Source organism: Mesoplodon mirus (genome assembly GCF_964341445.2).
Source record: "Mesoplodon mirus genome assembly, chromosome: 1".
NCBI lineage: Eukaryota > Metazoa > Chordata > Mammalia > Artiodactyla > Ziphiidae > Mesoplodon > Mesoplodon mirus.
In genome coordinates this window covers 97,599,465-97,743,027 of record NC_138976.1, presented here as the reverse complement: position 1 = coordinate 97,743,027, position 143,563 = coordinate 97,599,465, and positions in this window count along the sequence as shown.

Here is a 143,563-nt window from a genome sequence, read left to right as displayed (position 1 = left end):
TCCACCGCAGCCGGGGCACCAGGCCTCTGTCTCCACCCATCACCCCTCCTCTCCCTGACTCCTGGGTTCCTCTCATTACGAGAGGGTCTTCTTGAAGTTGTCTCCCACTCATGGGCCAGATAAAAGGATTAGAAAACAAGCCGGAGCTGCAGCCCCTTGTCTATCCAGACTCTCAGGAGCCCACACCTGTTCCTTGGACCTGGCCGGTTCAGCGAGGTCCATTTTCTGCAATGTGAGTCCCTGAGGGGTGAGGATGGGCTGACCTGGGCAGCCTGACCCTGCCGGCCAGCCCTCCCCAGGTGTGCCTGGCTTGAGGTCCATATAAACACGGCTCCAGGCAGCAAGAGCCCCTGCAGCTGTGCCTGACGCCATATTCTCTGCCCTGTCAGCAGTCTCGGGGCTGTGCTGGTGGGAGGGAGGGAGGGGCCACGGCTCTGTGGGTGGCCCGGTGTGAGTGGGGCTCTGCTGGACTTTCTGCAGGAGTTGCCGGGCTGCCACCTGCTAAAGAAGAGGATGTGTCACCCATACCTTCCGTTGGAATTTCTCCCCGGGCAGAGGTGAGGAAGGAAAAAAGCAGTGGGGGCCGGGACAGGAGGAGTATCTCAGGCAGGGAAATGGAAAGCTTCCAGAAGAGCGCCCGGGGCCAGGACCATCCTGGCTGGCCTGCAGGCACCAAGTCGGCCTGCGTGCTGTCGCTGCTGTGGCTCCCGGCCCTTCCTCTAGGCTTTCAAGTCCTTGGACATATTCAGGTGTTTTACCTGGGAAGGGTGGGAACAGTTCAGCAGCAGCTGGCCTGGGGCTCGGCTCACGTTTACTCACAGACGCCTCGGCACGGTCCCCCAGCTTTGCAATGAGGACGCTCCTTGTGGGGGTGTGGGGGTGTGGGGGCTGCTGGCTGCACGGGAGATGATTCCCCACCTCTGACCAACTTCAGAATTGTTTTGCTGCTGGAGCCAGTGCCCTGATAGGGTTTTCCTCTGTATAACTGGTGGGTTCTGTTTTTTTTTTTTTTTCTTTTTTGGTTCAAGTTAGATTTTATTCCTCTTCTATGTATTTATAGATATAAGCATGGAAATAATTCATTCCTATAAATACATCTGTGTGAAGGGAAGAACTTTTTTTTCCGTTTTATTTTAAAATTTTATTTATTTTTAAAAATTTTGAAATTTAAGTTTATTTTTTTATTCAGCAGGATTATTATTAGTTATCTATTTTATGCATATACATGTATACAGGACAATCCCAATCTCCCGACTCATCCCACCACCAACAACCCATGGCTTCCCCCCTCTTGGTGTCCATACGTTTGTTCTCTACCTCTGTGTCTCTATTTCTGCCCTGCAAACCGGGTCATCTGTACCATCTTTCTAGGTTCCACATATATGCATTAATATACAATATTTGTTTTTCTCCTTCTGACTTACTTCACTCTGTATGACAGTCTCTAGATCCGTCGACGTCTCCACAGATGACCCAGTTTCGTTCCTTTTTATGGCTGAGTAATATTCCGTTTTATAGATGGACCACATCATTATCCGTTCGTCTGTCTGTGGGCATTTAGGTTGCTTCCATTACCTGGCTATTGTAAATAGTGCTGCAATGAACATTGTGGTGAATGTGTCTTTTTGATTTATGGTTTTCTCTGGCTATATGCCCAGAAGTGGGATTGCTGGATCCTATGGTAATTCTAGTTTTAGTTTTTTAAGGAACCTCCATGCTGTTCTCCATAGTGACTGTATCAATTTACATTCCCACCAATAGTGGAAGAGGGTTCCTTTGGTCCACACCCTCCCCAACATTTGTTGTTTGTACATTTTCTGATGATGCCCATTCTAACAGGTGTGAGGTGATACCTCACTGTAGTTTTGATGTGCATTTCTCTAATGATGAGTGATGTTGAGCAGCTTTTCATGTGCGTCTTGGCCATCTCTGTGTCTTCTTTGAAGAAACGTCTATTTAGATCTTCTGCCCATTTTTGTATTGGGTTGTTTGTTTTTTTTTAATATTAAGCTGCATGAGCTGTTATATATATTGGAGATTAAACCTTTGTCCGTGGATTCGTTTGCAAATATTTTCTCCCATTCTGAGGGTTGCCTTTTACCATTCCCGTTTTTTTTTTAACAATGAAAGAAAGAAAGAAAAAGAAGCAGAACCCTAATGTGCAGAACAAATATGCAGATCAAAATATGCCTCTTGAAAGTGTCGTTTTGAAATATGGACGTCTTTTGAAATTTTTGGTCGATATATGACCCCAGGATTTGTTTTCAGGGCAGGTGTCATTTACAGGCCTGCAATGATTTTGAATATCAACTGACCATTAGCGCTGGGATTAAAGGTGCTGTTGTGTGAAACGGCCACAAGGGGGCAGCCGTTCTCCCTTACCAAATCTGGTTACTAGGGCAGCAGAGCCTCAATGGAAGTCGTGTTCTAGGTTGTAATTTAGAATGGAATGTGCCAGGAGAAGGCCCCTTAAGTTTGTCTCACTACTTCTTGTTCGTTTTTTTAATTTAATTTTTTTATTTTTTTTTTATCACAGCGTGTTTGATTACAATGTTTGGCTTGTTGCAGGTGTGCAAGATGTGGTTCTTTTACACATATACATATGTCTGTTCTTGCTGGGATCCTTTTCCCATGTACGTTATGACAGAATGTTGAGTAGTCTTCTCTTGGTATTCTGTAGGTCTTTGGTGATTATATATTTCACCTGTGTTTGTATATGTCTGTTCACCCCAATCTCGTAATGTATCCAATCCTCACACCTTTCCGTTGGTGAACCATAAGTTTGTTTAATGAATCTGGGATTGCCCTTCTCTGTGGAAATATCTTCACTGGTATCAATTTCTAGGTAACACCTATAAGTGATATCATACGATACGTGTCTTTCTCTTTCTGACTTACTACAAGTCACGTGATCACCTCTAGACTCATCTACGGTGCTGCAAATGGCATGGTGTCCTTTTCTTCCTTGGCTAATATTCTGTCTGTACATGTACCAGTTCTTCTTTGTCCACTCATCTGTTGATGGACTTTGTGGTTGCTTCCACGTCATGGCTATTGTAATGCTGCGGCAATGCACATTTGCCTGCCTGTGTCTTTCCAATTCTGTCTTCTTAGGTTATAGGCCCAGGAGTGGGCCTGCTGGATCATATGGTAGCGGAATGTTTACCTTGTAGAGGCACCTCCAGTCTGTTCTCATTAGTGGCTCTTACCAGGTTACGTCCCGCTTAAAGTTGAGGGTATGCACTTCTCCACAACACCTTCAGCATTTTTTGTTTGTAGTTTTTTTGCTGATGTGTGTTCTGACTAGTGTGAGCCGATACCACTTTGTGGCTGCATTTGCATGCGTCTCATAATCCCTTGAAATTGAGCTTTCTGGCATGTCCTTCTTTTCTTCAACTGTGAGTACAGCTTACCTCTTCAAATTGTCTTCGTGAAGTGTGTGTGACATTTAGAAATATTTTGGCCATTACCTCCCTCAAGACGTTTTGAGGGCAGGTTTCATTCACAGCCCACCAGTACTGCTGCACATGAAGTGACCCTTAGCACAGGTCTTAAAGCTGCTGTTGCAGGTAACGGCCAGAGGGCGGCAGCATTTCTGCTTTTCCCAACCTGGGAACTAGGGAAACAGACCATCCGGGCAGTGGTGTTCCTCGGTTATATATTAGAGTGGAATGTGCCCCCAAAAGCTGATGTCTCCTTACTTATGTTTGTTTTATAAATTGTATTTATATATACTTTATATTGGAGTCATATTCCATTGTGTACATGGACCACTTCTTCTTTGTGCATTCCTCTGATGATGGACATTTTCGTAGCTTCCAAGTGTTGGCTATGGTAAATATTGCTGGAGTGGAGGATTGCCAGCCTGTGTTTTTTTTGTGTTTTTTTTTTTTTTTGTGGTACGTGGGCCTCTCACTGCGGTGGACCCTCCCATTTCAGAGCACAGGCTCCGGACGCGCAGGCCCAGCAGCCCTAGCTCACGGGACAAGCCGCTCCGCGGCACGTGGGATCTTCCCGACCCGGAGCATGAACGCATTTCCCCTGCATTGGCAGACGGGCTCTCAACCACTGCGCCACCAGTAAAGCCCAGCCTGTGTTTTTTTGATTCTCATCCCCTCAGGCGATAGGCCCAGCAGTGGGTATGCTTGATTGAATGGTAGCTCAGTATTTACCTTTACAAGGCACCTCATTTTTGTTTTCATTACTGGCTCTTACCATGTCCCACTTTGGACCAAGGGTAGGCATTTCTCTAAAACCCCTTCAGCATTTACTTTGTGCAGAATTCTTGCTGATGGCCATTCTGACTGGTGTGAGCGGATAGGTTTTTGTAATTTGGATTTGCATATCTTTAATTATTCCTAATGTTCAGCATTTTTCCATGCCGTTTTAAATTTCTTTTTTTTTTGCCATTACACTATGCTTTTATTAGAAAAATATATATATGTATTGGGGAACATTTAATATCTTGGATGTGCTAATGAGGAAATCATTTTCTCTACATGGACTGAATTTTTACTTGGAGACATGTTTTCCTACTAAAGGGAAGAGTAAAGAAGGATTTTACTGTCGACCACGCAAGACACCTCCCCAAAGATGACAATGCCTTGGACAGTGTTTATGGCGGGCTGGGGCACCTGGAATCCTTGGCCCATACTGGCAGGTACTAACTGGAAACACACTCTTCCTGGGGGACAAGGATGGGAGGCACCTTAGGCCCAGCTGCTCATCGTCGAACCTTACACTTTTCAAACTATGTTGGTGTCTGACTTCCCTTTCCCTGACAGAACAACTCTGGCCCTTGGAGGTGGCTTTATGACTGCAGGCTGTAGAACCCATCATTCTCCCTTGCTCTGGGTAGGAGGTAAGCCTATGGTAGCAGAAACCCCCACATACTGGGACTTGGAATTCCAGTCTGTGCTCATTTAACTTTGTGGCATGAAGTCCATGGTGAATTGCTCTTTTTTCTTCTACGATCTGTCCAACAGCTGTCATGAGTGCCTGACCCTCAGCAGTCTCACTCTTCTAGATTGATCTGTTTTTGACTGATCCGTGACTCCGGGCAGTGGCTGATATGGGCTTTTTTTTTTTTTTCTTTGCAGAGCATCTCGACCATTGACTTTTTTATTGGGGAAAATCCACTTTAAAAATAGCCTCATCCTTTTTCTGAAGAGGCTTTCTGGAGGGCTCTATTTCTTCTCTGGCATGAGCTGGAGACATCTGCTCCCAATAGAGTCTGTTATTCCCCTGACCTGGGCAGGGCGGCTCATACTTCCAGCTTGAGGGGTCCCTCATTCTTTAAACCTCTCTTCATGCTCTCCTGGTTTATGCCTCCTACGGTCCTCTCTTTTGTAAGTAGGGGCAATCATCTTGCTCTGGCTCTTCCATGAGTCTTGGAGTTTTGACGTTTGGGGCTCCTGCTGCCCTAGGTTGCTCCTTTGGCCTTCCATAAGGCCACTTGGCTCCTGGGAAGCTAACGTGTCTCTGGTGGGGACTCTCTGGGGATGGCACTGAGGCACCTGAGAAGCCAAGTTGTCTGCAGCAAGGAACCTGTGTTTGAGAAAGTCCTGAAGCTGGTTGTCTGACTGTTCCTTTACTTTGGAGTTAAACTCACTAGCAACCTCCATGTTAAGGCATGGCTCACCTAGATGTTGGAAAACAGACATTCTAGGTAGTAGGAAACTTTTACTGGCCCCTGGCACCTCTGAACTCCTCATAGGTACATTTGTGGTTTGGGATTTTGTCAACACTTTGGTTTCCAAGATAACACTAGACTGTGGTTGAAGAGCAGGAGACTCCTTGGCCTCCACAGCCTCCCTGGCCTCTTCACCTCTCAAAGATTGGGATCCTAAGTTCACCTCCATCACTGTTACCCTATGGCAGGGGTCTCCTGAGGCCTGGCCACCACTCTCCTCTCTTGGCTCGTTCCTGACCATTGCTGAACTTGGACCTGGCTCTAGGCTGTCCCTCTTGACCCATTCCACAGTCTCACTCTTCCAGGTTCTGCCCACAAGGCTGAGTGTGAGGGACTGAGAAGGTGGCCTGCCCTGCTGTGCAGTCAGAGAAGCCTTTGAGGGCCCATGGTAGTCACCAGGTGGAATCGCTCCCAGGGCACTCTGGATTTCCTTACACACAGTGGAGGGGACAAGGAGAGGCCTCTTCAGGGCAGGAACGGACCCTTCTGTTCTCACCTTCTCTCCTGAATGAGCCTGAGGAGGTTTCTCCGGGAACTCAGCAAACGTGACTGTTGAGTGGGACCCAGATACACAGGTGGCTGAAGGGGACGAGGCTAACCGCAGGGTGGTGGAGGGTTGGAACTTTGTCCACTTCAAGAGATTGATGGGCTTGAGGACCTTGAGGGGTAGGGTCCACCCGTGCTTTACCCAAAACCTTGTAATATGTGCTTCCAGCACCTCTCGAGTGTCTTGAACCAGGAAGGAAACCCTACAGGAGGTGTTCCTGCAGGGTTCCCAACCCTTCAAGCAGTATCCTCCACAGGCTCCAGCAGGCACTGCTTTGCACATCTCACCAGGAGGGTCTTGCCATGAGAGCTGATGAAAGTTGCCCTTGCCAGGAAGCCTCCCCAGGCAGCTCCGCAGAGGTGAAGCCAGGTTGTGAGTCCCCTCCAGTTCTTCCAGGCAATCTCTGCAAGCTTTCAAAGATCGACTTTTCTTCCTACTCCTGCTCCTCCCCTTCAGCTCTACTTGATGCTTCCTGATGTTTCTAGGTTTCCTAGGTGGTGCTAAGAATGGATTACTCTGGAAGCAGGGGAGTAACACGAGGAAGAGCCCCAGTCCACACAGGAAGCCAAGGATGATATCAATCACCCAGGAAGTTGGGCTGGATCTCAGCCAGATAGCAACAGTGTTTTTCAAAGAAAAGAGATTCTCCGTCTTCTGAACTGCATTGCCGCCCTCAGGCAACAGAGCCCTGGGAGTTCACTTGATGGCAGAACCCCAGGCCTGCATCACAGAGCTGTGGCCTTGTCACAAAGGGCTCCTGAGTGTGGGGGAGGGGCACTAAGAGCAATAGGCTGAATCACTGCCCCTCCTTCCCATCCAGACCTTTATCCAGCTTTATCCGGAGAGAGCTGCGGAGAGCCACACTGGCGGACAGGTGGCGGCGCCGGGGCTGGGCGCCGGTGGGGCCGGCCAGGTGCAGGTGGAGGGGCTCGCGGGCCGCACGGATGGCCCCCGGGCCTGCGGCGGAGTCTGGGTCCGGGCCAGCCACCCCCGGAGCGTCGGGTGTGCCGCTGCCTTCCAGGGCCGCCTTCGGGCCGCATGGAGCGGCCCCTCTGGCGCTCTGTGGTGGTGGTGGGGGGGCGCGGAGGAGGTGGGGCCTGCAGCGGTGCCCGGCGGGGGGCGGAGCTGGCGGCCACCGCCGCGGGCGACTAAAGGAGAAGGCGGAGCCGCAGCGGGAGTCCAAAAGCCTACAGCACCCGGTATTCCCAGGCGGTCTCCCATCCAAGTACTAACCAGGCCCGACCCTGCTTAGCTTCCGAGATCAGACGAGATCGGGCGCGTTCAGGGTGGTATGGCCGTAGACGGGGGCGGGGACCGCGGGCTGCCTCTTGAGGCCCAGCTTCGCTTGTCCTTGCGCCTTACCGCCATCCCCGCGGCCAGCCCGCCCCGGCAGCGCCCCGCCGCCCGCCCAGGCAGGGCAACGGAGGCCTCGGGTACCGGGGCGTGGCGGAGGGGCCGTTTTAAATTTCTGGTACAGAAAAACAGAAAAAAACGGAGAGTACAATTAACCTCTTGAAATTGTCCTCTTGCATGGTTGCCCTCTTTAGAAGTTTTGGGTCCATTTTCGACCCCAGGATTGTTTTTCAGGGCAGGTGCCATTTACAGGCTGCAATGAGTGTGGATATTTAGCGACCATGAGCACTGGGTTTAAAGCTGCTGTTGTGGCAAACGGCCACAAGGCGGCAGCATTTCTCCATTCCCAAATCTGGTTACTAGGGCAGCAGAGTCTTTCGGGGACCAATGCAATAAAGAAGAAGGCATCACTGAAGTCTAATACAGAATACCGTGTCCTGGTGGATGGTAGAATGACCAGCAGGGTGTAGGAATTAGGAACTACCGGATGTATATCCTCGGTGGCTTCACTGACTGTCCCGACATCGTTTACCAGGTCCCCAGCAGCCCACGGGGTCCTCGTGGTCAGGGCAATCCCAGGATATGGAGCTCACCTGGGCAGGCCCCCCCTCCCCAGCAGCCCATGGCGCTCTCGTGGTCAGGGCCCTCCCAGGATACGGAGCTGCCCTGGGCAGGTACCCCGGCAGGGCTGGGCACACAGGTACCGTGCACGTAGCCCTCATTGCAGAGCAGCCCAGATCACCTGTCACTCAGAGCTGACACAGAGCACCTCAGAGCAGGACTTGAGCTAACAAACAGCAGCTCCGACAGGTCTGTGACCCTGGGCATCACTCTGTGCGGCCTCCCTCTGCCTGGTCTTCCAGAGGCTTCCACCGCAGCCGGGGCACCAGGCCTCTGTCTCCACCCATCACCCCTCCTCTCCCTGACTCCTGGGTTCCTCTCATTACGAGAGGGTCTTCTTGAAGTTGTCTCCCACTCATGGGCCAGATAAAAGGATTAGAAAACAAGCCGGAGCTGCAGCCCCTTGTCTATCCAGACTCTCAGGAGCCCACACCTGTTCCTTGGACCTGGCCGGTTCAGCGAGGTCCATTTTCTGCAATGTGAGTCCCTGAGGGGTGAGGATGGGCTGACCTGGGCAGCCTGACCCTGCCGGCCAGCCCTCCCCAGGTGTGCCTGGCTTGAGGTCCATATAAACACGGCTCCAGGCAGCAAGAGCCCCTGCAGCTGTGCCTGACGCCATATTCTCTGCCCTGTCAGCAGTCTCGGGGCTGTGCTGGTGGGAGGGAGTGAGGGGCCACGGCTCTGTGGGTGGCCCGGTGTGAGTGGGGCTCTGCTGGACTTTCTGCAGGAGTTGCCGGGCTGCCACCTGCTAAAGAAGAGGATGTGTCACCCATACCTTCCGTTGGAATTTCTCCCCGGGCAGAGGTGAGGAAGGAAAAAAGCAGTGGGGGCCGGGACAGGAGGAGTATCTCAGGCAGGGAAATGGAAAGCTTCCAGAAGAGCGCCCGGGGCCAGGACCATCCTGGCTGGCCTGCAGGCACCAAGTCGGCCTGCGTGCTGTCGCTGCTGTGGCTCCACGGCCCTTCCTCTAGGCTTTCAAGTCCTTGGACATATTCAGGTGTTTTACCTGGGAAGGGTGGGAACAGTTCAGCAGCAGCTGGCCTGGGGCTCGGCTCACGTTTACTCACAGACGCCTCGGCACGGTCCCCCAGCTTTGCAATGAGGACGCTCCTTGTGGGGGTGTGGGGGTGTGGGGGCTGCTGGCTGCACGGGAGATGATTCCCCACCTCTGACCAACTTCAGAATTGTTTTGCTGCTGGAGCCAGTGCCCTGATAGGGTTTTCCTGTGTATAACTGGTGGGTTCTGTTTTTTTTTTTTTTTTTCTTTTTTGGTTCAAGTTAGATTTTATTCCTCTTCTATGTATTTATAGATATAAGCATGGAAATAATTCATTCCTATAAATACATCTGTGTGAAGGGAAGAACTTTTTTTTCCGTTTTATTTTAAAATTTTATTTATTTTTAAAAATTTTGAAATTTAAGTTTATTTTTTTATTCAGCAGGATTATTATTAGTTATCTATTTTATGCATATACATGTATACAGGACAATCCCAATCTCCCGACTCATCCCACCACCAACAACCCATGGCTTCCCCCCTCTTGGTGTCCATACGTTTGTTCTCTACCTCTGTGTCTCTATTTCTGCCCTGCAAACCGGGTCATCTGTACCATCTTTCTAGGTTCCACATATATGCATTAATATACAATATTTGTTTTTCTCCTTCTGACTTACTTCACTCTGTATGACAGTCTCTAGATCCGTCGACGTCTCCACAGATGACCCAGTTTCGTTCCTTTTTATGGCTGAGTAATATTCCGTTTTATAGATGGACCACATCATTATCCGTTCGTCTGTCTGTGGGCATTTAGGTTGCTTCCATTACCTGGCTATTGTAAATAGTGCTGCAATGAACATTGTGGTGAATGTGTCTTTTTGATTTATGGTTTTCTCTGGCTATATGCCCAGAAGTGGGATTGCTGGATCCTATGGTAATTCTAGTTTTAGTTTTTTAAGGAACCTCCATGCTGTTCTCCATAGTGACTGTATCAATTTACATTCCCACCAATAGTGGAAGAGGGTTCCTTTGGTCCACACCCTCCCCAACATTTGTTGTTTGTACATTTTCTGATGATGCCCATTCTAACAGGTGTGAGGTGATACCTCACTGTAGTTTTGATGTGCATTTCTCTAATGATGAGTGATGTTGAGCAGCTTTTCATGTGCGTCTTGGCCATCTCTGTGTCTTCTTTGAAGAAACGTCTATTTAGATCTTCTGCCCATTTTTGTATTGGGTTGTTTGTTTTTTTTTAATATTAAGCTGCATGAGCTGTTATATATATTGGAGATTAAACCTTTGTCCGTGGATTCGTTTGCAAATATTTTCTCCCATTCTGAGGGTTGCCTTTTACCATTCCCGTTTTTTTTTTAACAATGAAAGAAAGAAAGAAAAAGAAGCAGAACCCTAATGTGCAGAACAAATATGCAGATCAAAATATGCCTCTTGAAAGTGTCGTTTTGAAATATGGACGTCTTTTGAAATTTTTGGTCGATATATGACCCCAGGATTTGTTTTCAGGGCAGGTGTCATTTACAGGCCTGCAATGATTTTGAATATCAACTGACCATTAGCGCTGGGATTAAAGGTGCTGTTGTGTGAAACGGCCACAAGGGGGCAGCCGTTCTCCCTTACCAAATCTGGTTACTAGGGCAGCAGAGCCTCAATGGAAGTCGTGTTCTAGGTTGTAATTTAGAATGGAATGTGCCAGGAGAAGGCCCCTTAAGTTTGTCTCACTACTTCTTGTTCGTTTTTTTAATTTAATTTTTTTATTTTTTTTTTATCACAGCGTGTTTGATTACAATGTTTGGCTTGTTGCAGGTGTGCAAGATGTGGTTCTTTTACACATATACATATGTCTGTTCTTGCTGGGATCCTTTTCCCATGTACGTTATGACAGAATGTTGAGTAGTCTTCTCTTGGTATTCTGTAGGTCTTTGGTGATTATATATTTCACCTGTGTTTGTATATGTCTGTTCACCCCAATCTCGTAATGTATCCAATCCTCACACCTTTCCGTTGGTGAACCATAAGTTTGTTTAATGAATCTGGGATTGCCCTTCTCTGTGGAAATATCTTCACTGGTATCAATTTCTAGGTAACACCTATAAGTGATATCATACGATACGTGTCTTTCTCTTTCTGACTTACTACAAGTCACGTGATCACCTCTAGACTCATCTACGGTGCTGCAAATGGCATGGTGTCCTTTTCTTCCTTGGCTAATATTCTGTCTGTACATGTACCAGTTCTTCTTTGTCCACTCATCTGTTGATGGACTTTGTGGTTGCTTCCACGTCATGGCTATTGTAATGCTGCGGCAATGCACATTTGCCTGCCTGTGTCTTTCCAATTCTGTCTTCTTAGGTTATAGGCCCAGGAGTGGGCCTGCTGGATCATATGGTAGCGGAATGTTTACCTTGTAGAGGCACCTCCAGTCTGTTCTCATTAGTGGCTCTTACCAGGTTACGTCCCGCTTAAAGTTGAGGGTATGCACTTCTCCACAACACCTTCAGCATTTTTTGTTTGTAGTTTTTTTGCTGATGTGTGTTCTGACTAGTGTGAGCCGATACCACTTTGTGGCTGCATTTGCATGCGTCTCATAATCCCTTGAAATTGAGCTTTCTGGCATGTCCTTCTTTTCTTCAACTGTGAGTACAGCTTACCTCTTCAAATTGTCTTCGTGAAGTGTGTGTGACATTTAGAAATATTTTGGCCATTACCTCCCTCAAGACGTTTTGAGGGCAGGTTTCATTCACAGCCCACCAGTACTGCTGCACATGAAGTGACCCTTAGCACAGGTCTTAAAGCTGCTGTTGCAGGTAACGGCCAGAGGGCGGCAGCATTTCTGCTTTTCCCAACCTGGGAACTAGGGAAACAGACCATCCGGGCAGTGGTGTTCCTCGGTTATATATTAGAGTGGAATGTGCCCCCAAAAGCTGATGTCTCCTTACTTATGTTTGTTTTATAAATTGTATTTATATATACTTTATATTGGAGTCATATTCCATTGTGTACATGGACCACTTCTTCTTTGTGCATTCCTCTGATGATGGACATTTTCGTAGCTTCCAAGTGTTGGCTATGGTAAATATTGCTGGAGTGGAGGATTGCCAGCCTGTGTTTTTTTTGTGTTTTTTTTTTTTTTGTGGTACGTGGGCCTCTCACTGCGGTGGACCCTCCCATTTCAGAGCACAGGCTCCGGACGCGCAGGCCCAGCAGCCCTAGCTCACGGGACAAGCCGCTCCGCGGCACGTGGGATCTTCCCGACCCGGAGCATGAACGCATTTCCCCTGCATTGGCAGACGGGCTCTCAACCACTGCGCCACCAGTAAAGCCCAGCCTGTGTTTTTTTGATTCTCATCCCCTCAGGCGATAGGCCCAGCAGTGGGTATGCTTGATTGAATGGTAGCTCAGTATTTACCTTTACAAGGCACCTCATTTTTGTTTTCATTACTGGCTCTTACCATGTCCCACTTTGGACCAAGGGTAGGCATTTCTCTAAAACCCCTTCAGCATTTACTTTGTGCAGAATTCTTGCTGATGGCCATTCTGACTGGTGTGAGCGGATAGGTTTTTGTAATTTGGATTTGCATATCTTTAATTATTCCTAATGTTCAGCATTTTTCCATGCCGTTTTAAATTTCTTTTTTTTTGCCATTACACTATGCTTTTATTAGAAAAATATATATATGTATTGGGGAACATTTAATATCTTGGATGTGCTAATGAGGAAATCATTTTCTCTACATGGACTGAATTTTTACTTGGAGACATGTTTTCCTACTAAAGGGAAGAGTAAAGAAGGATTTTACTGTCGACCACGCAAGACACCTCCCCAAAGATGACAATGCCTTGGACAGTGTTTATGGCGGGCTGGGGCACCTGGAATCCTTGGCCCATACTGGCAGGTACTAACTGGAAACACACTCTTCCTGGGGGACAAGGATGGGAGGCACCTTAGGCCCAGCTGCTCATCGTCGAACCTTACACTTTTCAAACTATGTTGGTGTCTGACTTCCCTTTCCCTGACAGAACAACTCTGGCCCTTGGAGGTGGCTTTATGACTGCAGGCTGTAGAACCCATCATTCTCCCTTGCTCTGGGTAGGAGGTAAGCCTATGGTAGCAGAAACCCCCACATACTGGGACTTGGAATTCCAGTCTGTGCTCATTTAACTTTGTGGCATGAAGTCCATGGTGAATTGCTCTTTTTTCTTCTACGATCTGTCCAACAGCTGTCATGAGTGCCTGACCCTCAGCAGTCTCACTCTTCTAGATTGATCTGTTTTTGACTGATCCGTGACTCCGGGCAGTGGCTGATATGGGCTTTTTTTTTTTTTTCTTTGCAGAGCATCTCGACCATTGACTTTTTTATTGGGGAAAATCCACTTTAAAAATAGCCTCATCCTTTTTCTGAAGAGGCTTTCTGGAGGGCTCTATTTCTTCTCTGGCATGAGCTGGAGACATCTGCTCCCAATAGAGTCTGTTATTCCCCTGACCTGGGCAGGGCGGCTCATACTTCCAGCTTGAGGGGTCCCTCATTCTTTAAACCTCTCTTCATGCTCTCCTGGTTTATGCCTCCTACGGTCCTCTCTTTTGTAAGTAGGGGCAATCATCTTGCTCTGGCTCTTCCATGAGGCTTGGAGTTTTGACGTTTGGGGCTCCTGCTGCCCTAGGTTGCTCCTTTGGCCTTCCATAAGGCCACTTGGCTCCTGGGAAGCTAACGTGTCTCTGGTGGGGACTCTCTGGGGATGGCACTGAGGCACCTGAGAAGCCAAGTTGTCTGCAGCAAGGAACCTGTGTTTGAGAAAGTCCTGAAGCTGGTTGGCTGACTGTTCCTTTACTTTGGAGTTAAACTCACTAGCAACCTCCATGTTAAGGCATGGCTCACCTAGATGTTGGAAAACAGACATTCTAGGTAGTAGGAAACGTTTACTGGCCCCTGGCACCTCTGAACTCCTCATAGGTACATTTGTGGTTTGGGATTTTGTCAACACTTTGGTTTCCAAGATAACACTAGACTGTGGTTGAAGAGCAGGAGACTCCTTGGCCTCCACAGCCTCCCTGGCCTCTTCACCTCTCAAAGATTGGGATCCTAAGTTCACCTCCATCACTGTTACCCTATGGCAGGGGTCTCCTGAGGCCTGGCCACCACTCTCCTCTCTTGGCTCGTTCCTGACCATTGCTGAACTTGGACCTGGCTCTAGGCTGTCCCTCTTGACCCATTCCACAGTCTCACTCTTCCAGGTTCTGCCCACAAGGCTGAGTGTGAGGGACTGAGAAGGTGGCCTGCCCTGCTGTGCAGTCAGAGAAGCCTTTGAGGGCCCATGGTAGTCACCAGGTGGAATCGCTCCCAGGGCACTCTGGATTTCCTTACACACAGTGGAGGGGACAAGGAGAGGCCTCTTCAGGGCAGGAACGGACCCTTCTGTTCTCACCTTCTCTCCTGAATGAGCCTGAGGAGGTTTCTCCGGGAACTCAGCAAACGTGACTGTTGAGTGGGACCCAGATACACAGGTGGCTGAAGGGGACGAGGCTAACCGCAGGGTGGTGGAGGGTTGGAACTTTGTCGACTTCAAGAGATTGATGGGCTTGAGGACCTTGAGGGGTAGGGTCCACCCGTGCTTTACCCAAAACCTTGTAATATGTGCTTCCAGCACCTCTCGAGTGTCTTGAACCAGGAAGGAAACCCTACAGGAGGTGTTCCTGCAGGGTTCCCAACCCTTCAAGCAGTATCCTCCACAGGCTCCAGCAGGCACTGCTTTGCACATCTCACCAGGAGGGTCTTGCCATGAGAGCTGATGAAAGTTGCCCTTGCCAGGAAGCCTCCCCAGGCAGCTCCGCAGAGGTGAAGCCAGGTTGTGAGTCCCCTCCAGTTCTTCCAGGCAATCTCTGCAAGCTTTCAAAGATCGACTTTTCTTCCTACTCCTGCTCCTCCCCTTCAGCTCTACTTGATGCTTCCTGATGTTTCTAGGTTTCCTAGGTGGTGCTAAGAATGGATTACTCTGGAAGCAGGGGAGTAACACGAGGAAGAGCCCCAGTCCACACAGGAAGCCAAGGATGATATCAATCACCCAGGAAGTTGGGCTGGATCTCAGCCAGATAGCAACAGTGTTTTTCAAAGAAAAGAGATTCTCCGTCTTCTGAACTGCATTGCCGCCCTCAGGCAACAGAGCCCTGGGAGTTCACTTGATGGCAGAACCCCAGGCCTGCATCACAGAGCTGTGGCCTTGTCACAAAGGGCTCCTGAGTGTGGGGGAGGGGCACTAAGAGCAATAGGCTGAATCACTGCCCCTCCTTCCCATCCAGACCTTTATCCAGCTTTATCCGGAGAGAGCTGCGGAGAGCCACACTGGCGGACAGGTGGCGGCGCCGGGGCTGGGCGCCGGTGGGGCCGGCCAGGTGCAGGTGGAGGGGCTCGCGGGCCGCACGGATGGCCCCCGGGCCTGCGGCGGAGTCTGGGTCCGGGCCAGCCACCCCCGGAGCGTCGGGTGTGCCGCTGCCTTCCAGGGCCGCCTTCGGGCCGCATGGAGCGGCCCCTCTGGCGCTCTGTGGTGGTGGTGGGGGGGCGCGGAGGAGGTGGGGCCTGCAGCGGTGCCCGGCGGGGGGCGGAGCTGGCGGCCACCGCCGCGGGCGACTAAAGGAGAAGGCGGAGCCGCAGCGGGAGGCCAAAAGCCTACAGCACCCGGTATTCCCAGGCGGTCTCCCATCCAAGTACTAACCAGGCCCGACCCTGCTTAGCTTCCGAGATCAGACGAGATCGGGCGCGTTCAGGGTGGTATGGCCGTAGACGGGGGCGGGGACCGCGGGCTGCCTCTTGAGGCCCAGCTTCGCTTGTCCTTGCGCCTTACCGCCATCCCCGCGGCCAGCCCGCCCCGGCAGCGCCCCGCCGCCCGCCCAGGCAGGGCAACGGAGGCCTCGGGTACCGGGGCGTGGCGGAGGGGCCGTTTTAAATTTCTGGTACAGAAAAACAGAAAAAAACGGAGAGTACAATTAACCTCTTGAAATTGTCCTCTTGCATGGTTGCCCTCTTTAGAAGTTTTGGGTCCATTTTCGACCCCAGGATTGTTTTTCAGGGCAGGTGCCATTTACAGGCTGCAATGAGTGTGGATATTTAGCGACCATGAGCACTGGGTTTAAAGCTGCTGTTGTGGCAAACGGCCACAAGGCGGCAGCATTTCTCCATTCCCAAATCTGGTTACTAGGGCAGCAGAGTCTTTCGGGGACCAATGCAATAAAGAAGAAGGCATCACTGAAGTCTAATACAGAATACCGTGTCCTGGTGGATGGTAGAATGACCAGCAGGGTGTAGGAATTAGGAACTACCGGATGTATATCCTCGGTGGCTTCACTGACTGTCCCGACATCGTTTACCAGGTCCCCAGCAGCCCACGGGGTCCTCGTGGTCAGGGCAATCCCAGGATATGGAGCTCACCTGGGCAGGCCCCCCCTCCCCAGCAGCCCATGGCGCTCTCGTGGTCAGGGCCCTCCCAGGATACGGAGCTGCCCTGGGCAGGTACCCCGGCAGGGCTGGGCACACAGGTACCGTGCACGTAGCCCTCATTGCAGAGCAGCCCAGATCACCTGTCACTCAGAGCTGACACAGAGCACCTCAGAGCAGGACTTGAGCTAACAAACAGCAGCTCCGACAGGTCTGTGACCCTGGGCATCACTCTGTGCGGCCTCCCTCTGCCTGGTCTTCCAGAGGCTTCCACCGCAGCCGGGGCACCAGGCCTCTGTCTCCACCCATCACCCCTCCTCTCCCTGACTCCTGGGTTCCTCTCATTACGAGAGGGTCTTCTTGAAGTTGTCTCCCACTCATGGGCCAGATAAAAGGATTAGAAAACAAGCCGGAGCTGCAGCCCCTTGTCTATCCAGACTCTCAGGAGCCCACACCTGTTCCTTGGACCTGGCCGGTTCAGCGAGGTCCATTTTCTGCAATGTGAGTCCCTGAGGGGTGAGGATGGGCTGACCTGGGCAGCCTGACCCTGCCGGCCAGCCCTCCCCAGGTGTGCCTGGCTTGAGGTCCATATAAACACGGCTCCAGGCAGCAAGAGCCCCTGCAGCTGTGCCTGACGCCATATTCTCTGCCCTGTCAGCAGTCTCGGGGCTGTGCTGGTGGGAGGGAGTGAGGGGCCACGGCTCTGTGGGTGGCCCGGTGTGAGTGGGGCTCTGCTGGACTTTCTGCAGGAGTTGCCGGGCTGCCACCTGCTAAAGAAGAGGATGTGTCACCCATACCTTCCGTTGGAATTTCTCCCCGGGCAGAGGTGAGGAAGGAAAAAAGCAGTGGGGGCCGGGACAGGAGGAGTATCTCAGGCAGGGAAATGGAAAGCTTCCAGAAGAGCGCCCGGGGCCAGGACCATCCTGGCTGGCCTGCAGGCACCAAGTCGGCCTGCGTGCTGTCGCTGCTGTGGCTCCACGGCCCTTCCTCTAGGCTTTCAAGTCCTTGGACATATTCAGGTGTTTTACCTGGGAAGGGTGGGAACAGTTCAGCAGCAGCTGGCCTGGGGCTCGGCTCACGTTTACTCACAGACGCCTCGGCACGGTCCCCCAGCTTTGCAATGAGGACGCTCCTTGTGGGGGTGTGGGGGTGTGGGGGCTGCTGGCTGCACGGGAGATGATTCCCCACCTCTGACCAACTTCAGAATTGTTTTGCTGCTGGAGCCAGTGCCCTGATAGGGTTTTCCTCTGTATAACTGGTGGGTTCTGTTTTTTTTTTTTTTTCTTTTTTGGTTCAAGTTAGATTTTATTCCTCTTCTATGTATTTATAGATATAAGCATGGAAATAATTCATTCCTATAAATACATCTGTGTGAAGGGAAGAACTTTTTTTTCCGTTTTATTTTAAAATTTTATTTATTTTTAAAAATTTTGAAATTTAAGTTTATTTTTTTATTCAGCAGGATTATTATTAGTTATCTATTTTATGCATATACATGTATACAGGACAATCCCAATCTCCCGACTCATCCCACCACCAACAACCCATGGCTTCCCCCCTCTTGGTGTCCATACGTTTGTTCTCTACCTCTGTGTCTCTATTTCTGCCCTGCAAACCGGGTCATCTGTACCATCTTTCTAGGTTCCACATATATGCATTAATATACAATATTTGTTTTTCTCCTTCTGACTTACTTCACTCTGTATGACAGTCTCTAGATCCGTCGACGTCTCCACAGATGACCCAGTTTCGTTCCTTTTTATGGCTGAGTAATATTCCGTTTTATAGATGGACCACATCATTATCCGTTCGTCTGTCTGTGGGCATTTAGGTTGCTTCCATTACCTGGCTATTGTAAATAGTGCTGCAATGAACATTGTGGTGAATGTGTCTTTTTGATTTATGGTTTTCTCTGGCTATATGCCCAGAAGTGGGATTGCTGGATCCTATGGTAATTCTAGTTTTAGTTTTTTAAGGAACCTCCATGCTGTTCTCCATAGTGACTGTATCAATTTACATTCCCACCAATAGTGGAAGAGGGTTCCTTTGGTCCACACCCTCCCCAACATTTGTTGTTTGTACATTTTCTGATGATGCCCATTCTAACAGGTGTGAGGTGATACCTCACTGTAGTTTTGATGTGCATTTCTCTAATGATGAGTGATGTTGAGCAGCTTTTCATGTGCGTCTTGGCCATCTCTGTGTCTTCTTTGAAGAAACGTCTATTTAGATCTTCTGCCCATTTTTGTATTGGGTTGTTTGTTTTTTTTTAATATTAAGCTGCATGAGCTGTTATATATATTGGAGATTAAACCTTTGTCCGTGGATTCGTTTGCAAATATTTTCTCCCATTCTGAGGGTTGCCTTTTACCATTCCCGTTTTTTTTTTAACAATGAAAGAAAGAAAGAAAAAGAAGCAGAACCCTAATGTGCAGAACAAATATGCAGATCAAAATATGCCTCTTGAAAGTGTCGTTTTGAAATATGGACGTCTTTTGAATTTTTTGGTCGATATATGACCCCAGGATTTGTTTTCAGGGCAGGTGTCATTTACAGGCCTGCAATGATTTTGAATATCAACTGACCATTAGCGCTGGGATTAAAGGTGCTGTTGTGTGAAACGGCCACAAGGGGGCAGCCGTTCTCCCTTACCAAATCTGGTTACTAGGGCAGCAGAGCCTCAATGGAAGTCGTGTTCTAGGTTGTAATTTAGAATGGAATGTGCCAGGAGAAGGCCCCTTAAGTTTGTCTCACTACTTCTTGTTCGTTTTTTTAATTTAATTTTTTTATTTTTTTTTTATCACAGCGTGTTTGATTACAATGTTTGGCTTGTTGCAGGTGTGCAAGATGTGGTTCTTTTACACATATACATATGTCTGTTCTTGCTGGGATCCTTTTCCCATGTACGTTATGACAGAATGTTGAGTAGTCTTCTCTTGGTATTCTGTAGGTCTTTGGTGATTATATATTTCACCTGTGTTTGTATATGTCTGTTCACCCCAATCTCGTAATGTATCCAATCCTCACACCTTTCCGTTGGTGAACCATAAGTTTGTTTAATGAATCTGGGATTGCCCTTCTCTGTGGAAATATCTTCACTGGTATCAATTTCTAGGTAACACCTATAAGTGATATCATACGATACGTGTCTTTCTCTTTCTGACTTACTACAAGTCACGTGATCACCTCTAGACTCATCTACGGTGCTGCAAATGGCATGGTGTCCTTTTCTTCCTTGGCTAATATTCTGTCTGTACATGTACCAGTTCTTCTTTGTCCACTCATCTGTTGATGGACTTTGTGGTTGCTTCCACGTCATGGCTATTGTAATGCTGCGGCAATGCACATTTGCCTGCCTGTGTCTTTCCAATTCTGTCTTCTTAGGTTATAGGCCCAGGAGTGGGCCTGCTGGATCATATGGTAGCGGAATGTTTACCTTGTAGAGGCACCTCCAGTCTGTTCTCATTAGTGGCTCTTACCAGGTTACGTCCCGCTTAAAGTTGAGGGTATGCACTTCTCCACAACACCTTCAGCATTTTTTGTTTGTAGTTTTTTTGCTGATGTGTGTTCTGACTAGTGTGAGCCGATACCACTTTGTGGCTGCATTTGCATGCGTCTCATAATCCCTTGAAATTGAGCTTTCTGGCATGTCCTTCTTTTCTTCAACTGTGAGTACAGCTTACCTCTTCAAATTGTCTTCGTGAAGTGTGTGTGACATTTAGAAATATTTTGGCCATTACCTCCCTCAAGACGTTTTGAGGGCAGGTTTCATTCACAGCCCACCAGTACTGCTGCACATGAAGTGACCCTTAGCACAGGTCTTAAAGCTGCTGTTGCAGGTAACGGCCAGAGGGCGGCAGCATTTCTGCTTTTCCCAACCTGGGAACTAGGGAAACAGACCATCCGGGCAGTGGTGTTCCTCGGTTATATATTAGAGTGGAATGTGCCCCCAAAAGCTGATGTCTCCTTACTTATGTTTGTTTTATAAATTGTATTTATATATACTTTATATTGGAGTCATATTCCATTGTGTACATGGACCACTTCTTCTTTGTGCATTCCTCTGATGATGGACATTTTCGTAGCTTCCAAGTGTTGGCTATGGTAAATATTGCTGGAGTGGAGGATTGCCAGCCTGTGTTTTTTTTGTGTTTTTTTTTTTTTTTGTGGTACGTGGGCCTCTCACTGCGGTGGACCCTCCCATTTCAGAGCACAGGCTCCGGACGCGCAGGCCCAGCAGCCCTAGCTCACGGGACAAGCCGCTCCGCGGCACGTGGGATCTTCCCGACCCGGAGCATGAACGCATTTCCCCTGCATTGGCAGACGGGCTCTCAACCACTGCGCCACCAGTAAAGCCCAGCCTGTGTTTTTTTGATTCTCATCCCCTCAGGCGATAGGCCCAGCAGTGGGTATGCTTGATTGAATGGTAGCTCAGTATTTACCTTTACAAGGCACCTCATTTTTGTTTTCATTACTGGCTCTTACCATGTCCCACTTTGGACCAAGGGTAGGCATTTCTCTAAAACCCCTTCAGCATTTACTTTGTGCAGAATTCTTGCTGATGGCCATTCTGACTGGTGTGAGCGGATAGGTTTTTGTAATTTGGATTTGCATATCTTTAATTATTCCTAATGTTCAGCATTTTTCCATGCCGTTTTAAATTTCTTTTTTTTTTGCCATTACACTATGCTTTTATTAGAAAAATATATATATGTATTGGGGAACATTTAATATCTTGGATGTGCTAATGAGGAAATCATTTTCTCTACATGGACTGAATTTTTACTTGGAGACATGTTTTCCTACTAAAGGGAAGAGTAAAGAAGGATTTTACTGTCGACCACGCAAGACACCTCCCCAAAGATGACAATGCCTTGGACAGTGTTTATGGCGGGCTGGGGCACCTGGAATCCTTGGCCCATACTGGCAGGTACTAACTGGAAACACACTCTTCCTGGGGGACAAGGATGGGAGGCACCTTAGGCCCAGCTGCTCATCGTCGAACCTTACACTTTTCAAACTATGTTGGTGTCTGACTTCCCTTTCCCTGACAGAACAACTCTGGCCCTTGGAGGTGGCTTTATGACTGCAGGCTGTAGAACCCATCATTCTCCCTTGCTCTGGGTAGGAGGTAAGCCTATGGTAGCAGAAACCCCCACATACTGGGACTTGGAATTCCAGTCTGTGCTCATTTAACTTTGTGGCATGAAGTCCATGGTGAATTGCTCTTTTTTCTTCTACGATCTGTCCAACAGCTGTCATGAGTGCCTGACCCTCAGCAGTCTCACTCTTCTAGATTGATCTGTTTTTGACTGATCCGTGACTCCGGGCAGTGGCTGATATGGGCTTTTTTTTTTTTTCTTTGCAGAGCATCTCGACCATTGACTTTTTTATTGGGGAAAATCCACTTTAAAAATAGCCTCATCCTTTTTCTGAAGAGGCTTTCTGGAGGGCTCTATTTCTTCTCTGGCATGAGCTGGAGACATCTGCTCCCAATAGAGTCTGTTATTCCCCTGACCTGGGCAGGGCGGCTCATACTTCCAGCTTGAGGGGTCCCTCATTCTTTAAACCTCTCTTCATGCTCTCCTGGTTTATGCCTCCTACGGTCCTCTCTTTTGTAAGTAGGGGCAATCATCTTGCTCTGGCTCTTCCATGAGTCTTGGAGTTTTGACGTTTGGGGCTCCTGCTGCCCTAGGTTGCTCCTTTGGCCTTCCATAAGGCCACTTGGCTCCTGGGAAGCTAACGTGTCTCTGGTGGGGACTCTCTGGGGATGGCACTGAGGCACCTGAGAAGCCAAGTTGTCTGCAGCAAGGAACCTGTGTTTGAGAAAGTCCTGAAGCTGGTTGGCTGACTGTTCCTTTACTTTGGAGTTAAACTCACTAGCAACCTCCATGTTAAGGCATGGCTCACCTAGATGTTGGAAAACAGACATTCTAGGTAGTAGGAAACTTTTACTGGCCCCTGGCACCTCTGAACTCCTCATAGGTACATTTGTGGTTTGGGATTTTGTCAACACTTTGGTTTCCAAGATAACACTAGACTGTGGTTGAAGAGCAGGAGACTCCTTGGCCTCCACAGCCTCCCTGGCCTCTTCACCTCTCAAAGATTGGGATCCTAAGTTCACCTCCATCACTGTTACCCTATGGCAGGGGTCTCCTGAGGCCTGGCCACCACTCTCCTCTCTTGGCTCGTTCCTGACCATTGCTGAACTTGGACCTGGCTCTAGGCTGTCCCTCTTGACCCATTCCACAGTCTCACTCTTCCAGGTTCTGCCCACAAGGCTGAGTGTGAGGGACTGAGAAGGTGGCCTGCCCTGCTGTGCAGTCAGAGAAGCCTTTGAGGGCCCATGGTAGTCACCAGGTGGAATCGCTCCCAGGGCACTCTGGATTTCCTTACACACAGTGGAGGGGACAAGGAGAGGCCTCTTCAGGGCAGGAACGGACCCTTCTGTTCTCACCTTCTCTCCTGAATGAGCCTGAGGAGGTTTCTCCGGGAACTCAGCAAACGTGACTGTTGAGTGGGACCCAGATACACAGGTGGCTGAAGGGGACGAGGCTAACCGCAGGGTGGTGGAGGGTTGGAACTTTGTCCACTTCAAGAGATTGATGGGCTTGAGGACCTTGAGGGGTAGGGTCCACCCGTGCTTTACCCAAAACCTTGTAATATGTGCTTCCAGCACCTCTCGAGTGTCTTGAACCAGGAAGGAAACCCTACAGGAGGTGTTCCTGCAGGGTTCCCAACCCTTCAAGCAGTATCCTCCACAGGCTCCAGCAGGCACTGCTTTGCACATCTCACCAGGAGGGTCTTGCCATGAGAGCTGATGAAAGTTGCCCTTGCCAGGAAGCCTCCCCAGGCAGCTCCGCAGAGGTGAAGCCAGGTTGTGAGTCCCCTCCAGTTCTTCCAGGCAATCTCTGCAAGCTTTCAAAGATCGACTTTTCTTCCTACTCCTGCTCCTCCCCTTCAGCTCTACTTGATGCTTCCTGATGTTTCTAGGTTTCCTAGGTGGTGCTAAGAATGGATTACTCTGGAAGCAGGGGAGTAACACGAGGAAGAGCCCCAGTCCACACAGGAAGCCAAGGATGATATCAATCACCCAGGAAGTTGGGCTGGATCTCAGCCAGATAGCAACAGTGTTTTTCAAAGAAAAGAGATTCTCCGTCTTCTGAACTGCATTGCCGCCCTCAGGCAACAGAGCCCTGGGAGTTCACTTGATGGCAGAACCCCAGGCCTGCATCACAGAGCTGTGGCCTTGTCACAAAGGGCTCCTGAGTGTGGGGGAGGGGCACTAAGAGCAATAGGCTGAATCACTGCCCCTCCTTCCCATCCAGACCTTTATCCAGCTTTATCCGGAGAGAGCTGCGGAGAGCCACACTGGCGGACAGGTGGCGGCGCCGGGGCTGGGCGCCGGTGGGGCCGGCCAGGTGCAGGTGGAGGGGCTCGCGGGCCGCACGGATGGCCCCCGGGCCTGCGGCGGAGTCTGGGTCCGGGCCAGCCACCCCCGGAGCGTCGGGTGTGCCGCTGCCTTCCAGGGCCGCCTTCGGGCCGCATGGAGCGGCCCCTCTGGCGCTCTGTGGTGGTGGTGGGGGGGCGCGGAGGAGGTGGGGCCTGCAGCGGTGCCCGGCGGGGGGCGGAGCTGGCGGCCACCGCGGCGGGCGACTAAAGGAGAAGGCGGAGCCGCAGCGGGAGTCCAAAAGCCTACAGCACCCGGTATTCCCAGGCGGTCTCCCATCCAAGTACTAACCAGGCCCGACCCTGCTTAGCTTCCGAGATCAGACGAGATCGGGCGCGTTCAGGGTGGTATGGCCGTAGACGGGGGCGGGGACCGCGGGCTGCCTCTTGAGGCCCAGCTTCGCTTGTCCTTGCGCCTTACCGCCATCCCCGCGGCCAGCCCGCCCCGGCAGCGCCCCGCCGCCCACCCAGGCAGGGCAACGGAGGCCTCGGGTACCGCGGCGTGGCGGTGGGGCCGTTTTAAATTTCTGGTACAGAAAAACAGAAAAAAACGGAGAGTACAATTAACCTCTTGAAATTGTCCTCTTGCATGGTTGCCCTCTTTAGAAGTTTTGGGTCCATTTTCGACCCCAGGATTGTTTTTCAGGGCAGGTGCCATTTACAGGCTGCAATGAGTGTGGATATTTAGCGACCATGAGCACTGGGTTTAAAGCTGCTGTTGTGGCAAACGGCCACAAGGCGGCAGCATTTCTCCATTCCCAAATCTGGTTACTAGGGCAGCAGAGTCTTTCGGGGACCAATGCAATAAAGAAGAAGGCATCACTGAAGTCTAATACAGAATACCGTGTCCTGGTGGATGGTAGAATGACCAGCAGGGTGTAGGAATTAGGAACTACCGGATGTATATCCTCGGTGGCTTCACTGACTGTCCCGACATCGTTTACCAGGTCCCCAGCAGCCCACGGGGTCCTCGTGGTCAGGGCAATCCCAGGATATGGAGCTCACCTGGGCAGGCCCCCCCTCCCCAGCAGCCCATGGCGCTCTCGTGGTCAGGGCCCTCCCAGGATACGGAGCTGCCCTGGGCAGGTACCCCGGCAGGGCTGGGCACACAGGTACCGTGCACGTAGCCCTCATTGCAGAGCAGCCCAGATCACCTGTCACTCAGAGCTGACACAGAGCACCTCAGAGCAGGACTTGAGCTAACAAACAGCAGCTCCGACAGGTCTGTGACCCTGGGCATCACTCTGTGCGGCCTCCCTCTGCCTGGTCTTCCAGAGGCTTCCACCGCAGCCGGGGCACCAGGCCTCTGTCTCCACCCATCACCCCTCCTCTCCCTGACTCCTGGGTTCCTCTCATTACGAGAGGGTCTTCTTGAAGTTGTCTCCCACTCATGGGCCAGATAAAAGGATTAGAAAACAAGCCGGAGCTGCAGCCCCTTGTCTATCCAGACTCTCAGGAGCCCACACCTGTTCCTTGGACCTGGCCGGTTCAGCGAGGTCCATTTTCTGCAATGTGAGTCCCTGAGGGGTGAGGATGGGCTGACCTGGGCAGCCTGACCCTGCCGGCCAGCCCTCCCCAGGTGTGCCTGGCTTGAGGTCCATATAAACACGGCTCCAGGCAGCAAGAGCCCCTGCAGCTGTGCCTGACGCCATATTCTCTGCCCTGTCAGCAGTCTCGGGGCTGTGCTGGTGGGAGGGAGTGAGGGGCCACGGCTCTGTGGGTGGCCCGGTGTGAGTGGGGCTCTGCTGGACTTTCTGCAGGAGTTGCCGGGCTGCCACCTGCTAAAGAAGAGGATGTGTCACCCATACCTTCCGTTGGAATTTCTCCCCGGGCAGAGGTGAGGAAGGAAAAAAGCAGTGGGGGCCGGGACAGGAGGAGTATCTCAGGCAGGGAAATGGAAAGCTTCCAGAAGAGCGCCCGGGGCCAGGACCATCCTGGCTGGCCTGCAGGCACCAAGTCGGCCTGCGTGCTGTCGCTGCTGTGGCTCCACGGCCCTTCCTCTAGGCTTTCAAGTCCTTGGACATATTCAGGTGTTTTACCTGGGAAGGGTGGGAACAGTTCAGCAGCAGCTGGCCTGGGGCTCGGCTCACGTTTACTCACAGACGCCTCGGCACGGTCCCCCAGCTTTGCAATGAGGACGCTCCTTGTGGGGGTGTGGGGGTGTGGGGGCTGCTGGCTGCACGGGAGATGATTCCCCACCTCTGACCAACTTCAGAATTGTTTTGCTGCTGGAGCCAGTGCCCTGATAGGGTTTTCCTCTGTATAACTGGTGGGTTCTGTTTTTTTTTTTTTTTTCTTTTTTGGTTCAAGTTAGATTTTATTCCTCTTCTATGTATTTATAGATATAAGCATGGAAATAATTCATTCCTATAAATACATCTGTGTGAAGGGAAGAACTTTTTTTTCCGTTTTATTTTAAAATTTTATTTATTTTTAAAAATTTTGAAATTTAAGTTTATTTTTTTATTCAGCAGGATTATTATTAGTTATCTATTTTATGCATATACATGTATACAGGACAATCCCAATCTCCCGACTCATCCCACCACCAACAACCCATGGCTTCCCCCCTCTTGGTGTCCATACGTTTGTTCTCTACCTCTGTGTCTCTATTTCTGCCCTGCAAACCGGGTCATCTGTACCATCTTTCTAGGTTCCACATATATGCATTAATATACAATATTTGTTTTTCTCCTTCTGACTTACTTCACTCTGTATGACAGTCTCTAGATCCGTCGACGTCTCCACAGATGACCCAGTTTCGTTCCTTTTTATGGCTGAGTAATATTCCGTTTTATAGATGGACCACATCATTATCCGTTCGTCTGTCTGTGGGCATTTAGGTTGCTTCCATTACCTGGCTATTGTAAATAGTGCTGCAATGAACATTGTGGTGAATGTGTCTTTTTGATTTATGGTTTTCTCTGGCTATATGCCCAGAAGTGGGATTGCTGGATCCTATGGTAATTCTAGTTTTAGTTTTTTAAGGAACCTCCATGCTGTTCTCCATAGTGACTGTATCAATTTACATTCCCACCAATAGTGGAAGAGGGTTCCTTTGGTCCACACCCTCCCCAACATTTGTTGTTTGTACATTTTCTGATGATGCCCATTCTAACAGGTGTGAGGTGATACCTCACTGTAGTTTTGATGTGCATTTCTCTAATGATGAGTGATGTTGAGCAGCTTTTCATGTGCGTCTTGGCCATCTCTGTGTCTTCTTTGAAGAAACGTCTATTTAGATCTTCTGCCCATTTTTGTATTGGGTTGTTTGTTTTTTTTTAATATTAAGCTGCATGAGCTGTTATATATATTGGAGATTAAACCTTTGTCCGTGGATTCGTTTGCAAATATTTTCTCCCATTCTGAGGGTTGCCTTTTACCATTCCCGTTTTTTTTTTAACAATGAAAGAAAGAAAGAAAAAGAAGCAGAACCCTAATGTGCAGAACAAATATGCAGATCAAAATATGCCTCTTGAAAGTGTCGTTTTGAAATATGGACGTCTTTTGAAATTTTTGGTCGATATATGACCCCAGGATTTGTTTTCAGGGCAGGTGTCATTTACAGGCCTGCAATGATTTTGAATATCAACTGACCATTAGCGCTGGGATTAAAGGTGCTGTTGTGTGAAACGGCCACAAGGGGGCAGCCGTTCTCCCTTACCAAATCTGGTTACTAGGGCAGCAGAGCCTCAATGGAAGTCGTGTTCTAGGTTGTAATTTAGAATGGAATGTGCCAGGAGAAGGCCCCTTAAGTTTGTCTCACTACTTCTTGTTCGTTTTTTTAATTTAATTTTTTTATTTTTTTTTTATCACAGCGTGTTTGATTACAATGTTTGGCTTGTTGCAGGTGTGCAAGATGTGGTTCTTTTACACATATACATATGTCTGTTCTTGCTGGGATCCTTTTCCCATGTACGTTATGACAGAATGTTGAGTAGTCTTCTCTTGGTATTCTGTAGGTCTTTGGTGATTATATATTTCACCTGTGTTTGTATATGTCTGTTCACCCCAATCTCGTAATGTATCCAATCCTCACACCTTTCCGTTGGTGAACCATAAGTTTGTTTAATGAATCTGGGATTGCCCTTCTCTGTGGAAATATCTTCACTGGTATCAATTTCTAGGTAACACCTATAAGTGATATCATACGATACGTGTCTTTCTCTTTCTGACTTACTACAAGTCACGTGATCACCTCTAGACTCATCTACGGTGCTGCAAATGGCATGGTGTCCTTTTCTTCCTTGGCTAATATTCTGTCTGTACATGTACCAGTTCTTCTTTGTCCACTCATCTGTTGATGGACTTTGTGGTTGCTTCCACGTCATGGCTATTGTAATGCTGCGGCAATGCACATTTGCCTGCCTGTGTCTTTCCAATTCTGTCTTCTTAGGTTATAGGCCCAGGAGTGGGCCTGCTGGATCATATGGTAGCGGAATGTTTACCTTGTAGAGGCACCTCCAGTCTGTTCTCATTAGTGGCTCTTACCAGGTTACGTCCCGCTTAAAGTTGAGGGTATGCACTTCTCCACAACACCTTCAGCATTTTTTGTTTGTAGTTTTTTTGCTGATGTGTGTTCTGACTAGTGTGAGCCGATACCACTTTGTGGCTGCATTTGCATGCGTCTCATAATCCCTTGAAATTGAGCTTTCTGGCATGTCCTTCTTTTCTTCAACTGTGAGTACAGCTTACCTCTTCAAATTGTCTTCGTGAAGTGTGTGTGACATTTAGAAATATTTTGGCCATTACCTCCCTCAAGACGTTTTGAGGGCAGGTTTCATTCACAGCCCACCAGTACTGCTGCACATGAAGTGACCCTTAGCACAGGTCTTAAAGCTGCTGTTGCAGGTAACGGCCAGAGGGCGGCAGCATTTCTGCTTTTCCCAACCTGGGAACTAGGGAAACAGACCATCCGGGCAGTGGTGTTCCTCGGTTATATATTAGAGTGGAATGTGCCCCCAAAAGCTGATGTCTCCTTACTTATGTTTGTTTTATAAATTGTATTTATATATACTTTATATTGGAGTCATATTCCATTGTGTACATGGACCACTTCTTCTTTGTGCATTCCTCTGATGATGGACATTTTCGTAGCTTCCAAGTGTTGGCTATGGTAAATATTGCTGGAGTGGAGGATTGCCAGCCTGTGTTTTTTTTGTGTTTTTTTTTTTTTTTGTGGTACGTGGGCCTCTCACTGCGGTGGACCCTCCCATTTCAGAGCACAGGCTCCGGACGCGCAGGCCCAGCAGCCCTAGCTCACGGGACAAGCCGCTCCGCGGCACGTGGGATCTTCCCGACCCGGAGCATGAACGCATTTCCCCTGCATTGGCAGACGGGCTCTCAACCACTGCGCCACCAGTAAAGCCCAGCCTGTGTTTTTTTGATTCTCATCCCCTCAGGCGATAGGCCCAGCAGTGGGTATGCTTGATTGAATGGTAGCTCAGTATTTACCTTTACAAGGCACCTCATTTTTGTTTTCATTACTGGCTCTTACCATGTCCCACTTTGGACCAAGGGTAGGCATTTCTCTAAAACCCCTTCAGCATTTACTTTGTGCAGAATTCTTGCTGGTGGCCATTCTGACTGGTGTGAGCGGATAGGTTTTTGTAATTTGGATTTGCATATCTTTAATTATTCCTAATGTTCAGCATTTTTCCATGCCGTTTTAAATTTCTTTTTTTTTTTGCCATTACACTATGCTTTTATTAGAAAAATATATATATGTATTGGGGAACATTAAATATCTTGGATGTGCTAATGAGGAAATCATTTTCTCTACATGGACTGAATTTTTACTTGGAGACATGTTTTCCTACTAAAGGGAAGAGTAAAGAAGGATTTTACTGTCGACCACGCAAGACACCTCCCCAAAGATGACAATGCCTTGGACAGTGTTTATGGCGGGCTGGGGCACCTGGAATCCTTGGCCCATACTGGCAGGTACTAACTGGAAACACACTCTTCCTGGGGGACAAGGATGGGAGGCACCTTAGGCCCAGCTGCTCATCGTCGAACCTTACACTTTTCAAACTATGTTGGTGTCTGACTTCCCTTTCCCTGACAGAACAACTCTGGCCCTTGGAGGTGGCTTTATGACTGCAGGCTGTAGAACCCATCATTCTCCCTTGCTCTGGGTAGGAGGTAAGCCTATGGTAGCAGAAACCCCCACATACTGGGACTTGGAATTCCAGTCTGTGCTCATTTAACTTTGTGGCATGAAGTCCATGGTGAATTGCTCTTTTTTCTTCTACGATCTGTCCAACAGCTGTCATGAGTGCCTGACCCTCAGCAGTCTCACTCTTCTAGATTGATCTGTTTTTGACTGATCCGTGACTCCGGGCAGTGGCTGATATGGGCTTTTTTTTTTTTTCTTTGCAGAGCATCTCGACCATTGACTTTTTTATTGGGGAAAATCCACTTTAAAAATAGCCTCATCCTTTTTCTGAAGAGGCTTTCTGGAGGGCTCTATTTCTTCTCTGGCATGAGCTGGAGACATCTGCTCCCAATAGAGTCTGTTATTCCCCTGACCTGGGCAGGGCGGCTCATACTTCCAGCTTGAGGGGTCCCTCATTCTTTAAACCTCTCTTCATGCTCTCCTGGTTTATGCCTCCTACGGTCCTCTCTTTTGTAAGTAGGGGCAATCATCTTGCTCTGGCTCTTCCATGAGTCTTGGAGTTTTGACGTTTGGGGCTCCTGCTGCCCTAGGTTGCTCCTTTGGCCTTCCATAAGGCCACTTGGCTCCTGGGAAGCTAACGTGTCTCTGGTGGGGACTCTCTGGGGATGGCACTGAGGCACCTGAGAAGCCAAGTTGTCTGCAGCAAGGAACCTGTGTTTGAGAAAGTCCTGAAGCTGGTTGTCTGACTGTTCCTTTACTTTGGAGTTAAACTCACTAGCAACCTCCATGTTAAGGCATGGCTCACCTAGATGTTGGAAAACAGACATTCTAGGTAGTAGGAAACTTTTACTGGCCCCTGGCACCTCTGAACTCCTCATAGGTACATTTGTGGTTTGGGATTTTGTCAACACTTTGGTTTCCAAGATAACACTAGACTGTGGTTGAAGAGCAGGAGACTCCTTGGCCTCCACAGCCTCCCTGGCCTCTTCACCTCTCAAAGATTGGGATCCTAAGTTCACCTCCATCACTGTTACCCTATGGCAGGGGTCTCCTGAGGCCTGGCCACCACTCTCCTCTCTTGGCTCGTTCCTGACCATTGCTGAACTTGGACCTGGCTCTAGGCTGTCCCTCTTGACCCATTCCACAGTCTCACTCTTCCAGGTTCTGCCCACAAGGCTGAGTGTGAGGGACTGAGAAGGTGGCCTGCCCTGCTGTGCAGTCAGAGAAGCCTTTGAGGGCCCATGGTAGTCACCAGGTGGAATCGCTCCCAGGGCACTCTGGATTTCCTTACACACAGTGGAGGGGACAAGGAGAGGCCTCTTCAGGGCAGGAACGGACCCTTCTCTTCTCACCTTCTCTCCTGAATGAGCCTGAGGAGGTTTCTCCGGGAACTCAGCAAACGTGACTGTTGAGTGGGACCCAGATACACAGGTGGCTGAAGGGGACGAGGCTAACCGCAGGGTGGTGGAGGGTTGGAACTTTGTCCACTTCAAGAGATTGATGGGCTTGAGGACCTTGAGGGGTAGGGTCCACCCGTGCTTTACCCAAAACCTTGTAATATGTGCTTCCAGCACCTCTCGAGTGTCTTGAACCAGGAAGGAAACCCTACAGGAGGTGTTCCTGCAGGGTTCCCAACCCTTCAAGCAGTATCCTCCACAGGCTCCAGCAGGCACTGCTTTGCACATCTCACCAGGAGGGTCTTGCCATGAGAGCTGATGAAAGTTGCCCTTGCCAGGAAGCCTCCCCAGGCAGCTCCGCAGAGGTGAAGCCAGGTTGTGAGTCCCCTCCAGTTCTTCCAGGCAATCTCTGCAAGCTTTCAAAGATCGACTTTTCTTCCTACTCCTGCTCCTCCCCTTCAGCTCTACTTGATGCTTCCTGATGTTTCTAGGTTTCCTAGGTGGTGCTAAGAATGGATTACTCTGGAAGCAGGGGAGTAACACGAGGAAGAGCCCCAGTCCACACAGGAAGCCAAGGATGATATCAATCACCCAGGAAGTTGGGCTGGATCTCAGCCAGATAGCAACAGTGTTTTTCAAAGAAAAGAGATTCTCCGTCTTCTGAACTGCATTGCCGCCCTCAGGCAACAGAGCCCTGGGAGTTCACTTGATGGCAGAACCCCAGGCCTGCATCACAGAGCTGTGGCCTTGTCACAAAGGGCTCCTGAGTGTGGGGGAGGGGCACTAAGAGCAATAGGCTGAATCACTGCCCCTCCTTCCCATCCAGACCTTTATCCAGCTTTATCCGGAGAGAGCTGCGGAGAGCCACACTGGCGGACAGGTGGCGGCGCCGGGGCTGGGCGCCGGTGGGGCCGGCCAGGTGCAGGTGGAGGGGCTCGCGGGCCGCACGGATGGCCCCCGGGCCTGCGGCGGAGTCTGGGTCCGGGCCAGCCACCCCCGGAGCGTCGGGTGTGCCGCTGCCTTCCAGGGCCGCCTTCGGGCCGCATGGAGCGGCCCCTCTGGCGCTCTGTGGTGGTGGTGGGGGGGCGCGGAGGAGGTGGGGCCTGCAGCGGTGCCCGGCGGGGGGCGGAGCTGGCGGCCACCGCCGCGGGCGACTAAAGGAGAAGGCGGAGCCGCAGCGGGAGGCCAAAAGCCTACAGCACCCGGTATTCCCAGGCGGTCTCCCATCCAAGTACTAACCAGGCCCGACCCTGCTTAGCTTCCGAGATCAGACGAGATCGGGCGCGTTCAGGGTGGTATGGCCGTAGACGGGGGCGGGGACCGCGGGCTGCCTCTTGAGGCCCAGCTTCGCTTGTCCTTGCGCCTTACCGCCATCCCCGCGGCCAGCCCGCCCCGGCAGCGCCCCGCCGCCCGCCCAGGCAGGGCAACGGAGGCCTCGGGTACCGGGGCGTGGCGGAGGGGCCGTTTTAAATTTCTGGTACAGAAAAACAGAAAAAAACGGAGAGTACAATTAACCTCTTGAAATTGTCCTCTTGCATGGTTGCCCTCTTTAGAAGTTTTGGGTCCATTTTCGACCCCAGGATTGTTTTTCAGGGCAGGTGCCATTTACAGGCTGCAATGAGTGTGGATATTTAGCGACCATGAGCACTGGGTTTAAAGCTGCTGTTGTGGCAAACGGCCACAAGGCGGCAGCATTTCTCCATTCCCAAATCTGGTTACTAGGGCAGCAGAGTCTTTCGGGGACCAATGCAATAAAGAAGAAGGCATCACTGAAGTCTAATACAGAATACCGTGTCCTGGTGGATGGTAGAATGACCAGCAGGGTGTAGGAATTAGGAACTACCGGATGTATATCCTCGGTGGCTTCACTGACTGTCCCGACATCGTTTACCAGGTCCCCAGCAGCCCACGGGGTCCTCGTGGTCAGGGCAATCCCAGGATATGGAGCTCACCTGGGCAGGCCCCCCCTCCCCAGCAGCCCATGGCGCTCTCGTGGTCAGGGCCCTCCCAGGATACGGAGCTGCCCTGGGCAGGTACCCCGGCAGGGCTGGGCACACAGGTACCGTGCACGTAGCCCTCATTGCAGAGCAGCCCAGATCACCTGTCACTCAGAGCTGACACAGAGCACCTCAGAGCAGGACTTGAGCTAACAAACAGCAGCTCCGACAGGTCTGTGACCCTGGGCATCACTCTGTGCGGCCTCCCTCTGCCTGGTCTTCCAGAGGCTTCCACCGCAGCCGGGGCACCAGGCCTCTGTCTCCACCCATCACCCCTCCTCTCCCTGACTCCTGGGTTCCTCTCATTACGAGAGGGTCTTCTTGAAGTTGTCTCCCACTCATGGGCCAGATAAAAGGATTAGAAAACAAGCCGGAGCTGCAGCCCCTTGTCTATCCAGACTCTCAGGAGCCCACACCTGTTCCTTGGACCTGGCCGGTTCAGCGAGGTCCATTTTCTGCAATGTGAGTCCCTGAGGGGTGAGGATGGGCTGACCTGGGCAGCCTGACCCTGCCGGCCAGCCCTCCCCAGGTGTGCCTGGCTTGAGGTCCATATAAACACGGCTCCAGGCAGCAAGAGCCCCTGCAGCTGTGCCTGACGCCATATTCTCTGCCCTGTCAGCAGTCTCGGGGCTGTGCTGGTGGGAGGGAGTGAGGGGCCACGGCTCTGTGGGTGGCCCGGTGTGAGTGGGGCTCTGCTGGACTTTCTGCAGGAGTTGCCGGGCTGCCACCTGCTAAAGAAGAGGATGTGTCACCCATACCTTCCGTTGGAATTTCTCCCCGGGCAGAGGTGAGGAAGGAAAAAAGCAGTGGGGGCCGGGACAGGAGGAGTATCTCAGGCAGGGAAATGGAAAGCTTCCAGAAGAGCGCCCGGGGCCAGGACCATCCTGGCTGGCCTGCAGGCACCAAGTCGGCCTGCGTGCTGTCGCTGCTGTGGCTCCACGGCCCTTCCTCTAGGCTTTCAAGTCCTTGGACATATTCAGGTGTTTTACCTGGGAAGGGTGGGAACAGTTCAGCAGCAGCTGGCCTGGGGCTCGGCTCACGTTTACTCACAGACGCCTCGGCACGGTCCCCCAGCTTTGCAATGAGGACGCTCCTTGTGGGGGTGTGGGGGTGTGGGGGCTGCTGGCTGCACGGGAGATGATTCCCCACCTCTGACCAACTTCAGAATTGTTTTGCTGCTGGAGCCAGTGCCCTGATAGGGTTTTCCTGTGTATAACTGGTGGGTTCTGTTTTTTTTTTTTTTTTTCTTTTTTGGTTCAAGTTAGATTTTATTCCTCTTCTATGTATTTATAGATATAAGCATGGAAATAATTCATTCCTATAAATACATCTGTGTGAAGGGAAGAACTTTTTTTTCCGTTTTATTTTAAAATTTTATTTATTTTTAAAAATTTTGAAATTTAAGTTTATTTTTTTATTCAGCAGGATTATTATTAGTTATCTATTTTATGCATATACATGTATACAGGACAATCCCAATCTCCCGACTCATCCCACCACCAACAACCCATGGCTTCCCCCCTCTTGGTGTCCATACGTTTGTTCTCTACCTCTGTGTCTCTATTTCTGCCCTGCAAACCGGGTCATCTGTACCATCTTTCTAGGTTCCACATATATGCATTAATATACAATATTTGTTTTTCTCCTTCTGACTTACTTCACTCTGTATGACAGTCTCTAGATCCGTCGACGTCTCCACAGATGACCCAGTTTCGTTCCTTTTTATGGCTGAGTAATATTCCGTTTTATAGATGGACCACATCATTATCCGTTCGTCTGTCTGTGGGCATTTAGGTTGCTTCCATTACCTGGCTATTGTAAATAGTGCTGCAATGAACATTGTGGTGAATGTGTCTTTTTGATTTATGGTTTTCTCTGGCTATATGCCCAGAAGTGGGATTGCTGGATCCTATGGTAATTCTAGTTTTAGTTTTTTAAGGAACCTCCATGCTGTTCTCCATAGTGACTGTATCAATTTACATTCCCACCAATAGTGGAAGAGGGTTCCTTTGGTCCACACCCTCCCCAACATTTGTTGTTTGTACATTTTCTGATGATGCCCATTCTAACAGGTGTGAGGTGATACCTCACTGTAGTTTTGATGTGCATTTCTCTAATGATGAGTGATGTTGAGCAGCTTTTCATGTGCGTCTTGGCCATCTCTGTGTCTTCTTTGAAGAAACGTCTATTTAGATCTTCTGCCCATTTTTGTATTGGGTTGTTTGTTTTTTTTTAATATTAAGCTGCATGAGCTGTTATATATATTGGAGATTAAACCTTTGTCCGTGGATTCGTTTGCAAATATTTTCTCCCATTCTGAGGGTTGCCTTTTACCATTCCCGTTTTTTTTTTAACAATGAAAGAAAGAAAGAAAAAGAAGCAGAACCCTAATGTGCAGAACAAATATGCAGATCAAAATATGCCTCTTGAAAGTGTCGTTTTGAAATATGGACGTCTTTTGAAATTTTTGGTCGATATATGACCCCAGGATTTGTTTTCAGGGCAGGTGTCATTTACAGGCCTGCAATGATTTTGAATATCAACTGACCATTAGCGCTGGGATTAAAGGTGCTGTTGTGTGAAACGGCCACAAGGGGGCAGCCGTTCTCCCTTACCAAATCTGGTTACTAGGGCAGCAGAGCCTCAATGGAAGTCGTGTTCTAGGTTGTAATTTAGAATGGAATGTGCCAGGAGAAGGCCCCTTAAGTTTGTCTCACTACTTCTTGTTCGTTTTTTTAATTTAATTTTTTTATTTTTTTTTTATCACAGCGTGTTTGATTACAATGTTTGGCTTGTTGCAGGTGTGCAAGATGTGGTTCTTTTACACATATACATATGTCTGTTCTTGCTGGGATCCTTTTCCCATGTACGTTATGACAGAATGTTGAGTAGTCTTCTCTTGGTATTCTGTAGGTCTTTGGTGATTATATATTTCACCTGTGTTTGTATATGTCTGTTCACCCCAATCTCGTAATGTATCCAATCCTCACACCTTTCCGTTGGTGAACCATAAGTTTGTTTAATGAATCTGGGATTGCCCTTCTCTGTGGAAATATCTTCACTGGTATCAATTTCTAGGTAACACCTATAAGTGATATCATACGATACGTGTCTTTCTCTTTCTGACTTACTACAAGTCACGTGATCACCTCTAGACTCATCTACGGTGCTGCAAATGGCATGGTGTCCTTTTCTTCCTTGGCTAATATTCTGTCTGTACATGTACCAGTTCTTCTTTGTCCCCTCATCTGTTGATGGACTTTGTGGTTGCTTCCACGTCATGGCTATTGTAATGCTGCGGCAATGCACATTTGCCTGCCTGTGTCTTTCCAATTCTGTCTTCTTAGGTTATAGGCCCAGGAGTGGGCCTGCTGGATCATATGGTAGCGGAATGTTTACCTTGTAGAGGCACCTCCAGTCTGTTCTCATTAGTGGCTCTTACCAGGTTACGTCCCGCTTAAAGTTGAGGGTATGCACTTCTCCACAACACCTTCAGCATTTTTTGTTTGTAGTTTTTTTGCTGATGTGTGTTCTGACTAGTGTGAGCCGATACCACTTTGTGGCTGCATTTGCATGCGTCTCATAATCCCTTGAAATTGAGCTTTCTGGCATGTCCTTCTTTTCTTCAACTGTGAGTACAGCTTACCTCTTCAAATTGTCTTCGTGAAGTGTGTGTGACATTTAGAAATATTTTGGCCATTACCTCCCTCAAGACGTTTTGAGGGCAGGTTTCATTCACAGCCCACCAGTACTGCTGCACATGAAGTGACCCTTAGCACAGGTCTTAAAGCTGCTGTTGCAGGTAACGGCCAGAGGGCGGCAGCATTTCTGCTTTTCCCAACCTGGGAACTAGGGAAACAGACCATCCGGGCAGTGGTGTTCCTCGGTTATATATTAGAGTGGAATGTGCCCCCAAAAGCTGATGTCTCCTTACTTATGTTTGTTTTATAAATTGTATTTATATATACTTTATATTGGAGTCATATTCCATTGTGTACATGGACCACTTCTTCTTTGTGCATTCCTCTGATGATGGACATTTTCGTAGCTTCCAAGTGTTGGCTATGGTAAATATTGCTGGAGTGGAGGATTGCCAGCCTGTGTTTTTTTTGTGTTTTTTTTTTTTTTGTGGTACGTGGGCCTCTCACTGCGGTGGACCCTCCCATTTCAGAGCACAGGCTCCGGACGCGCAGGCCCAGCAGCCCTAGCTCACGGGACAAGCCGCTCCGCGGCACGTGGGATCTTCCCGACCCGGAGCATGAACGCATTTCCCCTGCATTGGCAGACGGGCTCTCAACCACTGCGCCACCAGTAAAGCCCAGCCTGTGTTTTTTTGATTCTCATCCCCTCAGGCGATAGGCCCAGCAGTGGGTATGCTTGATTGAATGGTAGCTCAGTATTTACCTTTACAAGGCACCTCATTTTTGTTTTCATTACTGGCTCTTACCATGTCCCACTTTGGACCAAGGGTAGGCATTTCTCTAAAACCCCTTCAGCATTTACTTTGTGCAGAATTCTTGCTGATGGCCATTCTGACTGGTGTGAGCGGATAGGTTTTTGTAATTTGGATTTGCATATCTTTAATTATTCCTAATGTTCAGCATTTTTCCATGCCGTTTTAAATTTCTTTTTTTTTGCCATTACACTATGCTTTTATTAGAAAAATATATATATGTATTGGGGAACATTTAATATCTTGGATGTGCTAATGAGGAAATCATTTTCTCTACATGGACTGAATTTTTACTTGGAGACATGTTTTCCTACTAAAGGGAAGAGTAAAGAAGGATTTTACTGTCGACCACGCAAGACACCTCCCCAAAGATGACAATGCCTTGGACAGTGTTTATGGCGGGCTGGGGCACCTGGAATCCTTGGCCCATACTGGCAGGTACTAACTGGAAACACACTCTTCCTGGGGGACAAGGATGGGAGGCACCTTAGGCCCAGCTGCTCATCGTCGAACCTTACACTTTTCAAACTATGTTGGTGTCTGACTTCCCTTTCCCTGACAGAACAACTCTGGCCCTTGGAGGTGGCTTTATGACTGCAGGCTGTAGAACCCATCATTCTCCCTTGCTCTGGGTAGGAGGTAAGCCTATGGTAGCAGAAACCCCCACATACTGGGACTTGGAATTCCAGTCTGTGCTCATTTAACTTTGTGGCATGAAGTCCATGGTGAATTGCTCTTTTTTCTTCTACGATCTGTCCAACAGCTGTCATGAGTGCCTGACCCTCAGCAGTCTCACTCTTCTAGATTGATCTGTTTTTGACTGATCCGTGACTCCGGGCAGTGGCTGATATGGGCTTTTTTTTTTTTTTCTTTGCAGAGCATCTCGACCATTGACTTTTTTATTGGGGAAAATCCACTTTAAAAATAGCCTCATCCTTTTTCTGAAGAGGCTTTCTGGAGGGCTCTATTTCTTCTCTGGCATGAGCTGGAGACATCTGCTCCCAATAGAGTCTGTTATTCCCCTGACCTGGGCAGGGCGGCTCATACTTCCAGCTTGAGGGGTCCCTCATTCTTTAAACCTCTCTTCATGCTCTCCTGGTTTATGCCTCCTACGGTCCTCTCTTTTGTAAGTAGGGGCAATCATCTTGCTCTGGCTCTTCCATCAGGCTTGGAGTTTTGACGTTTGGGGCTCCTGCTGCCCTAGGTTGCTCCTTTGGCCTTCCATAAGGCCACTTGGCTCCTGGGAAGCTAACGTGTCTCTGGTGGGGACTCTCTGGGGATGGCACTGAGGCACCTGAGAAGCCAAGTTGTCTGCAGCAAGGAACCTGTGTTTGAGAAAGTCCTGAAGCTGGTTGTCTGACTGTTCCTTTACTTTGGAGTTAAACTCACTAGCAACCTCCATGTTAAGGCATGGCTCACCTAGATGTTGGAAAACAGACATTCTAGGTAGTAGGAAACTTTTACTGGCCCCTGGCACCTCTGAACTCCTCATAGGTACATTTGTGGTTTGGGATTTTGTCAACACTTTGGTTTCCAAGATAACACTAGACTGTGGTTGAAGAGCAGGAGACTCCTTGGCCTCCACAGCCTCCCTGGCCTCTTCACCTCTCAAAGATTGGGATCCTAAGTTCACCTCCATCACTGTTACCCTATGGCAGGGGTCTCCTGAGGCCTGGCCACCACTCTCCTCTCTTGGCTCGTTCCTGACCATTGCTGAACTTGGACCTGGCTCTAGGCTGTCCCTCTTGACCCATTCCACAGTCTCACTCTTCCAGGTTCTGCCCACAAGGCTGAGTGTGAGGGACTGAGAAGGTGGCCTGCCCTGCTGTGCAGTCAGAGAAGCCTTTGAGGGCCCATGGTAGTCACCAGGTGGAATCGCTCCCAGGGCACTCTGGATTTCCTTACACACAGTGGAGGGGACAAGGAGAGGCCTCTTCAGGGCAGGAACGGACCCTTCTGTTCTCACCTTCTCTCCTGAATGAGCCTGAGGAGGTTTCTCCGGGAACTCAGCAAACGTGACTGTTGAGTGGGACCCAGATACACAGGTGGCTGAAGGGGACGAGGCTAACCGCAGGGTGGTGGAGGGTTGGAACTTTGTCCACTTCAAGAGATTGATGGGCTTGAGGACCTTGAGGGGTAGGGTCCACCCGTGCTTTACCCAAAACCTTGTAATATGTGCTTCCAGCACCTCTCGAGTGTCTTGAACCAGGAAGGAAACCCTACAGGAGGTGTTCCTGCAGGGTTCCCAACCCTTCAAGCAGTATCCTCCACAGGCTCCAGCAGGCACTGCTTTGCACATCTCACCAGGAGGGTCTTGCCATGAGAGCTGATGAAAGTTGCCCTTGCCAGGAAGCCTCCCCAGGCAGCTCCGCAGAGGTGAAGCCAGGTTGTGAGTCCCCTCCAGTTCTTCCAGGCAATCTCTGCAAGCTTTCAAAGATCGACTTTTCTTCCTACTCCTGCTCCTCCCCTTCAGCTCTACTTGATGCTTCCTGATGTTTCTAGGTTTCCTAGGTGGTGCTAAGAATGGATTACTCTGGAAGCAGGGGAGTAACACGAGGAAGAGCCCCAGTCCACACAGGAAGCCAAGGATGATATCAATCACCCAGGAAGTTGGGCTGGATCTCAGCCAGATAGCAACAGTGTTTTTCAAAGAAAAGAGATTCTCCGTCTTCTGAACTGCATTGCCGCCCTCAGGCAACAGAGCCCTGGGAGTTCACTTGATGGCAGAACCCCAGGCCTGCATCACAGAGCTGTGGCCTTGTCACAAAGGGCTCCTGAGTGTGGGGGAGGGGCACTAAGAGCAATAGGCTGAATCACTGCCCCTCCTTCCCATCCAGACCTTTATCCAGCTTTATCCGGAGAGAGCTGCGGAGAGCCACACTGGCGGACAGGTGGCGGCGCCGGGGCTGGGCGCCGGTGGGGCCGGCCAGGTGCAGGTGGAGGGGCTCGCGGGCCGCACGGATGGCCCCCGGGCCTGCGGCGGAGTCTGGGTCCGGGCCAGCCACCCCCGGAGCGTCGGGTGTGCCGCTGCCTTCCAGGGCCGCCTTCGGGCCGCATGGAGCGGCCCCTCTGGCGCTCTGTGGTGGTGGTGGGGGGGCGCGGAGGAGGTGGGGCCTGCAGCGGTGCCCGGCGGGGGGCGGAGCTGGCGGCCACCGCCGCGGGCGACTAAAGGAGAAGGCGGAGCCGCAGCGGGAGGCCAAAAGCCTACAGCACCCGGTATTCCCAGGCGGTCTCCCATCCAAGTACTAACCAGGCCCGACCCTGCTTAGCTTCCGAGATCAGACGAGATCGGGCGCGTTCAGGGTGGTATGGCCGTAGACGGGGGCGGGGACCGCGGGCTGCCTCTTGAGGCCCAGCTTCGCTTGTCCTTGCGCCTTACCGCCATCCCCGCGGCCAGCCCGCCCCGGCAGCGCCCCGCCGCCCGCCCAGGCAGGGCAACGGAGGCCTCGGGTACCGGGGCGTGGCGGAGGGGCCGTTTTAAATTTCTGATACAGAAAAACAGAAAAAAACGGAGAGTACAATTAACCTCTTGAAATTGTCCTCTTGCATGGTTGTCCTCTTTAGAAGTTTTGGGTCCATTTTCGACCCCAGGATTGTTTTTCAGGGCAGGTGCCATTTACAGGCTGCAATGAGTGTGGATATTTAGCGACCATGAGCACTGGGTTTAAAGCTGCTGTTGTGGCAAACGGCCACAAGGCGGCAGCATTTCTCCATTCCCAAATCTGGTTACTAGGGCAGCAGAGTCTTTCGGGGACCAATGCAATAAAGAAGAAGGCATCACTGAAGTCTAATACAGAATACCGTGTCCTGGTGGATGGTAGAATGACCAGCAGGGTGTAGGAATTAGGAACTACTGGATGTATATCCTCGGTGGCTTCACTGACTGTCCCGACATCGTTTACCAGGTCCCCAGCAGCCCACGGGGTCCTCGTGGTCAGGGCAATCCCAGGATATGGAGCTCACCTGGGCAGGCCCCCCCTCCCCAGCAGCCCATGGCGCTCTCGTGGTCAGGGCCCTCCCAGGATACGGAGCTGCCCTGGGCAGGTACCCCGGCAGGGCTGGGCACACAGGTACCGTGCACGTAGCCCTCATTGCAGAGCAGCCCAGATCACCTGTCACTCAGAGCTGACACAGAGCACCTCAGAGCAGGACTTGAGCTAACAAACAGCAGCTCCGACAGGTCTGTGACCCTGGGCATCACTCTGTGCGGCCTCCCTCTGCCTGGTCTTCCAGAGGCTTCCACCGCAGCCGGGGCACCAGGCCTCTGTCTCCACCCATCACCCCTCCTCTCCCTGACTCCTGGGTTCCTCTCATTACGAGAGGGTCTTCTTGAAGTTGTCTCCCACTCATGGGCCAGATAAAAGGATTAGAAAACAAGCCGGAGCTGCAGCCCCTTGTCTATCCAGACTCTCAGGAGCCCACACCTGTTCCTTGGACCTGGCCGGTTCAGCGAGGTCCATTTTCTGCAATGTGAGTCCCTGAGGGGTGAGGATGGGCTGACCTGGGCAGCCTGACCCTGCCGGCCAGCCCTCCCCAGGTGTGCCTGGCTTGAGGTCCATATAAACACGGCTCCAGGCAGCAAGAGCCCCTGCAGCTGTGCCTGACGCCATATTCTCTGCCCCGTCAGCAGTCTCGGGGCTGTGCTGGTGGCAGGGAGTGAGGGGCCACGGCTCTGTGGGTGGCCCGGTGTGAGTGGGGCTCTGCTGGACTTTCTGCAGGAGTTGCCGGGCTGCCACCTGCTAAAGAAGAGGATGTGTCACCCATACCTTCCGTTGGAATTTCTCCCCGGGCAGAGGTGAGGAAGGAAAAAAGCAGTGGGGGCCGGGACAGGAGGAGTATCTCAGGCAGGGAAATGGAAAGCTTCCAGAAGAGCGCCCGGGGCCAGGACCATCCTGGCTGGCCTGCAGGCACCAAGTCGGCCTGCGTGCTGTCGCTGCTGTGGCTCCACGGCCCTTCCTCTAGGCTTTCAAGTCCTTGGACATATTCAGGTGTTTTACCTGGGAAGGGTGGGAACAGTTCAGCAGCAGCTGGCCTGGGGCTCGGCTCACGTTTACTCACAGACGCCTCGGCACGGTCCCCCAGCTTTGCAATGAGGACGCTCCTTGTGGGGGTGTGGGGGCTGCTGGCTGCACGGGAGATGATTCCCCACCTCTGACCAACTTCAGAATTGTTTTGCTGCTGGAGCCAGTGCCCTGATAGGGTTTTCCTGTGTATAACTGGTGGGTTCTGTTTTTTTTTTTTTTCTTTTTTGGTTCAAGTTAGATTTTATTCCTCTTCTATGTATTTATAGATATAAGCATGGAAATAATTCATTCCTATAAATACATCTGTGTGAAGGGAAGAACTTTTTTTTTCCGTTTTATTTTAAAATTTTATTTATTTTTAAAAATTTTGAAATTTAAGTTTATTTTTTTATTCAGCAGGATTATTATTAGTTATCTATTTTATGCATATACATGTATACAGGACAATCCCAATCTCCCGACTCATCCCACCACCAACAACCCATGGCTTCCCCCCTCTTGGTGTCCATACGTTTGTTCTCTACCTCTGTGTCTCTATTTCTGCCCTGCAAACCGGGTCATCTGTACCATCTTTCTAGGTTCCACATATATGCATTAATATACAATATTTGTTTTTCTCCTTCTGACTTACTTCACTCTGTATGACAGTCTCTAGATCCGTCGACGTCTCCACAGATGACCCAGTTTCGTTCCTTTTTATGGCTGAGTAATATTCCGTTTTATAGATGGACCACATCATTATCCGTTCGTCTGTCTGTGGGCATTTAGGTTGCTTCCATTACCTGGCTATTGTAAATAGTGAACATTGTGGTGAATGTGTCTTTTTGATTTATGGTTTTCTCTGGCTATATGCCCAGAAGTGGGATTGCTGGATCCTATGGTAATTCTAGTTTTAGTTTTTTAAGGAACCTCCATGCTGTTCTCCATAGTGACTGTATCAATTTACATTCCCACCAATAGTGGAAGAGGGTTCCTTTGGTCCACACCCTCCCCAGCATTTGTTGTTTGTACATTTTCTGATGATGCCCATTCTAACAGGTGTGAGGTGATACCTCACTGTAGTTTTGATGTGCATTTCTCTAATGATGAGTGATGTTGAGCAGCTTTTCATGTGCGTCTTGGCCATCTCTGTGTCTTCTTTGAAGAAACGTCTATTTAGATCTTCTGCCCATTTTTGTATTGGGTTGTTTGTTTTTTTTTAATATTAAGCTGCATGAGCTGTTATATATATTGGAGATTAAACCTTTGTCCGTGGATTCGTTTGCAAATATTTTCTCCCATTCTGAGGGTTGCCTTTTACCATTCCCGTTTTTTTTTTAACAATGAAAGAAAGAAAGAAAAAGAAGCAGAACCCTAATGTGCAGAACAAATATGCAGATCAAAATATGCCTCTTGAAAGTGTCGTTTTGAAATATGGACGTCTTTTGAAATTTTTGGTCGATATATGACCCCAGGATTTGTTTTCAGGGCAGGTGTCATTTACAGGCCTGCAATGATTTTGAATATCAACTGACCATTAGCGCTGGGATTAAAGGTGCTGTTGTGTGAAACGGCCACAAGGGGGCAGCCGTTCTCCCTTACCAAATCTGGTTACTAGGGCAGCAGAGCCTCAATGGAAGTCGTGTTCTAGGTTGTAATTTAGAATGGAATGTGCCAGGAGAAGGCCCCTTAAGTTTGTCTCACTACTTCTTGTTCGTTTTTTTAATTTAATTTTTTTATTTTTTTTTTATCACAGCGTGTTTGATTACAATGTTTGGCTTGTTGCAGGTGTGCAAGATGTGGTTCTTTTACACATATACATATGTCTGTTCTTGCTGGGATCCTTTTCCCATGTACGTTATGACAGAATGTTGAGTAGTCTTCTCTTGGTATTCTGTAGGTCTTTGGTGATTATATATTTCACCTGTGTTTGTATATGTCTGTTCACCCCAATCTCGTAATGTATCCAATCCTCACACCTTTCCGTTGGTGAACCATAAGTTTGTTTAATGAATCTGGGATTGCCCTTCTCTGTGGAAATATCTTCACTGGTATCAATTTCTAGGTAACACCTATAAGTGATATCATACGATACGTGTCTTTCTCTTTCTGACTTACTACAAGTCACGTGATCACCTCTAGACTCATCTACGGTGCTGCAAATGGCATGGTGTCCTTTTCTTCCTTGGCTAATATTCTGTCTGTACATGTACCAGTTCTTCTTTGTCCCCTCATCTGTTGATGGACTTTTTGGTTGCTTCCACGTCATGGCTATTGTAATGCTGCGGCAATGCACATTTGCCTGCCTGTGTCTTTCCAATTCTGTCTTCTTAGGTTATAGGCCCAGGAGTGGGCCTGCTGGATCATATGGTAGCGGAATGTTTACCTTGTAGAGGCACCTCCAGTCTGTTCTCATTAGTGGCTCTTACCAGGTTACGTCCCGCTTAAAGTTGAGGGTATGCACTTCTCCACAACACCTTCAGCATTTTTTGTTTGTAGTTTTTTTGCTGATGTGTGTTCTGACTAGTGTGAGCCGATACCACTTTGTGGCTGCATTTGCATGCGTCTCATAATCCCTTGAAATTGAGCTTTCTGGCATGTCCTTCTTTTCTTCAACTGTGAGTACAGCTTACCTCTTCAAATTGTCTTCGTGAAGTGTGTGTGACATTTAGAAATATTTTGGCCATTACCTCCCTCAAGACGTTTTGAGGGCAGGTTTCATTCACAGCCCACCAGTACTGCTGCACATGAAGTGACCCTTAGCACAGGTCTTAAAGCTGCTGTTGCAGGTAACGGCCAGAGGGCGGCAGCATTTCTGCTTTTCCCAACCTGGGAACTAGGGAAACAGACCATCCGGGCAGTGGTGTTCCTCGGTTATATATTAGAGTGGAATGTGCCCCCAAAAGCTGATGTCTCCTTACTTATGTTTGTTTTATAAATTGTATTTATATATACTTTATATTGGAGTCATATTCCATTGTGTACATGGACCACTTCTTCTTTGTGCATTCCTCTGATGATGGACATTTTCGTAGCTTCCAAGTGTTGGCTATGGTAAATATTGCTGGAGTGGAGGATTGCCAGCCTGTGTTTTTTTTGTGTTTTTTTTTTTTTTGTGGTACGTGGGCCTCTCACTGCGGTGGACCCTCCCATTTCAGAGCACAGGCTCCGGACGCGCAGGCCCAGCAGCCCTAGCTCACGGGACAAGCCGCTCCGCGGCACGTGGGATCTTCCCGACCCGGAGCATGAACGCATTTCCCCTGCATTGGCAGACGGGCTCTCAACCACTGCGCCACCAGTAAAGCCCAGCCTGTGTTTTTTTGATTCTCATCCCCTCAGGCGATAGGCCCAGCAGTGGGTATGCTTGATTGAATGGTAGCTCAGTATTTACCTTTACAAGGCACCTCATTTTTGTTTTCATTACTGGCTCTTACCATGTCCCACTTTGGACCAAGGGTAGGCATTTCTCTAAAACCCCTTCAGCATTTACTTTGTGCAGAATTCTTGCTGATGGCCATTCTGACTGGTGTGAGCGGATAGGTTTTTGTAATTTGGATTTGCATATCTTTAATTATTCCTAATGTTCAGCATTTTTCCATGCCGTTTTAAATTTCTTTTTTTTTGCCATTACACTATGCTTTTATTAGAAAAATATATATATGTATTGGGGAACATTTAATATCTTGGATGTGCTAATGAGGAAATCATTTTCTCTACATGGACTGAATTTTTACTTGGAGACATGTTTTCCTACTAAAGGGAAGAGTAAAGAAGGATTTTACTGTCGACCACGCAAGACACCTCCCCAAAGATGACAATGCCTTGGACAGTGTTTATGGCGGGCTGGGGCACCTGGAATCCTTGGCCCATACTGGCAGGTACTAACTGGAAACACACTCTTCCTGGGGGACAAGGATGGGAGGCACCTTAGGCCCAGCTGCTCATCGTCGAACCTTACACTTTTCAAACTATGTTGGTGTCTGACTTCCCTTTCCCTGACAGAACAACTCTGGCCCTTGGAGGTGGCTTTATGACTGCAGGCTGTAGAACCCATCATTCTCCCTTGCTCTGGGTAGGAGGTAAGCCTATGGTAGCAGAAACCCCCACATACTGGGACTTGGAATTCCAGTCTGTGCTCATTTAACTTTGTGGCATGAAGTCCATGGTGAATTGCTCTTTTTTCTTCTACGATCTGTCCAACAGCTGTCATGAGTGCCTGACCCTCAGCAGTCTCACTCTTCTAGATTGATCTGTTTTTGACTGATCCGTGACTCCGGGCAGTGGCTGATATGGGCTTTTTTTTTTTTTTCTTTGCAGAGCATCTCGACCATTGACTTTTTTATTGGGGAAAATCCACTTTAAAAATAGCCTCATCCTTTTTCTGAAGAGGCTTTCTGGAGGGCTCTATTTCTTCTCTGGCATGAGCTGGAGACATCTGCTCCCAATAGAGTCTGTTATTCCCCTGACCTGGGCAGGGCGGCTCATACTTCCAGCTTGAGGGGTCCCTCATTCTTTAAACCTCTCTTCATGCTCTCCTGGTTTATGCCTCCTACGGTCCTCTCTTTTGTAAGTAGGGGCAATCATCTTGCTCTGGCTCTTCCATGAGTCTTGGAGTTTTGACGTTTGGGGCTCCTGCTGCCCTAGGTTGCTCCTTTGGCCTTCCATAAGGCCACTTGGCTCCTGGGAAGCTAACGTGTCTCTGGTGGGGACTCTCTGGGGATGGCACTGAGGCACCTGAGAAGCCAAGTTGTCTGCAGCAAGGAACCTGTGTTTGAGAAAGTCCTGAAGCTGGTTGTCTGACTGTTCCTTTACTTTGGAGTTAAACTCACTAGCAACCTCCATGTTAAGGCATGGCTCACCTAGATGTTGGAAAACAGACATTCTAGGTAGTAGGAAACTTTTACTGGCCCCTGGCACCTCTGAACTCCTCATAGGTACATTTGTGGTTTGGGATTTTGTCAACACTTTGGTTTCCAAGATAACACTAGACTGTGGTTGAAGAGCAGGAGACTCCTTGGCCTCCACAGCCTCCCTGGCCTCTTCACCTCTCAAAGATTGGGATCCTAAGTTCACCTCCATCACTGTTACCCTATGGCAGGGGTCTCCTGAGGCCTGGCCACCACTCTCCTCTCTTGGCTCGTTCCTGACCATTGCTGAACTTGGACCTGGCTCTAGGCTGTCCCTCTTGACCCATTCCACAGTCTCACTCTTCCAGGTTCTGCCCACAAGGCTGAGTGTGAGGGACTGAGAAGGTGGCCTGCCCTGCTGTGCAGTCAGAGAAGCCTTTGAGGGCCCATGGTAGTCACCAGGTGGAATCGCTCCCAGGGCACTCTGGATTTCCTTACACACAGTGGAGGGGACAAGGAGAGGCCTCTTCAGGGCAGGAACGGACCCTTCTGTTCTCACCTTCTCTCCTGAATGAGCCTGAGGAGGTTTCTCCGGGAACTCAGCAAACGTGACTGTTGAGTGGGACCCAGATACACAGGTGGCTGAAGGGGACGAGGCTAACCGCAGGGTGGTGGAGGGTTGGAACTTTGTCCACTTCAAGAGATTGATGGGCTTGAGGACCTTGAGGGGTAGGGTCCACCCGTGCTTTACCCAAAACCTTGTAATATGTGCTTCCAGCACCTCTCGAGTGTCTTGAACCAGGAAGGAAACCCTACAGGAGGTGTTCCTGCAGGGTTCCCAACCCTTCAAGCAGTATCCTCCACAGGCTCCAGCAGGCACTGCTTTGCACATCTCACCAGGAGGGTCTTGCCATGAGAGCTGATGAAAGTTGCCCTTGCCAGGAAGCCTCCCCAGGCAGCTCCGCAGAGGTGAAGCCAGGTTGTGAGTCCCCTCCAGTTCTTCCAGGCAATCTCTGCAAGCTTTCAAAGATCGACTTTTCTTCCTACTCCTGCTCCTCCCCTTCAGCTCTACTTGATGCTTCCTGATGTTTCTAGGTTTCCTAGGTGGTGCTAAGAATGGATTACTCTGGAAGCAGGGGAGTAACACGAGGAAGAGCCCCAGTCCACACAGGAAGCCAAGGATGATATCAATCACCCAGGAAGTTGGGCTGGATCTCAGCCAGATAGCAACAGTGTTTTTCAAAGAAAAGAGATTCTCCGTCTTCTGAACTGCATTGCCGCCCTCAGGCAACAGAGCCCTGGGAGTTCACTTGATGGCAGAACCCCAGGCCTGCATCACAGAGCTGTGGCCTTGTCACAAAGGGCTCCTGAGTGTGGGGGAGGGGCACTAAGAGCAATAGGCTGAATCACTGCCCCTCCTTCCCATCCAGACCTTTATCCAGCTTTATCCGGAGAGAGCTGCGGAGAGCCACACTGGCGGACAGGTGGCGGCGCCGCGGCTGGGCGCCGGTGGGGCCGGCCAGGTGCAGGTGGAGGGGCTCGCGGGCCGCACGGATGGCCCCCGGGCCTGCGGCGGAGTCTGGGTCCGGGCCAGCCACCCCCGGAGCGTCGGGTGTGCCGCTGCCTTCCAGGGCCGCCTTCGGGCCGCATGGAGCGGCCCCTCTGGCGCTCTGTGGTGGTGGTGGGGGGGCGCGGAGGAGGTGGGGCCTGCAGCGGTGCCCGGCGGGGGGCGGAGCTGGCGGCCACCGCCGCGGGCGACTAAAGGAGAAGGCGGAGCCGCAGCGGGAGGCCAAAAGCCTACAGCACCCGGTATTCCCAGGCGGTCTCCCATCCAAGTACTAACCAGGCCCGACCCTGCTTAGCTTCCGAGATCAGACGAGATCGGGCGCGTTCAGGGTGGTATGGCCGTAGACGGGGGCGGGGACCGCGGGCTGCCTCTTGAGGCCCAGCTTCGCTTGTCCTTGCGCCTTACCGCCATCCCCGCGGCCAGCCCGCCCCGGCAGCGCCCCGCCGCCCGCCCAGGCAGGGCAACGGAGGCCTCGGGTACCGGGGCGTGGCGGAGGGGCCGTTTTAAATTTCTGGTACAGAAAAACAGAAAAAAACGGAGAGTACAATTAACCTCTTGAAATTGTCCTCTTGCATGGTTGTCCTCTTTAGAAGTTTTGGGTCCATTTTCGACCCCAGGATTGTTTTTCAGGGCAGGTGCCATTTACAGGCTGCAATGAGTGTGGATATTTAGCGACCATGAGCACTGGGTTTAAAGCTGCTGTTGTGGCAAACGGCCACAAGGCGGCAGCATTTCTCCATTCCCAAATCTGGTTACTAGGGCAGCAGAGTCTTTCGGGGACCAATGCAATAAAGAAGAAGGCATCACTGAAGTCTAATACAGAATACCGTGTCCTGGTGGATGGTAGAATGACCAGCAGGGTGTAGGAATTAGGAACTACCGGATGTATATCCTCGGTGGCTTCACTGACTGTCCCGACATCGTTTACCAGGTCCCCAGCAGCCCACGGGGTCCTCGTGGTCAGGGCAATCCCAGGATATGGAGCTCACCTGGGCAGGCCCCCCCTCCCCAGCAGCCCATGGCGCTCTCGTGGTCAGGGCCCTCCCAGGATACGGAGCTGCCCTGGGCAGGTACCCCGGCAGGGCTGGGCACACAGGTACCGTGCACGTAGCCCTCATTGCAGAGCAGCCCAGATCACCTGTCACTCAGAGCTGACACAGAGCACCTCAGAGCAGGACTTGAGCTAACAAACAGCAGCTCCGACAGGTCTGTGACCCTGGGCATCACTCTGTGCGGCCTCCCTCTGCCTGGTCTTCCAGAGGCTTCCACCGCAGCCGGGTCACCAGGCCTCTGTCTCCACCCATCACCCCTCCTCTCCCTGACTCCTGGGTTCCTCTCATTACGAGAGGGTCTTCTTGAAGTTGTCTCCCACTCATGGGCCAGATAAAAGGATTAATAAACAAGCCGGAGCTGCAGCCCCTTGTCTATCCAGACTCTCAGGAGCCCACACCTGTTCCTTGGACCTGGCCGGTTCAGCGAGGTCCATTTTCTGCAATGTGAGTCCCTGAGGGGTGAGGATGGGCTGACCTGGGCAGCCTGACCCTGCCGGCCAGCCCTCCCCAGGTGTGCCTGGCTTGAGGTCCATATAAACACGGCTCCAGGCAGCAAGAGCCCCTGCAGCTGTGCCTGACCCCATATTCTCTGCCCCGTCAGCAGTCTCGGGGCTGTGCTGGTGGGAGGGAGTGAGGGGCCACGGCTCTGTGGGTGGCCCGGTGTGAGTGGGGCTCTGCTGGACTTTCTGCAGGAGTTGCCGGGCTGCCACCTGCTAAAGAAGAGGATGTGTCACCCATACCTTCCGTTGGAATTTCTCCCCGGGCAGAGGTGAGGAAGGAAAAAAGCAGTGGGGGCCGGGACAGGAGGAGTATCTCAGGCAGGGAAATGGAAAGCTTCCAGAAGAGCGCCCGGGGCCAGGACCATCCTGGCTGGCCTGCAGGCACCAAGTCGGCCTGCGTGCTGTCGCTGCTGTGGCTCCACGGCCCTTCCTCTAGGCTTTCAAGTCCTTGGACATATTCAGGTGTTTTACCTGGGAAGGGTGGGAACAGTTCAGCAGCAGCTGGCCTGGGGCTCGGCTCACGTTTACTCACAGACGCCTCGGCACGGTCCCCCAGCTTTGCAATGAGGACGCTCCTTGTGGGGGTGTGGGGGCTGCTGGCTGCACGGGAGATGATTCCCCACCTCTGACCAACTTCAGAATTGTTTTGCTGCTGGAGCCAGTGCCCTGATAGGGTTTTCCTGTGTATAACTGGTGGGTTCTGTTTTTTTTTTTTTTTCTTTTTTGGTTCAAGTTAGATTTTATTCCTCTTCTATGTATTTATAGATATAAGCATGGAAATAATTCATTCTTATAAATACATCTGTGTGAAGGGAAGAACTTTTTTTTCCGTTTTATTTTAAAATTTTATTTATTTTTAAAAATTTTGAAATTTAAGTTTATTTTTTTATTCAGCAGGATTATTATTAGTTATCTATTTTATGCATATACATGTATACAGGACAATCCCAATCTCCCGACTCATCCCACCACCAACAACCCATGGCTTCCCCCCTCTTGGTGTCCATACGTTTGTTCTCTACCTCTGTGTCTCTATTTCTGCCCTGCAAACCGGGTCATCTGTACCATCTTTCTAGGTTCCACATATATGCATTAATATACAATATTTGTTTTTCTCCTTCTGACTTACTTCACTCTGTATGACAGTCTCTAGATCCGTCGACGTCTCCACAGATGACCCAGTTTCGTTCCTTTTTATGGCTGAGTAATATTCCGTTTTATAGATGGACCACATCATTATCCGTTCGTCTGTCTGTGGGCATTTAGGTTGCTTCCATTACCTGGCTATTGTAAATAGTGAACATTGTGGTGAATGTGTCTTTTTGATTTATGGTTTTCTCTGGCTATATGCCCAGAAGTGGGATTGCTGGATCCTATGGTAATTCTAGTTTTAGTTTTTTAAGGAACCTCCATGCTGTTCTCCATAGTGACTGTATCAATTTACATTCCCACCAATAGTGGAAGAGGGTTCCTTTGGTCCACACCCTCCCCAGCATTTGTTGTTTGTACATTTTCTGATGATGCCCATTCTAACAGGTGTGAGGTGATACCTCACTGTAGTTTTGATGTGCATTTCTCTAATGATGAGTGATGTTGAGCAGCTTTTCATGTGCGTCTTGGCCATCTCTGTGTCTTCTTTGAAGAAACGTCTATTTAGATCTTCTGCCCATTTTTGTATTGGGTTGTTTGTTTTTTTTTAATATTAAGCTGCATGAGCTGTTATATATATTGGAGATTAAACCTTTGTCCGTGGATTCGTTTGCAAATATTTTCTCCCATTCTGAGGGTTGCCTTTTACCATTCCCGTTTTTTTTTTTTAACAATGAAAGAAAGAAAGAAAAAGAAGCAGAACCCTAATGTGCAGAACAAATATGCAGATCAAAATATGCCTCTTGAAAGTGTCGTTTTGAAATATGGACGTCTTTTGAATTTTTTGGTCGATATATGACCCCAGGATTTGTTTTCAGGGCAGGTGTCATTTACAGGCCTGCAATGATTTTGAATATCAACTGACCATTAGCGCTGGGATTAAAGGTGCTGTTGTGTGAAACGGCCACAAGGGGGCAGCCGTTCTCCCTTACCAAATCTGGTTACTAGGGCAGCAGAGCCTCAATGGAAGTCGTGTTCTAGGTTGTAATTTAGAATGGAATGTGCCAGGAGAAGGCCCCTTAAGTTTGTCTCACTACTTCTTGTTCGTTTTTTTAATTTAATTTTTTTTATTTTTTTTTATCACAGCGTGTTTGATTACAATGTTTGGCTTGTTGCAGGTGTGCAAGATGTGGTTCTTTTACACATATACATATGTCTGTTCTTGCTGGGATCCTTTTCCCATGTACGTTATGACAGAATGTTGAGTAGTCTTCTCTTGGTATTCTGTAGGTCTTTGGTGATTATATATTTCACCTGTGTTTGTATATGTCTGTTCACCCCAATCTCGTAATGTATCCAATCCTCACACCTTTCCGTTGGTGAACCATAAGTTTGTTTAATGAATCTGGGATTGCCCTTCTCTGTGGAAATATCTTCACTGGTATCAATTTCTAGGTAACACCTATAAGTGATATCATACGATACGTGTCTTTCTCTTTCTGACTTACTACAAGTCACGTGATCACCTCTAGACTCATCTACGGTGCTGCAAATGGCATGGTGTCCTTTTCTTCCTTGGCTAATATTCTGTCTGTACATGTACCAGTTCTTCTTTGTCCCCTCATCTGTTGATGGACTTTTTGGTTGCTTCCACGTCATGGCTATTGTAATGCTGCGGCAATGCACATTTGCCTGCCTGTGTCTTTCCAATTCTGTCTTCTTAGGTTATAGGCCCAGGAGTGGGCCTGCTGGATCATATGGTAGCGGAATGTTTACCTTGTAGAGGCACCTCCAGTCTGTTCTCATTAGTGGCTCTTACCAGGTTACGTCCCGCTTAAAGTTGAGGGTATGCACTTCTCCACAACACCTTCAGCATTTTTTGTTTGTAGTTTTTTTGCTGATGTGTGTTCTGACTAGTGTGAGCCGATACCACTTTGTGGCTGCATTTGCATGCGTCTCATAATCCCTTGAAATTGAGCTTTCTGGCATGTCCTTCTTTTCTTCAACTGTGAGTACAGCTTACCTCTTCAAATTGTCTTCGTGAAGTGTGTGTGACATTTAGAAATATTTTGGCCATTACCTCCCTCAAGACGTTTTGAGGGCAGGTTTCATTCACAGCCCACCAGTACTGCTGCACATGAAGTGACCCTTAGCACAGGTCTTAAAGCTGCTGTTGCAGGTAACGGCCAGAGGGCGGCAGCATTTCTGCTTTTCCCAACCTGGGAACTAGGGAAACAGACCATCCGGGCAGTGGTGTTCCTCGGTTATATATTAGAGTGGAATGTGCCCCCAAAAGCTGATGTCTCCTTACTTATGTTTGTTTTATAAATTGTATTTATATATACTTTATATTGGAGTCATATTCCATTGTGTACATGGACCACTTCTTCTTTGTGCATTCCTCTGATGATGGACATTTTCGTAGCTTCCAAGTGTTGGCTATGGTAAATATTGCTGGAGTGGAGGATTGCCAGCCTGTGTTTTTTTTGTGTTTTTTTTTTTTTTGTGGTACGTGGGCCTCTCACTGCGGTGGACCCTCCCATTTCAGAGCACAGGCTCCGGACGCGCAGGCCCAGCAGCCCTAGCTCACGGGACAAGCCGCTCCGCGGCACGTGGGATCTTCCCGACCCGGAGCATGAACGCATTTCCCCTGCATTGGCAGACGGGCTCTCAACCACTGCGCCACCAGTAAAGCCCAGCCTGTGTTTTTTTGATTCTCATCCCCTCAGGCGATAGGCCCAGCAGTGGGTATGCTTGATTGAATGGTAGCTCAGTATTTACCTTTACAAGGCACCTCATTTTTGTTTTCATTACTGGCTCTTACCATGTCCCACTTTGGACCAAGGGTAGGCATTTCTCTAAAACCCCTTCAGCATTTACTTTGTGCAGAATTCTTGCTGATGGCCATTCTGACTGGTGTGAGCGGATAGGTTTTTGTAATTTGGATTTGCATATCTTTAATTATTCCTAATGTTCAGCATTTTTCCATGCCGTTTTAAATTTCTTTTTTTTTGCCATTACACTATGCTTTTATTAGAAAAATATATATATGTATTGGGGAACATTTAATATCTTGGATGTGCTAATGAGGAAATCATTTTCTCTACATGGACTGAATTTTTACTTGGAGACATGTTTTCCTACTAAAGGGAAGAGTAAAGAAGGATTTTACTGTCGACCACGCAAGACACCTCCCCAAAGATGACAATGCCTTGGACAGTGTTTATGGCGGGCTGGGGCACCTGGAATCCTTGGCCCATACTGGCAGGTACTAACTGGAAACACACTCTTCCTGGGGGACAAGGATGGGAGGCACCTTAGGCCCAGCTGCTCATCGTCGAACCTTACACTTTTCAAACTATGTTGGTGTCTGACTTCCCTTTCCCTGACAGAACAACTCTGGCCCTTGGAGGTGGCTTTATGACTGCAGGCTGTAGAACCCATCATTCTCCCTTGCTCTGGGTAGGAGGTAAGCCTATGGTAGCAGAAACCCCCACATACTGGGACTTGGAATTCCAGTCTGTGCTCATTTAACTTTGTGGCATGAAGTCCATGGTGAATTGCTCTTTTTTCTTCTACGATCTGTCCAACAGCTGTCATGAGTGCCTGACCCTCAGCAGTCTCACTCTTCTAGATTGATCTGTTTTTGACTGATCCGTGACTCCGGGCAGTGGCTGATATGGGCTTTTTTTTTTTTCTTTGCAGAGCATCTCGACCATTGACTTTTTTATTAGGGAAAATCCACTTTAAAAATAGCCTCATCCTTTTTCTGAAGAGGCTTTCTGGAGGGCTCTATTTCTTCTCTGGCATGAGCTGGAGACATCTGCTCCCAATAGAGTCTGTTATTCCCCTGACCTGGGCAGGGCGGCTCATACTTCCAGCTTGAGGGGTCCCTCATTCTTTAAACCTCTCTTCATGCTCTCCTGGTTTATGCCTCCTACGGTCCTCTCTTTTGTAAGTAGGGGCAATCATCTTGCTCTGGCTCTTCCATGAGTCTTGGAGTTTTGACGTTTGGGGCTCCTGCTGCCCTAGGTTGCTCCTTTGGCCTTCCATAAGGCCACTTGGCTCCTGGGAAGCTAACGTGTCTCTGGTGGGGACTCTCTGGGGATGGCACTGAGGCACCTGAGAAGCCAAGTTGTCTGCAGCAAGGAACCTGTGTTTGAGAAAGTCCTGAAGCTGGTTGTCTGACTGTTCCTTTACTTTGGAGTTAAACTCACTAGCAACCTCCATGTTAAGGCATGGCTCACCTAGATGTTGGAAAACAGACATTCTAGGTAGTAGGAAACTTTTACTGGCCCCTGGCACCTCTGAACTCCTCATAGGTACATTTGTGGTTTGGGATTTTGTCAACACTTTGGTTTCCAAGATAACACTAGACTGTGGTTGAAGAGCAGGAGACTCCTTGGCCTCCACAGCCTCCCTGGCCTCTTCACCTCTCAAAGATTGGGATCCTAAGTTCACCTCCATCACTGTTACCCTATGGCAGGGGTCTCCTGAGGCCTGGCCACCACTCTCCTCTCTTGGCTCGTTCCTGACCATTGCTGAACTTGGACCTGGCTCTAGGCTGTCCCTCTTGACCCATTCCACAGTCTCACTCTTCCAGGTTCTGCCCACAAGGCTGAGTGTGAGGGACTGAGAAGGTGGCCTGCCCTGCTGTGCAGTCAGAGAAGCCTTTGAGGGCCCATGGTAGTCACCAGGTGGAATCGCTCCCAGGGCACTCTGGATTTCCTTACCCACAGTGGAGGGGACAAGGAGAGGCCTCTTCAGGGCAGGAACGGACCCTTCTGTTCTCACCTTCTCTCCTGAATGAGCCTGAGGAGGTTTCTCCGGGAACTCAGCAAACGTGACTGTTGAGTGGGACCCAGATACACAGGTGGCTGAAGGGGACGAGGCTAACCGCAGGGTGGTGGAGGGTTGGAACTTTGTCCACTTCAAGAGATTGATGGGCTTGAGGACCTTGAGGGGTAGGGTCCACCCGTGCTTTACCCAAAACCTTGTAATATGTGCTTCCAGCACCTCTCGAGTGTCTTGAACCAGGAAGGAAACCCTACAGGAGGTGTTCCTGCAGGGTTCCCAACCCTTCAAGCAGTATCCTCCACAGGCTCCAGCAGGCACTGCTTTGCACATCTCACCAGGAGGGTCTTGCCATGAGAGCTGATGAAAGTTGCCCTTGCCAGGAAGCCTCCCCAGGCAGCTCCGCAGAGGTGAAGCCAGGTTGTGAGTCCCCTCCAGTTCTTCCAGGCAATCTCTGCAAGCTTTCAAAGATCGACTTTTCTTCCTACTCCTGCTCCTCCCCTTCAGCTCTACTTGATGCTTCCTGATGTTTCTAGGTTTCCTAGGTGGTGCTAAGAATGGATTACTCTGGAAGCAGGGGAGTAACACGAGGAAGAGCCCCAGTCCACACAGGAAGCCAAGGATGATATCAATCACCCAGGAAGTTGGGCTGGATCTCAGCCAGATAGCAACAGTGTTTTTCAAAGAAAAGAGATTCTCCGTCTTCTGAACTGCATTGCCGCCCTCAGGCAACAGAGCCCTGGGAGTTCACTTGATGGCAGAACCCCAGGCCTGCATCACAGAGCTGTGGCCTTGTCACAAAGGGCTCCTGAGTGTGGGGGAGGGGCACTAAGAGCAATAGGCTGAATCACTGCCCCTCCTTCCCATCCAGACCTTTATCCAGCTTTATCCGGAGAGAGCTGCGGAGAGCCACACTGGCGGACAGGTGGCGGCGCCGGGGCTGGGCGCCGGTGGGGCCGGCCAGGTGCAGGTGGAGGGGCTCGCGGGCCGCACGGATGGCCCCCGGGCCTGCGGCGGAGTCTGGGTCCGGGCCAGCCACCCCCGGAGCGTCGGGTGTGCCGCTGCCTTCCAGGGCCGCCTTCGGGCCGCATGGAGCGGCCCCTCTGGCGCTCTGTGGTGGTGGTGGGGGGGCGCGGAGGAGGTGGGGCCTGCAGCGGTGCCCGGCGGGGGGCGGAGCTGGCGGCCACCGCCGCGGGCGACTAAAGGAGAAGGCGGAGCCGCAGCGGGAGGCCAAAAGCCTACAGCACCCGGTATTCCCAGGCGGTCTCCCATCCAAGTACTAACCAGGCCCGACCCTGCTTAGCTTCCGAGATCAGACGAGATCGGGCGCGTTCAGGGTGGTATGGCCGTAGACGGGGGCGGGGACCGCGGGCTGCCTCTTGAGGCCCAGCTTCGCTTGTCCTTGCGCCTTACCGCCATCCCCGCGGCCAGCCCGCCCCGGCAGCGCCCCGCCGCCCGCCCAGGCAGGGCAACGGAGGCCTCGGGTACCGGGGCGTGGCGGAGGGGCCGTTTTAAATTTCTGGTACAGAAAAACAGAAAAAAACGGAGAGTACAATTAACCTCTTGAAATTGTCCTCTTGCATGGTTGTCCTCTTTAGAAGTTTTGGGTCCATTTTCGACCCCAGGATTGTTTTTCAGGGCAGGTGCCATTTACAGGCTGCAATGAGTGTGGATATTTAGCGACCATGAGCACTGGGTTTAAAGCTGCTGTTGTGGCAAACGGCCACAAGGCGGCAGCATTTCTCCATTCCCAAATCTGGTTACTAGGGCAGCAGAGTCTTTCGGGGACCAATGCAATAAAGAAGAAGGCATCACTGAAGTCTAATACAGAATACCGTGTCCTGGTGGATGGTAGAATGACCAGCAGAGTGTAGGAATTAGGAACTACCGGATGTATATCCTCGGTGGCTTCACTGACTGTCCCGACATCGTTTACCAGGTCCCCAGCAGCCCACGGGGTCCTCGTGGTCAGGGCAATCCCAGGATATGGAGCTCACCTGGGCAGGCCCCCCCTCCCCAGCAGCCCATGGCGCTCTCGTGGTCAGGGCCCTCCCAGGATACGGAGCTGCCCTGGGCAGGTACCCCGGCAGGGCTGGGCACACAGGTACCGTGCACGTAGCCCTCATTGCAGAGCAGCCCAGATCACCTGTCACTCAGAGCTGACACAGAGCACCTCAGAGCAGGACTTGAGCTAACAAACAGCAGCTCCGACAGGTCTGTGACCCTGGGCATCACTCTGTGCGGCCTCCCTCTGCCTGGTCTTCCAGAGGCTTCCACCGCAGCCGGGTCACCAGGCCTCTGTCTCCACCCATCACCCCTCCTCTCCCTGACTCCTGGGTTCCTCTCATTACGAGAGGGTCTTCTTGAAGTTGTCTCCCACTCATGGGCCAGATAAAAGGATTAATAAACAAGCCGGAGCTGCAGCCCCTTGTCTATCCAGACTCTCAGGAGCCCACACCTGTTCCTTGGACCTGGCCGGTTCAGCGAGGTCCATTTTCTGCAATGTGAGTCCCTGAGGGGTGAGGATGGGCTGACCTGGGCAGCCTGACCCTGCCGGCCAGCCCTCCCCAGGTGTGCCTGGCTTGAGGTCCATATAAACACGGCTCCAGGCAGCAAGAGCCCCTGCAGCTGTGCCTGACCCCATATTCTCTGCCCCGTCAGCAGTCTCGGGGCTGTGCTGGTGGGAGGGAGTGAGGGGCCACGGCTCTGTGGGTGGCCCGGTGTGAGTGGGGCTCTGCTGGACTTTCTGCAGGAGTTGCCGGGCTGCCACCTGCTAAAGAAGAGGATGTGTCACCCATACCTTCCGTTGGAATTTCTCCCCGGGCAGAGGTGAGGAAGGAAAAAAGCAGTGGGGGCCGGGACAGGAGGAGTATCTCAGGCAGGGAAATGGAAAGCTTCCAGAAGAGCGCCCGGGGCCAGGACCATCCTGGCTGGCCTGCAGGCACCAAGTCGGCCTGCGTGCTGTCGCTGCTGTGGCTCCACGGCCCTTCCTCTAGGCTTTCAAGTCCTTGGACATATTCAGGTGTTTTACCTGGGAAGGGTGGGAACAGTTCAGCAGCAGCTGGCCTGGGGCTCGGCTCACGTTTACTCACAGACGCCTCGGCACGGTCCCCCAGCTTTGCAATGAGGACGCTCCTTGTGGGGGTGTGGGGGCTGCTGGCTGCACGGGAGATGATTCCCCACCTCTGACCAACTTCAGAATTGTTTTGCTGCTGGAGCCAGTGCCCTGATAGGGTTTTCCTGTGTATAACTGGTGGGTTCTGTTTTTTTTTTTTTTTCTTTTTTGGTTCAAGTTAGATTTTATTCCTCTTCTATGTATTTATAGATATAAGCATGGAAATAATTCATTCTTATAAATACATCTGTGTGAAGGGAAGAACTTTTTTTTCCGTTTTATTTTAAAATTTTATTTATTTTTAAAAATTTTGAAATTTAAGTTTATTTTTTTATTCAGCAGGATTATTATTAGTTATCTATTTTATGCATATACATGTATACAGGACAATCCCAATCTCCCGACTCATCCCACCACCAACAACCCATGGCTTCCCCCCTCTTGGTGTCCATACGTTTGTTCTCTACCTCTGTGTCTCTATTTCTGCCCTGCAAACCGGGTCATCTGTACCATCTTTCTAGGTTCCACATATATGCATTAATATACAATATTTGTTTTTCTCCTTCTGACTTACTTCACTCTGTATGACAGTCTCTAGATCCGTCGACGTCTCCACAGATGACCCAGTTTCGTTCCTTTTTATGGCTGAGTAATATTCCGTTTTATAGATGGACCACATCATTATCCGTTCGTCTGTCTGTGGGCATTTAGGTTGCTTCCATTACCTGGCTATTGTAAATAGTGAACATTGTGGTGAATGTGTCTTTTTGATTTATGGTTTTCTCTGGCTATATGCCCAGAAGTGGGATTGCTGGATCCTATGGTAATTCTAGTTTTAGTTTTTTAAGGAACCTCCATGCTGTTCTCCATAGTGACTGTATCAATTTACATTCCCACCAATAGTGGAAGAGGGTTCCTTTGGTCCACACCCTCCCCAGCATTTGTTGTTTGTACATTTTCTGATGATGCCCATTCTAACAGGTGTGAGGTGATACCTCACTGTAGTTTTGATGTGCATTTCTCTAATGATGAGTGATGTTGAGCAGCTTTTCATGTGCGTCTTGGCCATCTCTGTGTCTTCTTTGAAGAAACGTCTATTTAGATCTTCTGCCCATTTTTGTATTGGGTTGTTTGTTTTTTTTTAATATTAAGCTGCATGAGCTGTTATATATATTGGAGATTAAACCTTTGTCCGTGGATTCGTTTGCAAATATTTTCTCCCATTCTGAGGGTTGCCTTTTACCATTCCCGTTTTTTTTTTTTAACAATGAAAGAAAGAAAGAAAAAGAAGCAGAACCCTAATGTGCAGAACAAATATGCAGATCAAAATATGCCTCTTGAAAGTGTCGTTTTGAAATATGGACGTCTTTTGAATTTTTTGGTCGATATATGACCCCAGGATTTGTTTTCAGGGCAGGTGTCATTTACAGGCCTGCAATGATTTTGAATATCAACTGACCATTAGCGCTGGGATTAAAGGTGCTGTTGTGTGAAACGGCCACAAGGGGGCAGCCGTTCTCCCTTACCAAATCTGGTTACTAGGGCAGCAGAGCCTCAATGGAAGTCGTGTTCTAGGTTGTAATTTAGAATGGAATGTGCCAGGAGAAGGCCCCTTAAGTTTGTCTCACTACTTCTTGTTCGTTTTTTTAATTTAATTTTTTTATTTTTTTTTATCACAGCGTGTTTGATTACAATGTTTGGCTTGTTGCAGGTGTGCAAGATGTGGTTCTTTTACACATATACATATGTCTGTTCTTGCTGGGATCCTTTTCCCATGTACGTTATGACAGAATGTTGAGTAGTCTTCTCTTGGTATTCTGTAGGTCTTTGGTGATTATATATTTCACCTGTGTTTGTATATGTCTGTTCACCCCAATCTCGTAATGTATCCAATCCTCACACCTTTCCGTTGGTGAACCATAAGTTTGTTTAATGAATCTGGGATTGCCCTTCTCTGTGGAAATATCTTCACTGGTATCAATTTCTAGGTAACACCTATAAGTGATATCATACGATACGTGTCTTTCTCTTTCTGACTTACTACAAGTCACGTGATCACCTCTAGACTCATCTACGGTGCTGCAAATGGCATGGTGTCCTTTTCTTCCTTGGCTAATATTCTGTCTGTACATGTACCAGTTCTTCTTTGTCCCCTCATCTGTTGATGGACTTTTTGGTTGCTTCCACGTCATGGCTATTGTAATGCTGCGGCAATGCACATTTGCCTGCCTGTGTCTTTCCAATTCTGTCTTCTTAGGTTATAGGCCCAGGAGTGGGCCTGCTGGATCATATGGTAGCGGAATGTTTACCTTGTAGAGGCACCTCCAGTCTGTTCTCATTAGTGGCTCTTACCAGGTTACGTCCCGCTTAAAGTTGAGGGTATGCACTTCTCCACAACACCTTCAGCATTTTTTGTTTGTAGTTTTTTTGCTGATGTGTGTTCTGACTAGTGTGAGCCGATACCACTTTGTGGCTGCATTTGCATGCGTCTCATAATCCCTTGAAATTGAGCTTTCTGGCATGTCCTTCTTTTCTTCAACTGTGAGTACAGCTTACCTCTTCAAATTGTCTTCGTGAAGTGTGTGTGACATTTAGAAATATTTTGGCCATTACCTCCCTCAAGACGTTTTGAGGGCAGGTTTCATTCACAGCCCACCAGTACTGCTGCACATGAAGTGACCCTTAGCACAGGTCTTAAAGCTGCTGTTGCAGGTAACGGCCAGAGGGCGGCAGCATTTCTGCTTTTCCCAACCTGGGAACTAGGGAAACAGACCATCCGGGCAGTGGTGTTCCTCGGTTATATATTAGAGTGGAATGTGCCCCCAAAAGCTGATGTCTCCTTACTTATGTTTGTTTTATAAATTGTATTTATATATACTTTATATTGGAGTCATATTCCATTGTGTACATGGACCACTTCTTCTTTGTGCATTCCTCTGATGATGGACATTTTCGTAGCTTCCAAGTGTTGGCTATGGTAAATATTGCTGGAGTGGAGGATTGCCAGCCTGTGTTTTTTTTGTGTTTTTTTTTTTTTTGTGGTACGTGGGCCTCTCACTGCGGTGGACCCTCCCATTTCAGAGCACAGGCTCCGGACGCGCAGGCCCAGCAGCCCTAGCTCACGGGACAAGCCGCTCCGCGGCACGTGGGATCTTCCCGACCCGGAGCATGAACGCATTTCCCCTGCATTGGCAGACGGGCTCTCAACCACTGCGCCACCAGTAAAGCCCAGCCTGTGTTTTTTTGATTCTCATCCCCTCAGGCGATAGGCCCAGCAGTGGGTATGCTTGATTGAATGGTAGCTCAGTATTTACCTTTACAAGGCACCTCATTTTTGTTTTCATTACTGGCTCTTACCATGTCCCACTTTGGACCAAGGGTAGGCATTTCTCTAAAACCCCTTCAGCATTTACTTTGTGCAGAATTCTTGCTGATGGCCATTCTGACTGGTGTGAGCGGATAGGTTTTTGTAATTTGGATTTGCATATCTTTAATTATTCCTAATGTTCAGCATTTTTCCATGCCGTTTTAAATTTCTTTTTTTTTGCCATTACACTATGCTTTTATTAGAAAAATATATATATGTATTGGGGAACATTTAATATCTTGGATGTGCTAATGAGGAAATCATTTTCTCTACATGGACTGAATTTTTACTTGGAGACATGTTTTCCTACTAAAGGGAAGAGTAAAGAAGGATTTTACTGTCGACCACGCAAGACACCTCCCCAAAGATGACAATGCCTTGGACAGTGTTTATGGCGGGCTGGGGCACCTGGAATCCTTGGCCCATACTGGCAGGTACTAACTGGAAACACACTCTTCCTGGGGGACAAGGATGGGAGGCACCTTAGGCCCAGCTGCTCATCGTCGAACCTTACACTTTTCAAACTATGTTGGTGTCTGACTTCCCTTTCCCTGACAGAACAACTCTGGCCCTTGGAGGTGGCTTTATGACTGCAGGCTGTAGAACCCATCATTCTCCCTTGCTCTGGGTAGGAGGTAAGCCTATGGTAGCAGAAACCCCCACATACTGGGACTTGGAATTCCAGTCTGTGCTCATTTAACTTTGTGGCATGAAGTCCATGGTGAATTGCTCTTTTTTCTTCTACGATCTGTCCAACAGCTGTCATGAGTGCCTGACCCTCAGCAGTCTCACTCTTCTAGATTGATCTGTTTTTGACTGATCCGTGACTCCGGGCAGTGGCTGATATGGGCTTTTTTTTTTTTCTTTGCAGAGCATCTCGACCATTGACTTTTTTATTGGGGAAAATCCACTTTAAAAATAGCCTCATCCTTTTTCTGAAGAGGCTTTCTGGAGGGCTCTATTTCTTCTCTGGCATGAGCTGGAGACATCTGCTCCCAATAGAGTCTGTTATTCCCCTGACCTGGGCAGGGCGGCTCATACTTCCAGCTTGAGGGGTCCCTCATTCTTTAAACCTCTCTTCATGCTCTCCTGGTTTATGCCTCCTACGGTCCTCTCTTTTGTAAGTAGGGGCAATCATCTTGCTCTGGCTCTTCCATGAGTCTTGGAGTTTTGACGTTTGGGGCTCCTGCTGCCCTAGGTTGCTCCTTTGGCCTTCCATAAGGCCACTTGGCTCCTGGGAAGCTAACGTGTCTCTGGTGGGGACTCTCTGGGGATGGCACTGAGGCACCTGAGAAGCCAAGTTGTCTGCAGCAAGGAACCTGTGTTTGAGAAAGTCCTGAAGCTGGTTGTCTGACTGTTCCTTTACTTTGGAGTTAAACTCACTAGCAACCTCCATGTTAAGGCATGGCTCACCTAGATGTTGGAAAACAGACATTCTAGGTAGTAGGAAACTTTTACTGGCCCCTGGCACCTCTGAACTCCTCATAGGTACATTTGTGGTTTGGGATTTTGTCAACACTTTGGTTTCCAAGATAACACTAGACTGTGGTTGAAGAGCAGGAGACTCCTTGGCCTCCACAGCCTCCCTGGCCTCTTCACCTCTCAAAGATTGGGATCCTAAGTTCACCTCCATCACTGTTACCCTATGGCAGGGGTCTCCTGAGGCCTGGCCACCACTCTCCTCTCTTGGCTCGTTCCTGACCATTGCTGAACTTGGACCTGGCTCTAGGCTGTCCCTCTTGACCCATTCCACAGTCTCACTCTTCCAGGTTCTGCCCACAAGGCTGAGTGTGAGGGACTGAGAAGGTGGCCTGCCCTGCTGTGCAGTCAGAGAAGCCTTTGAGGGCCCATGGTAGTCACCAGGTGGAATCGCTCCCAGGGCACTCTGGATTTCCTTACACACAGTGGAGGGGACAAGGAGAGGCCTCTTCAGGGCAGGAACGGACCCTTCTGTTCTCACCTTCTCTCCTGAATGAGCCTGAGGAGGTTTCTCCGGGAACTCAGCAAACGTGACTGTTGAGTGGGACCCAGATACACAGGTGGCTGAAGGGGACGAGGCTAACCGCAGGGTGGTGGAGGGTTGGAACTTTGTCCACTTCAAGAGATTGATGGGCTTGAGGACCTTGAGGGGTAGGGTCCACCCGTGCTTTACCCAAAACCTTGTAATATGTGCTTCCAGCACCTCTCGAGTGTCTTGAACCAGGAAGGAAACCCTACAGGAGGTGTTCCTGCAGGGTTCCCAACCCTTCAAGCAGTATCCTCCACAGGCTCCAGCAGGCACTGCTTTGCACATCTCACCAGGAGGGTCTTGCCATGAGAGCTGATGAAAGTTGCCCTTGCCAGGAAGCCTCCCCAGGCAGCTCCGCAGAGGTGAAGCCAGGTTGTGAGTCCCCTCCAGTTCTTCCAGGCAATCTCTGCAAGCTTTCAAAGATCGACTTTTCTTCCTACTCCTGCTCCTCCCCTTCAGCTCTACTTGATGCTTCCTGATGTTTCTAGGTTTCCTAGGTGGTGCTAAGAATGGATTACTCTGGAAGCAGGGGAGTAACACGAGGAAGAGCCCCAGTCCACACAGGAAGCCAAGGATGATATCAATCACCCAGGAAGTTGGGCTGGATCTCAGCCAGATAGCAACAGTGTTTTTCAAAGAAAAGAGATTCTCCGTCTTCTGAACTGCATTGCCGCCCTCAGGCAACAGAGCCCTGGGAGTTCACTTGATGGCAGAACCCCAGGCCTGCATCACAGAGCTGTGGCCTTGTCACAAAGGGCTCCTGAGTGTGGGGGAGGGGCACTAAGAGCAATAGGCTGAATCACTGCCCCTCCTTCCCATCCAGACCTTTATCCAGCTTTATCCGGAGAGAGCTGCGGAGAGCCACACTGGCGGACAGGTGGCGGCGCCGGGGCTGGGCGCCGGTGGGGCCGGCCAGGTGCAGGTGGAGGGGCTCGCGGGCCGCACGGATGGCCCCCGGGCCTGCGGCGGAGTCTGGGTCCGGGCCAGCCACCCCCGGAGCGTCGGGTGTGCCGCTGCCTTCCAGGGCCGCCTTCGGGCCGCATGGAGCGGCCCCTCTGGCGCTCTGTGGTGGTGGTGGGGGGGCGCGGAGGAGGTGGGGCCTGCAGCGGTGCCCGGCGGGGGGCGGAGCTGGCGGCCACCGCCGCGGGCGACTAAAGGAGAAGGCGGAGCCGCAGCGGGAGGCCAAAAGCCTACAGCACCCGGTATTCCCAGGCGGTCTCCCATCCAAGTACTAACCAGGCCCGACCCTGCTTAGCTTCCGAGATCAGACGAGATCGGGCGCGTTCAGGGTGGTATGGCCGTAGACGGGGGCGGGGACCGCGGGCTGCCTCTTGAGGCCCAGCTTCGCTTGTCCTTGCGCCTTACCGCCATCCCCGCGGCCAGCCCGCCCCGGCAGCGCCCCGCCGCCCGCCCAGGCAGGGCAACGGAGGCCTCGGGTACCGGGGCGTGGCGGAGGGGCCGTTTTAAATTTCTGGTACAGAAAAACAGAAAAAAACGGAGAGTACAATTAACCTCTTGAAATTGTCCTCTTGCATGGTTGTCCTCTTTAGAAGTTTTGGGTCCATTTTCGACCCCAGGATTGTTTTTCAGGGCAGGTGCCATTTACAGGCTGCAATGAGTGTGGATATTTAGCGACCATGAGCACTGGGTTTAAAGCTGCTGTTGTGGCAAACGGCCACAAGGCGGCAGCATTTCTCCATTCCCAAATCTGGTTACTAGGGCAGCAGAGTCTTTCGGGGACCAATGCAATAAAGAAGAAGGCATCACTGAAGTCTAATACAGAATACCGTGTCCTGGTGGATGGTAGAATGACCAGCAGAGTGTAGGAATTAGGAACTACCGGATGTATATCCTCGGTGGCTTCACTGACTGTCCCGACATCGTTTACCAGGTCCCCAGCAGCCCACGGGGTCCTCGTGGTCAGGGCAATCCCAGGATATGGAGCTCACCTGGGCAGGCCCCCCCTCCCCAGCAGCCCATGGCGCTCTCGTGGTCAGGGCCCTCCCAGGATACGGAGCTGCCCTGGGCAGGTACCCCGGCAGGGCTGGGCACACAGGTACCGTGCACGTAGCCCTCATTGCAGAGCAGCCCAGATCACCTGTCACTCAGAGCTGACACAGAGCACCTCAGAGCAGGACTTGAGCTAACAAACAGCAGCTCCGACAGGTCTGTGACCCTGGGCATCACTCTGTGCGGCCTCCCTCTGCCTGGTCTTCCAGAGGCTTCCACCGCAGCCGGGTCACCAGGCCTCTGTCTCCACCCATCACCCCTCCTCTCCCTGACTCCTGGGTTCCTCTCATTACGAGAGGGTCTTCTTGAAGTTGTCTCCCACTCATGGGCCAGATAAAAGGATTAATAAACAAGCCGGAGCTGCAGCCCCTTGTCTATCCAGACTCTCAGGAGCCCACACCTGTTCCTTGGACCTGGCCGGTTCAGCGAGGTCCATTTTCTGCAATGTGAGTCCCTGAGGGGTGAGGATGGGCTGACCTGGGCAGCCTGACCCTGCCGGCCAGCCCTCCCCAGGTGTGCCTGGCTTGAGGTCCATATAAACACGGCTCCAGGCAGCAAGAGCCCCTGCAGCTGTGCCTGACCCCATATTCTCTGCCCCGTCAGCAGTCTCGGGGCTGTGCTGGTGGGAGGGAGTGAGGGGCCACGGCTCTGTGGGTGGCCCGGTGTGAGTGGGGCTCTGCTGGACTTTCTGCAGGAGTTGCCGGGCTGCCACCTGCTAAAGAAGAGGATGTGTCACCCATACCTTCCGTTGGAATTTCTCCCCGGGCAGAGGTGAGGAAGGAAAAAAGCAGTGGGGGCCGGGACAGGAGGAGTATCTCAGGCAGGGAAATGGAAAGCTTCCAGAAGAGCGCCCGGGGCCAGGACCATCCTGGCTGGCCTGCAGGCACCAAGTCGGCCTGCGTGCTGTCGCTGCTGTGGCTCCACGGCCCTTCCTCTAGGCTTTCAAGTCCTTGGACATATTCAGGTGTTTTACCTGGGAAGGGTGGGAACAGTTCAGCAGCAGCTGGCCTGGGGCTCGGCTCACGTTTACTCACAGACGCCTCGGCACGGTCCCCCAGCTTTGCAATGAGGACGCTCCTTGTGGGGGTGTGGGGGCTGCTGGCTGCACGGGAGATGATTCCCCACCTCTGACCAACTTCAGAATTGTTTTGCTGCTGGAGCCAGTGCCCTGATAGGGTTTTCCTGTGTATAACTGGTGGGTTCTGTTTTTTTTTTTTTTTCTTTTTTGGTTCAAGTTAGATTTTATTCCTCTTCTATGTATTTATAGATATAAGCATGGAAATAATTCATTCTTATAAATACATCTGTGTGAAGGGAAGAACTTTTTTTTCCGTTTTATTTTAAAATTTTATTTATTTTTAAAAATTTTGAAATTTAAGTTTATTTTTTTATTCAGCAGGATTATTATTAGTTATCTATTTTATGCATATACATGTATACAGGACAATCCCAATCTCCCGACTCATCCCACCACCAACAACCCATGGCTTCCCCCCTCTTGGTGTCCATACGTTTGTTCTCTACCTCTGTGTCTCTATTTCTGCCCTGCAAACCGGGTCATCTGTACCATCTTTCTAGGTTCCACATATATGCATTAATATACAATATTTGTTTTTCTCCTTCTGACTTACTTCACTCTGTATGACAGTCTCTAGATCCGTCGACGTCTCCACAGATGACCCAGTTTCGTTCCTTTTTATGGCTGAGTAATATTCCGTTTTATAGATGGACCACATCATTATCCGTTCGTCTGTCTGTGGGCATTTAGGTTGCTTCCATTACCTGGCTATTGTAAATAGTGAACATTGTGGTGAATGTGTCTTTTTGATTTATGGTTTTCTCTGGCTATATGCCCAGAAGTGGGATTGCTGGATCCTATGGTAATTCTAGTTTTAGTTTTTTAAGGAACCTCCATGCTGTTCTCCATAGTGACTGTATCAATTTACATTCCCACCAATAGTGGAAGAGGGTTCCTTTGGTCCACACCCTCCCCAGCATTTGTTGTTTGTACATTTTCTGATGATGCCCATTCTAACAGGTGTGAGGTGATACCTCACTGTAGTTTTGATGTGCATTTCTCTAATGATGAGTGATGTTGAGCAGCTTTTCATGTGCGTCTTGGCCATCTCTGTGTCTTCTTTGAAGAAACGTCTATTTAGATCTTCTGCCCATTTTTGTATTGGGTTGTTTGTTTTTTTTTAATATTAAGCTGCATGAGCTGTTATATATATTGGAGATTAAACCTTTGTCCGTGGATTCGTTTGCAAATATTTTCTCCCATTCTGAGGGTTGCCTTTTACCATTCCCGTTTTTTTTTTTTAACAATGAAAGAAAGAAAGAAAAAGAAGCAGAACCCTAATGTGCAGAACAAATATGCAGATCAAAATATGCCTCTTGAAAGTGTCGTTTTGAAATATGGACGTCTTTTGAATTTTTTGGTCGATATATGACCCCAGGATTTGTTTTCAGGGCAGGTGTCATTTACAGGCCTGCAATGATTTTGAATATCAACTGACCATTAGCGCTGGGATTAAAGGTGCTGTTGTGTGAAACGGCCACAAGGGGGCAGCCGTTCTCCCTTACCAAATCTGGTTACTAGGGCAGCAGAGCCTCAATGGAAGTCGTGTTCTAGGTTGTAATTTAGAATGGAATGTGCCAGGAGAAGGCCCCTTAAGTTTGTCTCACTACTTCTTGTTCGTTTTTTTAATTTAATTTTTTTATTTTTTTTTATCACAGCGTGTTTGATTACAATGTTTGGCTTGTTGCAGGTGTGCAAGATGTGGTTCTTTTACACATATACATATGTCTGTTCTTGCTGGGATCCTTTTCCCATGTACGTTATGACAGAATGTTGAGTAGTCTTCTCTTGGTATTCTGTAGGTCTTTGGTGATTATATATTTCACCTGTGTTTGTATATGTCTGTTCACCCCAATCTCGTAATGTATCCAATCCTCACACCTTTCCGTTGGTGAACCATAAGTTTGTTTAATGAATCTGGGATTGCCCTTCTCTGTGGAAATATCTTCACTGGTATCAATTTCTAGGTAACACCTATAAGTGATATCATACGATACGTGTCTTTCTCTTTCTGACTTACTACAAGTCACGTGATCACCTCTAGACTCATCTACGGTGCTGCAAATGGCATGGTGTCCTTTTCTTCCTTGGCTAATATTCTGTCTGTACATGTACCAGTTCTTCTTTGTCCCCTCATCTGTTGATGGACTTTTTGGTTGCTTCCACGTCATGGCTATTGTAATGCTGCGGCAATGCACATTTGCCTGCCTGTGTCTTTCCAATTCTGTCTTCTTAGGTTATAGGCCCAGGAGTGGGCCTGCTGGATCATATGGTAGCGGAATGTTTACCTTGTAGAGGCACCTCCAGTCTGTTCTCATTAGTGGCTCTTACCAGGTTACGTCCCGCTTAAAGTTGAGGGTATGCACTTCTCCACAACACCTTCAGCATTTTTTGTTTGTAGTTTTTTTGCTGATGTGTGTTCTGACTAGTGTGAGCCGATACCACTTTGTGGCTGGATTTGCATGCGTCTCATAATCCCTTGAAATTGAGCTTTCTGGCATGTCCTTCTTTTCTTCAACTGTGAGTACAGCTTACCTCTTCAAATTGTCTTCGTGAAGTGTGTGTGACATTTAGAAATATTTTGGCCATTACCTCCCTCAAGACGTTTTGAGGGCAGGTTTCATTCACAGCCCACCAGTACTGCTGCATATGAAGTGACCCTTAGCACAGGTCTTAAAGCTGCTGTTGCAGGTAACGGCCAGAGGGCGGCAGCATTTCTGCTTTTCCCAACCTGGGAACTAGGGAAACAGACCATCCGGGCACTGGTGTTCCTCGGTTATATATTAGAGTGGAATGTGCCCCCAAAAGCTGATGTCTCCTTACTTATGTTTGTTTTATAAATTGTATTTATATATATTTCTTATTGGAGTCATATTCCATTGTGTACATGGACCACTTCTTCTTTGTGCATTCCTCTGATGATGGACATTTTCGTAGCTTCCAAGTGTTGGCTATGGTAAATATTGCTGGAGTGGAGGACTACCAGCCTCTGTTTTTTTTTGTTTTTTGTTTTTTGTTGTTTTTTTTTGCGGTACGTGGGCCTCTCACTGCGGTGGACCCTCCCATTGCAGAGCACAGGCTCCGGACGCGCAGGCCCAGCAGCCCTAACTCACGGGACAAGCCGCTCCGCGGCACGTGGGATCTTCCCGACCCGGAGCATGAACGCGTGTCCCCTGCATTGGCAGGCGGGCTCTCAACCACTGCGCCACCAGTGAAGCCCAGCCTGTGTTTTTTTGATTCTCATCCCCTCAGGCGATAGGCCCAGCAGTGGGTATGCTTGATTGAATGGTAGCTCAGTATTTACCTTTACAAGGCACCTCATTTTTGTTTTCATTACTGGCTCTTACCATGTCCCACTTTGGACCAAGGGTAGGCATTTCTCTAAAACCCCTTCAGCATTTACTTTGTGCAGAATTCTTGCTGATGGCCATTCTGACTGGTGTGAGCGGATAGGTTTTTGTAATTTGGATTTGCATATCTTTAATTATTCCTAACGTTCAGCATTTTTCCATGCCGTGTTAAATTTCTTTTTTTTGCCATTACACTATGCTTTTATTAGAAAAAAATATATATGTATTGGGGAACATTAAATATCTTGGATGTGCTAATGAGAATATCATTTTCTCTACATGGACTGAATTTTTACTTGGAGACATGTTTTCCTACTAAAGGGAAGACTAAAGAAGGATTTTACTGTCGACCAGGCAAGACACCTCCCCAAAGATGACAATGCCTTTTACAGTGTTTATGGCGGGCTGGGGCACCTGGAATCCTTGGCCCATACTGGCAGGTACTAACTGGAATCACACTCTTCCTGGGGGACAAGTATGGGATGCACCTTAGGCCCAGCTGCTCATCGTCGAACCTTACACTTTTCAAACTATGTTGGTGTCTGACTTCCCTTTCCCTGACAGAACAACTCTGGCCCTTGGAGGTGGCTTTATGACTGCAGGCTGTAGAACCCATCATTCTCCCTTGCTCTGGGTAGGAGGTAAGCCTATGGTAGCAGAAACCCCCACATACTGGGACTTGGAATTCCAGTCTGTGCTCATTTAACTTTGTGGCATGAAGTCCATGGTGAATTGCTCTTTTTTCTTCTACGATCTGTCCAACAGCTGTCATGAGTGCCTGACCCTCAGCAGTCTCACTCTTCTAGATTGATCTGTTTTTGACTGATCCGTGACGCCGGGCAGTGGCTGATATGGGCTTTTTATTTTTCTTTGCAGAGCATCTCGACCATTGACTTTTTATTGGGGAAAATCCACTTTAAAATAGCCTCATCCTTTTTCTGAAGAGGCTTTCTGGAGGGCTCTATTTCTTCTCTGGCATGAGCTGGAGACATCTGCTCCCAATAGAGTCTGTTATTCCCCTGACCTGGGCAGGGCGGCTCATACTTCCAGCTTGAGGGGTCCCTCATTCTTTAAACCTCTCTTCATGCTCTCCTGGTTTATGCCTCCTACGGTCCTCTCTTTTGTAAGTAGGGGCAATCATCTTGCTCTGGCTCTTCCATGAGTCTTGGAGTTTTGAAGTTTGGGGCTCCTGCTGCCCTAGGTTGCTCCTTTGGCCTTCCATAAGGCCACTTGGCTCCTGGGAAGCTAACGTGTCTCTGGTGGGGACTCTCTGGGGATGGCACTGAGGCACCTGAGAAGCCAAGTTGTCTGCAGCAAGGAACCTGTGTTTGAGAAAGTCCTGAAGCTGGTTGTCTGACTGTTCCTTTACTTTGGAGTTAAACTCACTAGCAACCTCCATGTTAAGGCATGGCTCACCTAGATGTTGGAAAACAGACATTCTAGGTAGTAGGAAACTTTTACTGGCCCCTGGCACCTCTGAACTCCTCATAGGTACATTTGTGGTTTGGGATTTTGTCAACACTTTGGTTTCCAAGATAACACTAGACTGTGGTTGAAGAGCAGGAGACTCCTTGGCCTCCACAGCCTCCCTGGCCTCTTCACCTCTCAAAGATTGGGATCCTAAGTTCACCTCCATCACTGTTACCCTATGGCAGGGGTCTCCTGAGGCCTGACCACCACTCTCCTCTCTTGGCTCGTTCCTGACCATTGCTGAACTTGGACCTGGCTCTAGGCTGTCCCTCTTGACCCATTCCACAGTCTCACTCTTCCAGGTTCTGCCCACAAGGCTGAGTGTGAGGGACTGAGAAGGTGGCCTGCCCTGCTGTGCAGTCAGAGAAGCCTTTGAGGGCCCATGGTAGTCACCAGGTGGAATCGCTCCCAGGGCACTCTGGATTTCCTTACCCACAGTGGAGGGGACAAGGAGAGGCCTCTTCAGGGCAGGAACGGACCCTTCTGTTCTCACCTTCTCTCCTGAATGAGCCTGAGGAGGTTTCTCCGGGAACTCAGCAAACGTGACTGTTGAGTGGGACCCAGATACACAGGTGGCTGAAGGGGACGAGGCTAACCGCAGGGTGGTGGAGGGTTGGAACTTTGTCGACTTCAAGAGATTGATGGGCTTGAGGACCTTGAGGGGTAGGGTCCACCCGTGCTTTACCCAAAACCTTGTAATATGTGCTTCCAGCACCTCTCGAGTGTCTTGAACCAGGAAGGAAACCCTACAGGAGGTGTTCCTGCAGGGTTCCCAACCCTTCAAGCAGTATCCTCCACAGGCTCCAGCAGGCACTGCTTTGCACATCTCACCAGGAGGGTCTTGCCATGAGAGCTGATGAAAGTTGCCCTTGCCAGGAAGCCTCCCCAGGCAGCTCCGCAGAGGTGAAGCCAGGTTGTGAGTCCCCTCCAGTTCTTCCAGGCAATCTCTGCAAGCTTTCAAAGATCGACTTTTCTTCCTACTCCTGCTCCTCCCCTTCAGCTCTACTTGATGCTTCCTGATGTTTCTAGGTTTCCTAGGTGGTGCTAAGAATGGATTACTCTGGAAGCAGGGGAGTAACACGAGGAAGAGCCCCAGTCCACACAGGAAGCCAAGGATGATATCAATCACCCAGGAAGTTGGGCTGGATCTCAGCCAGATAGCAACAGTGTTTTTCAAAGAAAAGAGATTCTCCGTCTTCTGAACTGCATTGCCGCCCTCAGGCAACAGAGCCCTGGGAGTTCACTTGATGGCAGAACCCCAGGCCTGCATCACAGAGCTGTGGCCTTGTCACAAAGGGCTCCTGAGTGTGGGGGAGGGGCACTAAGAGCAATAGGCTGAATCACTGCCCCTCCTTCCCATCCAGACCTTTATCCAGCTTTATCCGGAGAGAGCTGCGGAGAGCCACACTGGCGGACAGGTGGCGGCGCCGCGGCTGGGCGCCGGTGGGGCCGGCCAGGTGCAGGTGGAGGGGCTCGCGGGCCGCACGGACGGCCCCCGGGCCCACGGCGGAGTCTGGGTCCGGGCCAGCCACCCCCGGAGCGTCGGGTGTGCCGCTGCCTTCCAGGGCCGCCTTCGGGCCGCATGGAGCGGCCCCTCTGGCGCTCTGTGGTGGTGGTGGGGGGGCGCGGAGGAGGTGGGGCCTGCAGCGGTGCCCGGCGGGGGGCGGAGCTGGTGGCCACCGCGGCGGGCGACTAAAGGAGAAGGCGGAGCCGCAGCGGGAGGCCAAAAGCCTACAGCACCCGGTATTCCCAGGCGGTCTCCCATCCAAGTACTAACCAGGCCCGACCCTGCTTAGCTTCCGAGATCAGACGAGATCGGGCGCGTTCAGGGTGGTATGGCCGTAGACGGGGGCGGGGACCGCGGGCTGCCTCTTGAGGCTCAGCTTCGCTTGTCCTTGCGCCTTACCGCCATCCCCGCGGCCAGCCCGCCCCGGCAGCGCCCCGCCGCCCGCCCAGGCAGGGCAACGGAGGCCTCGGGTACCGGGGCGTGGCGGAGGGGCCGTTTTAAATTTCTGGTACAGAAAAACAGAAAAAAACGGAGAGTACAATTAACCTCTTGAAATTGTCCTCTTGCATGGTTGTCCTCTTTAGAAGTTTTGGGTCCATTTTCGACCCCAGGATTGTTTTTCAGGGCAGGTGCCATTTACAGGCTGCAATGAGTGTGGATATTTAGCGACCATGAGCACTGGGTTTAAAGCTGCTGTTGTGGCAAACGGCCACAAGGCGGCAGCATTTCTCCATTCCCAAATCTGGTTACTAGGGCAGCAGAGTCTTTCGGGGACCAATGCAATAAAGAAGAAGGCATCACTGAAGTCTAATACAGAATACCGTGTCCTGGTGGATGGTAGAATGACCAGCAGAGTGTAGGAATTAGGAACTACCGGATGTATATCCTCGGTGGCTTCACTGACTGTCCCGACATCGTTTACCAGGTCCCCAGCAGCCCACGGGGTCCTCGTGGTCAGGGCAATCCCAGGATATGGAGCTCACCTGGGCAGGCCCCCCCTCCCCAGCAGCCCATGGCGCTCTCGTGGTCAGGGCCCTCCCAGGATACGGAGCTGCCCTGGGCAGGTACCCCGGCAGGGCTGGGCACACAGGTACCGTGCACGTAGCCCTCATTGCAGAGCAGCCCAGATCACCTGTCACTCAGAGCTGACACAGAGCACCTCAGAGCAGGACTTGAGCTAACAAACAGCAGCTCCGACAGGTCTGTGACCCTGGGCATCACTCTGTGCGGCCTCCCTCTGCCTGGTCTTCCAGAGGCTTCCACCGCAGCCGGGTCACCAGGCCTCTGTCTCCACCCATCACCCCTCCTCTCCCTGACTCCTGGGTTCCTCTCATTACGAGAGGGTCTTCTTGAAGTTGTCTCCCACTCATGGGCCAGATAAAAGGATTAATAAACAAGCCGGAGCTGCAGCCCCTTGTCTATCCAGACTCTCAGGAGCCCACACCTGTTCCTTGGACCTGGCCGGTTCAGCGAGGTCCATTTTCTGCAATGTGAGTCCCTGAGGGGTGAGGATGGGCTGACCTGGGCAGCCTGACCCTGCCGGCCAGCCCTCCCCAGGTGTGCCTGGCTTGAGGTCCATATAAACACGGCTCCAGGCAGCAAGAGCCCCTGCAGCTGTGCCTGACCCCATATTCTCTGCCCCGTCAGCAGTCTCGGGGCTGTGCTGGTGGGAGGGAGTGAGGGGCCACGGCTCTGTGGGTGGCCCGGTGTGAGTGGGGCTCTGCTGGACTTTCTGCAGGAGTTGCCGGGCTGCCACCTGCTAAAGAAGAGGATGTGTCACCCATACCTTCCGTTGGAATTTCTCCCCGGGCAGAGGTGAGGAAGGAAAAAAGCAGTGGGGGCCGGGACAGGAGGAGTATCTCAGGCAGGGAAATGGAAAGCTTCCAGAAGAGCGCCCGGGGCCAGGACCATCCTGGCTGGCCTGCAGGCACCAAGTCGGCCTGCGTGCTGTCGCTGCTGTGGCTCCACGGCCCTTCCTCTAGGCTTTCAAGTCCTTGGACATATTCAGGTGTTTTACCTGGGAAGGGTGGGAACAGTTCAGCAGCAGCTGGCCTGGGGCTCGGCTCACGTTTACTCACAGACGCCTCGGCACGGTCCCCCAGCTTTGCAATGAGGACGCTCCTTGTGGGGGTGTGGGGGCTGCTGGCTGCACGGGAGATGATTCCCCACCTCTGACCAACTTCAGAATTGTTTTGCTGCTGGAGCCAGTGCCCTGATAGGGTTTTCCTGTGTATAACTGGTGGGTTCTGTTTTTTTTTTTTTTCTTTTTTGGTTCAAGTTAGATTTTATTCCTCTTCTATGTATTTATAGATATAAGCATGGAAATAATTCATTCTTATAAATACATCTGTGTGAAGGGAAGAACTTTTTTTTCCGTTTTATTTTAAAATTTTATTTATTTTTAAAAATTTTGAAATTTAAGTTTATTTTTTTATTCAGCAGGATTATTATTAGTTATCTATTTTATGCATATACATGTATACAGGACAATCCCAATCTCCCGACTCATCCCACCACCAACAACCCATGGCTTCCCCCCTCTTGGTGTCCATACGTTTGTTCTCTACCTCTGTGTCTCTATTTCTGCCCTGCAAACCGGGTCATCTGTACCATCTTTCTAGGTTCCACATATATGCATTAATATACAATATTTGTTTTTCTCCTTCTGACTTACTTCACTCTGTATGACAGTCTCTAGATCCGTCGACGTCTCCACAGATGACCCAGTTTCGTTCCTTTTTATGGCTGAGTAATATTCCGTTTTATAGATGGACCACATCATTATCCGTTCGTCTGTCTGTGGGCATTTAGGTTGCTTCCATTACCTGGCTATTGTAAATAGTGAACATTGTGGTGAATGTGTCTTTTTGATTTATGGTTTTCTCTGGCTATATGCCCAGAAGTGGGATTGCTGGATCCTATGGTAATTCTAGTTTTAGTTTTTTAAGGAACCTCCATGCTGTTCTCCATAGTGACTGTATCAATTTACATTCCCACCAATAGTGGAAGAGGGTTCCTTTGGTCCACACCCTCCCCAGCATTTGTTGTTTGTACATTTTCTGATGATGCCCATTCTAACAGGTGTGAGGTGATACCTCACTGTAGTTTTGATGTGCATTTCTCTAATGATGAGTGATGTTGAGCAGCTTTTCATGTGCGTCTTGGCCATCTCTGTGTCTTCTTTGAAGAAACGTCTATTTAGATCTTCTGCCCATTTTTGTATTGGGTTGTTTGTTTTTTTTTAATATTAAGCTGCATGAGCTGTTATATATATTGGAGATTAAACCTTTGTCCGTGGATTCGTTTGCAAATATTTTCTCCCATTCTGAGGGTTGCCTTTTACCATTCCCGTTTTTTTTTTTTAACAATGAAAGAAAGAAAGAAAAAGAAGCAGAACCCTAATGTGCAGAACAAATATGCAGATCAAAATATGCCTCTTGAAAGTGTCGTTTTGAAATATGGACGTCTTTTGAATTTTTTGGTCGATATATGACCCCAGGATTTGTTTTCAGGGCAGGTGTCATTTACAGGCCTGCAATGATTTTGAATATCAACTGACCATTAGCGCTGGGATTAAAGGTGCTGTTGTGTGAAACGGCCACAAGGGGGCAGCCGTTCTCCCTTACCAAATCTGGTTACTAGGGCAGCAGAGCCTCAATGGAAGTCGTGTTCTAGGTTGTAATTTAGAATGGAATGTGCCAGGAGAAGGCCCCTTAAGTTTGTCTCACTACTTCTTGTTCGTTTTTTTAATTTAATTTTTTTATTTTTTTTTATCACAGCGTGTTTGATTACAATGTTTGGCTTGTTGCAGGTGTGCAAGATGTGGTTCTTTTACACATATACATATGTCTGTTCTTGCTGGGATCCTTTTCCCATGTACGTTATGACAGAATGTTGAGTAGTCTTCTCTTGGTATTCTGTAGGTCTTTGGTGATTATATATTTCACCTGTGTTTGTATATGTCTGTTCACCCCAATCTCGTAATGTATCCAATCCTCACACCTTTCCGTTGGTGAACCATAAGTTTGTTTAATGAATCTGGGATTGCCCTTCTCTGTGGAAATATCTTCACTGGTATCAATTTCTAGGTAACACCTATAAGTGATATCATACGATACGTGTCTTTCTCTTTCTGACTTACTACAAGTCACGTGATCACCTCTAGACTCATCTACGGTGCTGCAAATGGCATGGTGTCCTTTTCTTCCTTGGCTAATATTCTGTCTGTACATGTACCAGTTCTTCTTTGTCCCCTCATCTGTTGATGGACTTTTTGGTTGCTTCCACGTCATGGCTATTGTAATGCTGCGGCAATGCACATTTGCCTGCCTGTGTCTTTCCAATTCTGTCTTCTTAGGTTATAGGCCCAGGAGTGGGCCTGCTGGATCATATGGTAGCGGAATGTTTACCTTGTAGAGGCACCTCCAGTCTGTTCTCATTAGTGGCTCTTACCAGGTTACGTCCCGCTTAAAGTTGAGGGTATGCACTTCTCCACAACACCTTCAGCATTTTTTGTTTGTAGTTTTTTTGCTGATGTGTGTTCTGACTAGTGTGAGCCGATACCACTTTGTGGCTGGATTTGCATGCGTCTCATAATCCCTTGAAATTGAGCTTTCTGGCATGTCCTTCTTTTCTTCAACTGTGAGTACAGCTTACCTCTTCAAATTGTCTTCGTGAAGTGTGTGTGACATTTAGAAATATTTTGGCCATTACCTCCCTCAAGACGTTTTGAGGGCAGGTTTCATTCACAGCCCACCAGTACTGCTGCATATGAAGTGACCCTTAGCACAGGTCTTAAAGCTGCTGTTGCAGGTAACGGCCAGAGGGCGGCAGCATTTCTGCTTTTCCCAACCTGGGAACTAGGGAAACAGACCATCCGGGCACTGGTGTTCCTCGGTTATATATTAGAGTGGAATGTGCCCCCAAAAGCTGATGTCTCCTTACTTATGTTTGTTTTATAAATTGTATTTATATATATTTCTTATTGGAGTCATATTCCATTGTGTACATGGACCACTTCTTCTTTGTGCATTCCTCTGATGATGGACATTTTCGTAGCTTCCAAGTGTTGGCTATGGTAAATATTGCTGGAGTGGAGGACTACCAGCCTCTGTTTTTTTTTGTTTTTTGTTTTTTGTTGTTTTTTTTTGCGGTACGTGGGCCTCTCACTGCGGTGGACCCTCCCATTGCAGAGCACAGGCTCCGGACGCGCAGGCCCAGCAGCCCTAACTCACGGGACAAGCCGCTCCGCGGCACGTGGGATCTTCCCGACCCGGAGCATGAACGCGTGTCCCCTGCATTGGCAGGCGGGCTCTCAACCACTGCGCCACCAGTGAAGCCCAGCCTGTGTTTTTTTGATTCTCATCCCCTCAGGCGATAGGCCCAGCAGTGGGTATGCTTGATTGAATGGTAGCTCAGTATTTACCTTTACAAGGCACCTCATTTTTGTTTTCATTACTGGCTCTTACCATGTCCCACTTTGGACCAAGGGTAGGCATTTCTCTAAAACCCCTTCAGCATTTACTTTGTGCAGAATTCTTGCTGATGGCCATTCTGACTGGTGTGAGCGGATAGGTTTTTGTAATTTGGATTTGCATATCTTTAATTATTCCTAACGTTCAGCATTTTTCCATGCCGTGTTAAATTTCTTTTTTTTGCCATTACACTATGCTTTTATTAGAAAAAAATATATATGTATTGGGGAACATTAAATATCTTGGATGTGCTAATGAGAATATCATTTTCTCTACATGGACTGAATTTTTACTTGGAGACATGTTTTCCTACTAAAGGGAAGACTAAAGAAGGATTTTACTGTCGACCAGGCAAGACACCTCCCCAAAGATGACAATGCCTTTTACAGTGTTTATGGCGGGCTGGGGCACCTGGAATCCTTGGCCCATACTGGCAGGTACTAACTGGAATCACACTCTTCCTGGGGGACAAGTATGGGATGCACCTTAGGCCCAGCTGCTCATCGTCGAACCTTACACTTTTCAAACTATGTTGGTGTCTGACTTCCCTTTCCCTGACAGAACAACTCTGGCCCTTGGAGGTGGCTTTATGACTGCAGGCTGTAGAACCCATCATTCTCCCTTGCTCTGGGTAGGAGGTAAGCCTATGGTAGCAGAAACCCCCACATACTGGGACTTGGAATTCCAGTCTGTGCTCATTTAACTTTGTGGCATGAAGTCCATGGTGAATTGCTCTTTTTTCTTCTACGATCTGTCCAACAGCTGTCATGAGTGCCTGACCCTCAGCAGTCTCACTCTTCTAGATTGATCTGTTTTTGACTGATCCGTGACGCCGGGCAGTGGCTGATATGGGCTTTTTATTTTTCTTTGCAGAGCATCTCGACCATTGACTTTTTTATTGGGGAAAATCCACTTTAAAATAGCCTCATCCTTTTTCTGAAGAGGCTTTCTGGAGGGCTCTATTTCTTCTCTGGCATGAGCTGGAGACATCTGCTCCCAATAGAGTCTGTTATTCCCCTGACCTGGGCAGGGCGGCTCATACTTCCAGCTTGAGGGGTCCCTCATTCTTTAAACCTCTCTTCATGCTCTCCTGGTTTATGCCTCCTACGGTCCTCTCTTTTGTAAGTAGGGGCAATCATCTTGCTCTGGCTCTTCCATGAGTCTTGGAGTTTTGAAGTTTGGGGCTCCTGCTGCCCTAGGTTGCTCCTTTGGCCTTCCATAAGGCCACTTGGCTCCTGGGAAGCTAACGTGTCTCTGGTGGGGACTCTCTGGGGATGGCACTGAGGCACCTGAGAAGCCAAGTTGTCTGCAGCAAGGAACCTGTGTTTGAGAAAGTCCTGAAGCTGGTTGTCTGACTGTTCCTTTACTTTGGAGTTAAACTCACTAGCAACCTCCATGTTAAGGCATGGCTCACCTAGATGTTGGAAAACAGACATTCTAGGTAGTAGGAAACTTTTACTGGCCCCTGGCACCTCTGAACTCCTCATAGGTACATTTGTGGTTTGGGATTTTGTCAACACTTTGGTTTCCAAGATAACACTAGACTGTGGTTGAAGAGCAGGAGACTCCTTGGCCTCCACAGCCTCCCTGGCCTCTTCACCTCTCAAAGATTGGGATCCTAAGTTCACCTCCATCACTGTTACCCTATGGCAGGGGTCTCCTGAGGCCTGACCACCACTCTCCTCTCTTGGCTCGTTCCTGACCATTGCTGAACTTGGACCTGGCTCTAGGCTGTCCCTCTTGACCCATTCCACAGTCTCACTCTTCCAGGTTCTGCCCACAAGGCTGAGTGTGAGGGACTGAGAAGGTGGCCTGCCCTGCTGTGCAGTCAGAGAAGCCTTTGAGGGCCCATGGTAGTCACCAGGTGGAATCGCTCCCAGGGCACTCTGGATTTCCTTACCCACAGTGGAGGGGACAAGGAGAGGCCTCTTCAGGGCAGGAACGGACCCTTCTGTTCTCACCTTCTCTCCTGAATGAGCCTGAGGAGGTTTCTCCGGGAACTCAGCAAACGTGACTGTTGAGTGGGACCCAGATACACAGGTGGCTGAAGGGGACGAGGCTAACCGCAGGGTGGTGGAGGGTTGGAACTTTGTCGACTTCAAGAGATTGATGGGCTTGAGGACCTTGAGGGGTAGGGTCCACCCGTGCTTTACCCAAAACCTTGTAATATGTGCTTCCAGCACCTCTCGAGTGTCTTGAACCAGGAAGGAAACCCTACAGGAGGTGTTCCTGCAGGGTTCCCAACCCTTCAAGCAGTATCCTCCACAGGCTCCAGCAGGCACTGCTTTGCACATCTCACCAGGAGGGTCTTGCCATGAGAGCTGATGAAAGTTGCCCTTGCCAGGAAGCCTCCCCAGGCAGCTCCGCAGAGGTGAAGCCAGGTTGTGAGTCCCCTCCAGTTCTTCCAGGCAATCTCTGCAAGCTTTCAAAGATCGACTTTTCTTCCTACTCCTGCTCCTCCCCTTCAGCTCTACTTGATGCTTCCTGATGTTTCTAGGTTTCCTAGGTGGTGCTAAGAATGGATTACTCTGGAAGCAGGGGAGTAACACGAGGAAGAGCCCCAGTCCACACAGGAAGCCAAGGATGATATCAATCACCCAGGAAGTTGGGCTGGATCTCAGCCAGATAGCAACAGTGTTTTTCAAAGAAAAGAGATTCTCCGTCTTCTGAACTGCATTGCCGCCCTCAGGCAACAGAGCCCTGGGAGTTCACTTGATGGCAGAACCCCAGGCCTGCATCACAGAGCTGTGGCCTTGTCACAAAGGGCTCCTGAGTGTGGGGGAGGGGCACTAAGAGCAATAGGCTGAATCACTGCCCCTCCTTCCCATCCAGACCTTTATCCAGCTTTATCCGGAGAGAGCTGCGGAGAGCCACACTGGCGGACAGGTGGCGGCGCCGCGGCTGGGCGCCGGTGGGGCCGGCCAGGTGCAGGTGGAGGGGCTCGCGGGCCGCACGGACGGCCCCCGGGCCCGCGGCGGAGTCTGGGTCCGGGCCAGCCACCCCCGGAGCGTCGGGTGTGCCGCTGCCTTCCAGGGCCGCCTTCGGGCCGCATGGAGCGGCCCCTCTGGCGCTCTGTGGTGGTGGTGGGGGGGCGCGGAGGAGGTGGGGCCTGCAGCGGTGCCCGGCGGGGGGCGGAGCTGGCGGCCACCGCGGCGGGCGACTAAAGGAGAAGGCGGAGCCGCAGCGGGAGGCCAAAAGCCTACAGCACCCTGTATTCCCAGGCGGCCTCCCATCCAAGTACTAACCAGGCCCGACCCTGCTTAGCTTCCGAGATCAGACGAGATCGGGCGCGTTCAGGGTGGTATGGCCGTAGACGGGGGCGGGGACCGCGGGCTGCCTCTTGAGGCCCAGCTTCGCTTGTCCTTGCGCCTTACCGCCATCCCCGCGGCCAGCCCGCCCCGGCAGCGCCCCGCCGCCCGCCCAGGCAGGGCAACGGAGGCCTCGGGTACCGCGGCGTGGCGGAGGGGCCGTTTTAAATTTCTGGTACAGAAAAACAGAAAAAAACGGAGAGTACAATTAACCTCTTGAAATTGTCCTCTTGCATGGTTGCCCTCTTTAGAAGTTTTGGGTCCATTTTCGACCCCAGGATTGTTTTTCAGGGCAGGTGCCATTCACAGGCTGCAATGAGTGTGGATATTTAGCGACCATGAGCACTGGGTTTAAAGCTGCTGTTGTGGCAAACGGCCACAAGGCGGCAGCATTTCTCCATTCCCAAATCTGGTTACTAGGGCAGCAGAGTCTTTCGGGGACCAATGCAATAAAGAAGAAGGCATCACTGAAGTCTAATACAGAATACCGTGTCCTGGTGGATGGTAGAATGACCAGCAGGGTGTAGGAATTAGGAACTACCGGATGTATATCCTCGGTGGCTTCACTGACTGTCCCGACATCGTTTACCAGGTCCCCAGCAGCCCACGGGGTCCTCGTGGTCAGGGCAATCCCAGGATATGGAGCTCACCTGGGCAGGCCCCCCCTCCCCAGCAGCCCATGGCGCTCTCGTGGTCAGGGCCCTCCCAGGATACGGAGCTGCCCTGGGCAGGTACCCCGGCAGGGCTGGGCACACAGGTACCGTGCACGTAGCCCTCATTGCAGAGCAGCCCAGATCACCTGTCACTCAGAGCTGACACAGAGCACCTCAGAGCAGGACTTGAGCTAACAAACAGCAGCTCCGACAGGTCTGTGACCCTGGGCATCACTCTGTGCGGCCTCCCTCTGCCTGGTCTTCCAGAGGCTTCCACCGCAGCCGGGGCACCAGGCCTCTGTCTCCACCCATCACCCCTCCTCTCCCTGACTCCTGGGTTCCTCTCATTAGGAGAGGGTCTTCTTGAAGTTGTCTCCCACTCATGGGCCAGATAAAAGGATTAGAAAACAAGCCGGAGCTGCAGCCCCTTGTGTATCCAGACTCTCAGGAGCCCACACCTGTTCCTTGGACCTGGCCGGTTCAGCGAGGTCCATTTTCTGCAATGTGAGTCCCTGAGGGGTGAGGATGGGCTGACCTGGGCAGCCTGACCCTGCCGGCCAGCCCTCCCCAGGTGTGCCTGGCTTGAGGTCCATATAAACACGGCTCCAGGCAGCAAGAGCCCCTGCAGCTGTGCCTGACGCCATATTCTCTGCCCCGTCAGCAGTCTCGGGGCTGTGCTGGTGGGAGGGAGTGAGGGGCCACGGCTCTGTGGGTGTCCCGGTGTGAGTGGGGCTCTGCTGGACTTTCTGCAGGAGTTGCCGGGCTGCCACCTGCTAAAGAAGAGGATGTGTCACCCATACCTTCCGTTGGAATTTCTCCCCGGGCAGAGGTGAGGAAGGAAAATAGCAGTGGGGGCCGGGACAGGAGGAGTATCTCAGGCAGGGAAATGGAAAGCTTCCAGAAGAGCGCCCGGGGCCAGGACCATCCTGGCTGGCCTGCAGGCACCAAGTCGGCCTGCGTGCTGTCGCTGCTGTGGCTCCACGGCCCTTCCTCTAGGCTTTCAAGTCCTTGGACATATTCAGGTGTTTTACCTGGGAAGGGTGGGAACAGTTCAGCAGCAGCTGGCCTGGGGCTCGGCTCACGTTTACTCACAGACGCCTCGGCACGGTCCCCCAGCTTTGCAATGAGGACGCTCCTTGCGGGGGTGGGGGGGCTGCTGGCTGCACGGGAGATGATTCCCCACCTCTGACCAACTTCAGAATTGTTTTGCTGCTGGAGCCAGTGCCCTGATAGGGTTTTCCTGTGTATAACTGGTGGGTTCTGTTTTTTTTTTTTTCTTTTTTGGTTCAAGTTAGATTTTATTCCTCTTCTATGTATTTATAGATATAAGCATGGAAATAATTCATTCCTATAAATACATCTGTGTGAAGGGAAGAACTTTTTTTCCGTTTTATTTTAAAATTTTATTTATTTTTAAAAATTTTGAAATTTAAGTTTATTTTTTTATTCAGCAGGATTATTATTAGTTATCTATTTTATGCATATACATGTATACAGGACAATCCCAATCTCCCGACTCATCCCACCACCAACAACCCATGGCTTCCCCCCTCTTGGTGTCCATACGTTTGTTCTCTACCTCTGTGTCTCTATTTCTGCCCTGCAAACCGGGTCATCTGTACCATCTTTCTAGGTTCCACATATATGCATTAATATACAATATTTGTTTTTCTCCTTCTGACTTACTTCACTCTGTATGACAGTCTCTAGATCCGTCGACGTCTCCACAGATGACCCAGTTTCGTTCCTTTTTATGGCTGAGTAATATTCCGTTTTATAGATGGACCACATCATTATCCGTTCGTCTGTCTGTGGGCATTTAGGTTGCTTCCATTACCTGGCTATTGTAAATAGTGCTGCAATGAACATTGTGGTGAATGTGTCTTTTTGATTTATGGTTTTCTCTGGCTATATGCCCAGAAGTGGGATTGCTGGATCCTATGGTAATTCTAGTTTTAGTTTTTTAAGGAACCTCCATGCTGTTCTCCATAGTGACTGTATCAATTTACATTCCCACCAATAGTGGAAGAGGGTTCCTTTGGTCCACACCCTCCCCAGCATTTGTTGTTTGTACATTTTCTGATGATGCCCATTCTAACAGGTGTGAGGTGATACCTCACTGTAGTTTTGATGTGCATTTCTCTAATGATGAGTGATGTTGAGCAGCTTTTCATGTGCGTCTTGGCCATCTCTGTGTCTTCTTTGAAGAAACGTCTATTTAGATCTTCTGCCCATTTTTGTATTGGGTTGTTTGTTTTTTTTTTAATATTAAGCTGCATGAGCTGTTATATATATTGGAGATTAAACCTTTGTCCGTGGATTCGTTTGCAAATATTTTCTCCCATTCTGAGGGTTGCCTTTTTCCATTCCCGTTTTTTTTTTTTTTAACAATGAAAGAAAGAAAGAAAAAGAAGCAGAACCCTAATGTGCAGAACAAATATGCAGATCAAAATATGCCTCTTGAAAGTGTCGTTTTGAAATATGGACGTCTTTTGAATTTTTTGGTCGATATATGACCCCAGGATTTGTTTTCAGGGCAGGTGTCATTTACAGGCCTGCAATGATTTTGAATATCAACTGACCATTAGCGCTGGGATTAAAGGTGCTGTTGTGTGAAACGGCCACAAGGGGGCAGCAGTTCTCCCTTACCAAATCTGCTTACTAGGGCAGCAGAGCCTCAATGGAAGTCGTGTTCTAGGTTGTAATTTAGAATGGAATGTGCCAGGAGAAGGCCCCTTAAGTTTGTCTCACTACTTCTTGTTCGTTTTTTTAATTTAATTTTTTTATTTTATTTTTTATCACAGCGAGTTTGATTACAATGTTTGGCTTGTTGCAGGTGTGCAAGATGTGGTTCTTTTACACATATACATATGTCTGTTCTTGCTGGGATCCTTTTCCCATGTACGTTATGACAGAATGTTGAGTAGTCTTCTCTTGGTATTCTGTAGGTCTTTGGTGATTATATATTTCACCTGTGTTTGTATATGTCTGTTCACCCCAATCTCGTAATGTATCCAATCCTCACACCTTTCCGTTGGTGAACCATAAGTTTGTTTAATGAATCTGGGATTGCCCTTCTCTGTGGAAATATCTTCACTGGTATCAATTTTTAGGTAACACCTATAAGTGATATCATACGATACGTGTCTTTCTCCTTCTGACTTACTACGAGTCACGTGATCACCTCTAGACTCATCTACGGTGCTTCAAATGGCATGGTGTCCTTTTCTTCCTTGGCTAATATTCTGTCTGTACATGTACCAGTTCTTCTTTGTCCACTCATCTGTTGATGGACTTTTTGGTTGCTTCCACGTCATGGCTATTGTAATGCTGCGGCAATGCACATTTGCCTGCCTGTGTCTTTCCAATTCTGTCTTCTTAGGTTATAGGCCCAGGAGTGGGCCTGCTGGATCATATGGTAGCGGAATGTTTACCTTGTAGAGGCACCTCCAGTCTGTTCTCATTAGTGGCTCTTACCAGGTTACGTCCCGCTTAAAGTTGAGGGTATGCACTTCTCCACAACACCTTCAGCATTTTTTGTTTGTAGTTTTTTTGCTGATGTGTGTTCTGACTAGTGTGAGCCGATACCACTTTGTGGCTGCATTTGCATGCGTCTCATAATCCCTTGAAATTGAGCTTTCTGGCATGTCCTTCTTTTCTTCAACTGTGAGTACAGCTTACCTCTTCAAATTGTCTTCGTGAAGTGTGTGTGACATTTAGAAATATTTTGGCCATTACCTCCCTCAAGACGTTTTGAGGGCAGGTTTCATTCACAGCCCACCAGTACTGCTGCACATGAAGTGACCCTTAGCACAGGTCTTAAAGCTGCTGTTGCAGGTAACGGCCAGAGGGCGGCAGCATTTCTGCTTTTCCCAACCTGGGAACTAGGGAAACAGACCATCCGGGCAGTGGTGTTCCTCGGTTATATATTAGAGTGGAATGTGCCCCCAAAAGCTGATGTCTCCTTACTTATGTTTGTTTTATAAATTGTATTTATATATATTTTTTATTGGAGTCATATTCCATTGTGTACATGGACCACTTCTTCTTTGTGCATTCCTCTGATGATGGACATTTTCGTAGCTTCCAAGTGTTGGCTATGGTAAATATTGCTGGAGTGGAGGATTGCCAGCCTGTGTTTTTTTTTTGTTTTTTGTTTTTTGTTTTTTGTGGTATGTGGGCCTCTCACTGCGATGGACCCTCCCATTGCAGAGCACAGGCTCCGGACGCGCAGGCCCAGCAGCCCTAGCTCACGGGACAAGCCGCTCCGCGGCACGTGGGATCTTCCCGACCCGGAGCATGAACGCGTGTCCCCTGCATTGGCAGGCGGGCTCTCAACCACTGCGCCACCAGTGAAGCCCAGCCTGTGTTTTTTTGATTCTCATCCCCTCAGGCAATAGGCCCAGCAGTGGGTATGCTTGATTGAATGGTAGCTCAGTATTTACCTTTACAAAGCACCTCATTTTTCTTTTCATTACTGGCTCTTACCATGTCCCACTTTGGACCAAGGGTAGGCATTTCTCTAAAACCCCTTCAGCATTTACTTTGTGCAGAATTCTTGCTGATGGCCATTCTGACTGGTGTGAGCGGATAGGTTTTTGTAATTTGGATTTGCATATCTTTAATTATTCCTAATGTTCAGCATTTGTCCATGCCATTTCAAATTTCTTTTTTTTGCCATTACACTATGCTTTTATTAGAAAAATATATATATGTATTGGGGAACATTAAATATCTTGGATGTGCTAATGAGGAAATCATTTTCTCTACATGGACTGAATTTTTACTTGGAGACATGTTTTCCTACTAAAGGGAAGAGTAAAGAAGGATTTTACTGTCGACCAGGCAAGACACCTCCCCAAAGATGACAATGCCTTGGACAGTGTTTATGGCGGGCTGGGGCACCTGGAATCCTTGGCCCATACTGGCAGGTACTAACTGGAAACACACTCTTCCTGGGGGACAAGGATGGGAGGCACCTTAGGCCCAGCTGCTCATCGTCGAACCTTACACTTTTCAAACTATGTTGGTGTCTGACTTCCCTTTCCCTGACAGAACAACTCTGGCCCTTGGAGGTGGCTTTATGACTGCAGGCTGTAGAACCCATCATTCTCCCTTGCTCTGGGTAGGAGGTAAGCCTATGGTAGCAGAAACCCCCACATACTGGGACTTGGAATTCCAGTCTGTGCTCATTTAACTTTGTGGCATGAAGTCCATGGTGAATTGCTCTTTTTTCTTCTACGATCTGTCCAACAGCTGTCATGAGTGCCTGACCCTCAGCAGTCTCACTCTTCTAGATTCATCTGTTTTTGACTGATCCGTGACTCCGGGCAGTGGCTGATATGGGCTTTTTATTTTTCTTTGCAGAGCATCTCGACCATTGACTTTTTTATTGGGGAAAATCCACTTTAAAAATAGCCTCATCCTTTTTCTGAAGAGGCTTTCTGGAGGGCTCTATTTCTTCTCTGGCATGAGCTGGAGACATCTGCTCCCAATAGAGTCTGTTATTCCCCTGACCTGGGCAGGGCGGCTCATACTTCCAGCTTGAGGGGTCCCTCATTCTTTAAACCTCTCTTCATGCTCTCCTGGTTTATGCCTCCTACGGTCCTCTCTTTTGTAAGTAGGGGCAATCATCTTGCTCTGGCTCTTCCATGAGTCTTGGAGTTTTGAAGTTTGGGGCTCCTGCTGCCCTAGGTTGCTCCTTTGGCCTTCCATAAGGCCACTTGGCTCCTGGGAAGCTAACGTGTCTCTGGTGGGGACTCTCTGGGGATGGCACTGAGGCACCTGAGAAGCCAAGTTGTCTGCAGCAAGGAACCTGTGTTTGAGAAAGTCCTGAAGCTGGTTGTCTGACTGTTCCTTTACTTTGGAGTTAAACTCACTAGCAACCTCCATGTTAAGGCATGGCTCACCTAGATGTTGGAAAACAGACATTCTAGGTAGTAGGAAACTTTTACTGGCCCCTGGCACCTCTAAACTCCTCATAGGTACATTTGTGGTTTGGGATTTTGTCAACACTTTGGTTTCCAAGATAACACTAGACTGTGGTTGAAGAGCAGGAGACTCCTTGGCCTCCACAGCCTCCCTGGCCTCTTCACCTCTCACAGATTGGGATCCTAAGTTCACCTCCATCACTGTTACCCTATGGCAGGGGTCTCCTGAGGCCTGACCACCACTCTCCTCTCTTGGCTCGTTCCTGACCATTGCTGAACTTGGACCTGGCTCTAGGCTGTCCCTCTTGACCCATTCCACAGTCTCACTCTTCCAGGTTCTGCCCACAAGGCTGAGTGTGAGGGACTGAGAAGGTGGCCTGCCCTGCTGTGCAGTCAGAGAAGCCTTTGAGGGCCCATGGTAGTCACCAGGTGGAATCGCTCCCAGGGCACTCTGGATTTCCTTACACACAGTGGAGGGGACAAGGAGAGGCCTCTTCAGGGCAGGAACGGACCCTTCTGTTCTCACCTTCTCTCCTGAATGAGCCTGAGGAGGTTTCTCCGGGAACTCAGCAAACGTGACTCTTGAGTGGGACCCAGATACACAGGTGGCTGAAGGGGACGAGGCTAACCGCAGGGTGGTGGAGGGTTGGAACTTTGTCGACTTCAAGAGATTGATGGGCTTGAGGACCTTGAGGGGTAGGGTCCACCCGTGCTTTACCCAAAACCTTGTAATATGTGCTTCCAGCACCTCTCGAGTGTCTTGAACCAGGAAGGAAACCCTACAGGAGGTGTTCCTGCAGGGTTCCCAACCCTTCAAGCAGTATCCTCCACAGGCTCCAGCAGGCACTGCTTTGCACATCTCACCAGGAGGGTCTTGCCATGAGAGCTGATGAAAGTTGCCCTTGCCAGGAAGCCTCCCCAGGCAGCTCCGCAGAGGTGAAGCCAGGTTGTGAGTCCCCTCCAGTTCTTCCAGGCAATCTCTGCAAGCTTTCAAAGATCGACTTTTCTTCCTACTCCTGCTCCTCCCCTTCAGCTCTACTTGATGCTTCCTGATGTTTCTAGGTTTCCTAGGTGGTGCTAAGAATGGATTACTCTGGAAGCAGGGGAGTAACACGAGGAAGAGCCCCAGTCCACACAGGAAGCCAAGGATGATATCAATCACCCAGGAAGTTGGGCTGGATCTCAGCCAGATAGCAACAGTGTTTTTCAAAGAAAAGAGATTCTCCGTCTTCTGAACTGCATTGCCGCCCTCAGGCAACAGAGCCCTGGGAGTTCACTTGATGGCAGAACCCCAGGCCTGCATCACAGAGCTGTGGCCTTGTCACAAAGGGCTCCTGAGTGTGGGGGAGGGGCACTAAGAGCAATAGGCTGAATCACTGCCCCTCCTTCCCATCCAGACCTTTATCCAGCTTTATCCGGAGAGAGCTGCGGAGAGCCACACTGGCGGACAGGTGGCGGCGCCGCGGCTGGGCGCCGGTGGGGCCGGCCAGGTGCAGGTGGAGGGGCTCGCGGGCCGCACGGACGGCCCCCGGGCCCGCGGCGGAGTCTGGGTCCGGGCCAGCCACCCTGGAGCGTCGGGTGTGCCGCTGCCTTCCAGGGCCGCCTTCGGGCCGCATGGAGCGGCCCCTCTGGCGCTCTGTGGTGGTGGTGGGGGGGCGCGGAGGAGGTGGGGCCTGCAGCGGTGCCCGGCGGGGGGCGGAGCTGGCGGCCACCGCGGCGGGCGACTAAAGGAGAAGGCGGAGCCGCAGCGGGAGGCCAAAAGCCTACAGCACCCGGTATTCCCAGGCGGTCTCCCATCCAAGTACTAACCAGGCCCGACCCTGCTTAGCTTCCGAGATCAGACGAGATCGGGCGCGTTCAGGGTGGTATGGCCGTAGACGGGGGCGGGGACCGCGGGCTGCCTCTTGAGGCCCAGCTTCGCTTGTCCTTGCGCCTTACCGCCATCCCCGCGGCCAGCCCGCCCCGGCAGCGCCCCGCCGCCCGCCCAGGCAGGGCAACGGAGGCCTCGGGTACCGCGGCGTGGCGGAGGGGCCGTTTTAAATTTCTGGTACAGAAAAACAGAAAAAAACGGAGAGTACAATTAACCTCTTGAAATTGTCCTCTTGCATGGTTGCCCTCTTTAGAAGTTTTGGGTCCATTTTCGACCCCAGGATTGTTTTTCAGGGCAGGTGCCATTTACAGGCTGCAATGAGTGTGGATATTTAGCGACCATGAGCACTGGGTTTAAAGCTGCTGTTGTGGCAAACGGCCACAAGGCGGCAGCATTTCTCCATTCCCAAATCTGGTTACTAGGGCAGCAGAGTCTTTCGGGGACCAATGCAATAAAGAAGAAGGCATCACTGAAGTCTAATACAGAATACCGTGTCCTGGTGGATGGTAGAATGACCAGCAGGGTGTAGGAATTAGGAACTACCGGATGTATATCCTCGGTGGCTTCACTGACTGTCCCGACATCGTTTACCAGGTCCCCAGCAGCCCACGGGGTCCTCGTGGTCAGGGCAATCCCAGGATATGGAGCTCACCTGGGCAGGCCCCCCCTCCCCAGCAGCCCATGGCGCTCTCGTGGTCAGGGCCCTCCCAGGATACGGAGCTGCCCTGGGCAGGTACCCCGGCAGGGCTGGGCACACAGGTACCGTGCACGTAGCCCTCATTGCAGAGCAGCCCAGAGCACCTGTCACTCAGAGCTGACACAGAGCACCTCAGAGCAGGACTTGAGCTAACAAACAGCAGCTCCGACAGGTCTGTGACCCTGGGCATCACTCTGTGCGGCCTCCCTCTGCCTGGTCTTCCAGAGGCTTCCACCGCAGCCGGGGCACCAGGCCTCTGTCTCCACCCATCACCCCTCCTCTCCCTGACTCCTGGGTTCCTCTCATTACGAGAGGGTCTTCTTGAAGTTGTCTCCCACTCATGGGCCAGATAAAAGGATTAGAAAACAAGCCGGAGCTGCAGCCCCTTGTCTATGCAGACTCTCAGGAGCCCACACCTGTTCCTTGGACCTGGCCGGTTCAGCGAGGTCCATTTTCTGCAATGTGAGTCCCTGAGGGGTGAGGATGGGCTGACCTGGGCAGCCTGACCCTGCCGGCCAGCCCTCCCCAGGTGTGCCTGGCTTGAGGTCCATATAAACACGGCTCCAGGCAGCAAGAGCCCCTGCAGCTGTGCCTGACGCCATATTCTCTGCCCTGTCAGCAGTCTCGGGGCTGTGCTGGTGGGAGGGAGTGAGGGGCCACGGCTCTGTGGGTGGCCCGGTGTGAGTGGGGCTCTGCTGGACTTTCTGCAGGAGTTGCCGGGCTGCCACCTGCTAAAGAAGAGGATGTGTCACCCATACCTTCCGTTGGAATTTCTCCCCGGGCAGAGGTGAGGAAGGAAAAAAGCAGTGGGGGCCGGGACAGGAGGAGTATCTCAGGCAGGGAAATGGAAAGCTTCCAGAAGAGCGCCCGGGGCCAGGACCATCCTGGCTGGCCTGCAGGCACCAAGTCGGCCTGCGTGCTGTCGCTGCTGTGGCTCCACGGCCCTTCCTCTAGGCTTTCAAGTCCTTGGACATATTCAGGTGTTTTACCTGGGAAGGGTGGGAACAGTTCAGCAGCAGCTGGCCTGGGGCTCGGCTCACGTTTACTCACAGACGCCTCGGCACGGTCCCCCAGCTTTGCAATGAGGACGCTCCTTGTGGGGGTGTGGGGGCTGCTGGCTGCACGGGAGATGATTCCCCACCTCTGACCAACTTCAGAATTGTTTTGCTGCTGGAGCCAGTGCCCTGATAGGGTTTTCCTGTGTATAACTGGTGGGTTCTGTTTTTTTTTTTTTTTCTTTTTTGGTTCAAGTTAGATTTTATTCCTCTTCTATATATTTATAGATATAAGCATGGAAATAATTCATTCCTATAAATACATCTGTGTGAAGGGAAGAACTTTTTTTTCCGTTTTATTTTAAAATTTTATTTATTTTTAAAAATTTTGAAATTTAAGTTTATTTTTTTATTCAGCAGGATTATTATTAGTTATCTATTTTATGCATATACATGTATACAGGACAATCCCAATCTCCCGACTCATCCCACCACCAACAACCCATGGCTTCCCCCCTCTTGGTGTCCATACGTTTGTTCTCTACCTCTGTGTCTCTATTTCTGCCCTGCAAACCGGGTCATCTGTACCATCTTTCTAGGTTCCACATATATGCATTAATATACAATATTTGTTTTTCTCCTTCTGACTTACTTCACTCTGTATGACAGTCTCTAGATCCGTCGACGTCTCCACAGATGACCCAGTTTCGTTCCTTTTTATGGCTGAGTAATATTCCGTTTTATAGATGGACCACATCATTATCCGTTCGTCTGTCTGTGGGCATTTAGGTTGCTTCCATTACCTGGCTATTGTAAATAGTGCTGCAATGAACATTGTGGTGAATGTGTCTTTTTGATTTATGGTTTTCTCTGGCTATATGCCCAGAAGTGGGATTGCTGGATCCTATGGTAATTCTAGTTTTAGTTTTTTAAGGAACCTCCATGCTGTTCTCCATAGTGACTGTATCAATTTACATTCCCACCAATAGTGGAAGAGGGTTCCTTTGGTCCACACCCTCCCCAGCATTTGTTGTTTGTACATTTTCTGATGATGCCCATTCTAACAGGTGTGAGGTGATACCTCACTGTAGTTTTGATGTGCATTTCTCTAATGATGAGTGATGTTGAGCAGCTTTTCATGTGCGTCTTGGCCATCTCTGTGTCTTCTTTGAAGAAACGTCTATTTAGATCTTCTGCCCATTTTTGTATTGGGTTGTTTGTTTTTTTTTTAATATTAAGCTGCATGAGCTGTTATATATATTGGAGATTAAACCTTTGTCCGTGGATTCGTTTGCAAATATTTTCTCCCATTCTGAGGGTTGCCTTTTACCATTCCCGTTTTTTTTTTTAACAATGAAAGAAAGAAAGAAAAAGAAGCAGAACCCTAATGTGCAGAACAAATATGCAGATCAAAATATGCCTCTTGAAAGTGTCGTTTTGAAATATGGACGTCTTTTGAAATTTTTGGTCGATATATGACCCCAGGATTTGTTTTCAGGGCAGGTGTCATTTACAGGCCTGCAATGATTTTGAATATCAACTGACCATTAGCGCTGGGATTAAAGGTGCTGTTGTGTGAAACGGCCACAAGGGGGCAGCCGTTCTCCCTTACCAAATCTGGTTACTAGGGCAGCAGAGCCTCAATGGAAGTCGTGTTCTAGGTTGTAATTTAGAATGGAATGTGCCAGGAGAAGGCCCCTTAAGTTTGTCTCACTACTTCTTGTTCGTTTTTTTAATTTAATTTTTTTATTTTTATTTTATCACAGCGTGTTTGATTACAATGTTTGGCTTGTTGCAGGTGTGCAAGATGTGGTTCTTTTACACATATACATATGTCTGTTCTTGCTGGGATCCTTTTCCCATGTACGTTATGACAGAATGTTGAGTAGTCTTCTCTTGGTATTCTGTAGGTCTTTGGTGATTATATATTTCACCTGTGTTTGTATATGTCTGTTCACCCCAATCTCGTAATGTATCCAATCCTCACACCTTTCCGTTGGTGAACCATAAGTTTGTTTAATGAATCTGGGATTGCCCTTCTCTGTGGAAATATCTTCACTGGTATCAATTTCTAGGTAACACCTATAAGTGATATCATACGATACGTGTCTTTCTCCTTCTGACTTACTACGAGTCACGTGATCACCTCTAGACTCATCTACGGTGCTTCAAATGGCATGGTGTCCTTTTCTTCCTTGGCTAATATTCTGTCTGTACATGTACCAGTTCTTCTTTGTCCACTCATCTGTTGATGGACTTTTTGGTTGCTTCCACGTCATGGCTATTGTAATGCTGCGGCAATGCACATTTGCCTGCCTGTGTCTTTCCAATTCTGTCTTCTTAGGTTATAGGCCCAGGAGTGGGCCTGCTGGATCATATGGTAGCGGAATGTTTACCTTGTAGAGGCACCTCCAGTCTGTTCTCATTAGTGGCTCTTACCAGGTTACGTCCCGCTTAAAGTTGAGGGTATGCACTTCTCCACAACACCTTCAGCATTTTTTGTTTGTAGTTTTTTTGCTGATGTGTGTTCTGACTAGTGTGAGCCGATACCACATTGTGGCTGGATTTGCATGCGTCTCATAATCCCTTGAAATTGAGCTTTCTGGCATGTCCTTCTTTTCTTCAACTGTGAGTACAGCTTACCTCTTCAAATTGTCTTCGTGAAGTGTGTGTGACATTTAGAAATATTTTGGCCATTACCTCCCTCAAGACGTTTTGAGGGCAGGTTTCATTCACAGCCCACCAGTACTGCTGCATATGAAGTGACCCTTAGCACAGGTCTTAAAGCTGCTGTTGCAGGTAACGGCCAGAGGGCGGCAGCATTTCTGCTTTTCCCAACCTGGGAACTAGGGAAACAGACCATCCGGGCAGTGGTGTTCCTCGGTTATATATTAGAGTGGAATGTGCCCCCAAAAGCTGATGTCTCCTTACTTATGTTTGTTTTATAAATTGTATTTATATATATTTTTTATTGGAGTCATATTCCATTGTGTACATGGACCACTTCTTCTTTGTGCATTCCTCTGATGATGGACATTTTCGTAGCTTCCAAGTGTTGGCTATGGTAAATATTGCTGGAGTGGAGGATTGCCAGCCTGTGTTTTTTTTTTGTTTTTTGTTTTTTGTTTTTTGTGGTATGTGGGCCTCTCACTGCGGTGGACCCTCCCATTGCAGAGCACAGGCTCCGGACGCGCAGGCCCAGCAGCCCTAGCTCACGGGACAAGCCGCTCCGCGGCACGTGGGATCTTCCCGACCCGGAGCATGAACGCGTGTCCCCTGCATTGGCAGGCGGGCTCTCAACCACTGCGCCACCAGTGAAGCCCAGCCTGTGTTTTTTTGATTCTCATCCCCTCAGGCAATAGGCCCAGCAGTGGGTATGCTTGATTGAATGGTAGCTCAGTATTTACCTTTACAAAGCACCTCATTTTTCTTTTCATTACTGGCTCTTACCATGTCCCACTTTGGACCAAGGGTAGGCATTTCTCTAAAACCCCTTCAGCATTTACTTTGTGCAGAATTCTTGCTGATGGCCATTCTGACTGGTGTGAGCGGATAGGTTTTTGTAATTTGGATTTGCATATCTTTAATTATTCCTAATGTTCAGCATTTGTCCATGCCATTTCAAATTTCTTTTTTTTGCCATTACACTATGCTTTTATTAGAAAATATATATATATATATATATATATATATGTATTGGGGAACATTAAATATCTTGGATGTGCTAATGAGGAAATCATTTTCTCTACATGGACTGAATTTTTACTTGGAGACATGTTTTCCTACTAAAGGGAAGAGTAAAGAAGGATTTTACTGTCGACCAGGCAAGACACCTCCCCAAAGATGACAATGCCTTGGACAGTGTTTATGGCGGGCTGGGGCACCTGGAATCCTTGGCCCATACTGGCAGGTACTAACTGGAAACACACTCTTCCTGGGGGACAAGGATGGGAGGCACCTTAGGCCCAGCTGCTCATCGTCGAACCTTACACTTTTCAAACTATGTTGGTGTCTGACTTCCCTTTCCCTGACAGAACAACTCTGGCCCTTGGAGGTGGCTTTATGACTGCAGGCTGTAGAACCCATCATTCTCCCTTGCTCTGGGTAGGAGGTAAGCCTATGGTAGCAGAAACCCCCACATACTGGGACTTGGAATTCCAGTCTGTGCTCATTTAACTTTGTGGCATGAAGTCCATGGTGAATTGCTCTTTTTTCTTCTACGATCTGTCCAACAGCTGTCATGAGTGCCTGACCCTCAGCAGTCTCACTCTTCTAGATTGATCTGTTTTTGACTGATCCGTGACTCCGGGCAGTGGCTGATATGGGCTTTTTATTTTTCTTTGCAGAGCATCTCGACCATTGACTTTTTTATTGGGGAAAATCCACTTTAAAAATAGCCTCATCCTTTTTCTGAAGAGGCTTTCTGGAGGGCTCTATTTCTTCTCTGGCATGAGCTGGAGACATCTGCTCCCAATAGAGTCTGTTATTCCCCTGACCTGGGCAGGGCGGCTCATACTTCCAGCTTGAGGGGTCCCTCATTCTTTAAACCTCTCTTCATGCTCTCCTGGTTTATGCCTCCTACGGTCCTCTCTTTTGTAAGTAGGGGCAATCATCTTGCTCTGGCTCTTCCATGAGGCTTGGAGTTTTGAAGTTTGGGGCTCCTGCTGCCCTAGGTTGCTCCTTTGGCCTTCCATAAGGCCACTTGGCTCCTGGGAAGCTAACGTGTCTCTGGTGGGGACTCTCTGGGGATGGCACTGAGGCACCTGAGAAGCCAAGTTGTCTGCAGCAAGGAACCTGTGTTTGAGAAAGTCCTGAAGCTGGTTGTCTGACTGTTCCTTTACTTTGGAGTTAAACTCACTAGCAACCTCCATGTTAAGGCATGGCTCACCTAGATGTTGGAAAACAGACATTCTAGGTAGTAGGAAACTTTTACTGGCCCCTGGCACCTCTAAACTCCTCATAGGTACATTTGTGGTTTGGGATTTTGTCAACACTTTGGTTTCCAAGATAACACTAGACTGTGGTTGAAGAGCAGGAGACTCCTTGGCCTCCACAGCCTCCCTGGCCTCTTCACCTCTCACAGATTGGGATCCTAAGTTCACCTCCATCACTGTTACCCTATGGCAGGGGTCTCCTGAGGCCTGACCACCACTCTCCTCTCTTGGCTCGTTCCTGACCATTGCTGAACTTGGACCTGGCTCTAGGCTGTCCCTCTTGACCCATTCCACAGTCTCACTCTTCCAGGTTCTGCCCACAAGGCTGAGTGTGAGGGACTGAGAAGGTGGCCTGCCCTGCTGTGCAGTCAGAGAAGCCTTTGAGGGCCCATGGTAGTCACCAGGTGGAATCGCTCCCAGGGCACTCTGGATTTCCTTACCCACAGTGGAGGGGACAAGGAGAGGCCTCTTCAGGGCAGGAACGGACCCTTCTGTTCTCACCTTCTCTCCTGAATGAGCCTGAGGAGGTTTCTCCGGGAACTCAGCAAAAGTGACTCTTGAGTGGGACCCAGATACACAGGTGGCTGAAGGGGACGAGGCTAACCGCAGGGTGGTGGAGGGTTGGAACTTTGTCGACTTCAAGAGATTGATGGGCTTGAGGACCTTGAGGGGTAGGGTCCACCCGTGCTTTACCCAAAACCTTGTAATATGTGCTTCCAGCACCTCTCGAGTGTCTTGAACCAGGAAGGAAACCCTACAGGAGGTGTTCCTGCAGGGTTCCCAACCCTTCAAGCAGTATCCTCCACAGGCTCCAGCAGGCACTGCTTTGCACATCTCACCAGGAGGGTCTTGCCATGAGAGCTGATGAAAGTTGCCCTTGCCAGGAAGCCTCCCCAGGCAGCTCCGCAGAGGTGAAGCCAGGTTGTGAGTCCCCTCCAGTTCTTCCAGGCAATCTCTGCAAGCTTTCAAAGATCGACTTTTCTTCCTACTCCTGCTCCTCCCCTTCAGCTCTACTTGATGCTTCCTGATGTTTCTAGGTTTCCTAGGTGGTGCTAAGAATGGATTACTCTGGAAGCAGGGGAGTAACACGAGGAAGAGCCCCAGTCCACACAGGAAGCCAAGGATGATATCAATCACCCAGGAAGTTGGGCTGGATCTCAGCCAGATAGCAACAGTGTTTTTCAAAGAAAAGAGATTCTCCGTCTTCTGAACTGCATTGCCGCCCTCAGGCAACAGAGCCCTGGGAGTTCACTTGATGGCAGAACCCCAGGCCTGCATCACAGAGCTGTGGCCTTGTCACAAAGGGCTCCTGAGTGTGGGGGAGGGGCACTAAGAGCAATAGGCTGAATCACTGCCCCTCCTTCCCATCCAGACCTTTATCCAGCTTTATCCGGAGAGAGCTGCGGAGAGCCACACTGGCGGACAGGTGGCGGCGCCGCGGCTGGGCGCCGGTGGGGCCGGCCAGGTGCAGGTGGAGGGGCTCGCGGGCCGCACGGACGGCCCCCGGGCCCGCGGCGGAGTCTGGGTCCGGGCCAGCCACCCCCGGAGCGTCGGGTGTGCCGCTGCCTTCCAGGGCCGCCTTCGGGCCGCATGGAGCGGCCCCTCTGGCGCTCTGTGGTGGTGGTGGGGGGGCGCGGAGGAGGTGGGGCCTGCAGCGGTGCCTGGCGGGGGGCGGAGCTGGCGGCCACCGCGGCGGGCGACTAAAGGAGAAGGCGGAGCCGCAGCGGGAGGCCAAAAGCCTACAGCACCCGGTATTCCCAGGCGGTCTCCCATCCAAGTACTAACCAGGCCCGACCCTGCTTAGCTTCCGAGATCAGACGAGATCGGGCGCGTTCAGGGTGGTATGGCCGTAGACGGGGGCGGGGACCGCGGGCTGCCTCTTGAGGCCCAGCTTCGCTTGTCCTTGCGCCTTACCGCCATCCCCGCGGCCAGCCCGCCCCAGCAGCGCCCCGCCGCCCGCCCAGGCAGGGCAACGGAGGCCTCGGGTACCGCGGCGTGGCGGAGGGGCCGTTTTAAATTTCTGGTACAGAAAAACAGAAAAAAACGGAGAGTACAATTAACCTCTTGAAATTGTCCTCTTGCATGGTTGCCCTCTTTAGAAGTTTTGGGTCCATTTTCGACCCCAGGATTGTTTTTCAGGGCAGGTGCCATTTACAGGCTGCAATGAGTGTGGATATTTAGCGACCCTGAGCACTGGGTTTAAAGCTGCTGTTGTGGCAAACGGCCACAAGGCGGCAGCATTTCTCCATTCCCAAATCTGGTTACTAGGGCAGCAGAGTCTTTCGGGGACCAATGCAATAAAGAAGAAGGCATCACTGAAGTCTAATACAGAATACCGTGTCCTGGTGGATGGTAGAATGACCAGCAGGGTGTAGGAATTAGGAACTACCGGATGTATATCCTCAGTGGCTTCACTGACTGTCCCGACATCGTTTACCAGGTCCCCAGCAGCCCACGGGGTCCTCGTGGTCAGGGCAATCCCAGGATATGGAGCTCACCTGGGCAGGCCCCCCCTCCCCAGCAGCCCATGGCGCTCTCGTGGTCAGGGCCCTCCCAGGATACGGAGCTGCCCTGGGCAGGTACCCCGGCAGGGCTGGGCACACAGGTACCGTGCACGTAGCCCTCATTGCAGAGCAGCCCAGATCACCTGTCACTCAGAGCTGACACAGAGCACCTCAGAGCAGGACTTGAGCTAACAAACAGCAGCTCCGACAGGTCTGTGACCCTGGGCATCACTCTGTGCGGCCTCCCTCTGCCTGGTCTTCCAGAGGCTTCCACCGCAGCCGGGGCACCAGGCCTCTGTCTCCACCCATCACCCCTCCTCTCCCTGACTCCTGGGTTCCTCTCATTACGAGAGGGTCTTCTTGAAGTTGTCTCCCACTCATGGGCCAGATAAAAGGATTAGAAAACAAGCCGGAGCTGCAGCCCCTTGTCTATGCAGACTCTCAGGAGCCCACACCTGTTCCTTGGACCTGGCCGGTTCAGCGAGGTCCATTTTCTGCAATGTGAGTCCCTGAGGGGTGAGGATGGGCTGACCTGGGCAGCCTGACCCTGCCGGCCAGCCCTCCCCAGGTGTGCCTGGCTTGAGGTCCATATAAACACGGCTCCAGGCAGCAAGAGCCCCTGCAGCTGTGCCTGACGCCATATTCTCTGCCCTGTCAGCAGTCTCGGGGCTGTGCTGGTGGGAGGGAGTGAGGGGCCACGGCTCTGTGGGTGGCCCGGTGTGAGTGGGGCTCTGCTGGACTTTCTGCAGGAGTTGCCGGGCTGCCACCTGCTAAAGAAGAGGATGTGTCACCCATACCTTCCGTTGGAATTTCTCCCCGGGCAGAGGTGAGGAAGGAAAAAAGCAGTGGGGGCCGGGACAGGAGGAGTATCTCAGGCAGGGAAATGGAAAGCTTCCAGAAGAGCGCCCGGGGCCAGGACCATCCTGGCTGGCCTGCAGGCACCAAGTCGGCCTGCGTGCTGTCGCTGCTGTGGCTCCACGGCCCTTCCTCTAGGCTTTCAAGTCCTTGGACATATTCAGGTGTTTTACCTGGGAAGGGTGGGAACAGTTCAGCAGCAGCTGGCCTGGGGCTCGGCTCACGTTTACTCACAGACGCCTCGGCACGGTCCCCCAGCTTTGCAATGAGGACGCTCCTTGTGGGGGTGTGGGGACTGCTGGCTGCACGGGAGATGATTCCCCACCTCTGACCAACTTCAGAATTGTTTTGCTGCTGGAGCCAGTGCCCTGATAGGGTTTTCCTGTGTATAACTGGTGGGTTCTGTTTTTTTTTTTTTTTTCTTTTTTGGTTCAAGTTAGATTTTATTCCTCTTCTATGTATTTATAGATATAAGCATGGAAATAATTCATTCCTATAAATACATCTGTGTGAAGGGAAGAACTTTTTTTTCCGTTTTATTTTAAAATTTTATTTATTTTTAAAAATTTTGAAATTTAAGTTTATTTTTTTATTCAGCAGGATTATTATTAGTTATCTATTTTATGCATATACATGTATACAGGACAATCCCAATCTCCCGACTCATCCCACCACCAACAACCCATGGCTTCCCCCCTCTTGGTGTCCATACGTTTGTTCTCTACCTCTGTGTCTCTATTTCTGCCCTGCAAACCGGGTCATCTGTACCATCTTTCTAGGTTCCACATATATGCATTAATATACAATATTTGTTTTTCTCCTTCTGACTTACTTCACTCTGTATGACAGTCTCTAGATCCGTCGACGTCTCCACAGATGACCCAGTTTCGTTCCTTTTTATGGCTGAGTAATATTCCGTTTTATAGATGGACCACATCATTATCCGTTCGTCTGTCTGTGGGCATTTAGGTTGCTTCCATTACCTGGCTATTGTAAATAGTGCTGCAATGAACATTGTGGTGAATGTGTCTTTTTGATTTATGGTTTTCTCTGGCTATATGCCCAGAAGTGGGATTGCTGGATCCTATGGTAATTCTAGTTTTAGTTTTTTAAGGAACCTCCATGCTGTTCTCCATAGTGACTGTATCAATTTACATTCCCACCAATAGTGGAAGAGGGTTCCTTTGGTCCACACCCTCCCCAGCATTTGTTGTTTGTACATTTTCTGATGATGCCCATTCTAACAGGTGTGAGGTGATACCTCACTGTAGTTTTGATGTGCATTTCTCTAATGATGAGTGATGTTGAGCAGCTTTTCATGTGCGTCTTGGCCATCTCTGTGTCTTCTTTGAAGAAACGTCTATTTAGATCTTCTGCCCATTTTTGTATTGGGTTGTTTGTTTTTTTTTTAATATTAAGCTGCATGAGCTGTTATATATATTGGAGATTAAACCTTTGTCCGTGGATTCGTTTGCAAATATTTTCTCCCATTCTGAGGGTTGCCTTTTTCCATTCCCGTTTTTTTTTTTTTTAACAATGAAAGAAAGAAAGAAAAAGAAGCAGAACCCTAATGTGCAGAACAAATATGCAGATCAAAATATGCCTCTTGAAAGTGTCGTTTTGAAATATGGACGTCTTTTGAATTTTTTGGTCGATATATGACCCCAGGATTTGTTTTCAGGGCAGGTGTCATTTACAGGCCTGCAATGATTTTGAATATCAACTGACCATTAGCGCTGGGATTAAAGGTGCTGTTGTGTGAAACGGCCACAAGGGGGCAGCAGTTCTCCCTTACCAAATCTGCTTACTAGGGCAGCAGAGCCTCAATGGAAGTCGTGTTCTAGGTTGTAATTTAGAATGGAATGTGCCAGGAGAAGGCCCCTTAAGTTTGTCTCACTACTTCTTGTTCGTTTTTTTAATTTAATTTTTTTATTTTATTTTTTATCACAGCGAGTTTGATTACAATGTTTGGCTTGTTGCAGGTGTGCAAGATGTGGTTCTTTTACACATATACATATGTCTGTTCTTGCTGGGATCCTTTTCCCATGTACGTTATGACAGAATGTTGAGTAGTCTTCTCTTGGTATTCTGTAGGTCTTTGGTGATTATATATTTCACCTGTGTTTGTATATGTCTGTTCACCCCAATCTCGTAATGTATCCAATCCTCACACCTTTCCGTTGGTGAACCATAAGTTTGTTTAATGAATCTGGGATTGCCCTTCTCTGTGGAAATATCTTCACTGGTATCAATTTCTAGGTAACACCTATAAGTGATATCATACGATACGTGTCTTTCTCCTTCTGACTTACTACGAGTCACGTGATCACCTCTAGACTCATCTACGGTGCTTCAAATGGCATGGTGTCCTTTTCTTCCTTGGCTAATATTCTGTCTGTACATGTACCAGTTCTTCTTTGTCCACTCATCTGTTGATGGACTTTTTGGTTGCTTCCACGTCATGGCTATTGTAATGCTGCGGCAATGCACATTTGCCTGCCTGTGTCTTTCCAATTCTGTCTTCTTAGGTTATAGGCCCAGGAGTGGGCCTGCTGGATCATATGGTAGCGGAATGTTTACCTTGTAGAGGCACCTCCAGTCTGTTCTCATTAGTGGCTCTTACCAGGTTACGTCCCGCTTAAAGTTGAGGGTATGCACTTCTCCACAACACCTTCAGCATTTTTTGTTTGTAGTTTTTTTGCTGATGTGTGTTCTGACTAGTGTGAGCCGATACCACTTTGTGGCTGGATTTGCATGCGTCTCATAATCCCTTGAAATTGAGCTTTCTGGCATGTCCTTCTTTTCTTCAACTGTGAGTACAGCTTACCTCTTCAAATTGTCTTCGTGAAGTGTGTGTGACATTTAGAAATATTTTGGCCATTACCTCCCTCAAGACGTTTTGAGGGCAGGTTTCATTCACAGCCCACCAGTACTGCTGCATATGAAGTGACCCTTAGCACAGGTCTTAAAGCTGCTGTTGCAGGTAACGGCCAGAGGGCGGCAGCATTTCTGCTTTTCCCAACCTGGGAACTAGGGAAACAGACCATCCGGGCAGTGGTGTTCCTCGGTTATATATTAGAGTGGAATGTGCCCCCAAAAGCTGATGTCTCCTTACTTATGTTTGTTTTATAAATTGTATTTATATATACTTTTTATTGGAGTCATATTCCATTGTGTACATGGACCACTTCTTCTTTGTGCATTCCTCTGATGATGGACAATTTCGTAGCTTCCAAGTGTTGGCTATGGTAAATATTGCTGGAGTGGAGGATTGCCAGCCTGTGTTTTTTTTTTGTTTTTTGTTTTTTGTTTTTTGTGGTATGTGGGCCTCTCACTGCGGTGGACCCTCCCATTGCAGAGCACAGGCTCCGGACGTGCAGGCCCAGCAGCCATAGCTCACGGGACAAGCCGCTCCGCGGCATGTGGGATCTTCCCGACCCGGAGCATGAACGCGTGTCCCCTGCATTGGCAGGCGGGCTCTCAACCACTGCGCCACCAGTGAAGCCCAGCCTGTGTTTTTTTGATTCTCATCCCCTCAGGCAATAGGCCCAGCAGTGGGTATGCTTGATTGAATGGTAGCTCAGTATTTACCTTTACAAAGCACCTCATTTTTCTTTTCATTACTGGCTCTTACCATGTCCCACTTTGGACCAAGGGTAGGCATTTCTCTAAAACCCCTTCAGCATTTACTTTGTGCAGAATTCTTGCTGATGGCCATTCTGACTGGTGTGAGCGGATAGGTTTTTGTAATTTGGATTTGCATATCTTTAATTATTCCTAATGTTCAGCATTTGTCCATGCCATTTCAAATTTCTTTTTTTTGCCATTACACTATGCTTTTATTAGAAAATATATATATATATATATATATATATATATATATATATATATATATATATATGTATTGGGGAACATTAAATATCTTGGATGTGCTAATGAGGAAATCATTTTCTCTACATGGACTGAATTTTTACTTGGAGACATGTTTTCCTACTGAAGGGAAGAGTAAAGAAGGATTTTACTGTCGACCACGCAAGACACCTCCCCAAAGATGACAATGCCTTGGACAGTGTTTATGGCGGGCTGGGGCACCTGGAATCCTTGGCCCATACTGGCAGGTACTAACTGGAAACACACTCTTCCTGGGGGACAAGGATGGGAGGCACCTTAGGCCCAGCTGCTCATCGTCGAACCTTACACTTTTCAAACTATGTTGGTGTCTGACTTCCCTTTCCCTGACAGAACAACTCTGGCCCTTGGAGGTGGCTTTATGACTGCAGGCTGTAGAACCCATCATTCTCCCTTGCTCTGGGTAGGAGGTAAGCCTATGGTAGCAGAAACCCCCACATACTGGGACTTGGAATTCCACTCTGTGCTCATTTAACTTTGTGGCATGAAGTCCATGGTGAATTGCTCTTTTTTCTTCTACGATCTGTCCAACAGCTGTCATGAGTGCCTGACCCTCAGCAGTCTCACTCTTCTAGATTGATCTGTTTTTGACTGATCCGTGACTCCGGGCAGTGGCTGATATGGGCTTTTTTTTTTTTTTCTTTGCAGAGCATCTCGACCATTGACTTTTTTATTGGGGAAAATCCACTTTAAAAATAGCCTCATCCTTTTTCTGAAGAGGCTTTCTGGAGGGCTCTATTTCTTCTCTGGCATGAGCTGGAGACATCTGCTCCCAATAGAGTCTGTTATTCCCCTGACCTGGGCAGGGCGGCTCATACTTCCAGCTTGAGGGGTCCCTCATTCTTTAAACCTCTCTTCATGCTCTCCTGGTTTATGCCTCCTACGGTCCTCTCTTTTGTAAGTAGGGGCAATCATCTTGCTCTGGCTCTTCCATGAGGCTTGGAGTTTTGAAGTTTGGGGCTCCTGCTGCCCTAGGTTGCTCCTTTGGCCTTCCATAAGGCCACTTGGCTCCTGGGAAGCTAACGTGTCTCTGGTGGGGACTCTCTGGGGATGGCACTGAGGCACCTGAGAAGCCAAGTTGTCTGCAGCAAGGAACCTGTGTTTGAGAAAGTCCTGAAGCTGGTTGTCTGACTGTTCCTTTACTTTGGAGTTAAACTCACTAGCAACCTCCATGTTAAGGCATGGCTCACCTAGATGTTGGAAAACAGACATTCTAGGTAGTAGGAAACTTTTACTGGCCCCTGGCACCTCTGAACTCCTCATAGGTACGTTTGTGGTTTGGGATTTTGTCAACACTTTGGTTTCCAAGATAACACTAGACTGTGGTTGAAGAGCAGGAGACTCCTTGGCCTCCACAGCCTCCCTGGCCTCTTCACCTCTCAAAGATTGGGATCCTAAGTTCACCTCCATCACTGTTACCCTATGGCAGGGGTCTCCTGAGGCCTGACCACCACTCTCCTCTCTTGGCTCGTTCCTGACCATTGCTGAACTTGGACCTGGCTCTAGGCTGTCCCTCTTGACCCATTCCACAGTCTCACTCTTCCAGGTTCTGCCCACAAGGCTGAGTGTGAGGGACTGAGAAGGTGGCCTGCCCTGCTGTGCAGTCAGAGAAGCCTTTGAGGGCCCATGGTGGTCACCAGGTGGAACCGCTCCCAGGGCACTCTGGATTTCCTTACCCACAGTGGAGGGGACAAGGAGAGGCCTCTTCAGGGCAGGAACGGACCCTTCTGTTCTCACCTTCTCTCCTGAATGAGCCTGAGGAGGTTTCTCCGGGAACTCAGCAAACGTGACTGTTGAGTGGGACCCAGATACACAGGTGGCTGAAGGGGACGAGGCTAACCGCAGGGTGGTGGAGGGTTGGAACTTTGTCGACTTCAAGAGATTGATGGGCTTGAGGACCTTGAGGGGTAGGGTCCACCCGTGCTTTACCCAAAACCTTGTAATATGTGCTTCCAGCACCTCTCGAGTGTCTTGAACCAGGAAGGAAACCCTACAGGAGGTGTTCCTGCAGGGTTCCCAACCCTTCAAGCAGTATCCTCCACAGGCTCCAGCAGGCACTGCTTTGCACATCTCACCAGGAGGGTCTTGCCATGAGAGCTGATGAAAGTTGCCCTTGCCAGGAAGCCTCCCCAGGCAGCTCCGCAGAGGTGAAGCCAGGTTGTGAGTCCCCTCCAGTTCTTCCAGGCAATCTCTGCAAGCTTTCAAAGATCGACTTTTCTTCCTACTCCTGCTCCTCCCCTTCAGCTCTACTTGATACTTCCTGATGTTTCTAGGTTTCCTAGGTGGTGCTAAGAATGGATTACTCTGGAAGCAGGGGAGTAACACGAGGAAGAGCCCCAGTCCACACAGGAAGCCAAGGATGATATCAATCACCCAGGAAGTTGGGCTGGATCTCAGCCAGATAGCAACAGTGTTTTTCAAAGAAAAGAGATTCTCCGTCTTCTGAACTGCATTGCCGCCCTCAGGCAACAGAGCCCTGGGAGTTCACTTGATGGCAGAACCCCAGGCCTGCATCACAGAGCTGTGGCCTTGTCACAAAGGGCTCCTGAGTGTGGGGGAGGGGCACTAAGAGCAATAGGCTGAATCACTGCCCCTCCTTCCCATCCAGACCTTTATCCAGCTTTATCCGGAGAGAGCTGCGGAGAGCCACACTGGCGGACAGGTGGCGGCGCCGGGGCTGGGCGCCGGTGGGGCCGGCCAGGTGCAGGTGGAGGGGCTCGCGGGCCTCACGGATGGCCCCCGGGCCTGCGGCGGAGTCTGGGTCCGGGCCAGCCACCCCCGGAGCGTCGGGTGTGCCGCTGCCTTCCAGGGCCGCCTTCGGGCCGCATGGAGCGGCCCCTCTGGCGCTCTGTGGTGGTGGTGGGGGGGCGCGGAGGAGGTGGGGCCTGCAGCGGTGCCCGGCGGGGGGCGGAGCTGGCGGCCACCGCCGCGGGCGACTAAAGGAGAAGGCGGAGCCGCAGCGGGAGGCCAAAAGCCTACAGCACCCGGTATTCCCAGGCGGTCTCCCATCCAAGTACTAACCAGGCCCGACCCTGCTTAGCTTCCGAGATCAGACGAGATCGGGCGCGTTCAGGGTGGTATGGCCGTAGACGGGGGCGGGGACCGCGGGCTGCCTCTTGAGGCCCAGCTTCGCTTGTCCTTGCGCCTTACCGCCATCCCCGCGGCCAGCCCGCCCCGGCAGCGCCCCGCCGCCCGCCCAGGCAGGGCAACGGAGGCCTCGGGTACCGGGGCGTGGCGGAGGGGCCGTTTTAAATTTCTGGTACAGAAAAACAGAAAAAAACGGAGAGTACAATTAACCTCTTGAAATTGTCCTCTTGCATGGTTGCCCTCTTTAGAAGTTTTGGGTCCATTTTCGACCCCAGGATTGTTTTTCAGGGCAGGTGCCATTTACAGGCTGCAATGAGTGTGGATATTTAGCGACCCTGAGCACTGGGTTTAAAGCTGCTGTTGTGGCAAACGGCCACAAGGCGGCAGCATTTCTCCATTCCCAAATCTGGTTACTAGGGCAGCAGAGTCTTTCGGGGACCAATGCAATAAAGAAGAAGGCATCACTGAAGTCTAATACAGAATACCGTGTCCTGGTGGATGGTAGAATGACCAGCAGGGTGTAGGAATTAGGAACTACCGGATGTATATCCTCAGTGGCTTCACTGACTGTCCCGACATCGTTTACCAGGTCCCCAGCAGCCCACGGGGTCCTCGTGGTCAGGGCAATCCCAGGATATGGAGCTCACCTGGGCAGGCCCCCCCTCCCCAGCAGCCCATGGCGCTCTCGTGGTCAGGGCCCTCCCAGGATACGGAGCTGCCCTGGGCAGGTACCCCGGCAGGGCTGGGCACACAGGTACCGTGCACGTAGCCCTCATTGCAGAGCAGCCCAGATCACCTGTCACTCAGAGCTGACACAGAGCACCTCAGAGCAGGACTTGAGCTAACAAACAGCAGCTCCGACAGGTCTGTGACCCTGGGCATCACTCTGTGCGGCCTCCCTCTGCCTGGTCTTCCAGAGGCTTCCACCGCAGCCGGGGCACCAGGCCTCTGTTTCCACCCATCACCCCTCCTCTCCCTGACTCCTGGGTTCCTCTCATTACGAGAGGGTCTTCTTGAAGTTGTCTCCCACTCATGGGCCAGATAAAAGGATTAGAAAACAAGCCGGAGCTGCAGCCCCTTGTCTATCCAGACTCTCAGGAGCCCACACCTGTTCCTTGGACCTGGCCGGTTCAGCGAGGTCCATTTTCTGCAATGTGAGTCCCTGAGGGGTGAGGATGGGCTGACCTGGGCAGCCTGACCCTGCCGGCCAGCCCTCCCCAGGTGTGCCTGGCTTGAGGTCCATATAAACACGGCTCCAGGCAGCAAGAGCCCCTGCAGCTGTGCCTGACGCCATATTCTCTGCCCTGTCAGCAGTCTCGGGGCTGTGCTGGTGGGAGGGAGTGAGGGGCCACGGCTCTGTGGGTGGCCCGGTGTGAGTGGGGCTCTGCTGGACTTTCTGCAGGAGTTGCCGGGCTGCCACCTGCTAAAGAAGAGGATGTGTCACCCATACCTTCCGTTGGAATTTCTCCCCGGGCAGAGGTGAGGAAGGAAAAAAGCAGTGGGGGCCGGGACAGGAGGAGTATCTCAGGCAGGGAAATGGAAAGCTTCCAGAAGAGCGCCCGGGGCCAGGACCATCCTGGCTGGCCTGCAGGCACCAAGTCGGCCTGCGTGCTGTCGCTGCTGTGGCTCCACGGCCCTTCCTCTAGGCTTTCAAGTCCTTGGACATATTCAGGTGTTTTACCTGGGAAGGGTGGGAACAGTTCAGCAGCAGCTGGCCTGGGGCTCGGCTCACGTTTACTCACAGACGCCTCGGCACGGTCCCCCAGCTTTGCAATGAGGACGCTCCTTGTGGGGGTGTGGGGGCTGCTGGCTGCACGGGAGATGATTCCCCACCTCTGACCAACTTCAGAATTGTTTTGCTGCTGGAGCCAGTGCCCTGATAGGGTTTTCCTGTGTATAACTGGTGGGTTCTGTTTTTTTTTTTTTTTCTTTTTTGGTTCAAGTTAGATTTTAATCCTCTTCTATGTATTTATAGATATAAGCATGGAAATAATTCATTCCTATAAATACATCTGTGTGAAGGGAAGAACTTTTTTTCCGTTTTATTTTAAAATTTTATTTATTTTTAAAAATTTTGAAATTTAAGTTTATTTTTTTATTCAGCAGGATTATTATTAGTTATCTATTTTATGCATATACATGTATACAGGACAATCCCAATCTCCCGACTCATCCCACCACCAACAACCCATGGCTTCCCCCCTCTTGGTGTCCATACGTTTGTTCTCTACCTCTGTGTCTCTATTTCTGCCCTGCAAACCGGGTCATCTGTACCATCTTTCTAGGTTCCACATATATGCATTAATATACAATATTTGTTTTTCTCCTTCTGACTTACTTCACTCTGTATGACAGTCTCTAGATCCGTCGACGTCTCCACAGATGACCCAGTTTCGTTCCTTTTTATGGCTGAGTAATATTCCGTTTTATAGATGCACCACATCATTATCCGTTCGTCTGTCTGTGGGCATTTAGGTTGCTTCCATTACCTGGCTATTGTAAATAGTGCTGCAATGAACATTGTGGTGAATGTGTCTTTTTGATTTATGGTTTTCTCTGGCTATATGCCCAGAAGTGGGATTGCTGGATCCTATGGTAATTCTAGTTTTAGTTTTTTAAGGAACCTCCATGCTGTTCTCCATAGTGACTGTATCAATTTACATTCCCACCAATAGTGGAAGAGGGTTCCTTTGGTCCACACCCTCCCCAGCATTTGTTGTTTGTACATTTTCTGATGATGCCCATTCTAACAGGTGTGAGGTGATACCTCACTGTAGTTTTGATGTGCATTTCTCTAATGATGAGTGATGTTGAGCAGCTTTTCATGTGCGTCTTGGCCATCTCTGTGTCTTCTTTGAAGAAACGTCTATTTAGATCTTCTGCCCATTTTTGTATTGGGTTGTTTGTTTTTTTTTAATATTAAGCTGCATGAGCTGTTATATATATTGGAGATTAAACCTTTGTCCGTGGATTCGTTTGCAAATATTTTCTCCCATTCTGAGGGTTGCCTTTTACCATTCCCGTTTTTTTTTTTAACAATGAAAGAAAGAAAGAAAAAGAAGCAGAACCCTAATGTGCAGAACAAATATGCAGATCAAAATATGCCTCTTGAAAGTGTCGTTTTGAAATATGGACGTCTTTTGAATTTTTTGGTCGATATATGACCCCAGGATTTGTTTTCAGGGCAGGTGTCATTTACAGGCCTGCAATGATTTTGAATATCAACTGACCATTAGCGCTGGGATTAAAGGTGCTGTTGTGTGAAACGGCCACAAGGGGGCAGCCGTTCTCCCTTACCAAATCTGGTTACTAGGGCAGCAGAGCCTCAATGGAAGTCGTGTTCTAGGTTGTAATTTAGAATGGAATGTGCCAGGAGAAGGCCCCTTAAGTTTGTCTCACTACTTCTTGTTCGTTTTTTTAATTTAATTTTTTTAATTTTTTTTTTATCACAGCGTGTTTGATTACAATGTTTGGCTTGTTGCAGGTGTGCAAGATGTGGTTCTTTTACACATATACATATGTCTGTTCTTGCTGGGATCCTTTTCCCATGTACGTTATGACAGAATGTTGAGTAGTCTTCTCTTGGTATTCTGTAGGCCTTTGGTGATTATATATTTCACCTGTGTTTGTATATGTCTGTTCACCCCAATCTCGTAATGTATCCAATCCTCACACCTTTCCGTTGGTGAACCATAAGTTTGTTTAATGAATCTGGGATTGCCCTTCTCTGTGGAAATATCTTCACTGGTATCAATTTTTAGGTAACACCTATAAGTGATATCATACGATACGTGTCTTTCTCTTTCTGACTTACTACAAGTCACGTGATCACCTCTAGACTCATCTACGGTGCTGCAAATGGCATGGTGTCCTTTTCTTCCTTGGCTAATATTCTGTCTGTACATGTACCAGTTCTTCTTTGTCCCCTCATCTGTTGATGGACTTTTTGGTTGCTTCCACGTCATGGCTATTGTAATGCTGCGGCAATGCACATTTGCCTGCCTGTGTCTTTCCAATTCTGTCTTCTTAGGTTATAGGCCCAGGAGTGGGCCTGCTGGATCATATGGTAGCGGAATGTTTACCTTGTAGAGGCACCTCCAGTCTGTTCTCATTAGTGGCTCTTACCAGGTTACGTCCCGCTTAAAGTTGAGGGTGTGCACTTCTCCACAACACCTTCAGCATTTTTTGTTTGTAGTTTTTTTGCTGATGTGTGTTCTGACTAGTGTGAGCCGATACCACTTTGTGGCTGCATTTGCATGCGTCTCATAATCCCTTGAAATTGAGCTTTCTGGCATGTCCTTCTTTTCTTCAACTGTGAGTACAGCTTACCTCTTCAAATTGTCTTCGTGAAGTGTGTGTGACATTTAGAAATATTTTGGCCATTACCTCCCTCAAGACGTTTTGAGGGCAGGATTCATTCACAGCCCACCAGTACTGCTGCATATGAAGTGACCCTTAGCACAGGTCTTAAAGCTGCTGTTGCAGGTAACGGCCAGAGGGCGGCAGCATTTCTGCTTTTCCCAACCTGGGAACTAGGGAAACAGACCATCCGGGCAGTGGTGTTCCTCGGTTATATATTAGAGTGGAATGTGCCCCCAAAAGCTGATGTCTCCTTACTTATGTTTGTTTTATAAATTGTATTTATATATACTTTATATTGGAGTCATATTCCATTGTGTACATGGACCACTTCTTCTTTGTGCATTCCTCTGATGATGGACATTTTCGTAGCTTCCAAGTGTTGGCTATGGTAAATATTGCTGGAGTGGAGGATTGCCAGCCTGTGTTTTTTTTGTGTTTTTTTTTTTTTTTGTGGTACGTGGGCCTCTCACTGCGGTGGACCCTCCCATTTCAGAGCACAGGCTCCGGACGCGCAGGCCCAGCAGCCCTAGCTCACGGGACAAGCCGCTCCGCGGCACGTGGGATCTTCCCGACCCGGAGCATGAACGCGTGTCCCCTGCATTGGCAGACGGGCTCTCAACCACTGCGCCACCAGTAAAGCCCAGCCTGTGTTTTTTTGATTCTCATCCCCTCAGGCGATAGGCCCAGCAGTGGGTATGCTTGATTGAATGGTAGCTCAGTATTTACCTTTACAAGGCACCTCATTTTTGTTTTCATTACTGGCAATTACCATGTCCCACTTTGGACCAAGGGTAGGCATTTCTCTAAAACCCCTTCAGCATTTACTTTGTGCAGAATTCTTGCTGATGGCCATTCTGACTGGTGTGAGCGGATAGGTTTTTGTAATTTGGATTTGCATATCTTTAATTATTCCTAATGTTCAGCATTTTTCCATGCCGTTTTAAATTTCTTTTTTTTTTGCCATTACACTATGCTTTTATTAGAAAAATATATATATGTATTGGGGAACATTAAATATCTTGGATGTGCTAATGAGGAAATCATTTTCTCTACATGGACTGAATTTTTACTTGGAGACATGTTTTCCTACTAAAGGGAAGAGTAAAGAAGGATTTTACTGTCGACCACGCAAGACACCTCCCCAAAGATGACAATGCCTTGGACAGTGTTTATGGCGGGCTGGGGCACCTGGAATCCTTGGCCCATACTGGCAGGTACTAACTGGAAACACACTCTTCCTGGGGGACAAGGATGGGAGGCACCTTAGGCCCAGCTGCTCATCGTCGAACCTTACACTTTTCAAACTATGTTGGTGTCTGACTTCCCTTTCCCTGACAGAACAACTCTGGCCCTTGGAGGTGGCTTTATGACTGCAGGCTGTAGAACCCATCATTCTCCCTTGCTCTGGGTAGGAGGTAAGCCTATGGTAGCAGAAACCCCCACATACTGGGACTTGGAATTCCACTCTGTGCTCATTTAACTTTGTGGCATGAAGTCCATGGTGAATTGCTCTTTTTTCTTCTACGATCTGTCCAACAGCTGTCATGAGTGCCTGACCCTCAGCAGTCTCACTCTTCTAGATTGATCTGTTTTTGACTGATCCGTGACTCCGGGCAGTGGCTGATATGGGCTTTTTTTTTTTTTTTCTTTGCAGAGCATCTCGACCATTGACTTTTTTATTGGGGAAAATCCACTTTAAAAATAGCCTCATCCTTTTTCTGAAGAGGCTTTCTGGAGGGCTCTATTTCTTCTCTGGCATGAGCTGGAGACATCTGCTCCCAATAGAGTCTGTTATTCCCCTGACCTGGGCAGGGCGGCTCATACTTCCAGCTTGAGGGGTCCCTCATTCTTTAAACCTCTCTTCATGCTCTCCTGGTTTATGCCTCCTACGGTCCTCTCTTTTGTAAGTAGGGGCAATCATCTTGCTCTGGCTCTTCCATGAGGCTTGGAGTTTTGAAGTTTGGGGCTCCTGCTGCCCTAGGTTGCTCCTTTGGCCTTCCATAAGGCCACTTGGCTCCTGGGAAGCTAACGTGTCTCTGGTGGGGACTCTCTGGGGATGGCACTGAGGCACCTGAGAAGCCAAGTTGTCTGCAGCAAGGAACCTGTGTTTGAGAAAGTCCTGAAGCTGGTTGTCTGACTGTTCCTTTACTTTGGAGTTAAACTCACTAGCAACCTCCATGTTAAGGCATGGCTCACCTAGATGTTGGAAAACAGACATTCTAGGTAGTAGGAAACTTTTACTGGCCCCTGGCACCTCTGAACTCCTCATAGGTACGTTTGTGGTTTGGGATTTTGTCAACACTTTGGTTTCCAAGATAACACTAGACTGTGGTTGAAGAGCAGGAGACTCCTTGGCCTCCACAGCCTCCCTGGCCTCTTCACCTCTCAAAGATTGGGATCCTAAGTTCACCTCCATCACTGTTACCCTATGGCAGGGGTCTCCTGAGGCCTGACCACCACTCTCCTCTCTTGGCTCGTTCCTGACCATTGCTGAACTTGGACCTGGCTCTAGGCTGTCCCTCTTGACCCATTCCACAGTCTCACTCTTCCAGGTTCTGCCCACAAGGCTGAGTGTGAGGGACTGAGAAGGTGGCCTGCCCTGCTGTGCAGTCAGAGAAGCCTTTGAGGGCCCATGGTGGTCACCAGGTGGAACCGCTCCCAGGGCACTCTGGATTTCCTTACCCACAGTGGAGGGGACAAGGAGAGGCCTCTTCAGGGCAGGAACGGACCCTTCTGTTCTCACCTTCTCTCCTGAATGAGCCTGAGGAGGTTTCTCCGGGAACTCAGCAAACGTGACTGTTGAGTGGGACCCAGATACACAGGTGGCTGAAGGGGACGAGGCTAACCGCAGGGTGGTGGAGGGTTGGAACTTTGTCGACTTCAAGAGATTGATGGGCTTGAGGACCTTGAGGGGTAGGGTCCACCCGTGCTTTACCCAAAACCTTGTAATATGTGCTTCCAGCACCTCTCGAGTGTCTTGAACCAGGAAGGAAACCCTACAGGAGGTGTTCCTGCAGGGTTCCCAACCCTTCAAGCAGTATCCTCCACAGGCTCCAGCAGGCACTGCTTTGCACATCTCACCAGGAGGGTCTTGCCATGAGAGCTGATGAAAGTTGCCCTTGCCAGGAAGCCTCCCCAGGCAGCTCCGCAGAGGTGAAGCCAGGTTGTGAGTCCCCTCCAGTTCTTCCAGGCAATCTCTGCAAGCTTTCAAAGATCGACTTTTCTTCCTACTCCTGCTCCTCCCCTTCAGCTCTACTTGATGCTTCCTGATGTTTCTAGGTTTCCTAGGTGGTGCTAAGAATGGATTACTCTGGAAGCAGGGGAGTAACACGAGGAAGAGCCCCAGTCCACACAGGAAGCCAAGGATGATATCAATCACCCAGGAAGTTGGGCTGGATCTCAGCCAGATAGCAACAGTGTTTTTCAAAGAAAAGAGATTCTCCGTCTTCTGAACTGCATTGCCGCCCTCAGGCAACAGAGCCCTGGGAGTTCACTTGATGGCAGAACCCCAGGCCTGCATCACAGAGCTGTGGCCTTGTCACAAAGGGCTCCTGAGTGTGGGGGAGGGGCACTAAGAGCAATAGGCTGAATCACTGCCCCTCCTTCCCATCCAGACCTTTATCCAGCTTTATCCGGAGAGAGCTGCGGAGAGCCACACTGGCGGACAGGTGGCGGCACCGCGGCTGGGCGCCGGTGGGGCCGGCCAGGTGCAGGTGGAGGGGCTCGCGGGCCGCACGGACGGCCCCCGGGCCCGCGGCGGAGTCTGGGTCCGGGCCAGCCACCCCCGGAGCGTCGGGTGTGCCGCTGCCTTCCAGGGCCGCCTTCGGGCCGCATGGAGCGGCCCCTCTGGCGCTCTGTGGTGGTGGTGGGGGGGCGCGGAGGAGGTGGGGCCTGCAGTGGTGCCCGGCGGGGGGCGGAGCTGGTGGCCACCGCCGCGGGCGACTAAAGGAGAAGGCGGAGCCGCAGCGGGAGGCCAAAAGCCTACAGCACCCGGTATTCCCAGGCGGTCTCCCATCCAAGTACTAACCAGGCCCGACCCTGCTTAGCTTCCGAGATCAGACGAGATCGGGTGCGTTCAGGGTGGTATGGCCGTAGACGGGGGCGGGGACCGCGGGCTGCCTCTTGAGGCCCAGCTTCGCTTGTCCTTGCGCCTTACCGCCATCCCCGCGGCCAGCCCGCCCCGGCAGCGCCCCGCCGCCCGCCCAGGCAGGGCAACGGAGGCCTCGGGTACCACGGCGTGGCGGAGGGGCCGTTTTAAATTTCTGGTACAGAAAAACAGAAAAAAACGGAGAGTACAATTAACCTCTTGAAATTGTCCTCTTGCATGGTTGCCCTCTTTAGAAGTTTTGGGTCCATTTTCGACCCCAGGATTGTTTTTCAGGGCAGGTGCCATTTACAGGCTGCAATGAGTGTGGATATTTAGCGACCATGAGCACTGGGTTTAAAGCTGCTGTTGTGGCAAACGGCCACAAGGCGGCAGCATTTCTCCATTCCCAAATCTGGTTACTAGGGCAGCAGAGTCTTTCGGGGACCAATGCAATAAAGAAGAAGGCATCACTGAAGTCTAATACAGAATACCGTGTCCTGGTGGATGGTAGAATGACCAGCAGGGTGTAGGAATTAGGAACTACCGGATGTATATCCTCGGTGGCTTCACTGACTGTCCCGACATCGTTTACCAGGTCCCCAGCAGCCCACGGGGTCCTCGTGGTCAGGGCAATCCCAGGATATGGAGCTCACCTGGGCAGGCCCCCCTCCCCAGCAGCCCATGGCGCTCTCGTGGTCAGGGCCCTCCCAGGATACGGAGCTGCCCTGGGCAGGTACCCCGGCAGGGCTGGGCACACAGGTACCGTGCACGTAGCCCTCATTGCAGAGCAGCCCAGATCACCTGTCACTCAGAGCTGACACAGAGCACCTCAGAGCAGGACTTGAGCTAACAAACAGCAGCTCCGACAGGTCTGTGACCCTGGGCATCACTCTGTGCGGCCTCCCTCTGCCTGGTCTTCCAGAGGCTTCCACCGCAGCCGGGGCACCAGGCCTCTGTCTCCACCCATCACCCCTCCTCTCCCTGACTCCTGGGTTCCTCTCATTACGAGAGGGTCTTCTTGAAGTTGTCTCCCACTCATGGGCCAGATAAAAGGATTAGAAAACAAGCCGGAGCTGCAGCCCCTTGTCTATCCAGACTCTCAGGAGCCCACACCTGTTCCTTGGACCTGGCCGGTTCAGCGAGGTCCATTTTCTGCAATGTGAGTCCCTGAGGGGTGAGGATGGGCTGACCTGGGCAGCCTGACCCTGCCGGCCAGCCCTCCCCAGGTGTGCCTGGCTTGAGGTCCATATAAACACGGCTCCAGGCAGCAAGAGCCCCTGCAGCTGTGCCTGACGCCATATTCTCTGCCCTGTCAGCAGTCTCGGGGCTGTGCTGGTGGGAGGGAGTGAGGGGCCACGGCTCTGTGGGTGGCCCGGTGTGAGTGGGGCTCTGCTGGACTTTCTGCAGGAGTTGCCGGGCTGCCACCTGCTAAAGAAGAGGATGTGTCACCCATACCTTCCGTTGGAATTTCTCCCCGGGCAGAGGTGAGGAAGGAAAAAAGCAGTGGGGGCCGGGACAGGAGGAGTATCTCAGGCAGGGAAATGGAAAGCTTCCAGAAGAGCGCCCGGGGCCAGGACCATCCTGGCTGGCCTGCAGGCACCAAGTCGGCCTGCGTGCTGTCGCTGCTGTGGCGCCACGGCCCTTCCTCTAGGCTTTCAAGTCCTTGGACATATTCAGGTGTTTTACCTGGGAAGGGTGGGAACAGTTCAGCAGCAGCTGGCCTGGGGCTCGGCTCACGTTTACTCACAGACGCCTCGGCACGGTCCCCCAGCTTTGCAATGAGGACGCTCCTTGTGGGGGTGTGGGGGCTGCTGGCTGCACGGGAGATGATTCCCCACCTCTGACCAACTTCAGAATTGTTTTGCTGCTGGAGCCAGTGCCCTGATAGGGTTTTCCTGTGTATAACTGGTGGGTTCTGTTTTTTTTTTTTTTTCTTTTTTGGTTCAAGTTAGATTTTAATCCTCTTCTATGTATTTATAGATATAAGCATGGAAATAATTCATTCCTATAAATACATCTGTGTGAAGGGAAGAACTTTTTTTCCGTTTTATTTTAAAATTTTATTTATTTTTAAAAATTTTGAAATTTAAGTTTATTTTTTTATTCAGCAGGATTATTATTAGTTATCTATTTTATGCATATACATGTATACAGGACAATCCCAATCTCCCGACTCATCCCACCACCAACAACCCATGGCTTCCCCCCTCTTGGTGTCCATACGTTTGTTCTCTACCTCTGTGTCTCTATTTCTGCCCTGCAAACCGGGTCATCTGTACCATCTTTCTAGGTTCCACATATATGCATTAATATACAATATTTGTTTTTCTCCTTCTGACTTACTTCACTCTGTATGACAGTCTCTAGATCCGTCGACGTCTCCACAGATGACCCAGTTTCGTTCCTTTTTATGGCTGAGTAATATTCCGTTTTATAGATGGACCACATCATTATCCGTTCGTCTGTCTGTGGGCATTTAGGTTGCTTCCATTACCTGGCTATTGTAAATAGTGCTGCAATGAACATTGTGGTGAATGTGTCTTTTTGATTTATGGTTTTCTCTGGCTATATGCCCAGAAGTGGGATTGCTGGATCCTATGGTAATTCTAGTTTTAGTTTTTTAAGGAACCCCCATGCTGTTCTCCATAGTGACTGTATCAATTTACATTCCCACCAATAGTGGAAGAGGGTTCCTTTGGTCCACACCCTCCCCAGCATTTGTTGTTTGTACATTTTCTGATGATGCCCATTCTAACAGGTGTGAGGTGATACCTCACTGTAGTTTTGATGTGCATTTCTCTAATGATGAGTGATGTTGAGCAGCTTTTCATGTGCGTCTTGGCCATCTCTGTGTCTTCTTTGAAGAAACGTCTATTTAGATCTTCTGCCCATTTTTGTATTGGGTTGTTTGTTTGTTTTTAATATTAAGCTGCATGAGCTGTTATATATATTGGAGATTAAACCTTTGTCCGTGGATTCGTTTGCAAATATTTTCTCCCATTCTGAGGGTTGCCTTTTACCATTCCCGTTTTTTTTTTTAACAATGAAAGAAAGAAAGAAAAAGAAGCAGAACCCTAATGTGCAGAACAAATATGCAGATCAAAATATGCCTCTTGAAAGTGTCGTTTTGAAATATGGACGTCTTTTGAATTTTTTGGTCGATATATGACCCCAGGATTTGTTTTCAGGGCAGGTGTCATTTACAGGCCTGCAATGATTTTGAATATCAACTGACCATTAGCGCTGGGATTAAAGGTGCTGTTGTGTGAAACGGCCACAAGGGGGCAGCCGTTCTCCCTTACCAAATCTGGTTACTAGGGCAGCAGAGCCTCAATGGAAGTCGTGTTCTAGGTTGTAATTTAGAATGGAATGTGCCAGGAGAAGGCCCCTTAAGTTTGTCTCACTACTTCTTGTTCGTTTTTTTAATTTAATTTTTTTTATTTTTTTTTTATCACAGCGTGTTTGATTACAATGTTTGGCTTGTTGCAGGTGTGCAAGATGTGGTTCTTTTACACATATACATATGTCTGTTCTTGCTGGGATCCTTTTCCCATGTACGTTATGACAGAATGTTGAGTAGTCTTCTCTTGGTATTCTGTAGGCCTTTGGTGATTATATATTTCACCTGTGTTTGTATATGTCTGTTCACCCCAATCTCGTAATGTATCCAATCCTCACACCTTTCCGTTGGTGAACCATAAGTTTGTTTAATGAATCTGGGATTGCCCTTCTCTGTGGAAATATCTTCACTGGTATCAATTTTTAGGTAACACCTATAAGTGATATCATACGATACGTGTCTTTCTCTTTCTGACTTACTACAAGTCACGTGATCACCTCTAGACTCATCTACGGTGCTGCAAATGGCATGGTGTCCTTTTCTTCCTTGGCTAATATTCTGTCTGTACATGTACCAGTTCTTCTTTGTCCCCTCATCTGTTGATGGACTTTTTGGTTGCTTCCACGTCATGGCTATTGTAATGCTGCGGCAATGCACATTTGCCTGCCTGTGTCTTTCCAATTCTGTCTTCTTAGGTTATAGGCCCAGGAGTGGGCCTGCTGGATCATATGGTAGCGGAATGTTTACCTTGTAGAGGCACCTCCAGTCTGTTCTCATTAGTGGCTCTTACCAGGTTACGTCCCGCTTAAAGTTGAGGGTGTGCACTTCTCCACAACACCTTCAGCATTTTTTGTTTGTAGTTTTTTTGCTGATGTGTGTTCTGACTAGTGTGAGCCGATACCACTTTGTGGCTGCATTTGCATGCGTCTCATAATCCCTTGAAATTGAGCTTTCTGGCATGTCCTTCTTTTCTTCAACTGTGAGTACAGCTTACCTCTTCAAATTGTCTTCGTGAAGTGTGTGTGACATTTAGAAATATTTTGGCCATTACCTCCCTCAAGACGTTTTGAGGGCAGGATTCATTCACAGCCCACCAGTACTGCTGCATATGAAGTGACCCTTAGCACAGGTCTTAAAGCTGCTGTTGCAGGTAACGGCCAGAGGGCGGCAGCATTTCTGCTTTTCCCAACCTGGGAACTAGGGAAACAGACCATCCGGGCAGTGGTGTTCCTCGGTTATATATTAGAGTGGAATGTGCCCCCAAAAGCTGATGTCTCCTTACTTATGTTTGTTTTATAAATTGTATTTATATATACTTTATATTGGAGTCATATTCCATTGTGTACATGGACCACTTCTTCTTTGTGCATTCCTCTGATGATGGACATTTTCGTAGCTTCCAAGTGTTGGCTATGGTAAATATTGCTGGAGTGGAGGATTGCCAGCCTGTGTTTTTTTTGTGTTTTTTTTTTTTTTTGTGGTACGTGGGCCTCTCACTGCGGTGGACCCTCCCATTTCAGAGCACAGGCTCCGGACGCGCAGGCCCAGCAGCCCTAGCTCACGGGACAAGCCGCTCCGCGGCACGTGGGATCTTCCCGACCCGGAGCATGAACGCGTGTCCCCTGCATTGGCAGACGGGCTCTCAACCACTGCGCCACCAGTAAAGCCCAGCCTGTGTTTTTTTGATTCTCATCCCCTCAGGCGATAGGCCCAGCAGTGGGTATGCTTGATTGAATGGTAGCTCAGTATTTACCTTTACAAGGCACCTCATTTTTGTTTTCATTACTGGCAATTACCATGTCCCACTTTGGACCAAGGGTAGGCATTTCTCTAAAACCCCTTCAGCATTTACTTTGTGCAGAATTCTTGCTGATGGCCATTCTGACTGGTGTGAGCGGATAGGTTTTTGTAATTTGGATTTGCATATCTTTAATTATTCCTAATGTTCAGCATTTTTCCATGCCGTTTTAAATTTCTTTTTTTTTTGCCATTACACTATGCTTTTATTAGAAAAATATATATATGTATTGGGGAACATTAAATATCTTGGATGTGCTAATGAGGAAATCATTTTCTCTACATGGACTGAATTTTTACTTGGAGACATGTTTTCCTACTAAAGGGAAGAGTAAAGAAGGATTTTACTGTCGACCACGCAAGACACCTCCCCAAAGATGACAATGCCTTGGACAGTGTTTATGGCGGGCTGGGGCACCTGGAATCCTTGGCCCATACTGGCAGGTACTAACTGGAAACACACTCTTCCTGGGGGACAAGGATGGGAGGCACCTTAGGCCCAGCTGCTCATCGTCGAACCTTACACTTTTCAAACTATGTTGGTGTCTGACTTCCCTTTCCCTGACAGAACAACTCTGGCCCTTGGAGGTGGCTTTATGACTGCAGGCTGTAGAACCCATCATTCTCCCTTGCTCTGGGTAGGAGGTAAGCCTATGGTAGCAGAAACCCCCACATACTGGGACTTGGAATTCCACTCTGTGCTCATTTAACTTTGTGGCATGAAGTCCATGGTGAATTGCTCTTTTTTCTTCTACGATCTGTCCAACAGCTGTCATGAGTGCCTGACCCTCAGCAGTCTCACTCTTCTAGATTGATCTGTTTTTGACTGATCCGTGACTCCGGGCAGTGGCTGATATGGGCTTTTTTTTTTTTTTTCTTTGCAGAGCATCTCGACCATTGACTTTTTTATTGGGGAAAATCCACTTTAAAAATAGCCTCATCCTTTTTCTGAAGAGGCTTTCTGGAGGGCTCTATTTCTTCTCTGGCATGAGCTGGAGACATCTGCTCCCAATAGAGTCTGTTATTCCCCTGACCTGGGCAGGGCGGCTCATACTTCCAGCTTGAGGGGTCCCTCATTCTTTAAACCTCTCTTCATGCTCTCCTGGTTTATGCCTCCTACGGTCCTCTCTTTTGTAAGTAGGGGCAATCATCTTGCTCTGGCTCTTCCATGAGGCTTGGAGTTTTGAAGTTTGGGGCTCCTGCTGCCCTAGGTTGCTCCTTTGGCCTTCCATAAGGCCACTTGGCTCCTGGGAAGCTAACGTGTCTCTGGTGGGGACTCTCTGGGGATGGCACTGAGGCACCTGAGAAGCCAAGTTGTCTGCAGCAAGGAACCTGTGTTTGAGAAAGTCCTGAAGCTGGTTGTCTGACTGTTCCTTTACTTTGGAGTTAAACTCACTAGCAACCTCCATGTTAAGGCATGGCTCACCTAGATGTTGGAAAACAGACATTCTAGGTAGTAGGAAACTTTTACTGGCCCCTGGCACCTCTGAACTCCTCATAGGTACGTTTGTGGTTTGGGATTTTGTCAACACTTTGGTTTCCAAGATAACACTAGACTGTGGTTGAAGAGCAGGAGACTCCTTGGCCTCCACAGCCTCCCTGGCCTCTTCACCTCTCAAAGATTGGGATCCTAAGTTCACCTCCATCACTGTTACCCTATGGCAGGGGTCTCCTGAGGCCTGACCACCACTCTCCTCTCTTGGCTCGTTCCTGACCATTGCTGAACTTGGACCTGGCTCTAGGCTGTCCCTCTTGACCCATTCCACAGTCTCACTCTTCCAGGTTCTGCCCACAAGGCTGAGTGTGAGGGACTGAGAAGGTGGCCTGCCCTGCTGTGCAGTCAGAGAAGCCTTTGAGGGCCCATGGTGGTCACCAGGTGGAACCGCTCCCAGGGCACTCTGGATTTCCTTACCCACAGTGGAGGGGACAAGGAGAGGCCTCTTCAGGGCAGGAACGGACCCTTCTGTTCTCACCTTCTCTCCTGAATGAGCCTGAGGAGGTTTCTCCGGGAACTCAGCAAACGTGACTGTTGAGTGGGACCCAGATACACAGGTGGCTGAAGGGGACGAGGCTAACCGCAGGGTGGTGGAGGGTTGGAACTTTGTCGACTTCAAGAGATTGATGGGCTTGAGGACCTTGAGGGGTAGGGTCCACCCGTGCTTTACCCAAAACCTTGTAATATGTGCTTCCAGCACCTCTCGAGTGTCTTGAACCAGGAAGGAAACCCTACAGGAGGTGTTCCTGCAGGGTTCCCAACCCTTCAAGCAGTATCCTCCACAGGCTCCAGCAGGCACTGCTTTGCACATCTCACCAGGAGGGTCTTGCCATGAGAGCTGATGAAAGTTGCCCTTGCCAGGAAGCCTCCCCAGGCAGCTCCGCAGAGGTGAAGCCAGGTTGTGAGTCCCCTCCAGTTCTTCCAGGCAATCTCTGCAAGCTTTCAAAGATCGACTTTTCTTCCTACTCCTGCTCCTCCCCTTCAGCTCTACTTGATGCTTCCTGATGTTTCTAGGTTTCCTAGGTGGTGCTAAGAATGGATTACTCTGGAAGCAGGGGAGTAACACGAGGAAGAGCCCCAGTCCACACAGGAAGCCAAGGATGATATCAATCACCCAGGAAGTTGGGCTGGATCTCAGCCAGATAGCAACAGTGTTTTTCAAAGAAAAGAGATTCTCCGTCTTCTGAACTGCATTGCCGCCCTCAGGCAACAGAGCCCTGGGAGTTCACTTGATGGCAGAACCCCAGGCCTGCATCACAGAGCTGTGGCCTTGTCACAAAGGGCTCCTGAGTGTGGGGGAGGGGCACTAAGAGCAATAGGCTGAATCACTGCCCCTCCTTCCCATCCAGACCTTTATCCAGCTTTATCCGGAGAGAGCTGCGGAGAGCCACACTGGCGGACAGGTGGCGGCGCCGGGGCTGGGCGCCGGTGGGGCCGGCCAGGTGCAGGTGGAGGGGCTCGCGGGCCGCACGGATGGCCCCCGGGCCTGCGGCGGAGTCTGGGTCCGGGCCAGCCACCCCCGGAGCGTCGGGTGTGCCGCTGCCTTCCAGGGCCGCCTTCGGGCCGCATGGAGCGGCCCCTCTGGCGCTCTGTGGTGGTGGTGGGGGGGCGCGGAGGAGGTGGGGCCTGCAGCGGTGCCCGGCGGGGGGCGGAGCTGGCGGCCACCGCCGCGGGCGACTAAAGGAGAAGGCGGAGCCGCAGCGGGAGGCCAAAAGCCTACAGCACCCGGTATTCCCAGGCGGTCTCCCATCCAAGTACTAACCAGGCCCGACCCTGCTTAGCTTCCGAGATCAGACGAGATCGGGCGCGTTCAGGGTGGTATGGCCGTAGACAGGGGCGGGGACCGCGGGCTGCCTCTTGAGGCCCAGCTTCGCTTGTCCTTGCGCCTTACCGCCATCCCCGCGGCCAGCCCGCCCCGGCAGCGCCCCGCCGCCCGCCCAGGCAGGGCAACGGAGGCCTCGGGTACCGGGGCGTGGCAGAGGGGCCGTTTTAAATTTCTGGTACAGAAAAACAGAAAAAAACGGAGAGTACAATTAACCTCTTGAAATTGTCCTCTTGCATGGTTGCCCTCTTTAGAAGTTTTGGGTCCATTTTCGACCCCAGGATTGTTTTTCAGGGCAGGTGCCATTTACAGGCTGCAATGAGTGTGGATATTTAGCGACCCTGAGCACTGGGTTTAAAGCTGCTGTTGTGGCAAACGGCCACAAGGCGGCAGCATTTCTCCATTCCCAAATCTGGTTACTAGGGCAGCAGAGTCTTTCGGGGACCAATGCAATAAAGAAGAAGGCATCACTGAAGTCTAATACAGAATACCGTGTCCTGGTGGATGGTAGAATGACCAGCAGGGTGTAGGAATTAGGAACTACCGGATGTATATCCTCAGTGGCTTCACTGACTGTCCCGACATCGTTTACCAGGTCCCCAGCAGCCCACGGGGTCCTCGTGGTCAGGGCAATCCCAGGATATGGAGCTCACCTGGGCAGGCCCCCCCTCCCCAGCAGCCCATGGCGCTCTCGTGGTCAGGGCCCTCCCAGGATACGGAGCTGCCCTGGGCAGGTACCCCGGCAGGGCTGGGCACACAGGTACCGTGCACGTAGCCCTCATTGCAGAGCAGCCCAGATCACCTGTCACTCAGAGCTGACACAGAGCACCTCAGAGCAGGACTTGAGCTAACAAACAGCAGCTCCGACAGGTCTGTGACCCTGGGCATCACTCTGTGCGGCCTCCCTCTGCCTGGTCTTCCAGAGGCTTCCACCGCAGCCGGGGCACCAGGCCTCTGTCTCCACCCATCACCCCTCCTCTCCCTGACTCCTGGGTTCCTCTCATTACGAGAGGGTCTTCTTGAAGTTGTCTCCCACTCATGGGCCAGATAAAAGGATTAGAAAACAAGCCGGAGCTGCAGCCCCTTGTCTATGCAGACTCTCAGGAGCCCACACCTGTTCCTTGGACCTGGCCGGTTCAGCGAGGTCCATTTTCTGCAATGTGAGTCCCTGAGGGGTGAGGATGGGCTGACCTGGGCAGCCTGACCCTGCCGGCCAGCCCTCCCCAGGTGTGCCTGGCTTGAGGTCCATATAAACACGGCTCCAGGCAGCAAGAGCCCCTGCAGCTGTGCCTGACGCCATATTCTCTGCCCTGTCAGCAGTCTCGGGGCTGTGCTGGTGGGAGGGAGTGAGGGGCCACGGCTCTGTGGGTGGCCCGGTGTGAGTGGGGCTCTGCTGGACTTTCTGCAGGAGTTGCCGGGCTGCCACCTGCTAAAGAAGAGGATGTGTCACCCATACCTTCCGTTGGAATTTCTCCCCGGGCAGAGGTGAGGAAGGAAAAAAGCAGTGGGGGCCGGGACAGGAGGAGTATCTCAGGCAGGGAAATGGAAAGCTTCCAGAAGAGCGCCCGGGGCCAGGACCATCCTGGCTGGCCTGCAGGCACCAAGTCGGCCTGCGTGCTGTCGCTGCTGTGGCTCCACGGCCCTTCCTCTAGGCTTTCAAGTCCTTGGACATATTCAGGTGTTTTACCTGGGAAGGGTGGGAACAGTTCAGCAGCAGCTGGCCTGGGGCTCGGCTCACGTTTACTCACAGACGCCTCGGCACGGTCCCCCAGCTTTGCAATGAGGACGCTCCTTGTGGGGGTGTGGGGGCTGCTGGCTGCACGGGAGATGATTCCCCACCTCTGACCAACTTCAGAATTGTTTTGCTGCTGGAGCCAGTGCCCTGATAGGGTTTTCCTGTGTATAACTGGTGGGTTCTGTTTTTTTTTTTTTTTTCTTTTTTGGTTCAAGTTAGATTTTATTCCTCTTCTATGTATTTATAGATATAAGCATGGAAATAATTCATTCCTATAAATACATCTGTGTGAAGGGAAGAACTTTTTTTTCCGTTTTATTTTAAAATTTTATTTATTTTTAAAAATTTTGAAATTTAAGTTTATTTTTTTATTCAGCAGGATTATTATTAGTTATCTATTTTATGCATATACATGTATACAGGACAATCCCAATCTCCCGACTCATCCCACCACCAACAACCCATGGCTTCCCCCCTCTTGGTGTCCATACGTTTGTTCTCTACCTCTGTGTCTCTATTTCTGCCCTGCAAACCGGGTCATCTGTACCATCTTTCTAGGTTCCACATATATGCATTAATATACAATATTTGTTTTTCTCCTTCTGACTTACTTCACTCTGTATGACAGTCTCTAGATCCGTCGACGTCTCCACAGATGACCCAGTTTCGTTCCTTTTTATGGCTGAGTAATATTCCGTTTTATAGATGGACCACATCATTATCCGTTCGTCTGTCTGTGGGCATTTAGGTTGCTTCCATTACCTGGCTATTGTAAATAGTGCTGCAATGAACATTGTGGTGAATGTGTCTTTTTGATTTATGGTTTTCTCTGGCTATATGCCCAGAAGTGGGATTGCTGGATCCTATGGTAATTCTAGTTTTAGTTTTTTAAGGAACCTCCATGCTGTTCTCCATAGTGACTGTATCAATTTACATTCCCACCAATAGTGGAAGAGGGTTCCTTTGGTCCACACCCTCCCCAGCATTTGTTGTTTGTACATTTTCTGATGATGCCCATTCTAACAGGTGTGAGGTGATACCTCACTGTAGTTTTGATGTGCATTTCTCTAATGATGAGTGATGTTGAGCAGCTTTTCATGTGCGTCTTGGCCATCTCTGTGTCTTCTTTGAAGAAACGTCTATTTAGATCTTCTGCCCATTTTTGTATTGGGTTGTTTGTTTTTTTTTAATATTAAGCTGCATGAGCTGTTATATATATTGGAGATTAAACCTTTGTCCGTGGATTCGTTTGCAAATATTTTCTCCCATTCTGAGGGTTGCCTTTTACCATTCCCGTTTTTTTTTTTAACAATGAAAGAAAGAAAGAAAAAGAAGCAGAACCCTAATGTGCAGAACAAATATGCAGATCAAAATATGCCTCTTGAAAGTGTCGTTTTGAAATATGGACGTCTTTTGAATTTTTTGGTCGATATATGACCCCAGGATTTGTTTTCAGGGCAGGTGTCATTTACAGGCCTGCAATGATTTTGAATATCAACTGACCATTAGCGCTGGGATTAAAGGTGCTGTTGTGTGAAACGGCCACAAGGGGGCAGCCGTTCTCCCTTACCAAATCTGGTTACTAGGGCAGCAGAGCCTCAATGGAAGTCGTGTTCTAGGTTGTAATTTAGAATGGAATGTGCCAGGAGAAGGCCCCTTAAGTTTGTCTCACTACTTCTTGTTCGTTTTTTTAATTTAATTTTTTTTATTTTTTTTTTATCACAGCGTGTTTGATTACAATGTTTGGCTTGTTGCAGGTGTGCAAGATGTGGTTCTTTTACACATATACATATGTCTGTTCTTGCTGGGATCCTTTTCCCATGTACGTTATGACAGAATGTTGAGTAGTCTTCTCTTGGTATTCTGTAGGCCTTTGGTGATTATATATTTCACCTGTGTTTGTATATGTCTGTTCACCCCAATCTCGTAATGTATCCAATCCTCACACCTTTCCGTTGGTGAACCATAAGTTTGTTTAATGAATCTGGGATTGCCCTTCTCTGTGGAAATATCTTCACTGGTATCAATTTTTAGGTAACACCTATAAGTGATATCATACGATACGTGTCTTTCTCTTTCTGACTTACTACAAGTCACGTGATCACCTCTAGACTCATCTACGGTGCTGCAAATGGCATGGTGTCCTTTTCTTCCTTGGCTAATATTCTGTCTGTACATGTACCAGTTCTTCTTTGTCCCCTCATCTGTTGATGGACTTTTTGGTTGCTTCCACGTCATGGCTATTGTAATGCTGCGGCAATGCACATTTGCCTGCCTGTGTCTTTCCAATTCTGTCTTCTTAGGTTATAGGCCCAGGAGTGGGCCTGCTGGATCATATGGTAGCGGAATGTTTACCTTGTAGAGGCACCTCCAGTCTGTTCTCATTAGTGGCTCTTACCAGGTTACGTCCCGCTTAAAGTTGAGGGTGTGCACTTCTCCACAACACCTTCAGCATTTTTTGTTTGTAGTTTTTTTGCTGATGTGTGTTCTGACTAGTGTGAGCCGATACCACTTTGTGGCTGCATTTGCATGCGTCTCATAATCCCTTGAAATTGAGCTTTCTGGCATGTCCTTCTTTTCTTCAACTGTGAGTACAGCTTACCTCTTCAAATTGTCTTCGTGAAGTGTGTGTGACATTTAGAAATATTTTGGCCATTACCTCCCTCAAGACGTTTTGAGGGCAGGATTCATTCACAGCCCACCAGTACTGCTGCATATGAAGTGACCCTTAGCACAGGTCTTAAAGCTGCTGTTGCAGGTAACGGCCAGAGGGCGGCAGCATTTCTGCTTTTCCCAACCTGGGAACTAGGGAAACAGACCATCCGGGCAGTGGTGTTCCTCGGTTATATATTAGAGTGGAATGTGCCCCCAAAAGCTGATGTCTCCTTACTTATGTTTGTTTTATAAATTGTATTTATATATACTTTATATTGGAGTCATATTCCATTGTGTACATGGACCACTTCTTCTTTGTGCATTCCTCTGATGATGGACATTTTCGTAGCTTCCAAGTGTTGGCTATGGTAAATATTGCTGGAGTGGAGGATTGCCAGCCTGTGTTTTTTTTGTGTTTTTTTTTTTTTTTGTGGTACGTGGGCCTCTCACTGCGGTGGACCCTCCCATTTCAGAGCACAGGCTCCGGACGCGCAGGCCCAGCAGCCCTAGCTCACGGGACAAGCCGCTCCGCGGCACGTGGGATCTTCCCGACCCGGAGCATGAACGCGTGTCCCCTGCATTGGCAGACGGGCTCTCAACCACTGCGCCACCAGTAAAGCCCAGCCTGTGTTTTTTTGATTCTCATCCCCTCAGGCGATAGGCCCAGCAGTGGGTATGCTTGATTGAATGGTAGCTCAGTATTTACCTTTACAAGGCACCTCATTTTTGTTTTCATTACTGGCAATTACCATGTCCCACTTTGGACCAAGGGTAGGCATTTCTCTAAAACCCCTTCAGCATTTACTTTGTGCAGAATTCTTGCTGATGGCCATTCTGACTGGTGTGAGCGGATAGGTTTTTGTAATTTGGATTTGCATATCTTTAATTATTCCTAATGTTCAGCATTTTTCCATGCCGTTTTAAATTTCTTTTTTTTGCCATTACACTATGCTTTTATTAGAAAAATATATATATGTATTGGGGAACATTAAATATCTTGGATGTGCTAATGAGGAAATCATTTTCTCTACATGGACTGAATTTTTACTTGGAGACATGTTTTCCTACTAAAGGGAAGAGTAAAGAAGGATTTTACTGTCGACCACGCAAGACACCTCCCCAAAGATGACAATGCCTTGGACAGTGTTTATGGCGGGCTGGGGCACCTGGAATCCTTGGCCCATACTGGCAGGTACTAACTGGAAACACACTCTTCCTGGGGGACAAGGATGGGAGGCACCTTAGGCCCAGCTGCTCATCGTCGAACCTTACACTTTTCAAACTATGTTGGTGTCTGACTTCCCTTTCCCTGACAGAACAACTCTGGCCCTTGGAGGTGGCTTTATGACTGCAGGCTGTAGAACCCATCATTCTCCCTTGCTCTGGGTAGGAGGTAAGCCTATGGTAGCAGAAACCCCCACATACTGGGACTTGGAATTCCACTCTGTGCTCATTTAACTTTGTGGCATGAAGTCCATGGTGAATTGCTCTTTTTTCTTCTACGATCTGTCCAACAGCTGTCATGAGTGCCTGACCCTCAGCAGTCTCACTCTTCTAGATTGATCTGTTTTTGACTGATCCGTGACTCCGGGCAGTGGCTGATATGGGCTTTTTTTTTTTTTTTCTTTGCAGAGCATCTCGACCATTGACTTTTTTATTGGGGAAAATCCACTTTAAAAATAGCCTCATCCTTTTTCTGAAGAGGCTTTCTGGAGGGCTCTATTTCTTCTCTGGCATGAGCTGGAGACATCTGCTCCCAATAGAGTCTGTTATTCCCCTGACCTGGGCAGGGCGGCTCATACTTCCAGCTTGAGGGGTCCCTCATTCTTTAAACCTCTCTTCATGCTCTCCTGGTTTATGCCTCCTACGGTCCTCTCTTTTGTAAGTAGGGGCAATCATCTTGCTCTGGCTCTTCCATGAGGCTTGGAGTTTTGAAGTTTGGGGCTCCTGCTGCCCTAGGTTGCTCCTTTGGCCTTCCATAAGGCCACTTGGCTCCTGGGAAGCTAACGTGTCTCTGGTGGGGACTCTCTGGGGATGGCACTGAGGCACCTGAGAAGCCAAGTTGTCTGCAGCAAGGAACCTGTGTTTGAGAAAGTCCTGAAGCTGGTTGTCTGACTGTTCCTTTACTTTGGAGTTAAACTCACTAGCAACCTCCATGTTAAGGCATGGCTCACCTAGATGTTGGAAAACAGACATTCTAGGTAGTAGGAAACTTTTACTGGCCCCTGGCACCTCTGAACTCCTCATAGGTACGTTTGTGGTTTGGGATTTTGTCAACACTTTGGTTTCCAAGATAACACTAGACTGTGGTTGAAGAGCAGGAGACTCCTTGGCCTCCACAGCCTCCCTGGCCTCTTCACCTCTCAAAGATTGGGATCCTAAGTTCACCTCCATCACTGTTACCCTATGGCAGGGGTCTCCTGAGGCCTGACCACCACTCTCCTCTCTTGGCTCGTTCCTGACCATTGCTGAACTTGGACCTGGCTCTAGGCTGTCCCTCTTGACCCATTCCACAGTCTCACTCTTCCAGGTTCTGCCCACAAGGCTGAGTGTGAGGGACTGAGAAGGTGGCCTGCCCTGCTGTGCAGTCAGAGAAGCCTTTGAGGGCCCATGGTGGTCACCAGGTGGAACCGCTCCCAGGGCACTCTGGATTTCCTTACCCACAGTGGAGGGGACAAGGAGAGGCCTCTTCAGGGCAGGAACGGACCCTTCTGTTCTCACCTTCTCTCCTGAATGAGCCTGAGGAGGTTTCTCCGGGAACTCAGCAAACGTGACTGTTGAGTGGGACCCAGATACACAGGTGGCTGAAGGGGACGAGGCTAACCGCAGGGTGGTGGAGGGTTGGAACTTTGTCGACTTCAAGAGATTGATGGGCTTGAGGACCTTGAGGGGTAGGGTCCACCCGTGCTTTACCCAAAACCTTGTAATATGTGCTTCCAGCACCTCTCGAGTGTCTTGAACCAGGAAGGAAACCCTACAGGAGGTGTTCCTGCAGGGTTCCCAACCCTTCAAGCAGTATCCTCCACAGGCTCCAGCAGGCACTGCTTTGCACATCTCACCAGGAGGGTCTTGCCATGAGAGCTGATGAAAGTTGCCCTTGCCAGGAAGCCTCCCCAGGCAGCTCCGCAGAGGTGAAGCCAGGTTGTGAGTCCCCTCCAGTTCTTCCAGGCAATCTCTGCAAGCTTTCAAAGATCGACTTTTCTTCCTACTCCTGCTCCTCCCCTTCAGCTCTACTTGATGCTTCCTGATGTTTCTAGGTTTCCTAGGTGGTGCTAAGAATGGATTACTCTGGAAGCAGGGGAGTAACACGAGGAAGAGCCCCAGTCCACACAGGAAGCCAAGGATGATATCAATCACCCAGGAAGTTGGGCTGGATCTCAGCCAGATAGCAACAGTGTTTTTCAAAGAAAAGAGATTCTCCGTCTTCTGAACTGCATTGCCGCCCTCAGGCAACAGAGCCCTGGGAGTTCACTTGATGGCAGAACCCCAGGCCTGCATCACAGAGCTGTGGCCTTGTCACAAAGGGCTCCTGAGTGTGGGGGAGGGGCACTAAGAGCAATAGGCTGAATCACTGCCCCTCCTTCCCATCCAGACCTTTATCCAGCTTTATCCGGAGAGAGCTGCGGAGAGCCACACTGGCGGACAGGTGGCGGCGCCGCGGCTGGGCGCCGGTGGGGCCGGCCAGGTGCAGGTGGAGGGGCTCGCGGGCCGCACGGACGGCCCCCGGGCCCGCGGCGGAGTCTGGGTCCGGGCCAGCCACCCCCGGAGCGTCGGGTGTGCCGCTGCCTTCCAGGGCCGCCTTCGGGCCGCATGGAGCGGCCCCTCTGGCGCTCTGTGGTGGTGGTGGGGGGGCGCGGAGGAGGTGGGGCCTGCAGCGGTGCCCGGCGGGGGGCGGAGCTGGTGGCCACCGCGGCGGGCGACTAAAGGAGAAGGCGGAGCCGCAGCGGGAGGCCAAAAGCCTACAGCACCCGGTATTCCCAGGCGGTCTCCCATCCAAGTACTAACCAGGCCCGACCCTGCTTAGCTTCCGAGATCAGACGAGATCGGGCGCGTTCAGGGTGGTATGGCCGTAGACGGGGGCGGGGACCGCGGGCTGCCTCTTGAGGCCCAGCTTCGCTTGTCCTTGCGCCTTACCGCCATCCCCGCGGCCAGCCCGCCCCGGCAGCGCCCCGCCGCCCGCCCAGGCAGGGCAACGGAGGCCTCGGGTACCGCGGCGTGGCGGAGGGGCCGTTTTAAATTTCTGGTACAGAAAAACAGAAAAAAACGGAGAGTACAATTAACCTCTTGAAATTGTCCTCTTGCATGGTTGCCCTCTTTAGAAGTTTTGGGTCCATTTTCGACCCCAGGATTGTTTTTCAGGGCAGGTGCCATTTACAGGCTGCAATGAGTGTGGATATTTAGCGACCATGAGCACTGGGTTTAAAGCTGCTGTTGTGGCAAACGGCCACAAGGCGGCAGCATTTCTCCATTCCCAAATCTGGTTACTAGGGCAGCAGAGTCTTTCGGGGACCAATGCAATAAAGAAGAAGGCATCACTGAAGTCTAATACAGAATACCGTGTCCTGGTGGATGGTAGAATGACCAGCAGGGTGTAGGAATTAGGAACTACCGGATGTATATCCTCGGTGGCTTCACTGACTGTCCCGACATCGTTTACCAGGTCCCCAGCAGCCCACGGGGTCCTCGTGGTCAGGGCAATCCCAGGATATGGAGCTCACCTGGGCAGGCCCCCCTCCCCAGCAGCCCATGGCGCTCTCGTGGTCAGGGCCCTCCCAGGATACGGAGCTGCCCTGGGCAGGTACCCCGGCAGGGCTGGGCACACAGGTACCGTGCACGTAGCCCTCATTGCAGAGCAGCCCAGATCACCTGTCACTCAGAGCTGACACAGAGCACCTCAGAGCAGGACTTGAGCTAACAAACAGCAGCTCCGACAGGTCTGTGACCCTGGGCATCACTCTGTGCGGCCTCCCTCTGCCTGGTCTTCCAGAGGCTTCCACCGCAGCCGGGGCACCAGGCCTCTGTCTCCACCCATCACCCCTCCTCTCCCTGACTCCTGGGTTCCTCTCATTACGAGAGGGTCTTCTTGAAGTTGTCTCCCACTCATGGGCCAGATAAAAGGATTAGAAAACAAGCCGGAGCTGCAGCCCCTTGTCTATCCAGACTCTCAGGAGCCCACACCTGTTCCTTGGACCTGGCCGGTTCAGCGAGGTCCATTTTCTGCAATGTGAGTCCCTGAGGGGTGAGGATGGGCTGACCTGGGCAGCCTGACCCTGCCGGCCAGCCCTCCCCAGGTGTGCCTGGCTTGAGGTCCATATAAACACGGCTCCAGGCAGCAAGAGCCCCTGCAGCTGTGCCTGACGCCATATTCTCTGCCCTGTCAGCAGTCTCGGGGCTGTGCTGGTGGGAGGGAGTGAGGGGCCACGGCTCTGTGGGTGGCCCGGTGTGAGTGGGGCTCTGCTGGACTTTCTGCAGGAGTTGCCGGGCTGCCACCTGCTAAAGAAGAGGATGTGTCACCCATACCTTCCGTTGGAATTTCTCCCCGGGCAGAGGTGAGGAAGGAAAAAAGCAGTGGGGGCCGGGACAGGAGGAGTATCTCAGGCAGGGAAATGGAAAGCTTCCAGAAGAGCGCCCGGGGCCAGGACCATCCTGGCTGGCCTGCAGGCACCAAGTCGGCCTGCGTGCTGTCGCTGCTGTGGCTCCACGGCCCTTCCTCTAGGCTTTCAAGTCCTTGGACATATTCAGGTGTTTTACCTGGGAAGGGTGGGAACAGTTCAGCAGCAGCTGGCCTGGGGCTCGGCTCACGTTTACTCACAGACGCCTCGGCACGGTCCCCCAGCTTTGCAATGAGGACGCTCCTTGTGGGGGTGTGGGGGCTGCTGGCTGCACGGGAGATGATTCCCCACCTCTGACCAACTTCAGAATTGTTTTGCTGCTGGAGCCAGTGCCCTGATAGGGTTTTCCTGTGTATAACTGGTGGGTTCTGTTTTTTTTTTTTTCTTTTTTGGTTCAAGTTAGATTTTAATCCTCTTCTATGTATTTATAGATATAAGCATGGAAATAATTCATTCCTATAAATACATCTGTGTGAAGGGAAGAACTTTTTTTCCGTTTTATTTTAAAATTTTATTTATTTTTAAAAATTTTGAAATTTAAGTTTATTTTTTTATTCAGCAGGATTATTATTAGTTATCTATTTTATGCATATACATGTATACAGGACAATCCCAATCTCCCGACTCATCCCACCACCAACAACCCATGGCTTCCCCCCTCTTGGTGTCCATACGTTTGTTCTCTACCTCTGTGTCTCTATTTCTGCCCTGCAAACCGGGTCATCTGTACCATCTTTCTAGGTTCCACATATATGCATTAATATACAATATTTGTTTTTCTCCTTCTGACTTACTTCACTCTGTATGACAGTCTCTAGATCCGTCGACGTCTCCACAGATGACCCAGTTTCGTTCCTTTTTATGGCTGAGTAATATTCCGTTTTATAGATGGACCACATCATTATCCGTTCGTCTGTCTGTGGGCATTTAGGTTGCTTCCATTACCTGGCTATTGTAAATAGTGCTGCAATGAACATTGTGGTGAATGTGTCTTTTTGATTTATGGTTTTCTCTGGCTATATGCCCAGAAGTGGGATTGCTGGATCCTATGGTAATTCTAGTTTTAGTTTTTTAAGGAACCTCCATGCTGTTCTCCATAGTGACTGTATCAATTTACATTCCCACCAATAGTGGAAGAGGGTTCCTTTGGTCCACACCCTCCCCAGCATTTGTTGTTTGTACATTTTCTGATGATGCCCATTCTAACAGGTGTGAGGTGATACCTCACTGTAGTTTTGATGTGCATTTCTCTAATGATGAGTGATGTTGAGCAGCTTTTCATGTGCGTCTTGGCCATCTCTGTGTCTTCTTTGAAGAAACGTCTATTTAGATCTTCTGCCCATTTTTGTATTGGGTTGTTTGTTTTTTTTTAATATTAAGCTGCATGAGCTGTTATATATATTGGAGATTAAACCTTTGTCCGTGGATTCGTTTGCAAATATTTTCTCCCATTCTGAGGGTTGCCTTTTACCATTCCCGTTTTTTTTTTTAACAATGAAAGAAAGAAAGAAAAAGAAGCAGAACCCTAATGTGCAGAACAAATATGCAGATCAAAATATGCCTCTTGAAAGTGTCGTTTTGAAATATGGACGTCTTTTGAATTTTTTGGTCGATATATGACCCCAGGATTTGTTTTCAGGGCAGGTGTCATTTACAGGCCTGCAATGATTTTGAATATCAACTGACCATTAGCGCTGGGATTAAAGGTGCTGTTGTGTGAAACGGCCACAAGGGGGCAGCCGTTCTCCCTTACCAAATCTGGTTACTAGGGCAGCAGAGCCTCAATGGAAGTCGTGTTCTAGGTTGTAATTTAGAATGGAATGTGCCAGGAGAAGGCCCCTTAAGTTTGTCTCACTACTTCTTGTTCGTTTTTTTAATTTAATTTTTTTTATTTTTTTTTTATCACAGCGTGTTTGATTACAATGTTTGGCTTGTTGCAGGTGTGCAAGATGTGGTTCTTTTACACATATACATATGTCTGTTCTTGCTGGGATCCTTTTCCCATGTACGTTATGACAGAATGTTGAGTAGTCTTCTCTTGGTATTCTGTAGGTCTTTGGTGATTATATATTTCACCTGTGTTTGTATATGTCTGTTCACCCCAATCTCATAATGTATCCAATCCTCACACCTTTCCGTTGGTGAACCATAAGTTTGTTTAATGAATCTGGGATTGCCCTTCTCTGTGGAAATATCTTCACTGGTATCAATTTCTAGGTAACACCTATAAGTGATATCATACGATACGTGTCTTTCTCTTTCTGACTTACTACAAGTCACGTGATCACCTCTAGACTCATCTACGGTGCTGCAAATGGCATGGTGTCCTTTTCTTCCTTGGCTAATATTCTGTCTGTACATGTACCAGTTCTTCTTTGTCCACTCATCTGTTGATGGACTTTGTGGTTGCTTCCACGTCATGGCTATTGTAATGCTGCGGCAATGCACATTTGCCTGCCTGTGTCTTTCCAATTCTGTCTTCTTAGGTTATAGGCCCAGGAGTGGGCCTGCTGGATCATATGGTAGCGGAATGTTTACCTTGTAGAGGCACCTCCAGTCTGTTCTCATTAGTGGCTCTTACCAGGTTACGTCCCGCTTAAAGTTGAGGGTATGCACTTCTCCACAACACCTTCAGCATTTTTTGTTTGTAGTTTTTTTGCTGATGTGTGTTCTGACTAGTGTGAGCCGATACCACCTTGTGGCTGCATTTGCATGCGTCTCATAATCCCTTGAAATTGAGCTTTCTGGCATGTCCTTCTTTTCTTCAACTGTGAGTACAGCTTACCTCTTCAAATTGTCTTCGTGAAGTGTGTGTGACATTTAGAAATATTTTGGCCATTACCTCCCTCAAGACGTTTTGAGGGCAGGTTTCATTCACAGCCCACCAGTACTGCTGCACATGAAGTGACCCTTAGCACAGGTCTTAAAGCTGCTGTTGCAGGTAACGGCCAGAGGGCGGCAGCATTTCTGCTTTTCCCAACCTGGGAACTAGGGAAACAGACCATCCGGGCAGTGGTGTTCCTCGGTTATATATTAGAGTGGAATGTGCCCCCAAAAGCTGATGTCTCCTTACTTATGTTTGTTTTATAAATTGTATTTATATATACTTTATATTGGAGTCATATTCCATTGTGTACATGGACCACTTCTTCTTTGTGCATTCCTCTGATGATGGACATTTTCGTAGCTTCCAAGTGTTGGCTATGGTAAATATTGCTGGAGTGGAGGATTGCCAGCCTGTGATTTTTTTGTGTTTTTTTTTTTTTTGTGGTACGTGGGCCTCTCACTGCGGTGGACCCTCCCATTTCAGAGCACAGGCTCCGGACGCGCAGGCCCAGCAGCCCTAGCTCACGGGACAAGCCGCTCCGCGGCACGTGGGATCTTCCCGACCCGGAGCATGAACGCGTGTCCCCTGCATTGGCAGGCGGGCTCTCAACCACTGCGCCACCAGTAAAGCCCAGCCTGTGTTTTTTTGATTCTCATCCCCTCAGGCGATAGGCCCAGCAGTGGGTATGCTTGATTGAATGGTAGCTCAGTATTTACCTTTACAAGGCACCTCATTTTTGTTTTCATTACTGGCTCTTACCATGTCCCACTTTGGACCAAGGGTAGGCATTTCTCTAAAACCCCTTCAGCATTTACTTTGTGCAGAATTCTTGCTGATGGCCATTCTGACTGGTGTGAGCGGATAGGTTTTTGTAATTTGGATTTGAATATCTTTAATTATTCCTAATGTTCAGCATTTTTCCATGCCGTTTTAAATTTCTTTTTTTTGCCATTACACTATGCTTTTATTAGAAAAATATATATATGTATTGGGGAACATTAAATATCTTGGATGTGCTAATGAGGAAATCATTTTCTCTACATGGACTGAATTTTTACTTGGAGACATGTTTTCCTACTAAAGGGAAGAGTAAAGAAGGATTTTACTGTCGACCACGCAAGACACCTCCCCAAAGATGACAATGCCTTGGACAGTGTTTATGGCGGGCTGGGGCACCTGGAATCCTTGGCCCATACTGGCAGGTACTAACTGGAAACACACTCTTCCTGGGGGACAAGGATGGGAGGCACCTTAGGCCCAGCTGCTCATCGTCGAACCTTACACTTTTCAAACTATGTTGGTGTCTGACTTCCCTTTCCCTGACAGAACAACTCTGGCCCTTGGAGGTGGCTTTATGACTGCAGGCTGTAGAACCCATCATTCTCCCTTGCTCTGGGTAGGAGGTAAGCCTATGGTAGCAGAAACCCCCACATACTGGGACTTGGAATTCCACTCTGTGCTCATTTAACTTTGTGGCATGAAGTCCATGGTGAATTGCTCTTTTTTCTTCTACGATCTGTCCAACAGCTGTCATGAGTGCCTGACCCTCAGCAGTCTCACTCTTCTAGATTGATCTGTTTTTGACTGATCCGTGACTCCGGGCAGTGGCTGATATGGGCTTTTTTTTTTTTCTTTGCAGAGCATCTCGACCATTGACTTTTTTATTGGGGAAAATCCACTTTAAAAATAGCCTCATCCTTTTTCTGAAGAGGCTTTCTGGAGGGCTCTATTTCTTCTCTGGCATGAGCTGGAGACATCTGCTCCCAATAGAGTCTGTTATTCCCCTGACCTGGGCAGGGCGGCTCATACTTCCAGCTTGAGGGGTCCCTCATTCTTTAAACCTCTCTTCATGCTCTCCTGGTTTATGCCTCCTACGGTCCTCTCTTTTGTAAGTAGGGGCAATCATCTTGCTCTGGCTCTTCCATGAGGCTTGGAGTTTTGAAGTTTGGGGCTCCTGCTGCCCTAGGTTGCTCCTTTGGCCTTCCATAAGGCCACTTGGCTCCTGGGAAGCTAACGTGTCTCTGGTGGGGACTCTCTGGGGATGGCACTGAGGCACCTGAGAAGCCAAGTTGTCTGCAGCAAGGAACCTGTGTTTGAGAAAGTCCTGAAGCTGGTTGTCTGACTGTTCCTTTACTTTGGAGTTAAACTCACTAGCAACCTCCATGTTAAGGCATGGCTCACCTAGATGTTGGAAAACAGACATTCTAGGTAGTAGGAAACTTTTACTGGCCCCTGGCACCTCTGAACTCCTCATAGGTACGTTTGTGGTTTGGGATTTTGTCAACACTTTGGTTTCCAAGATAACACTAGACTGTGGTTGAAGAGCAGGAGACTCCTTGGCCTCCACAGCCTCCCTGGCCTCTTCACCTCTCAAAGATTGGGATCCTAAGTTCACCTCCATCACTGTTACCCTATGGCAGGGGTCTCCTGAGGCCTGACCACCACTCTCCTCTCTTGGCTCGTTCCTGACCATTGCTGAACTTGGACCTGGCTCTAGGCTGTCCCTCTTGACCCATTCCACAGTCTCACTCTTCCAGGTTCTGCCCACAAGGCTGAGTGTGAGGGACTGAGAAGGTGGCCTGCCCTGCTGTGCAGTCAGAGAAGCCTTTGAGGGCCCATGGTGGTCACCAGGTGGAACCGCTCCCAGGGCACTCTGGATTTCCTTACCCACAGTGGAGGGGACAAGGAGAGGCCTCTTCAGGGCAGGAACGGACCCTTCTGTTCTCACCTTCTCTCCTGAATGAGCCTGAGGAGGTTTCTCCGGGAACTCAGCAAACGTGACTGTTGAGTGGGACCCAGATACACAGGTGGCTGAAGGGGACGAGGCTAACCGCAGGGTGGTGGAGGGTTGGAACTTTGTCGACTTCAAGAGATTGATGGGCTTGAGGACCTTGAGGGGTAGGGTCCACCCGTGCTTTACCCAAAACCTTGTAATATGTGCTTCCAGCACCTCTCGAGTGTCTTGAACCAGGAAGGAAACCCTACAGGAGGTGTTCCTGCAGGGTTCCCAACCCTTCAAGCAGTATCCTCCACAGGCTCCAGCAGGCACTGCTTTGCACATCTCACCAGGAGGGTCTTGCCATGAGAGCTGATGAAAGTTGCCCTTGCCAGGAAGCCTCCCCAGGCAGCTCCGCAGAGGTGAAGCCAGGTTGTGAGTCCCCTCCAGTTCTTCCAGGCAATCTCTGCAAGCTTTCAAAGATCGACTTTTCTTCCTACTCCTGCTCCTCCCCTTCAGCTCTACTTGATGCTTCCTGATGTTTCTAGGTTTCCTAGGTGGTGCTAAGAATGGATTACTCTGGAAGCAGGGGAGTAACACGAGGAAGAGCCCCAGTCCACACAGGAAGCCAAGGATGATATCAATCACCCAGGAAGTTGGGCTGGATCTCAGCCAGATAGCAACAGTGTTTTTCAAAGAAAAGAGATTCTCCGTCTTCTGAACTGCATTGCCGCCCTCAGGCAACAGAGCCCTGGGAGTTCACTTGATGGCAGAACCCCAGGCCTGCATCACAGAGCTGTGGCCTTGTCACAAAGGGCTCCTGAGTGTGGGGGAGGGGCACTAAGAGCAATAGGCTGAATCACTGCCCCTCCTTCCCATCCAGACCTTTATCCAGCTTTATCCGGAGAGAGCTGCGGAGAGCCACACTGGCGGACAGGTGGCGGCACCGCGGCTGGGCGCCGGTGGGGCCGGCCAGGTGCAGGTGGAGGGGCTCGCGGGCCGCACGGACGGCCCCCGGGCCCGCGGCGGAGTCTGGGTCCGGGCCAGCCACCCCCGGAGCGTCGGGTGTGCCGCTGCCTTCCAGGGCCGCCTTCGGGCCGCATGGAGCGGCCCCTCTGGCGCTCTGTGGTGGTGGTGGGGGGGCGCGGAGGAGGTGGGGCCTGCAGTGGTGCCCGGCGGGGGGCGGAGCTGGTGGCCACCGCCGCGGGCGACTAAAGGAGAAGGCGGAGCCGCAGCGGGAGGCCAAAAGCCTACAGCACCCGGTATTCCCAGGCGGTCTCCCATCCAAGTACTAACCAGGCCCGACCCTGCTTAGCTTCCGAGATCAGACGAGATCGGGTGCGTTCAGGGTGGTATGGCCGTAGACGGGGGCGGGGACCGCGGGCTGCCTCTTGAGGCCCAGCTTCGCTTGTCCTTGCGCCTTACCGCCATCCCCGCGGCCAGCCCGCCCCGGCAGCGCCCCGCCGCCCGCCCAGGCAGGGCAACGGAGGCCTCGGGTACCACGGCGTGGCGGAGGGGCCGTTTTAAATTTCTGGTACAGAAAAACAGAAAAAAACGGAGAGTACAATTAACCTCTTGAAATTGTCCTCTTGCATGGTTGCCCTCTTTAGAAGTTTTGGGTCCATTTTCGACCCCAGGATTGTTTTTCAGGGCAGGTGCCATTTACAGGCTGCAATGAGTGTGGATATTTAGCGACCATGAGCACTGGGTTTAAAGCTGCTGTTGTGGCAAACGGCCACAAGGCGGCAGCATTTCTCCATTCCCAAATCTGGTTACTAGGGCAGCAGAGTCTTTCGGGGACCAATGCAATAAAGAAGAAGGCATCACTGAAGTCTAATACAGAATACCGTGTCCTGGTGGATGGTAGAATGACCAGCAGGGTGTAGGAATTAGGAACTACCGGATGTATATCCTCGGTGGCTTCACTGACTGTCCCGACATCGTTTACCAGGTCCCCAGCAGCCCACGGGGTCCTCGTGGTCAGGGCAATCCCAGGATATGGAGCTCACCTGGGCAGGCCCCCCTCCCCAGCAGCCCATGGCGCTCTCGTGGTCAGGGCCCTCCCAGGATACGGAG